Raw genomic sequence first — 138612 nt, 5'->3', positions numbered from 1 at the left:
CTATCTCTTTGTGTACTCCTGGCCAAAAGAAACGTTGCATGATTCTTTCCTTAGTCTTCTCTACCCCCAAGTGGGCCCCTAGCGGGTGTGTGTGTGCTAGGTTGAGTACTGTGGCCCGATAGGGCTGTGGCACGAGGAGCTGTTCATGCACTTCATCATTTTTCTTGACTATCTGATATACTAACCCCCGGTTTACTGCGAAATGGGGGTAAGTAGGGTTTGTCTTATCACCTAACACTACACCTTCTAATACCTGCACATTTCTTAAGGCATTTGCAAGAGTAGGATCTTGTAATTGAGCCGTACCATACTGGCCTGTGAGAGGGGAAGCTCTTGGGTGCCTGGGACGTCTTCTTCACTGGAGAACGGAGCACTTTCCTGGGCTGCGTTCTCTTCTCCCGTATCCGGACCAGTCTCGGTGTCGGTCTGGCCACCTGCCATCCCTATCAGAGCCCGGGGCGGGAGTGAGTAACTCGGAGGATTGCACCGGAGCCTTCCCAGGATGAGTCTTGCCTCTCCGTTTCCGAGGTACTCGGGTTATCCTCTCCTGAGACTCTCTCCAGAGTGGGTAAAAGGCTGGGCAGTCTCGTCCAATTAGGACAGGGACGGGGAGGGAATCAACCACCCCCGCCGTCGTGTGTATGGTTCCCCGTGTGCTGGTCATTGTAAGTTCAGTAATGGGGTATTCTCTGGTGTCCCCATGGACACAGGAAACTGGGAGGACTTTCCCCGGGGTCAGACACGTTGGGCCCACCAAATCCTTACGCACCAGGGTGGCCCGGCTACCCGAATCCAGTAAGGCCTCCACATCATGGTGATTCACAGTTACCGGGCAGGTGGGGGGTCGATCTGGGCCGCCATCTACGACTCCCAAGAGCGAGGCAAAACGGTGTGTGGGTGCTGAGCTGGAGGACTCCGCAGTGGGCATAGGTTCATCGGCTGGTTTCCCACACTGCCAGGAGATATGTCCCATCTCCCCACACCGGTAACACTGTCGAGTTTCCCCCTCCTGGTGTACTCTTCTTGGACCCGCCTGGTTTCTGGCTCCCCCTGGAGCCGGGATAAGTCCTGACGTGGCTGGGTTCGAGACCTTGGGGTCCTTTGGACGGGTTCTTCCCATTTGTGGTGGGGCCGCACTCCTGGGGTCTTTTCGGGAAGCATTCAGCATCTCCGCTGTGGCCTGGTACTTTTCCACAGCTTCCACGGTCAGATCAGCCGTGGTCAAGGCCTGTTGACTGATGAACCGTTTTGCCTCATAAGGCAGGGGCGCGTAGGTAACGATCCACCACAACGGCCTCCACCACCGCCGCTGCTGTATTCCTCTGCGGATCCAGCCATTTCCTTGCGATTCGGACAAGTTCATGCATCTGCGCCCGAGGAGGTTGGTCTGGTTGGAAGGTCCAGCCGTGAAAGCGCTGGGCCATACCAAACTTTGTGAGTCCATATCTGCTGAGGATCTCAGACTTCAGGGCATCATAGTCAGTAACCTGGTCAGGGCCCAGGTCCCGGACAGCATTCAGCGATTCCCCGGTTAGAAAGGGGGCTAACAGACCAACCCACTGTTGCTTGGGCCAGGCTTCCCTAGTGGCCGTGGCCTCAAATGCATGCAGGTATGCCTCAATGTCATCGGTAGCTCCCATCTTAGATATAAAGTCACTTGCCTTTATTGGGCGGGTATTTTGGACAACCCTCTGTCTCTGCAACTGCAATTCCTCTGCCTTCAGAAGGTTGGCTTTCTTTTGCTCCTCCAAGAGAGCCATGTTTGCTTGCATCTGGGCTTGCTGGCCAGCAACAAGGGCTTTCAATATGTCCTCCATTTCAGTCGGGCGGGGAGCCTACGGCCAACTTGGAAAACTGGGTGATCAAACCTTCGGTATCCTCCTCTGACATGCACTATTAACGCTTGAGCGTGCCCGTATTCTCCACCATCTGTGACGTCACGAGAGGCTACACAGCTTTCAGCGGGATTGCTCAAGTAGTGCAAGGAGACAAGGTTCAAACAAAACAAGGATTTTATTATAGGTCTTGGGAAATTAACGAAAATATAACAAAATTCTGTTCTCTTGTGGCTCTTTAAGGGTTAACAGTTCAGGGATGTCTCTTCCACATCCAAAATCATAATTCTCACTCGCTCAGATAACTTTTCCCCAGCCTTACTGTAGTCCACGTTGCAGCTAGTGGCCAACCCAGCAAAAAGTCCTTCCAAATGTCTCTCACGTATTTCCACAGGTGCATATATCCAAAGGTGAGTATTTCCCAAAGGTAAGTATCTCCAAATCCTTATATTCCTCATGGAAGTGGACGTGCAGCACTCTTGTCCTCCAGAGAGCCCAGGTTGGAGACTGTGTCTCTTCACCCCCACACACTCCCTCAGTGTGTCTCTTCCCTTCCCAAACCTTCAGCTCATCAGCTCCTCATTTGTTTCAGCTGCGTGGGAAGATTGGCCATAGAGGGGTGGAGTTCCCGACCATACCAGCAGATGGAGCCATAGCTGTCTGGGTTTGCAGCCACCTCAGGGGGATGTAACGTCCCTCCAGGACACAGCCTCTCGTGACATCACAATATATATATATATATATATATATATATATATATATATATATATATATATATATATCTATCTATCTATCTATCTATCTATCTATCTATCTATCTATCTATCTATCTATCTATCTATCTATCTATCTATCTATCTATCTATCTATCTATCTATCTATCTATCTATCTATCTATTGTAGTATCTAGACAATTTATGACTTTGCTGACGTTTGCAAATGGTGTCTTAGAGGATGTTGACTCAGCTTGAGGAAGCATCTGGAGAGCATTTCTATAGGGGCACCCTAAAACAGAGGAAGTCTGTTATGTGGCGTCCTGGGATTGGTCTGTAGGGGAAAACACCCATATCAGGTTACATAGGATATATATACCTTGGTTGGGACAAAGGACTGGGAGAACAACATATTAAGAGATTGGGCCAGTTGTTCTCCAGATGTCTGCAGAAGTCTGTAAATTGGCGCTTAAATCTTCAATGTAATAAATTATTATAATCGAGGACAGTGTCAGCGGATTCCTTGTCATCACAGCATCTCAGCATCGTTCTCGACACTACATTAATGGCGACGAGGGTGGCCACCCAAGGACGCTACATTAATGGCGACGAGGTATTTGGGCCGTGTTGCGTCTTTTCTCAGCGTTCCATTCATGGGCGCCGAGCTGACTCTCGCTCCAGAGTCCGGCAGATAAGGGTGAGTTTTCTCACCACTTTGGGCACTGGTCAGTTCGTGTGTCCGTGTGTGTGCGTTGAAGGAATGCACCGTTAAGAACTTGCGTGTGCGCTTTGCTGTTATTTGCTGCCGTTCTAAATTTCTACATTTGTTTGCGTTGAAAACAACGCAAACAGGGGGGAGTGTCTATAAGAATTGATAATATTGGACACAGGGATATTTTTGCTTGAATAAAATTAAAAAAGAATAGATGTCAGGCGTGCGGTAGGTGTAATAGTGGAATCAAACGCAGGACTCAGAACGATATTCCCAAAGGCTTGTATATTAGGCCAAACCAAGGCAAATGGAAACTTTGCCCGGAGGCAACAAATACGCACGAAGGCGAAAAGAAACTGCGCACAAACAGGTGCGACAAAATAGTAACTGCGCACAAACAGGTGCGACAAAATAGTAACCACGCACAAACAGGTGCGGAAATACTCCAGAATAATGGAGAGAAGCTCAACCGAGCAAATACACACAACTGACGGAAATCAATTACACACAACACTAGACAAACACAACGAGAAACTTATAGGACACTAATTAAGCCAAAACAGAAACAGGTGTGAAAAAACAAACAGACCAAAGCAAACGAACAAGAAACAAACAGCGGTGGCAGCTAGAATTCCGGAGACGACGAACGCCGAAACCTGCCCGAACAAGGGAGAGAGGCAGCCTCGGCCGAAACCGTGACAGTACCCCCCCTTGATGCGCGGCTCCAGACGTGCGCCGACTCCGCCTCGGGGACGACCAGGAGGACGCGGCGCAGGGCGCGTCGGATGCCCCCGATGGAATTCCGTCAGAGCGACGGGTCCAAAACGTCTCTCTCTCGGCACCCAGCACCGCTCCTCCGGGCCGTACCTCCCACTCCACTAGATACTGAGACCCCCATCCGACGTCTCGAATCCAAGATGGATCTCACGGAGTACGCCGGTGCCCCTCGATGTCCAACGGGGCGGAGGGAGTCTCCAAGATCTCATCTTCTTGGAGTGGGCCCGCTACCACCGGCCTGAGAAGGGACACATGGAACGAGGGGTTAATACACTTATACTCCACAGGTAACATTAACCTATAACATACCTCGTTCAACCTTCTCAGGACTTTAAATGGCCCCTACAAACCGCCGACCCAGTTTCCGACAGGGCAGGCGGAGGGGCAGGTTTCTGGTAGAGAGCCAGACTCGATCACCAGGTGCGTACACCGGTGCCTCACTGCGGTGGAGATCAGCGCTCGCCTTCTGATGTCGGAGGGCCCGCTGCAGGTGGACGTGTGCAGCGTTCCAAGTCTCCTCCGAGCGCCGCGCCCACTCATCCACCGCAGGAGCCTCGATCTGGCTCTGCTGCCAGGGTGCCAGAACCGGCTGGTAACCCAACACACATTGAAATGGAGTTAGGTTAGTGGAGGAATGGCGTAGGGGAATTCTGGGCCATCTCGGCCCAGGGAACGTACCTCTCGACCACTCCTCCGGCCGGTCCCGGCAGTATGTTCTGAGAAACCTACCCACATCCTGGTTTACGCTGTTCCACCTGCCCATTACTCTCCGGGTGGTAACCCGAGGTGAGGCTTACCGAGACCCCCAACCGCTCCATAAACGCTCTCCAGAATCTGGAGGTGAATTGGGGACCCCGATCAGCCACAATGTCCTCGGGTACCCCGTAGTGCCGGAACACATGGGTAAACAGTGCCTCGGCAGTTTGTAGGGCAGTAGGAAGACCCGGCATGGGGAGCAAACGACAGGCCTTAGAGAACCGGTCCACCACGACCAGGATGGTAGTATTCCCTTGGGAGAGGGGAAGGTCTGTTATAAAGTCCACTGAGAGGTGGGACCATGGTCGTTGTGGAACGGGCAGGGGTAGCAACTTACCCCTAGGTAGATGTCTAGGCGCCTTACACTGGGCGCACACCGAGCAGGAGGAAACATAAACCCTCACATCCCTTGCCAACGTGGGCCACCAGTACTTGGCACTAAGACAGTGCACTGTCCGGCCGATACCCGGATGTCCAGAGGAGGGTGACGTGTGAGCCCAATAGATCAATCGATCCCGAACCTCGAGCGGAACGTACTTCCGACCCTCCGGGCACTGTGGTGGACTAGGGTCGGTGCGTAACGCCCGCTCGAGTTCAGAATCGACCTCCCACACTACCGGTGCCACCAGACACGACTCAGGCAGTATGGGAGTGGGCTCCACGGACCTCTCCTCCGTGTCATACCGCCGAGACAGCGCATCTGCCTTGCCATTCTGTGACCCAGGGATGTACGTGATCTTAAAAGTAAACCTGGTCAAGAACATACTCCATCTTGCCTGGCGAGGGTTCAGCCTCCCTCGCCGCCCGGATGTACTCCAGGTTACGGTGGTCCGTCAAAATGAGGAAAGGGTGTTGAGCCCCCTCAAGCCAGTGCCTCCACACCTTTAGAGCCTGTACCACGGCTAACAGCTCCCTGTCCCCTACGTCATAGTTCCGCTCCGCCGGACTGAGCTTCTTGGAATAAAAAGCACAGGGGCGGAGTTTAGGTGGCGCGCCAGACCGTTGTGAAAGCACGGCTCCTAAACCGGCCTCCGACGCGTCCACCTCTACCTGGAACGGCAAAGAGGGATCTGGATGCGCCAGCACCGGGGCAGAGGTAAACAGGTCCTTCAGCCTCCCAAATGCCCTGTCCGCCTCGGCCGACCACTGCAGACGCACCGGACCCCCCTTCAACAGAGACGTGATGGGAGCTGCCACCTGTCCAAAACCCCGGATAAACCTCCTGTAGTAATTTGCAAACCCCAAAAACTGCTGCACCTCCTTCACATTAGTTGGTGTTTGCCAATTGCGCACGGCCGACACCCGGTCTACCTCCATCTTCACCCCTGACGCAGACAACTGATAACCCAAAAAGGAGACCGACTCCTGGAAAAACAGACACTTCTCTGCCTTCGCATACAGGTCGTGCTCCACCAGCCTCCGCAACACTCTTCGCACCAGGGCCACATGCTCGACCCGGGTAGGCGAGTACACGAGAATGTCATCAATGTACACCACCACTCCCTGCCCCTGCATGTCCCTGAAGATCTCATCCACAAAGGATTGGAAAACTGACGGAGCGTTCATCAACCCGTATGGCATGACCAGATACTCGTAATGGCCCGAGGTGGTACTAAAGGCTGTTTTCCATTCGTCACCCTCCCTGATGCGCACCAGTTGTACGCGCTCCTGAGATCTAATTTCGTGAAGAAACGCGCCCCATGCAACGACTCAGTCATGGTCGCAATCAGCGGGAGTGGATAACTATACTTCACCGTAATCTGATTGAGACCACGGTAATCGATGCACGGACGCAAACCACCATCCTTTTTCTTCACGAAAAAGAAACTCGAGGACGCAGGGGAAGTGGAAGGCCGTATGTATCCTTGTCTCAGAGATTCGTCTATGTAAATCTCCATAGCTTTCTTCTCCTCCTGAGACAGAGGATACACATGGCTCCGTGGGAGCGCAGCTCCTGCCTGGAGGTCTATCGCACAATCCCCCTGCCTATGGGGTGGCAACCGCGGCGCCCTCGCCTTACTAAACGCAATAGCCAAATCCCCATATTCAGGTGGAACGGGCAATGCGGGCACCTGGTTTGGACTCTCCACCGAGGTAGCCCCTACGGAAACGCCCAAACATCTACCCCCACACTGAGCAGACCACTCCATCAGAGCCCTCTCCTGCCACGAAATCGCTGGGTTATGGGTACTCAACCAGGGCATGCCCAGCACCACCGGATACGCAGGAGAATCAATCAGGAACAGCTGAATCATCTCCTGATGATCCCCCTGCGCACACATCCTAAGTGGCGCTGTGACCTCCTGATCAAGCCCGTACCCAACGGACGACTATCTAGGGCATGAACTGGGAAAGGAACATCAACAGGAGTAAGGGGAATCCCTAACGCTAAACAAAACTTTCTATCAATAAAATTCCCAGCCGCGCCTGAATCTACCAGCGCCTTATGCTGGGAATGAGGTGCTACCTGTGGAAAACTGACAGGTATACAAAAATGGGCAACAGTGAGCTCTGGGTGAGTGGGGCGCCTACTCACCTGGAGGGAATCCCCAGTGCGGGACCTGTCGTCATCTCCCCTAGGAGGCCATCCCCAGCACCTAGCCGCGGTGTGTCCTCCCGACCACAGTTGGTGCAGTGGATGGACCCCCTAGCCTGCCGACTCCTCCTTTCTCTAGCGCCCAGCGCCCCGAGCTCCATAGGACACGGCTCGGAGGCGCTGGAGGGTGAAATGGACGGACCCTCCGCAGGACGTCCGCGGGTAGCCAGCAGGTGATCCAGCCTGATGGACATGTCGACCAGCTGGTCGAAAGTGAGGCTGGTGTCCCTACAAGCAAGCTCCCGACGGACGTCCTCTCGTAGGCTACATCTGTATAAATCGATGAGGGCCCGATCATTCCACCCCTGCATCTGCCGCTAGAGCACGGAATTCAAGAGCGAATTCCTGGGCACTCCTCCTCCCCTGCCGGAGGAAGACCAGACGCTCCCCGCCGCTTTCCCCCGGGGATGGTCAAACACCGCCCTGAAGCGGCGGGAGAACTCGTCGTATGTAATCGTCGTGGCGTCGATCTTCCTCCACTCCGCGTTGGCCCACTCCAACGCTTTACCGGCCAGGCAGGAGATCAGGCGGACACGCTCTCATGCCCCGAAGGGGCCGGGTGCACGGTGGCCAGGTATAACTCCACCTGGAGTAGAAATCCCTGACACCCAGCCGCGGTCCCGTCGTAGGCCCTCGGGAGAGATAGTCGGACTCCTCGAGGTTCCGGCGCTGGAATGAGCGCTGGCCGATGGTGCTGGCAGGGAGGGGAGGTGGTGGAGGCGTACCCCAGCCTCGGATGGTGGAAATCACCTCCTGCAGGGCGGTCCCCATCTGTTGGATCTGCTCTCGTTGGTCCCGAACCTGGGCCTCCAGTCTCGCCTGAGCTGCTTCGGCTCCTGCTGATTCCATTGAAGGTGTGTAATTCTGTCAGGCGTGCGGTAGGTGTAATAGTGGAATCAAACGCAGGACTCAGAACGATATTCCCAAAGGCTTGTATATTAGGCCAAACCAAGGCAAATGGAAACTTTGCCCGGAGGCAACAAATACGCACGAAGGCGAAAAGAAACTGCGCACAAACAGGTGCGACAAAATAGTAACCGCGCACAAACAGGTGCGACAAAATAGTAACCACGCACAAACAGGTGCGGAAATACTCCAGAATAATGGAGAGAAGCTCAACCGAGCAAATACACACAACTGACGGAAATCAATTACACACAACACTAGACAAACACAACGAGAAACTTATAGGACACTAATTAAGCCAAAACAGAAACAGGTGTGAAAAAACAAACAGACCAAAGCAAACGAACAAGAAACAAACAGCGGTGGCAGCTAGAATTCCGGAGACGACGAACGCCGAAACCTGCCCGAACAAGGGAGAGAGGCAGCCTCGGCCGAAACCGTGACAATAGAAGGAAGGAGAAAGGCCAGGAACTAAGGAAAAATGTATACAAATTAGGACGTCGTTGATCTATGGTAAGCCCTCAAACGAGGCGATCATTAGGATGGGCCGAAAATCCTGAAATCTCACTAGGTTGATTTTAGGTCAGTTCCGGGGACTGGAGTTTGTGGTAGATACATTCGGTTGCAAGTTACCGCTCGACTTATAGTTGATGAGGTATATGTTCGATGTAACCACTCATTTGGATATCTGCAAACTTGAGGTAGCATAAATTTAGGAAGGAATAATGAGAAATAAGGATCGACGGTAACATGCTTTAGAGGTCCGTAGGAACGGATACAAGCCTCTTGAGGAAAAAATTGAGGTCTCTGCAGTGTCTCGACTAGGGCTATGAGAACAGGGGTTTTTGTTTTTGTAAAGAAATATGTAAGTTAAAGTTAAAATCTTATGAGTCTCTATAAAAAGAGAACGTTTAATAACTGTTAGAAGACTAGGAGCCTACAGGGAGGATTTTAAGAGTGTATAGAGATGTTTTGTAATGGATAAGAAAATAACTATAAATCTGCAGATTAGGATAAGTGAAGTTAAGAAACTTCAAAGTAGGATTTGTGTTCTATGTTGTGTGTTGGTTTGTGAGTTCTGTTAAGTGTTACTGTTTGTCTGTGTTGGGGAAATAACGGAGGGACAGCTGGTCTGTCTACTTTCTGTTGTTTAGCTTGGAGAGAGCTGCTTGGGAGCTCTTACTCTGAAATCGCATTGGTGAATGAACTGCGCATGTGTGGGACTTTATGAGTTTAGAGTTACGTAGAGCAAATATGCCACTCCCCTGCCTGCACTGAGCTACTGGGAGACACAGACTCAGAGCTGAAAGAGAAGAAGGGGGAGACTTACACACGAATAAAGTATTCTGTTTGTTAAATCGGCTGTTGCTTAACGATGAAACTATTTGATTGAGATCTATTGAATTGATAAATGAGAGATATGTTGACGGATTAAAAATAAATAAAATAAAATGTTATTGAGCTATTTACAATATTCCTGAGTTAAGCTGTTTGCTTATTTCTTAGCGCGAATGTGAACAGAGGAGTATTGAATGGTTGAAATAACCCAGTGAGTGCATAAAATACTAAATTATTGTCTGTTCCTTTGTTCTTCTGTCATATGAGAGACGATAAGGAGGAGACAGAGAGAGAGAGGAGGTGCTGACGAGTGCATCACGCGACAGGGTGTGCTGCAACGGATCAAGTCAAATCAAGGCTAGTACTGTTCTATTCACAAAACTGACCTTCCATAGAGGATATTTTGTGTGCCTAGCATATTTCATGTTGTGACAACTTGACAAGGACTTGGTAACAGACTGATCAATTGATGTAATTAAAGAATTGCACATTTGAGTTTTTGTGAATGAGTTGGTTTGATTAGAGTTGTGTTGGAAATCCAGCACTGACATTATTCTGTAAAATTAAGGTAATTGGGTGCTTATTAGGCGATTGGTTTGTGGGTGCTGTAGTGTTGCTGGATTAGAGGTCTTTCTTTTTTGGATTGCTCTGAAGTTGACTACTTTCATTTACTTTCCCTGATCGGATGTGGTAAGATTGCCACTAATCAATAATTTGGTAAAATAAAATGAAATAAAAATGAATAAATAAATAAATTGATGAATAAATAAATTGATAATTAATTAATTAATAAATAAAATGGGGGGGGGGGAGAGAAAAAAAGGAAGGGAACCATAAGCTACATAGTCTAAAATAATAAAAAAATTCACAATAAAGGAATATAAAAGAGTTGTTACAATGGGGAAAAAGGACATCAAAACTATGAAAGTAATTACTCCTGTTGATGTAGTAGAAAATAGTAATCCTCTAGTTAATGGTATTGCAAGGTTATCTGGAAAATGGAATAAACGTTGGCCTGACATTGAACAACCATGGCCAGTGGAAGGGACGCTTAACCCAGACGTCATCAACATAATGAAAGTGCTTGAATAATAGAGAGAGGACAAGCAGAAACGACCATAAAGATGAATCCAAACTCCAAAAGTAAGAAGAAAACGAGATGTCTGGAAATTAAGGGTGGAGTGAGGTTCAGGAGGATGGAACTTGAAGATGATGATGATGATGATCAGAGTGATTCAGAAGAGATCATGGGTGGATATGACCCTGTGATCAGAAGGAGGTTGGCCAGAGCGGAAAGAAGGGGTGATGGATGTTTGAAGGAGAAGGATACAAGATATTCGAGTTCTGATGAAAGTAAAGATGAAGACAGCGATAAAGATTTGGAGATTAAAGGTGCTTCATATTCTTGAGGATTTTATCCTACAATGATTAGCACAAAATAAATAGAAAGAGATATAGACCGATGCGTATCATGCCTGGATAAAGCGAATAATTTAGAAGAAGTAAGAGAACTGGAAAAACAACTCAAGAAGCTGAAGATACAGGAGAAAAAACTGCTGAGAAAAGGATCCCAAGAATTGGAGAAGAAGTATACATTGAGGCCAAGGAAAGAGAGCACAAGTAAGAAGATGATGCCAGTGATAATTCGAGGACAGAACCTAGAGTATAAGCCTTTGCAGAATACCGATATGTCAGATATATTTGAGAAGCTGCCTACTCTTCAAGATGGAGCATATCCTTGGATTTCAAAATTGGAAGAAATTACGGTGGGAACACAGTCTGCCATGGGAGATATTAAGAGACTTTTGGCTAATCTCCTTGGGATTCCAGATATAGAAGACATTTTTCAGAGAGCTGGACTTGATAGATATGTGGGGACTGTGGTGAATGACCCTGAATTGTTGGCTGCAAGTAGAAATCGGCTGTGGAGAGCACTGAAAGATACGTTTCCAACAAATGTGCATCCTGACAACATTCTGATTGACCCACTAGGACAACAAGAAAATCCGAGCGCCTATGTGTCAAGAGTTCATCAAGTGTGGAGAAATATTACCGGAAATGATCCAGATGTGAGTCAAATTGAGCAGTCAATTTTGAGAGCTAAACTGCAGATGGGACTGCCCTCACCAGTAAGGAGCAAACTGGCAGATGTGGTTGGACTTGGAAGCATGACAAAAGGTGTCTATACAGATCATATAGCCCATCAAGTGGATCTGTACAGGAAAAAGGAACACAACCAGAAAGAACAGGACCAACTCTCAGAAAACTCAATGAAATACAACTGGTGGAGAATAAGAAGGAGAAGAAACAAGCTTTGGTTATGAAGAATCAGTGTGCACCAAATCAACAATCACTGCCACAGCTTCAACTGGACCAGTTCCAACCGCAATTGTACCAGCCACCAATAGCGGTACCAGTTGTTTCATATCCACAGCCAGTCGCTGGACAGACACAGAATTGGAGAGGAAGAGGACGAGAAGACTTAGGAAGAGGAAGAGGAGGAAGATTTAAGCCATACTTCCAGCAATCTTCAGAAGTGTGTTATGATTGTGGACAGGTTGGTGACTTTGCTGTGAGTGTAATGGGCCAGAAGGAAACACAAGAGGGAATTTCAGAGGAAGATACAGGGGCAAGTCAAGATCATCTGGAGGACAGGTGAACCCTTATAGGGGCCAGGAGGAAGGATTCTAGGGGTGCCCAGAAGATCCGAAAGGGGGGTGTCAGCTGGTAGCATCAGGACCGGAAAAAGATCCAACAATTGAGGTGAAAATAAACAACCGACCATTGGAAGTGATGGTGGATAGCGGAGTTGCTTTTATCTGTGTTCAGCCTGAAGATGTTACACATCTCACTATGTCCAATCAACAAATTAGGACAGGGATTTGAGGGAGTGAAACAGTTGATTCCTCTTATGGAACCAATTGAGCTCTGCTATGAAAATCAGAAAATTATAATACCCATACTGGTATCAGAACATACACCTATTGCATTGTTGGGAAGAGATGCATTGTGTAAGTTGAACTGTAAAATAAAATGTACACCAGACGACTGTCTGGTAGAAGTGCCAAAGGAAAAGGTTTACCAATTGTTGATGATGACAGAGATGGATTCGTCTTTAGTATTCTGGATTGGAAATCTCAGTGAAGATTTTTTGAAGCAGGCTAAGATATGGGAGAAATTCATTGGGGAAAAATATGCCAGATGCGAGGCTTCTGGAATATCCATTTCAACTCAGCTAAAGTATTTCAAGAATGCTGCCCAATCGAATTCAGAGGAACGGTTGAGTAATCAACCAAAGAAAGTTCAACTCAGCTTATGTTGAATAATTTTAGGACCACAAGGAGCAGCTATGAAGATCAACACAGACGATTATCTGGATAAAGAATTGGAGATTTAGAAGAGTGTGCCACATGTGACCTTGTTGGTTTCTGAAGGCTATGAGCAGAAGCAAATAGGAGAAATGAAGACAGAAGCAGAGAAAGCTGTTTTTGTACCGATGAAAGAGAATTTGGGGATTTGGAGGAGTGAAGTTCAGCGATTTCTTAAAAATAATGATTTTGGCTCAAGGACAAGGAGAGTCATAAGCTGTACGGATGACACATGAATCTATTTGCAGTGTGAAGATGGATTAAGACCCTATGAAAGAGGAGATGTTGCAAAAAGTTCAAGAATGTTTGTGGTCTCAAAGTAGTACCGATATTGGACTTGTGAAATCAGCCCAATTGAGGTGAAAGTTGAACTTCGACGAGGAGCCAGACCTCCTTGGAAGAATCAGTATCCATTGAAAGATGAAGCAATCCAAGGGATTGAACCATACATTGAAGGACTTTCGAAAGCAGGTGTTTTAAGGACAAGAAAAAATCCTCAGAGCAACAATCCTTTGTTGTCTTTGGAGAAACCATGAGGGGTTGATAGTAGCGCCTCTAGACCTAATAGGTCTGATGATTCAGGAAGCTATGGGTTAGCTAATGTTGAAAGGGGGGAGGTTAGGAGAAAGATCACAAAGGAGTATGGTTTTTGGGAACCATATTTGCTTGAACAGGTTGACTATGTCATAGGAAGGTGCACAATCTGTCTGAAAAATAATGTTCGCAGGGGTGTGACTGTTATTCTTGGTTACATTCCTACACCAAGAGGTGCATAGGATGTCCAACTAAGCTAAAATATGCTCAATCGTTTGCCAAGTTTTTGTGTAAAGAAGTCATAAGCAGGTGGGGACTTCCCGATCAAATATCCTCAAATTAGTGGGAAAGGAATTTGTGGATAAATCATTGAAATGGTTTTTGAAAAAATAGGAGACAAGTCAGACTAAAACGTTACGAAAACTAGGGTTGAAGTAACTTTAGGACAGTCAGCTCAGCTTCAATGTAAGTGCACGAGAGAGAGAACAGTGATGAAGGGAAATTTAGAGTTCAGTGGGAAGATAGATATGGTAGGAGTTTAGATCTGTTAGGAGCAGTTGCATTGAGAAAGTATGCATTGCTGAATGATAAGAGAAGACTGTAGTCTATGTGTATAATTCCCAGCAGGAGGATCAAGGTGATTATAAACGTATTTTTTATAATCAACAGTTTGAAAGTGAGGGATTAGAGTTGGGACTGAGAGTTAATGTAGTGACACTAGTGGTGATAGATGGAAATATAAGTAAAGAGTTCAAAGCTTTAGGGAAAATAGATGAATCAACAACAATGACATCAACACTTCAGCCTATTACAACAACAGTGAGAAGCAATTCAACTCTTTCAACATTGACAGTTATTAAAGCTATAAATGTATCACATTTGATTACAATGGAGCCAATCGCTCCAATACCAATTTTAGAGGAAAAGACTGTCAGTAGGGTTAGGATGGGTGGTACAGCTCATCTTCCTTGTAGATGTGAGAGAAGGAGTGGGGGTGGTGACATTCCTCCCATGTGGAGAGATGATTATGGAGAAGAAGTGTTGTTATCAGGACCAGAAGTAGAAGCTGTTTCACCTAGTCAAAGGAAGTATATTTTGTACAACGATATGAAGTGGAAGAGGGTTATGAGTGATTGCTCACTTATTTTGCGTAATGTTACATGGGGTTCAATCTTAGAGACGGTGGCTCAACCTCTATCAAGTATGTGTCAATCTTATGCTTTATCATGGCTGTTGTATCAGCAACAATAATTAACAGATATAATAATGTCATTGTAGAAGCATTTGTTTAGGCCTAGGTTTAAGTGTTCTTGGTTAAATGAATTACCCTATGTGAATTTGTTAGATAGGAAGGAAAATCAGTTAACAGCGCTTCATGAAGCATTGGAGGTGAAACCCGTGAGGGCTAAAAGCTGTTTTTGTTAAAATAACACATATGATGGAAAGAGTATGTTTAGGGGAATATCAGATTGTGATGATTATATGATGACTTTGGGTAAGCATGAACATAAGGTTAGTAATGAGAAATATAATGTAACTTTTTATGTTCCAGTTAGTAAGAAGAGCATGACTTTGATGGTGAAAGATCAGCTTTTGCATGGTAATGTGACTATTGGGAATTTTAGAGATATTTAGGGGGTTTGTGGTGAGAGAGCATATATATTCTTACCCTATGGATGGACAGGATGTTGTTATATGTCGACGTTGAAGCTTCCATATGAGGTTTTTACCATTAAAAGAGGGGAAGCATCGGAAACAGATAAATCTGATTCTAGGTTTGGAAATAGGGTGAAAAGAGACATGGTGAAATTTCATAGTCTGGAAGCCTACCATTGGAGGATAAGTCTACGAGAGAAGTGGGGACTTGGACTTTTTCCATGGTATGGTGTAAAATTTTTGGCAGATCACATTGATAATATTACCTATACTTTGCAGGGTTTTGCAAATGAAACGATAAGAGGGTTTAACCTTCTGTCAATACTCAAAGGAGTATTGATGGATAGATATCAATTTTGAATATCCGATCATTTTCCACATGTTTTTACATATTATTGTGATATTTAGTATTTTGTGATGAATCAAAGGGGGGAAATGGAATGTGATTCATTTTATACAGTGGGGGAAAAAAAGTATTTAGTCAGCCACCAATTGTGCAAGTTCTCCCACTTAAAAAGATGAGAGAGGCCTGTAATTTTCATCATAGGTACACGTTAACTATGACAGACAAAATAAGAAAAGAAAATCCAGAAAATCACATTGTAGGATTTTTAATGAATTTATTTGCAAATTATGGTGGAAAATAAGTATTTGGTCAATAACAAAAGTTTCTCAATACTTTGTTCTATACCATTTGTTGGCAATGACACAGGTCAAACTTTTTCTGTAAGTCTTCACAAGGTTTTCACACACTGTTGCTGGTATTTTGGCCCATTCCTCCATGCAGATCTCCTCTAGAGCAGTGATGTTTTGGGGCTGTCGCTGGGCAACACAGACTTTCAACTCCCTCCAAAGATTTTCTATGGGGTTGAGATCTGGAGACTGGCTAGGCCACTCCAGGACCTTGAAATGCTTCTTACGAAGCCTCTCCTTCGTTGCCTGGGCGGTGTGTTTGGGATCATTGTCATGCTGAAAGACCCAGCCACGTTTCATCTTCAATGCCCTTGCTGATGGAAGGAGGTTTCACTCAAAATCTCACGATACATGGCCCCATTCATTCTTTCCTTTACACGGATCAGTCGTCCTGGTCCCTTTGCAGAAAAACAGCCCCAAAGCATGATGTTTCCACCCCCATGCTTCACAGTAGGTATGGTGTTCTTTGGATGCAACTCAGCATTCTTTGTCCTCCAAACACGACGAGTTGAGTTTTTACCAAAAAGTTCTATTTTGGGTTCATCTGACCATATGACATTCTCCCAATCCTCTTCTGGATCATCCAAATGCACTCTAGCAAACTTCAGACGGGCCTGGACATGTACTGGCTTAAGCAGGGGGACACATATGGCACTGCAGGATTTGAGTCCCTGGCGACGTAGTGTGTTACTGATGGTAGGCTTTGTTACTTTGGTCCCAGCTCTCTGCAGGTCATTCACTAGGTCCCCCCGTGTGGTTCTGGGATTTTTGCTCACCGTTCTTGTGATCATTTTGACCCCACGGGGTGAGATCTTGCGTGGAGCCCCAGATCGAGGGAGATTATCAGTGGTCTTGTATTTCTTCCATTTCCTAATAATTGCTCCCACAGTTGATTTCTTCAAACCAAGCTGCTTACCTATTGCAGATTCAGTCTTCCCAGCCTGGTGCAGGTCTACAATTTTGTTTCTGGTGTCCTTTGACAGCTCTTTGGTCTTGGCCATAGTGGAGTTTGGAGTGTGACTGTTTGAGGTTGTGGACAGGTGTCTTTTATACTGATAACAAGTTCAAACAGGTGCCATTAATACAGGTAACGAGTGGAGGACAGAGGAGCCTCTTAAAGAAGAAGTTACAGGTCTGTGAGAGCCAGAAATCTTGCTTGTTTGTAGGTGACCAAATACTTATTTTCCACCATAATTTACAAATAAATTCATTAAAAATCCTACAATGTGATTTTCTGGAGAAAAAAATTCTCAATTTGTCTGTCATAGTTGACGTGTACCTATGATGAAAATTACAGGCCTCTCTCATCTTTTTAAGTGGGAGAACTTGCACAATTGGTGGCTGACTAAATACTTTTTTCCCCCACTGTATATCATTTTTATATTATTGTTGATATTGATGTTTTAATTTGCATGTGTTGTTTTGTAAAAGATACTGTTTGGTCTTTTCTTTTCTTCCAGAAGCATATGGGGGAATGTGTAGAGGGGATTCAAATACTCAAACATGGACAATATGAGGGGACAATATGAATGGACTGGAGGAAGTGGAACAAGGAAGGTGTGGAAATGTTCAGATTCCATCATCGACGTTGCATTAAAAGTCGACACTGCTGAGGAGATTAAGTGTAGTGGACTACATTCCAGTGTCTGCAATGATATATAGACATATTTGCATGTGTAATACATAATTTGTGTCATATTCTTTCTGTATACATTTTTGAAGAATGATCTTTTCTGTAGTTGGGTACATGTGGGGATCTCAGATGTTTTTGTTTATTTCGTGAATGCTTAGGGATATTGGGTCTAGGCAGGGGCAGAGAGAATCCACAGGAGGGTCCAATGGGTCGACTAGCCTGAATGTGGACAAATTTGATTGTATTTTGTTTTCTGAGGCTTTCAGGTGTATTCAATTGTGTCATAGTTTAATTTAAAATGCATTGATAAAGATTTATGAATTGATCTGGAGTACTTAAGTGGTTGCCTGGGGCAGAGGGGCCGTGAGAGAATTTTACTGTCTTGATTGATTGATGGATATTTGGAAAGAAAGCTGCCAGACAGGTTTTTCGCTGTCACACTCCATAAAGATTTGTTCATATTTCATAGAAATGTATTTACACTCCATAGAAAAAGGTGTTTACTCTCCATACATTTTGGTTTATTGCTAAAGTTACTCAATAAGAGAAATTGTTATTTGTTGTAATCCTATTCTTTTTGTTTTTGAGACTTAGTTAGTCTCGAAGGGGGGAAATATGTAGTATCTAGACAATTTATGACTTTGCTGATGTTTGCAAATGGTGTCTTAGAGGATGTTGACTCAGCTTGAGGAAGCATCTGGAGAGCATTTCTATAGGGGCACCCTAAAACAGAGGAAGTCTGTTATGTGGCGTCCTGGGATTGGTCTGTAGGGGAAAAAACCCATATCAGGTTACATAGGATATATATACCTTGGTTGGGACAAAGGACTGGGAGAACAACATATTAAGAGATTGGGCCGGTTGTTCTCCAGATGTCTGCAGAAGTCTGTAAATTGGCGCTGAAATCTTCAATGTAATAAATTATTATAATCGAGGACAGTGTCAGCGGATTCCTTGTCATCACAGCATCTCAGCATCGTTCTCGACACTACACTATCTATCTATAAAGCAGACATTGAATATCCCTTTGAGCATATCGAAGTTATTAATTACACTTTGGATGGTGTATCAATACACCCAGTCACTACAAAGATACATACATGCTTCCTAACTCAGTTGCCGGAGAGGAAGGAAACAGCTCAGGGATTTCAGCATGAGGCCAATGGTGACTTTAAAACAGTTACATAGTTTAATGGCTGTGATAGGAGAAAACTGAGGATGGATCAACAACATTGTAATTACTCCACAATACTAACTTAACTGACAGAGTGAAAAGAAGGAAGCTTGTACAGAATACACATTTTCTAAAATATGCATCCTGTTTGCAATAAGGCACTAAAGTAGAAATGAACTTTATGTCCTTAATACAAAGCTTTATGTTTGGGGGCAAATCCAACACAACTCATCACTCTTCATATTTTAGCAATGATCAACAACCAACTTGACAGAGCTTGAAGTATTAATAAAAGAATGATGTGCAAATATTGTACAATCCAGGTGTGCAAAGCTCTTAGAAAGACACAGCTTACTCAGAAAGACTCAAAGCTGTAATTGCTGCCTGTCACGGTTTCGGCCGAGGCTGCCTCTCTTCCTTGCTCGGGCAGGCTTCGGCGGTCGTCGTCTCCGGAATACTAGCTGCCACCGTTGTATGTTTCTATGTTCGTTTGGTCTTGTCTGGAATTGTACACCTGTTGTCGTTTAGTGTCATTAGTGTCCTATATCGTTTAGTGTCATTTAGTGTCCTATAAGTTCTCGTTGTGTTTGTCAGGTGTTGTGAGTGATTGTTTCCTATGTCGTGTTGGTGCGCTACCCTTTTCGGTGCGCTATTTGTAGCTTTTCTCCTTTGTATTTAGGAGAGGATTTTCGCACATGTTTAGTGCGCCCATTTGTTTACGCCTGTGTGCGCATTTTCTCGCCTCCGGGCTGTTGGATTGTGTTTTTGTGTGTGCTCTACTAAAAGTCTTTGTTGGACTTATCTTCTGCGTCCTGCGCCTGATTCCACACCACACCCACCTACAGCACCTACTGACAGAATCACTCACCATCTGAATGGAATCAGCAGGAGCCGCAGCAGCACAGGAGACGTTGGAGGAGCGGGTTCGGGAGCAGAATGACCAGATCCTGTGGATCGGGACCGCCCTGCAGGATGTGATCAACACGCTCCAACGCTGGGAGACCCGAGGAACACCCCCAACGCCACCGTCCCTACCATCACCATCAGCAAGTCAGCCCATTCCCGCTCCGGAACCCAGAGGAGTTCGACTCTCGCTCCCGAGGGCCTACGATGGGACCGCTGCCGGGTGTCAGGGCTTCCTTCTCCAGGTGGAGCTTTACCTGGCCACCGTGCACCCGGCGCCCTCGGGACACGAGAGCGTGTCCGCCCTTATCTCCTGCCTTTCCGGCAAGGCGTTAGAATGGGCCAACGCCGAGTGGAGGAGGATAGACGCTACCACCATCACTTACGCTGAGTTCTCCCGCCGCTTCAGGGCGGTGTTTGACCATCCACCAGAGGGAAAGCGGCGGGGAGCGTCTGTTCTGCCTCCGGCAGGGGAAGAGGAGTGCCCAGGAGTTCGCGTTGGAATTCCGTACTCTAGCGGCGGATGCAGGGTGGAATGAGCGGGCCCTCATCGATCACTACCGCTGTAGTCTACGTGAGGACGTCCGTCGGGGAGCTGGCCTGTCGGGACACCAGCCTCTCTTTCGACCAGTTAGTCGACATGTCCATCAGGCTGGACACCCTGCTGGCTACCCGCGGACGTCCCGAGGGAGGTCCGTCCATTTCACCCTCCAGCGTCTCCGAGCCGAGCCCCATGGAGCTCGGGGGCGCTGGCGCTAGAGAGAGGAGGGGTCGGAGTACAAGGGGTCCATCTCCTGCACCAACTGTGGTCGGGGAGGACACACCGCGGCTAGGTGCTGGGGATGGCCTCCTAGGGGAGAAGACGACAGGCCCCGCACTGGGGAGTCCTTCCAGGTGAGTAGGCGCCCCACTCACCCAGAGCTCTCTGTTGCGCACTTCTGTATACGTGTGCGTTTTCCACAGGTAGCACCTCATTCCCAGCATAAGGCGCTGGTAGATTCAGGCGCGGCTGGGAATTTTGTTGATAAGACATTTTGTTTAGCCTTAGGGATTCCCCTTCTCCCTGTTGACGTCCCCCTTCCCGTTCATGCCCTAGATAGCCGTCCGTTGGGATCGGGCTTGATCAGGGAGGTCACGGCGCCACTTAGGATGTGTGCGCAGGGGGGTCATCAGGAGATGATCCAGCTATTTCTGATCGACTCGCCTGCGTATCCGGTGGTGCTGGGCATGCCCTGGTTGAGTACCCATAACCCGTCTATTTCGTGGCAGGAGAGGGCTCTGATGGAGTGGTCTGCCCAGTGTGTGGGTCGATGTTTAGGCGTTTCCGTAGGGGCTACCTCGGTGGAGAGTCCAAACCAGGTGCCCGCATTGCACGTCCCCCCTGAGTATGGGGATTTGGCTATTGTGTTCAGTAAGTCGAGGGCGACGCAGTTGCCTCCCCATAGGCAAGGGAGATTGTGCGATAGACCTCCAGGCAGGAGCTGCGCTCCCACGGAGCCATGTGTATCCTCTGTCTCAGGAGGAGAAGAGAGCTATGGAGACTTACATAGACGAATCTCTGAGACAAGGATACATACGGCCCCTCCACTTTCCCCTGCGTCCTCGAGTTTCTTTTTTGTGAAGAAAAAGGATGGTGGGTTACGCCCGTGCATTGATTACCGTGGCCTCAATCAGATCACGGTGAAGTACAGTTATCCACTCCCGCTGATTGCGACCATGACGGAGTCATTGCACGGGGCGCGTTTCTTCACTAAATTAGATCTCAGGAGCGCGTACAACTTGGTGCGCATTAGGGGGCGATGAATGGAAGACAGCCTTTAGTACCACCTCGGGCCATTACGAGTATCTTGTCATGCCATACGGGTTGATGAACGCTCCTTCAGTTTTCCAATCATTCGTGGATGAGATCTTCAGGGACATGCAGGGGCAGGGGGTGGTCGTGTACATAGATGACATTCTCGTGTACTCGTCTACCCGAGTCGAGCATGTGGCACTGGTGCGCCGAGTGTTGCGGAGGCTGTTGGAGCACGACCTGTATGTCAAGGCAGAGAAGTGTCTGTTTTTCCAGGAGTCGGTCTCCTTTTTTGGGTTATCAGTTGTCTGCGTCAGGGGTGAAGATGGAGGTAGACCGGGTGTCAGCCGTGCGTAATTGGCAAACGCCAACCACTGTGAAGGAGGTGCAGCAGTTTTTGGGGTTTGCGAATTACTACCGGAGGTTTATCCGGGGTTTTGGACAGGTGGCAGCTCCCATAACGTCTCTTTTGAAGGGGGGTCCGGTGCGTCTGCAGTGGTCAGCCGAGGCGGACAGGGCGTTTGGGAGGCTGAAGGACCTGTTTACCTCGGCTCCGGTGCTGGCGCATCCGGATCCCTCTTTACCATTTCAGGTAGAGGTGGACGCGTCAGAGGCCGGTATAGGAGCCGTGCTTCAAGCGGTCCGGCACGCCACCTAAACTCCGCCCCTGTGCTTTTTATTCCAAGAAGCTCAGTCCGGCGGAGCGAAATTATGACGTAGGGGACAGGGAGCTGTTAGCCGTGGTACAGGCCCTAAAGGTGTGGAGGCACTGGCTTGAGGGGGCTCAACACCCTTTCCTCATTTTGACGGACCACCGTAACCTGGAGTACATCCGGGCAGCTAGGAGACTAAACCCTCGCCAGGCGCGGTGGAATATGTTTTTGACCCGGTTCATATTTAAGATCACATACATCCCTGGGTCACAGAACGGTAAGGCAGATGCGCTGTCTCGGCGGTATGACACGGAGGAGAGGTCCGTGGAGCCCACTCCCATACTGCCGGAGTCTTGTCTGGTGGCACCGGTAGTGTGGGAGGTCGATGCTGAACTCGAGCGGGCGCTGCGCACCGACCCTAGTCCACCTCAATGCCCGGAGGGTCGGAAGTACGTTCCGCTCGAGGTTCGGGATCGATTGATCTATTGGGCTCACACGTCACCCTCCTCTGGACATCCTGGTATCGGCCGGACAGTGCACTGCCTTAGTGCTAAGTACTGGTGGCCCACGTTGGCGAGGGATGTGAGGGTTTATGTCTCCTCCTGCTCGGTGTGCGCCCAGTGTAAGGCGCCTAGACATCTGCCTAGGGGTAAGTTACTACCCCTGCCCGTTCCACAACGACCATGGTCTCACCTCTCGGTGGATTTCATCACTGACCTTCCTCCCTCACAGGGGAATACTACTATACTGGTCGTTGTGGACCGGTTCTCTAAGGCCTGTCGTTTGCTCCCTATGCCGGGCCTTCCTACCGCCCTACAGACCGCCAAGCGCTATTCACCCATGTTTTCCGGCACTACGGGGTACCCGAGGATATTGTGTCTGATCGAGGTCCCCAATTTACCTCCAGAGTCTGGAGAGCCTTTATGGAGCGGTTGGGGGTCTCGGTGAGCCTCACCTCGGGTTACCATCCGGAGAGTAATGGGCAGGTGGAACGTGTGAACCAGGATGTGGGTAGGTTTCTTAGATCATACTGCCAGGACCGGCCGGAGGAGTGGGCACGGTACGTTCCCTGGGCAGAAATGGCCCAGAATTCCCTACGCCATTCCTCCACTAACCTAACCCCTTTCCAATGTGTGTTAGGTTACCAGCCGGTTCTGGCACCTTGGCAGCAGAGCCAGATCGAGGCTCCTGCGGTGGATGAGTGGGTGCGGCGCTCGGAGGAGACGTGGAACGCTGCACACGTCCACCTGCAGCGGGCCCTCCGTCGTCAAAAGGCGAGCGCCGATCTCCACCGCAGTGAGGGACCGGTGTACGCACCTGGTGATCGAGTCTGGCTCTCTACCAGAAACCTGCCCCTCCGCCTGCCCTGTCGGAAACTGGGTCGGCGGTTTGTGGGGCCATTTAAAGTCCTGAGAAGATTGAACGAGGTGTGTTACAGATTACAACTACCTGTTGAGTATAAAAGTATTAACCCCTTGTTCCATGTGTCTCTTCTCAGGCCGGTGGTAGCTGGCCCACTCCAAGAAAATTAGATCAGGGAGACTCCTCCGCCCCCATTGGACATCGAGGGGGCACCGGCGTACTCCGTGCGGTCCATCTTGGATTCGAGACGTCGGATGGGGGGTCTCCAATATCTGGTGGAGTGGGAGGGGTACGGCCCGGAGGAACGGTGCTGGGTGCCGAGGGGAGACATTTTGGACCCGTCTCTCCTGACGGAATTCCATCGTAGTCACCCGACGCGCCCTGCTCCGCGTCCTCCTGGTCGTCCCCGAGGCCGGAGTCGGCGCACGTCCGAGGCTGCCTCTCTTCCTTGCTCGGGCAGGCTTCGGCGGTCGTCGTCTCCGGAATACTAGCTGCCACCGTTGTATGTTTCTATGTTCGTTTGGTCTTGTCTGGAATTGTACACCTGTTGTCGTTTAGTGTCATTAGTGTCCTATAAGTTCTCGTTGTGTTTGTCAGGTGTTGTGAGTGATTGTTTCCTATGTCGTGTTGGTGCGCTACCCTTTTCGGTGCGCTATTTGTAGCTTGCCTCCTTTGTATTTAGGAGAGGATTTTCGCACATGTTTAGTGCGCCTGTTTGTTTACGCCTGTGTGCGCATTTTCTCGCCTCCGGGCTGTTGGATTGTGTTTTTGTGTGTGCTCTACTAAAAGTCTTTGTTGGACTTATCTTCTGCGTCCTGCGCCTGATTCCACACCACACCCACCTACAGCACCTACTGACACTGCCAAAGGTGATTCTAACACTCAGGAGTGTGAATACTATCTACATTTCATTTTCAATACATTTGCATTAATTTCTAAAAACATGTTTTCACTTTGTCGTTATGAGGTATTGTGTGTAGATGGGTGAGAGAAATCAATTTTGAATTCAGGCTGTAACAACAATGTGCAATAAGTCAAAGGGTATAAATACTTTCTGAATGCACTGTAGCTTAATTACTCGTTGAATTACATGTAGTGGAACTTCTCCTCACTATCAGCATCTTTGTTGCAATTTTACAACCCAATGCAAGCTCCAATAAAATTATATCATATCATGAGAACAGTGTATACACCTGACTTCAGGATGATCATTCAACTTCAGAGAAGACGGGTCTCGTTGTTGGATCTCAGTGTGTGTATGTTTGCATTCTTACTGTCCATGGGAGCGAGGGGCGTCATGCACCCCAAAAATCTGAGGGGACACAAAGTTGGCTGGGGGGGGGGGTGGAAGTTGGAGAATTTTGCATTTTCAAACACCTGAAACAGCTTTTCCCTGCAATCTAGAGCCATAATCATTATGCCTAATTCTATGTAAAAATAATAATATAACATGTTTATTTTTCTGAATATCTAAGCATACCCCTTCTTTGCATCTCTGCTAAAATCTGGGTAAAAGATTGAAAGGAATGTGAGTCTTATTCAGTACATTTAATATCCTATTTACCTATCCTATGAACGAAAGTTTACAACGTAGGTGCACACAGGTCAAGAGAAAGATTTGAGGTGACAGCCAGTGACACATGGACAGACAGTGACACATTCACCACCTTGCACACTCTTGCCTTCATCTAGCTAGGGTGTAATCATTAGGCCAACAGTTGCAAACGAGAGTTAATCAAGGATTATCAAAAGCTGTGCTATAAATTTTCAGTCAACCCAAAGATTCCTAGATGCCCTTCCAGACTCCCTCCACCTACCCAAGGACGTCGGAGTTCAACAATCTGTTAACCACCTAACCGAGGGTCTAAATTTAACCTTGCATAATACCCTAGATGCAGTCGCACCTCTAAAAACAAAATAACATTTGTCACAAGAAATTAGCTCCCTGGTATAAAGAAAATACCCGAGCCCTGAAGCAAGCTTCCAGAAAATTGGAACGGAAATGGCGCTCCACCAAACTGGAAGTCTTCCGACTAGCTTGGAAAGCAATATCAAAGAGCCCTCACTGTTGCTCGATCAGCCTACTTTCCCAGATGTATTATTGACACTGTCAGAAAGCTAACTAAAATGCAGCATTATAAAGCCCTTTTTACATCAGCAGATGTCACAGTAATGTGGAATAATTTGGTCATTGAGCAAGTTGAGGAGACTAAACTGCTTGGAGTAACCCTGGAGTGTAAACTGTCATGATCATTAAGGCCAGATCGTTCTTCAAGATGTTCATAGATGACCAGCAGGGTCAAATAATAATCACAGTGGTTGTAGAGGGTGCAACAGGTCAGCACTTCAGGAGTAAATTTCAGTTGGCTTTTCATAGCCGAGCATTCAGAGGCCGAGACAGCAGGTGCGGTAGAGAGAGAGAGAGAGAGAGAGAGAGAGGAGCGAGCGAGAGCGAGAGAGGGGGTCGAAAACAGCAGGTCCGGGGCAAGGTAGCACGTCTGGTGAACAGGTCAGGGTTCCATAGCTGCAGGCAGAAAAGTTGAAACTGGATCAGCAGCACTACCAGGTGGACTGGGGACAGCCAGGAGTCATCAGGCCAGGTAGTCATGAGGCATGGTCCTAGGGCTCAGGTCCTCAGAGAGAGAGAGAGAATATGATACAAAATGTTGGTTCTAGTCAAGATTCTAGCAGCCGTATTTAGCACTAACTGAAGTTTATTTAATGCTTTATTCAGGTAGCCAGAGAGTAGAGCATTGCAGTAGTCTAATCTAGAAGTGACAAAAGCATTGATTAGCTTTTCTGCATAATTTTTGGATAAACAGTTTCTGATTTTAGCAATGTTACGAAGATGGAAAAAGCTACCCTTGAAATATTCTTGAAATGTTCGTCAAAAGAGGGATCAGGGTCCCGAGCAACGCCAAGGTCCTTCACAATTTTATTTGAGACGACTGTACAACCATCAAGATTAATTGTCAGATCAATCAGCAGATCTCTAGCATCTTTGTTTTGTCCAATTTTTAAGTAAAATGTTTGCCACCATCCACTTCCTTATGTCTGAAACACAGGCTTCCAGGGTAGGCTTTGGGGCTTCACCACGTTTCATCACAATGTACTGCTGTGTGTCATCCGCATAGCAGTAAAAGTTGACATTGTGTTTCCGAATGACATCACCAAGAGGTAGAATACAGTGCATTCGTAAATTATTCAGACCGCTTGACTTTTTCCACATTTGTTACGTTACAGCCTTATTCTAAAATTGATTAAATGAATGTTTTTCCTCATCAATCTACACACAATACCCCATAATGACAAAGCAAAAACTGGTTTTTAGAAATGTTTGCACATTTATGAAACTGAAAAACTGAAATATTACATTTACATAAGTATTCAGACCCTTTACTCAGTACCTTATTGAAGCACCTTTGGCAGCGATTACTGCCTCGAGTCTTCTTGGGTATGACACTACAAGCTTGGCTCACCTGTATTTGGGGAGTTTCTCCCATTCTTCTCTGCAGATCCTCTCAAGCTCTGTCAGGTTGGATGGGGAGCGTCGCTGCATAGCTGGGCCACTCAAGGACATTCAGAGACTTGTCCCGAAGCCATTGCTGCATTGTCTTGGCTGTGAGCTTAGGGTCGTTGTCCTGTTGGAAGGTGAACCTTCGCCCCAGTCTGAGGTCCTGAGCGCTCTGGAGCAGGTTTTCATCAAGGAGCTCTCTGTACTTTGCTCAGTTCATCTTTCCCTCAAACCTGACTAGTCTCCCAGTCGCTGCCACTGAAAAACATCCCCACAGAATGATGCTGCCACCAGCATGCTTCACTGTAGGGATGTTGCAAGGTTTCCTCTAGACATCACACTTGGCTTTATAGTTTCATCAGACCAGAGAATCTTGTTTATCATGGTCTGAGAGTGCTTTAGGTGCCTTTTGGCAAACTCCAAGTGAGCTGTCATGTGCCTTTTACTGAGGAGTGGCTTCCGTCTGGCCACTCTACCATAATGGCCTCATTGATGGATTGCTGCAGAGATGGTTGTCCTTCTGGAAGGTTCTCCCATCTGCACAGAGGAACTCTGCATCTCTGTCAGAGTGACCATTGGGTTCTTGGTCACCTCCCTGACCAAGGCCCTTCTCCCTCGATTTCTCAGTTTGGCCGGGCGGCCAGCTCTAGGAAGAGTCTTGGTGGTTCCAAACTTCTTCCATTTAAGAATGATGGAGGCCACTGTGTTCTTGCGGACCTTTAATGCTGCAGGCATTTTTTGGTCCCCTTCCCCAGATCTGTGCCTCGACACAATCCTGTCTTGGAGCTCTACAGAGAATTCCTTTGACCTTGTTCTTTTGCTCTGACATGCACTGTCAACTGTGGGACCTTTTATAGACAGTTGTGTACCTTTCCAAATCATGTCCAATCAATTTGAATTTACCACATGTGGACACCAATCAAGTTGTAGAAACATCTCAAGGATGATCAATGGAAACAGGATGCACCTGAGCAGAATTTCGAGTCTCATAGCAAAGGGTCTGAATACTTATGTAAATAAGGTATTTCTGTTTTTTACTTTGAATAAATTAGCAAAATTTTCTAAAAACCTGTTTTTGCTTTGTCATTATGCGGTATTGTATGTAGCTTGATGAGGATTTTTATCTATTTAATCCATTTTATAATAAGGCTGTAATGTAACAAAATGTGGAAAAAGGTGAAAACAATAGTGGTCCTAAAACGGAACCTTGAGGAACCCCGAAACGTACAATTGATTTGTCAGAGGACAAACCATCCACAGAGACGAACTGATATCTTTCCGACAGATACGATCTAAACCAGGCAAGAACTTGTCGTATAGACAAATTAGGGTTTCCAATCTGTCCAAAAGAATGTGGTGATCGATGGTGTCGAAGGCAGCACTAAGGTCTAAGACCACGAGAACAGATGCAGAGCTTTGGTCTGACGTCATTAAAAGGTTATTTACCACCTTCATGAGTTCAGCCTCAGTACAATGATGGGGTCTAAAACCAGACTGGAGCATTTCGTATACATTATTTGTCTTCAGGAAGGCAGTGAGTTTCTGCGCAACAGCTTTTCCTAAAAATGTTTAGAGGAATGGGAGATTTGATATAGGCCAATAGTTAAACTTTTCTGGGTCAATGTTTGGCTTTTTATGGAGAGGCTTTATTACTGCCACTTTTAGTGAGTTTGGTACACATCCGGAGGATAGGGAGCTGTTTATTATGTTCAACATAGGAGGGCCAAGCACAGGAAATAGCTCTTTCAGTAGTTTAGTTGGAATGTGGTGTAGTAGGCAGCTGGAAGGTTTAGAGGCCATGACTATTATCGTGAATGTTTCGAGAGATTCAGGATTTAAAAACTTGAGTATCTCCATTGATCTTAGGTCCTGGCAGTTCTGTGCAGATTCAGGACAACTGAGTTTTGGAAATATACGCAGATTCAAAGAGGAGTCCGTAATCTGCTTTCTAATGATCATCATCTTTTCATCAAAGAAATTCATGAATGGTCTGGCCTTAAGAACGATCTGGCCTTAATGATAATGGCAGTTTACAATCCAGGGTTACTCGAAACAGTTTAGTCTCCTTAACTTGCTCAATTACCACATTATTCCACATTACTGTGACATCTGCTGATGTAAAAAGGGCTTTATAAATACACTGCTCAAAAAAATAAAGGGAACACTTAAACAACACAATGTAACTCCAAGTCAATCACACTTCTGTGAAATCAAACTGTCCACTTAGGAAGCAACACTGATTGACAATACATTTCACATGCTGTTGTGCAAATGGAATAGACAACAGGTGGAAATTATAGGCAATTAGCAAGACACCCCCAATAAAGGACTGGTTTTGCAGGTGGTGACCACAGACCACTTCTCGTCCTATGCTTCCTGGCTGATGTTTTGGTCACATTTTGAATGCTGGTGGTGCTTTCACTCTAGTGGTAGCATGAGACGGAGTCTACAACCCACACAAGTGGCTCAGGTAGTGCAGCTCATCCAGGATGGCACATCAATGCGAGCTGTGGCAAGAAGGTTTGCTGTGTCTGTCAGCGTAGTGTCCAGAGCATGGAGGCGCTACCAGGAGACAGGCCAGTACATCAGGAGACGTGGAGGAGGCCGTAGGAGGGCAACAACCCAGCAGCAGGACTGCTACCTCTGCCTTTGTGCAAGGAGGAGCAGGAGGAGCACTGCCAGAGCCCTGCAAAATGACTTCCAGCAGGCCACAAATGTGCATGTGTCTGCTCAAACGGTCAGAAACAGACTCCATGAGGGTGGTATGAGGGCCCGACATCCACAGGTGGGGGTTGTGCTTACAGCCCAACACCGTGCAGGACGTTTGGCATTTGCCAGAGAACACCAAGATTGACAAATTCGCCACTGGCGCCCTGTGCTCTTCACAGATGAAAGCAGGTTCACACTGAGCACGTGACAGACGTGACAGAGTCTGGAGATGCCGTGGAGAACATTCTGCTGCCTGCAACATCCTCCAGCATGACCGGTTTGGTGGTGGGTCAGTCATGGTGTGGGGTGGGATTTCTTTGGGGGGCCGCACAGCCCTCCACGTGCTCGCCAGAGGTAGCCTGACTGCCATTAGGTACCGAGATGAGATCCTCAGACCCCTTGTGAGACCATATGCTGGTGCGGTTGGCCCTGGGTTCCTCCTAATGAAAGACAATGCTAGACCTCATGTGGCTGGAGTGTGTCAGCAGTTCCTGCAAGAGGAAGGCATTGATGCTATGGACCGCCCATTCCCCAGACCTGAATCCAATTGAGCACATCTGGGACATCATGTCTCGCTCCGTCCACCAACGCCACGTTGCACCACAGACTGTTTTTTTTTAGCAGTGTACATTTGATTGATTCTATTGGACTTATTTAGGTATGTTTATCCAGGTTTTGATCCATTTGCTTCTGTTCAAGAAAAGTTTTTCAACATAATAGGTGGAATGAATGCACCCCTGATCACACGCAAACCTTCATATCATAACCGCTACACACAGCCTACATCGTTGTCACCATATTAGCTAAAGTAAAGTCATAGTCAACATAGCTAATAGAACTAACGACTTAGTAAACCCACTACAAATCATGCAGTACAGTCAGTAAACAGTTTAGCAGTTAAACCAGTGGACACCGGTGGCAATACATTAGTAAAACCAAAAGCTTACCTTGACTTCGAAGAGTTCCAGTGTTGGATAGTCATAGCTAGCTAGCTAACATAGCATCCCTCTGTTTGAGCTGGGTTATTAAGTAGGCTAAACTAGCTAGCTGCATTTGCTACTTTGGAAAGTGAAAGTGGAAAGAAAATGATGAAATATAGCTAGCGCTCTCTCTCTCTCTCTTGCTCCTTCATTTTTGAAGAAATTAATTTGTTCAAAACTGTTCAACTATTGTTTTTCTCTCTCTTTGAGTGAACTACTCAACAGATTTTACGTACTGCAGCGCTAGCTGTACATTTTTAGTCATTTAGCAGACGTTCTTATCCAGAGCGACTTACAGTTAGTGAGTGCATACATTTTCATACTGGCCCCCCGTGGGAAACGGACCCACAACCCTGGCGTACCAAGCACCATGCTCTACCAACTGAGCTACACGGGGCCCTATAGCTTTCAGTACTAGATTAATGATCTGATCCTTTGATTGGGTGGACAACATGTCAGTTCATGCTGCAAGAGCTCTGATAGGTTGGAGGATGTCCTCCGGAATTTATTATAATTACTTTGTAAGTCTATGGAAGGGGGTGAGTGGTAGGCCACACAAGCATACAGAAATGGTTTGTCGAGATCGGTATGGAAGAACTTAACTGGCCTGCACAGAGCCCTGACCTTAACCCCATCAAACACCTTTGGGATGAATTGGAACGCTGACTGCGAGCCAGGCCTAATTGCCCAACATCAGTGCCCGACCTCACCAATGCTCTTGTTGCTGAATGTAAGAAAGTCCCTGCAGCAATGTTCCAACATCTAGTGGAATGCCTTCCCAGAAGAGTGGAGGCTGTTATAGCAGCAAAGGGGGGACCAACCCCATATTAATGCCCATGATTTTGGAAGGAGATGTTCGACGACCACGTGTCCACATACTTTTGGTCATGTGGTGTATACACACACACGTGTGTATGTGTGTATATGTTAATATGTTCCTGTTGTGTTCCTTAATCGGTGCTGCAAAACCTATCCATGGTAAGTTTTAAATGACACCAATGCTCACCTGACTACCTTTAATCTTTAGACAAGTCTATGAAAACAAATACTGTTCAGATCCCTTCAAAAGTTTGTGTTGCTGTGAATAACTTTTCTGAGTCAGGCATGATATCACAAAACACTCTAAATTGGGGACTGATATGGTTAGTGTTGACAGTTGGACATGTTTTACCAGATGGCAATGCTTGTGGGGGGGATACTGTACAATATACGTGTCAAAACATAAAATCTGAAATCATACAAGCAAAACAATTTGCAGATGGCATTTGGAAGGAATTAGTGTTTAATTCAAAACCACAGTGGTACAGTATGAGAATCATGAAGAACATAGACATCTTATTTTTTCCCTACTGACTTTGACAAACCTCAAATTGATACAACACTTGTTAAATGAGAACTGGTTTGGCATGTATGTGTTTAAATGTATGCCAGTAAATAGTGTGCTGAAAAATAAGAAAATAAATGTAATGTCTTCTCATTCTTTGAAAAAGCCTTCTAAACCTCTTATATAGCACTACAACAGCTGTCCAAGTCTGATGTGTGAGAAGATGGGAAAATAAGAATGGATGAGACAAACATGGAGAGGCACCGGCGCCGTTTTGGCAACTCCTAATTGGGGCTTTTAAAGGTGTAATGAGATTATATAAACATGTCCGGAAACCAGGATCAGTATCAGGTCTTTATGCTTGTTGTCACATATCGCTGAGTGCTGGAACCTTTGTCCATCTGAAGATCTATAAAGACACAAAACATTTCATTAAACACTTATCCAGGCCTTGTGTTAGGCCTGGAGAAGTGTTATGCCTTGTTGAAAGCCTACAGTATTTTATAACTTACCTAGGCATTTTGGCAATAGAATAAGTTTTCAAATGATGCCCACCTGACCCAGATTGCAATCTATAATGGACCGTTTTTGGATTGCGTAAACAACAGTAATTGTGTAATGGTGAGGATATAGGGCTATGTTCCAAGCTTCAGTTGATCAATGGAAAAGCTAGGAGAGCTAAAATTGAAAGCTCTTTCCTTGAGTCATACGATTTAATTATTGACAAATGCTGTGAAAAGTACAGTAAATGTAAAATGCACATAAAATCTAGTGTAATGTTTGGATTCAGTCGTGTCAGGTGAACTGTTGTCCTCCCCTTTGGTCTGATAATTTTGCCATAATCTCCAAAGTGTTCCCTTTCAATTACTACCATGGTTATGCATATGCTTCTCATATTTATTCTGCTAGAACATTTTCAATTTAGCCCTATCCATATACATTTACATGCATACCCATATCCTGTTATTATTCAAGATCATCAAGTATTCCGTTTTTGAGTTGACGCATATAAACATCACGTCCCGTATAGAATAATCCGGATAAACCCGTATTTTGGTTATGAGAAATCCGTCTAGAATGCCTGGGTTATGCTGATCTTAGATGGGATACTGTGGAATGTAAACATCTTATCCCATTTACTGTTGTTTTTCGCGGTCTGCACAGGCTCAGTTTCGCATAGTATGCTGTCATGGGTGTTGTGTGATGATTTCATCTGCTTTTCTACAGTTAGATACATGCAGCTTCCTCTTGTCATAACTTGTTGCCCTAGAAAACTAAATAAAGATGCCATAAATCGAGTACATGCATCAGTAGCCTACACTAATCTAGTTGACACCGGTAAAGTTATCTATTCCACTTCAGCTTCTCTCACTGAGCAAGGATGTTTAGGGACCGGGAGAAAACACACTAATTCCAAAAAAGTGGAAAGATTGTTGAGAGTGGCCCGCCGGCTCTCTGGAATCAGCAGCTGCATTTAAGAGAGAGGGAGATAGAGAGAGAGATGGAAGAATTATTGTGCTACCCAACGATGTAATCAGGACAATATAATCAGTCAAAGCAATAGGCCTATAGGGTTGGGAAAATGGTCCATGGGATTCTGGGGACAGTGGCAAAGTTGTTAGCAGACTGCTATGGCACACCAGGCCCAACTGCTAACAACATGCTATGACTTACATCACTGATTGAGACACTAATGAAGCTAGAATTTTGCGCAGCACAACTGCCATTCACTGCCTGTACTCTCCTGAAAACGTCTAAAGAAGTGGAAACCATGTGGAAAAGGCATGGATTATAGCACCACTGTCTCTCAGTGTGTTTGTCTCAGTGTGTGTGTGTGTGTGTGTGTGTGTGTGTGTGTGTGTACTCCTCGGGATAAGAGTGCATCTGTCTGCTCCAGGGTGGTAAGTTCCGAATGGTACTGTTTGTTCAGGGGGGCTTGTTCAGGGGTCCAACCAGCTTCTCTGAGAGTTGCCCTGTATCCAGACTTCCAATGCCAAAGGTTTTCCACTTTAATTTTGAGGGTGACTCCAAATCCAGACCTCCATGGGTTGATACATTTGATTTCCATTGATAATTTTTGTGTGATTTTGTTGTCAGCACATTCAACTATGTAAAGAAAAAAGAATTTAATACGATTATTTCATTCATTCAGATCTAGGATGTGTTGTTTAAGTGTTCCCTTTATTTTTTTTAGCAGCGTATATCAGTGGAGGCTCCTCAGAGGAGGAAGGGGAGGACAATCCTCCTCAGTGAATTTCATAAAAAGATTTTTTTTAAAACATTTAAAAACTTATCCAAATAATTGATTAAAACACACTATTTTGCAAAGAAGGTCTACAGTATCCTCAACAGCACTCTGTAGGGTAGCACCATGGTGTAGCCGGAGGACAGCTAGCTTCCGTCCTCCTCTGAGTACATTGACTTCAGTACAAAACCTAGGAGGCTCATGGTTCTCACCCCCTTCCATAGACTTACTGAGTAATTATGACAACTTCCGGAGGACGTCCTCCAACCTATCAGAGCTCTTGCAGCATGAACTGACATGTTGTCCACACAATCAAAGGATCACAGAATTAATCTAGTATTGAAAGCATAAGCTACAGCTACCTAGCACTGCAGTGTATAAAATGTGGTGAGTAGTTGTCTCATAGAGAGAGAAAGAAAATAGTTGAACGGTTTTTAACAAATCAATTTCTTCTTAAATGAAGGAGAAACAAGAGATAAGTAGAGAGAGAGAGAGTATCATTTGTTTTCACTTTCAGTTTCTATACTTAGCTAGCAAATGCAGCTAGCTAGTTTAGCCTACTGAAACACCCTGCTCAAACAGAGGAATGTTATGTTGGCTATGACTATCAATGCTATGTTGGCTATGCCTGTCTGTCTGTCTGTCTGTCTGTCTGTCTGGCTGTCTGGCTGTCGGTCTATCTATCTATCGTTAGTCGATTAGAATATAGACAATCCGCTAACAGCATACAGGTCTCAGGGAAAAAAATCTTATTTTAAAGTATTTTAAATACCTCTCAGAAAAAGCAGCAGAAACAACAGATCACATACTATTTCACTGTCCATTCCATTTAATAGGATTTCATAATAATAAGGATAATACGTTTTCATCAAGTCATAATTAGAGTTGCAAAGGGAGGGTATGATGAACATATCATCTTCAGATTGCAAAGATATACAGTACCAGTCAAAAGTTTGGACAAACCTACTCATTCCAGGGCTTTTCTTAATTTGTACTATTTTCTACATTGTATAATAATAGTGATGACATCAAAACTATGAAATAACACATATGGAATCATGTAGTAACCAAAAAAGTGTTAAACAAATCAAAATATATTTTATATTTGAGATTCTTCAAATAGCCACCCTTTGCCTTGACGACAGCTTTGCACACTCTTGGCATTCTTTGCACACTTGTTTATTTTGTGAGAAGGTAATGTGATGACATTGGCAATAATGACCAATCTATTACATCGGGATTGGTTGTGGTTAGGTAGGTAACGTGTTTGCTGGGCATTTCTCCGATCAAATAGCCTAACCTAAATGGCGCCGATCAAATATAAATTGCGCTGACATCTTCACAAATACCATATCCTAAAAACAGCAAGTCAAAGTAAAATGGAGAATATGGAATTGAGACTACTCACAACTGCTGTCCAGGAGTTTCACCCCATGGGCTAAAATGTCATGATTAGTGGTTTCAAGTTTGTAGGCCTATTGAAGAGCTGATCGTAGCGAAAAAGAAAATACTCATACATTTTCCACTGTGTAAACACATTGATTTTCTTTGCAAAGATTTTCCTATGCACTTGTGATTTGAAACAATCCACAGCAAAAACAACAAAGAAGCTAATGATCCTCTGTGGCTAAGTCAAGCTCTCTGGTAAAGTATTTTGAATGATTTTATTTAGAAAGGAGTAATTATATAATTTTGGCAAAACATACATTTACTTTAGGGGAAGCCAGCATCCGAACCGTGCACTGTGCAACATATGCACTCCCTACTGTAAGTCGCTCTGGATAAGAGCGCCTGCTAAATTACTAAAATGTAAATCTCTTCGCCCTAACAATGCGAGTTGTTGTCCCAAAGGCGGAATTTAGGCGACAAGCTTAGGTCTGCAAATTATTTTCATAGAAATGCATTGGGCTTATTCAGGACAGATTTTCGTGGAGAGTTAGCTCTCTTGCTTCGCCTCTTCCGCTCTGCTGAAACTAGCGAGCGAAACAGCGCCCTTCTGTCTTACTATATGTAGCCCATGTATCTGATGCTGTCTGGATAGAAAAGGTATGACATGCCATACTCTTTTTGTCCAGACAGCATCAGATACATGGTCTACACATACGGAGACAGATGGGCGTTGTTTTGCTCGCTTGGATACTTTACCTGAGATTGATGCGTCTTTCTGTCAGCGTGCATCTCTCAAATAAATTATCAATATTTTATTTGGACGGGGAAGGAGGTATGGTAGGGCGGGCCAGGCCCCCTAGGGCCGCCCATAACGCTGGCCCTGTTTGAAATAATATTTGCCTGTCTATATAGGGTCCCACAGTTGACAGTGCAAGTCAGAGCAGAAACTATACCATGAAGTCCAAGGAAATGTCCATAGATCTCCGAGATAGAATTGTGATGAGGCATATATCTAGGGAAGGGTATAAAACAATTTCTAGAGTGTTGAAAGTCTCCAAGAGCACAGTGGTTTCCATCATTGGGAAATGGAAAATATATGGAACTACCCAGACTCTTCTTAGAGCTGGCCGTCCGACCAAACTGAGCAACCGGGGAAGAAGGACCTTGGTCAGGGAGGTGACCAAGAACCCAATGACCACTCTGACAGAACTACAGAGTTCCTTGGCTGAGATGGGAGAACCTGCCAGAAGGACAACAGTCTCTACAGCCTCACCAATCTGGGCTTTATGTGAGAGTGACCAGACGGAAGCCACTTCTGAGAAAAAGGCAGCACGCCTGGAGTTTGCGAAAAGTCACATGAAAGACTCTGAGAGCATAAGGCAAAATATTATGTGGTCTGCTGAGACACAAATGTAAATATTTGGCCTGAATGCAAAGCACTATGTCTGGAGAAATCCAGGCACAGCTCATCACCTGTCTAACACCATGCCTACCATGATGCATGGTGGTGGCAGCATCATGCTATGGGGATGCTTTTCAGCAGCAGGGAGTGGGAGATTGGTAAGGATAGAGGGAACAATGAATGGAGCCAAATACAGGCAAATCCATGATGCGAACCTGCTTCAGAGTGCGAATGACCTTTGGCACGGATTTACGTTCCAACAGGACAATGACCCCAAGCATACAGCCAAAGCAATGCTTAAATGGCTTCAGAACAAGAATGTGAAAATCATTGAGTGGCCAGGCCAAAGCCCAGACTTGAATCCCATAGAAAATCTGTGGAAAGACTTGAAAATCTGTGGAAAGACTTGAAGCTCATCTGGAAGAAAGGGAGAAAATCCCCAAATCCAGATGAGCAAAGCTGATACAGACATACCCAAGATGACTGACTCAAAGCTATAATCGCTGCCAAAGGTGCTTTCTATACCAAGTTGAGAGTCTCATCTTTCAGATGCAATTGGAACTGAGTTGATAGCCCATTGCGTTCCAAAGTCTTAATAAAAACACAATTACCCACCACAAAGCTAGGTGTCGCTAACAGTGTTCAGCCAATCAGGTGGCCCCTAACAAAGAGAGTCAAGCCCATGTCCGTTTGTACAATGTGCAATGATTGGCTGACATACAGTGAGGAAAAAAAGTATTTGATCCCCTGCTGATTTTGTACGTTTGCCCACTAACAAAGACATGATCAGTCTATCATTTTAATGGTAGGTTTATTTGAACAGTGAGAGACAGAATAACAACAAAAAAGGTCAAAATTTTTATAATTAAATAAGTATTTCACCCCTCTGCAAAACATGACTTAGTACTTGGTGGCAAAACCCTTGTTGGCAATCACAGAGGTCAGACTTTTCTTGTAGTTGGCCACCAGGTTTGCACACATCTCAGGAGGGATTTTGTTCCACTCCTCTTTGCAGAACTTCTCCAAGTCATTAAGGTTTCAAGGCTGACGTTTGGCAACTCGAACCTTCAGCTCCCTCCACAGATTTTCTATGGGATTAAGGTCTGGAGACAGGCTAGGCCACTCCAGGACCTTAATGTGCTTCTTCTTGAGCCACTCCTTTGTTGCCTTGGCCGTGTGTTTTGGGTCATTGTCATGCTGGAATACCCATCCACAACCCATTTTCAATGCCCTGGCTGAGGGAAGGAGGTTCTCACCCAAGATTTGACGGTACATGGCCCCGTCCATCGTCCCTTTGATGCGGTGAAGTTCTCCTGTCCCCTTAGCAGAAAAACACCCCCAAAGCATAATGTTTCCACCTCCTTGTTTGACGGTGGGGATGGTGTTCTTGGGGTCAAAGGCAGCATTCCTCCTCCTCCAAACACGGCGAGTTGAGTTGATGCCAAAGAGTTCGATTTTGGTCTCATCTGACCACAACACTTTCACCCAGTTCTCCTCTGAATCATTCAGATGTTCATTGGCAAACTTCAGACGGCCCTGTATATGTGCTTTCTTGAGAAGGGGGACCTTGCGGGCGCTGCAGGATTTCAGTCCTTCACGGCGTAGTGTGTTACCAATTGTTTTCTTGGTGACTATGGTCCCAGCTGCCTTGATCATTGACAAGATCCTCCCGTGTAGTTCTGGACTGATTCCTCACCGTTCTCATGATCATTGCAACTCCACGAGGTGAGATCTTGCATGGAGCCCCAGGCCGAGGGAGATTGACAGTTATTTTGTGTTTCTTCGATTTGCGAATAATCGCACCAACTGTTGTCACCTTCTCACCAAGCTGCTTGGCGATGGTCTTGTAGCCCATTCCAGCCTTGTGTAGGTCTACAATCTTGTCCCTGACATCCTTGGAGAGCTCTTTGGTCTTGGCCATGGTGGAGAGTTTGGAATCTGATTGATTGATTGCTTCTGTGGACAGGTGTCTTTTATACAGGTAACAAACTGAGATTAGGAGCACTCCCTTTAAGAGTGTGCTCCTAATCTCAGCTCGTTACCTGTATAAAAGACACCTGCGAGCCAGAAATCTTTCTGATTGAGAGGGGTCAAATACTTATTTCCCCCATTAAAATGCAAATCAATTTATATCATTTTTGACATGCGTTTTTCTGGATTTTTTTGTTGTTATTCTGTCTCTTACTGTTCAAATAAACCTACCATTAAAATTATAGACTGATCATTTCTTTGTCAGTGGGCAAAGGTACAAAATCAGCAGGGGATCAAATACTTTTTTTCCCTCACTGTAGTATGCTACTTCCTGGTATAGCACTAGCATGATGGTGGAAAAGACGGTAGGCATATTTTCTCACCTTTAAAGTTGGTAAAGGAGGACGTCTGAATGGAGCATCTTTAATGTACTAGCTCGCTCAAGGGCCGAATGAGTGTGCGAGCTGATGTACATTTGTGCCTCCAGACGATAGTGGATCCGTCAAAAGACGGGTAAATAGCGACCACTAGCGGCTGTCAAGGCTGCCCTTTCCCCTGTCCTGTTTATTGTTTTGTATGTTGTTCTTTTTGAAAGCAATTTTTTTTTATTGTGTGCAACTTTAAGTTAATTTTAGCCTACAGTTCAGGAATATTTTATTTTCCCCTTTAGTTAAAACATTGCCATATTTTATTTCTTTATTTGAGATTTTGCAGGATGAATTCTCTTGAGATGCACCATCTCATTTTCAAGAGTGTCCAAATGAAAAAACTAAATATACAAACAATACTTAGTACCAATAATATAATGGCAACAATTATATTAACAAAGAAATCATAATAATTAATAAGGAAAACTTACATTAACAGCAAAAATATATAGATTTGCCGTGGTAAACGAGGAAATAGGCTACTTCATCTCAATTGTAGGCCTACGGAATGATTGTGAAATATATACTATGGCAATATAGCTAGCCTGCCTTACACATTTTATGAATGGAAAAGTCATGTTAGTGTACTACTATTCATTGTTCATTTCTTTTTTTATGTAATCTATTAATGATTTTACTTCTCTAAATAAAATTGTTGTAGCAGTAGTTTTATTAGCTATATGTCACGGATTCTGCCGAGGCTGCTCCTCCTCCTTGCTCGGGCAGGCTTCGGCGTTCGTCGTCCCCGGAGTACTAGCTACCACCGTTGGATGTTTCGATGTTTGTTTGGTTTGGTCTGTCTGTTGCACCTGTGTCCGTTTGTGTCTAATTATGTGTCCTATAAGTTTTCTGCTTTGTGTATGTGAGTTTGTGTGTTGTTGTCCGCCTGTCCGTTGATGTCAGAGTTTTGTACTCATTTAGTTAGTGTTTTACGCACTGCTTGCGTAATCGCTCGCCTCCAGTGTTTGAGGCCCATTTATTTTTGTATTGTATATTTGACTAGTAAAGTCTGTTTGACTGAGCTTCTGTGTCCTGCGACTGACTCCGACACCGCATCCACATCAGCCCCATTGACACTATATGCCTATTAGTAGTTGTACAAACAACTATATTGAATAATCACCCTTAGACTGCTAAAATAGCAGGGTTAATTTGTTCCAATGATGATACCCAACAGATGGTTAACATATCAATAAAGACTTTGGCAGCAATCGGGACTACAAGTTAAAACTGACATCAACTTTAAGGAGCGGCAATTCGGTTGCAATTGAGATCAGCTGTGGGGGTGCTTTTAGCACGTATTGATGGTTTAATGATAGATTACCTCATGTTAGTACGCATGCCAATGCTGATTGCAATTGACCTCTGAGTTTAAAGAGTCCAGTGTCTGCCTAACCTGCTTTCGCTATTTCACTATAGTTTCAAACAACTCTATGATCAAGCTTTAATCTATAACAGTATATATTTTTTGGAGCAATTATTGGTTTTCAGATCATAAACAAGTTAACTCACTATTTTAAGCTAGAGGGGACTGTTAACAGTGTACTGTAAAATATGCATGCTCCTGACAATTATCCTTTGGGCTAAACAAGCGAATCACCAGTCAACTAACTTCTGCCTTGATGGCCCCTGCTTCATAGCACAAGTCAAAGTATTTATCTGTCTAGGAAATGTCACTGGACCAAAGATGAGCATTTTTAGTGTTTAGTGAGACCCTCAATAGTTTGATAATAAACAAAGAATACACCTGCAAGCAAAGTTGTAATAAAATTACTTTAGTTTATTGCTTTTTTTTACAGACAAATCTATAAAATGGTTTGAGGAAACCATTAGCCATTGTTGATGTATAAGCCTTTGACATGGTAAAACAAAATGGTAAAACTACTGTTTTATATAATTATTGAACACAATAGATAATACATATGTCTATATCTGTAAAATATTCAACTTGCATTGACACACAAATTAAACATCTAAGTTCTACCTTGATAGTTATTGATGTATGTACAGATGTCCTGTCTTTATCCTTTCCTTAAAGGTACATACACTGTCCTCTCTAACACAAACACATACATACAGATGCACCGATGCACACACACACACACACACACACACACACACACACACACACACACACACACACACACACACACACACACACACACACACACACACACACACTATAGTGGAGGCTGCTGGGGGAGAACGTCTCATAACAATGGCCAGAACGGAGCAAATGGAATGGCATCAAACACCTGGAAACCATGTGTTTGATGTATTTGATACCATTCCACTGATTCTGCTCCAGTCATTACCACGAGCCCGTTCTCCCCAATTAAGGTGTCACCAACCTCCTGTGACACACACACACACACAGGCATGCACATACTCAGACAGGCATGCATGCGCAGACACACACACACGCACACATATCTGAACACGTCACTACATTTTTACTCTACATCATCACTTTTGTTCCTAGGAGAGTGAAAATAAAATTGTGAACACAAAACACCTACTAATCAAGATAGCTATCCTTAGATCTACATCAATTTCTACCTTTAAAAATGCATTACAATGCTCCTATGGACCAAGTATAAATACAGTATCATAAGTGAAGATATAGAAACACTAGCTTTTGTTTTTCTTTCTTGCTCGCGTTAAGTGCTCACATTTCTCGAGATGATGACGGAATCATGAGGGTTGCACATAAATTCTACCTTCTAAAAAAAGGAGGCTTATTCAACATTAATACAATGTGTTGAGGTTTACTTTACAGTCATGGAAACGACACACCTACATGCATATACTAGGTTCTAAAGTCTGAAGGAACCATAATAGTGAACACACAGGAGTCCATTCTCAGTAAAAGCTACAAAATCCCTCTCACGCTATGTATCGTCCTCAGTGAAAACAACAAAAAAGTTCCTTGCTTAATCAAGAATCGGTCTGTATGAAAAACAATTGCTATTTTAGAAGAATATGGGGTGGTTGTGCAGTACAGCAGTTGGAATTAGTACTTAAAATGGGAGCATGGGGTTTATTTCAAATGACACCCCATTCACCACATAGTGCACACATTTTGACCAAGTCCAAATATGCACAACATTGCAAATAAAGAGTGTCATTTGAGACACAGATATGGAGGAACGTTCTACAAAAATAATTATGTGTCTAGATTTCCTTGGACTGAGTAGCGCTTCACAAGGGATATAATTGATTTAAGTTTTATTTCCCCTGTGACTTTAATGGTTACACTACACTGGAAGCAGCTGACGTATGCAACCGAACATAATTGTTTTTGGGGGGCAAAAAATCTGTGTTTCAGTTAAATAATTTTATAATAATACATTTTCAATCTAAATCAACATGTATAAACAGGTAGGCCTACTGAGAAAATATGCACAGTAGGACCATTGTATTTATATGACCCCTGTGATTAGTTTCACACTGTTAATGAAATACTTGTGGCCAAATTCTTTATCTAAATTGTAAAATAAATAAATAAATACATTAATATTACATTGCAGAAAAAAACTGTGGTATGCACTGAGTGTACAAAACATTAAGAACACCTGCTCTTTCCATGACATAGAGTGGCCAGGTGAATCCAGGTGAAAGCTATGATCCCTTATTGATGTCACTTGTTAAGTCCACTTCAATCAGTGTAGATGAAGGGGAGGAGACAGGTTAAATAATGATTTTAAAGACTTAAGACAATTGAGACATGGATTGTGTATGTGTGTCATTCAGAGGGTGAATGGACAAGACAAAATATTTAAGTGCCTTTGAACAGGGTATGGTAGAAGGTACCAGGCACACCGGTTTGTGTCAAGAACTGCAACGCTGCTGGGTTTATCACGCTAAACAGTTTCCCGTGTGTATCAAAAATGGTCCACCACCCAAAGGACATCCAGCCAACTTGACATAACTGTGGGAAACATTGATGTCAACATGGTCCGGGGGGGGTTGCAACTCAATATTAGGAAGGTATTCTTAATGTTTTGTACACTCGGTGTACATTACTTGCATGCATTGAACAAATCACAATTATTCACACTGTGCACATATGCGATAGAACTATCACAGTGAAATGCCTGTACCTGCTTTGGACTGACACAAATAGCCTCTCAGCAATATAACATGTTGAATTCTACATTAATTAAGCGGTGGTCTAATTAAATTGGCTGAGTTTATTCAAGTTATTTTACAGTGTGGTAAACAGAAGTGCATTCCTGATTAACACTTTCATATCTCATAGTTTCAATGTAGTCAGCGCAAGGCAAGGTCCAATGTAACAGGGTAAGAATACATGGATTCAAGAGCCCTTTTCATACCCTGTTGAAAAATGTAAATTATCTGACATCTTTTTTTGCTGTAGAGAAGGATTCTAATGTATATTGGGACATGATACTTGGGAAACACCTGAAGGATGGCAGCTTTACTGCAGCAATTCTGTCACTGACATCCCTCTCACTTCTAGAGATGGATTCATCAAACGTGAATATGATACCATTCTGTAAAGGTCTCTCTGACCTCTGCCAATGGTGGAAGCCCTGGTTTTGTTGTCTTTGATAATATTAATAACTACAGTCACACTGCTGGTGGATCAGTAGATTGGTAGGTTATAGGGGAAATCGTATGTGTCTTTAGAAACCACATATCTAAGAGCCATGCTTTGGGCTAAACATACACATGATCTGCACAACATACATCTGTGTACCAACACACAGTCATTTTCCAACCATAGATATTTAAGCTCTATAGTTATATGGCTCTAACACTCGCTATCTCATGTACCCAATAACTCCACACACAACAATTGATGGATCTACTTGATTCAGAAGATTGCAGCTATTTAAACATCAGCCTCATGCAATAACAGTAGGCTCATTAGTGTACTCCCAAGGATTTCATCCATGTCAAACCGTTGATATGGGGATGGAAACAGCTGAACTGCTATTCTGACATAATTTCCATGTCCAATAAATATATATGTCCAAGAAATGTCTTATGTTTTAGGTTTACAGTAGGTTTGTATTGCATATATACCAGAGTTAACACTAAAATCATATTCCACAGTTCCAAATCTCCATATCTTTTCATGTTCTCTGTAGTTAAATGATGACTGAGGCCAAACATATTTAATCAATTACTAGTCTCCTTAGGCAGACAGGTTGCCTCCCACAATGTAAACAATGTTCCAGCTGTTGCCCTAGGTCTGGGATATCTGAGACTAATCAATTACCTATTTTGATCTCAAAATATTAACTTTGGACAATTTACTTTATGCATTAATTTATCCAAATAAAAACAGTTGAGTGAGAATAAAAGCAACAAAACTGTGTGCTAAGTGTCTTGTCCTCCATGACAACTAACCAACTCCTGTCTAAAAGGATACCATATGAAACTACTGTTACAAACACCATGCAAACAGGAATATAAATAAATGTTCAACCATCAACTTTGAAACAAGTCATATCATATTCAAATGTCCAGTTACTGTATATACGATATAGTATTTTTTATTTTACTTCAATACTTATATAGACTGTATAGTTAAATATTTCCAATATTATATTATTTTGATTGTAGGTAGTATTTGTGTGACACGTAATAAGTGTGCTGACTGAGGATAACTATTTACCACTATCTAATAGACAGACCCCAGACTTTATCACCTCTCCCTCAGCTAAGAGCTGTCAACAAAACCGGAGTGTCTTACTGGGATCTATGGGACCAGTTAAAAATAGGTCTGTCCCCTCACTGATTTCAGCATACTTTAAAATCAATTTGGGAAACAACTGAATATTTAATAATATCTCAAATAAACTCCATGAAGGATTCTATATATTTTTATCTGCCCATAGACCTGTATAGTTTTGTGGCATGAATCTAAACTTGATATTGAGCATTAGATGTCAATGTTGGTCCAGTAGGCTACATTTGCTCCAACTAAATAATGCTCAGTGGAGATGTTGGTTGACTAATGTCAGCTATGATTTCTTTAATCTTTTTTCACAAAGAAAACTGCATCATGTCCACATCAATAGTCAGTTAACAACTTCATGAACTATGTGATTTGTTGGAGCAAATTGTAGCTGACTGTTGAACCTCAAAGACAGTGTTGAAAACCACTGACTAGTGTCAAACATCCTTGCCTTGCCACTCAAGTAACTCACACCCTGTATACCCTTCCTACTCCCCAATCTGATATATAGATTTCTTTGCATTTTAGTTTTTGGTTCAATATTTACACATTAATCAGAATAGCAGCTTTTAAAAATGTTAGAACATCTATAATATGTCATAATATGTTAGATAAACAATATGCTTCACAAAATACAGTGCACATCACACACAAAATATCTTGTTTTTACGTAAACTATTCAATAAATTAAATTAATTTTATTTTGAAACAATATCATACAAAACATTATTTTGTTATTTATTTAGATAGAATGTATATTATATATCCTATGTTTCTATCATGTGTTGAACAGTGCCATCCATTGCACAGAAACTAACTGTATGTACATATATCTATATAATATTTGCTTACAAAAATAATTAATATGATTAATGTATTATTCCAGGGTTGATTCTTTAGACATGCCCTTGTAAATATGCAGAAGGTAGGGATTCACAGTCATATTATATTTAGCAAATAAATGGCTGTGCCACATTGAAAATAAATTGTTTCTTTCCATCCTAGTACAAGGTTGTGAAGATTTGCAGTGATGATGGGTTCAAAACTATCCATTCAAAATAGTTGTATTTCACTGCTAATTTTCAGCTAAAGCATAGTTTGTTCATTCACCACACAGTTTTGCCTTTGTACTAAAAAGAGGTTTGTATCAAAAAGGTATTTATTTTCCTATGGCACAATTTGTATATTTGTATTTGGCAAGAATTGTAGAATTCACATTTCTAGACTGGAATTAGTGTAAACCAAATGATGATAAAGAGAAACAGATGTATTTACTAAAATACTAAAATATATCAATGTTCACAAACATTATATATTTCTGAGTGTCTCTATATTAGCAATTTACATTTTCTAATGTAGACTACATTGTAATATATTCAAATTGTTGCCATTTGTTATGACTGTATCAAACACATGGAATTCTGTTTTAGATTATAACACAGTAGTTTCTTGACATCCATATCTACTTTATATCAATATTTCAGGGTTTCTCTTTACAGTTGTATAACTGTATTAACAATAGTTTATGCCACCTAAAAGTCTTGTCAGCACTAGGCCCTGATCAAGAGGAGCATCAGGTACAGCTGGTGCTAATATGCATTAAATGATCGGACAAATCACACTATTTACAGGAATCAACTTGGGGGTCAACACCAACTCCATCAGAATTCAGTCAGTCCGTAAACTGACTGGTATGAAGATGACCTCAACCCTGACAACAGCATCCTGGTAGCAGTTTGCCTGTCTCCTCCACACATGTCACTGTGTGCTGTGCCTATGCATGCAGTTATCCTTCCTTCCTTCCTTCAGATTGATATAGACTGGGCTGCTGCTCAGGAGTCCTCAACTGACCTTGTCCCCAAGGTGACAATCCATTGGAAGACACGTCGATGATGATTGATGAATTCTCGACCCATCCCCTTCCCTCAATGCCTTCAACACATCATATCGTACATTACATAAAAAAACAAATGCACAACAACAAAAAGATAAAAAGATATGTGTATCCTCTAAATAAATTAACAGATTAATAATACAAGTAAAAATAAAATAGACGAGCAATGAAACGATATCCATCCCTCTCTTGCAAGTAACCCACATACCTACAAAAAGAAGAAGAAAAGCAACAATATTGACAGACAGGTCAAGTAAAACACAAGGACTAACAGAACAAAAACGTCTGGTCTACCAAACAGAAATTACGTTTAGTTTGGGGAATAATTTGTCTTTGGGATATGTCCACTCCTCAGTATAAGAAGAAACTCATGTGCCATTTGACATCTAGTGATCTGATAGCCATAGAAGAACCTAAACAGGTTGATGCCACAGCTTTCTAGATGATGAAAGGAGCAGACATAATGCTGGTAGGGGTGACTGATATTCAATTAGAATTTAGCCAGTGCCTTTAGGGGGCTCAAGGGGATGATACTAACTATTTTGTGCAAAGTGAGCTGATATGTTATGAGTGTGTGTGTGTGTGTGAGTGTGTGTGTGTGTGTGTGGAGGGGTGTTGGTGGGATGTGAGGGATGTGACTGGAGTAGAAGTGTAGGGTCAATGGAAGCACGGGCCATAAACCATTAAGATGCTAGGTGAGTGGGTGGTGAGGGGGTGTTGTTTTGATTTGAGGTTGTTTTCTCAGGAATAGATGGTGATGACCTCGCGTCCACCCCCACGTACTAGGAGGACCCGGTTGAGGCCCTCAGTGAGGACCTCCAGGAACTCCATATCTGACAGAGGATTAGAGTAAAGGAATATGTAAGTTTTCACAACTGGCTTTCATAGCCTATTCATGCTAGCTATTTGCTATCCTGTTTAGCCCTTTGGTTTCACTTACATATATGACAGTATAAGCCACATATTGTTATAATATCATATAATATAATATGGTAGGCTATAATATGACACATCATGCCAAAGAAGTGATAGGATACAGTTTTCCTCTCCCATGCGGTTCTTGGGTGGTCCGGGCATGTTCAGCAGAACCAGCTTGGCATCCTTGGACTTCTTCATGATGACCTCGTTGAGCCTCAGAGCTGTGTGCATGCGCCTCACGTTGGACTGGTTCCTGATGGGACAGACAGGAGGTGAGGAAGGAATACAGTACAGGATGGATGTTGTGTCATTACTGCTATTTTTGCATGGAATTTTTTTTAAACATCATGACAATATAATACTTACAGGCTCTCCCACTCCCTGCAGCATGGTAGGAAGAGAAAGACAATGCAGAGATGACTCTTTACAATACTGAAGATACATTGAGAGGTTGTGCTGTGTGGATGACACTAAAAGCCTTTCAAACATTTGGGCCATTACTCCTGAAACTAGCTTTTCAACCGCTGCCACTCCCCGACCGCAACAACCTATAAATACATTCTCCATATCTTCTGTTTACTTTAGAAGTAGCTGAAGTCCACATAAGCCTTTGGACACAATGTGATTGAAAGTGAAAGTGAAAGCAGACTCACGGCTTCATGTTGAAGATGTCTTTGACCCCGCCCTGCTCTGGGTGGGCTGCTGCGGCCTGGTGCTCAGCCTTGTCTGTCCAGGTCATCTGCACCTCCGACCCGGGGGTGGCAACTCCCCCTGCAGGTGTGATGGGGGACGTGGGGCTGGTGGGGGTAGCGTTCTTATTGTGGATCAGCTGCACCTGTTTAGGGCGGGAGACAGCCACAGACTAAGAGAAGGACAACGTGACAGGGTGAAGGAAAGAAAGAGACACCTGTCAGTTGGGGTGACACATCAAAAACACCAGACCACCACTGGGCAGTGAGTTGAAAGCACAATTGGGGCACTTTAGCAAAGCATCTACGTAACATACTGCTCTGTCATATCCCTTCTTTATGCTGCAGAGGAAAAGGTCCCCTTAAAATGCTACACGCCTGAGGACAATGTCAAAGCGAGATAACTGGCATTTTGACAGAGGACAGAGGATTAGGTCATGCAGTAGGCCTAGAGATGAGAAAGGGGATAGAGCGTAGACCAACGGAAAATACAGTGGATGCGAGAGATGGTGAGAAATAAGAAGAAAGTTTAAACAGTAGAATGAAGGACTGATAGAGTAGTCATCTGCAGCTCAGTTGGTAGAGCATGGCGCTTGCAACACCAGGATAGCAGGTTTGATTCCCAGGACGACCCATGCACGCATGACTGTAAGTCGCTTTGGATAAAAGCGTCTGCTAAATGGCATATATTATTAAATTATATTATTATATTACAAGGGGTTATCAGAAAGCAGTGGAGGCTCTCTCAGAGGAGGAAGGGGAGGGCCATCCTCCTCAGTGAAAAACGGTAAAACGTTATATATATATATATATTTTTAGATAAAACTATGCTAAATATATTCACGTCACCAAATAATTGATTAAAACACACTGTTTTGCAATGAAGGTCTACAGTAGCCTCAACAGCACTCTGTAGGGTAGCACCATGGTGTAGCCGGAAGACAGCTAGCTTCCGTCCTCCTCTGGGTACATTGGTTCTCACCCCCTTCCATAGACTTACACAGTAATTATGTCAACTTCCGGGGGATGTCCTCCAACCCATCAGAGCTCTTGCAGCATGATCTGACATGTTGTCCACCCAATCAAAGGATCAGAGAATGAATCTATTACTGAAAGCATAAGCTACAGCTAGCTAGCACTGCAGTGCATAAAATGTGGTGAGTACTTGACTCAAAGAGAGAGAATGACAATAGTTGAACAGTTTTGAACAAATTAATTTATTCCTAAATGAAAGAGATGCAAGAGAGAGAGAGATATATATAGAGAGAAATTTGGTCTTTTTTTTTTTTTCACTTTCAGTTTCACTTACTTAGCTAGCAAATGCAGCTAGCTAGTTTAGCCTACTCAAACACATTTACATTTACATTTTAGTCATTTAGCAGACGCTCTTATCCAGAGCGACTTATAGTTAGTGCATACATTATTTTTTTATACCCCCTGTGGGAAACGAACCCACAACCCTGGCGTTGCAAACGCCATGCTCTACCAACTGAGCTACATCCCTGCCGGCCATTCCCTCCCCTACCCTGGACGACGCTGGGCCAATTGCGCACCGCCCCATGGGTCTCCCGGTCGCGGCCGGCTACGACAGAGCCTGGATTCGAACCAGGATCTCTAGTGGCACAGCTAACAATGCAGTGCCTTAGACCACTGCGCCACTCGGGAGTATGACAAACACCCTGCTCAAAGAGAGGGATGCCAGCTGGCTAGCTGGCTATGACTATCCAACACAACACTGGAACTCTTCCAAGTCAAGGTAAGCTTTTGGTTTTACTAATTTATTGCCACCAGGGCCCACTGGTGTAACTGCAAGACTTCTTACTGACTGTACACTGTAACGTTACTACATGATTGTAGTGGGTTTAGTAATGTGTTAGTTCTATTAGCTATGTTGACTATGATGTTACTTAAGCAAATATGGTGACAACGATCTAGGCTGTGTGTAGCAGTTCTGATATGGTTTGGCTTGTAAAGTTTTTTTTTGCCTGGTCACATACAGCTGATGTGTTGTGCAGTGAAGTCCACAAGCGAAGGGAAAAGGTGAGAGGTGGAAAGTGCATGGATGCGAAAAGGAACACAACATGGCTGCTATGAAAGTGAAACGTGTTTACTCGTGATCAGGGGTGTATTCATTTTGCCGATTCTGTTGATAAACTTTTCTTAAACAGAAGCAACGGAACGAAACAGGGATAAACATACCTGAATTTGTCCAATAGAAACTCTCGTTTGCAACTGTTGGACTAATGATTACACCCTAGATCAGCTAGATGCAGGCATGAGTGTGCAAGGCGGTATTAAATGTATCACTGTCTGTCACCTATAATTTTTCTCTCCACCTGTGTGCACCTACGTTGCAAACTTTAATTCATAGGCTAGGTTGTAGCAACCTCATGATGGGTATAGGGAAAATTTGAGTATCATGTAGTAGCCTAAACCTATCGCTGTTACATTGAACTGGGTGAATGGAATATGAATGATAGTCATCCAATATGCTGCAATAGAAATAAGGCTATGCTCATGGACAAACAATAATTCTTCCCTCAACTTAAACGGCACCGACCGCCACTTTCAAAGAGTTAGGTAAGAGGACACTGCTGTACCTCCTCCTCCGGTTTCTCTTCCACGCTGACTCCAGCCGGCTCCTCACTGCTCTGCTGAGACCGCAGGTTAGACGGGTTCTTACGACGGATAGAACCACGGGATGAATCAGTGATGCTCTGGATCTGTGGTAGTCAAAGCAACAAGGGATTTGCACTTTTAACAGAGAACACGAGTTCAAACATGAGAGTTTGAGTCGAGATATGTAAGTGACTGTTACAACACTTCAGAAAATCACATAAAAGCAATGTGTCAACACTTGAAATATTATAATTTGCTCAACGCAAAGCAGATTTGATGCATATGTTGATAAATCTATAGCATGTGTTTTTAATTAGATTTTAGAAATGCATGACATTATAGAATGAAGACTTCTTTGTGGGAATGTGGGGAAGTTATTGTAAGATCACACAGGTTGTTCTGTAAATCCTCACGCGTTATCTTAGATTCCCTGAGATGTTATTGTTGCTCAGTCTGCTTTCTTGATTAATGAGACAGATCAAACTGGGCAAGTGCAGACACAGAGATTACATTTTCAAAATAGCTCAGTAATTATAATCATTCACCTGCTGCCTTGCCCTGTTGCTGGCATTTCAAATTGAGTGAGTGATGATGGCTGGCTCAATACAAATAACAATTTGTTTGAAGGTAGAGAATAGCAAAACAAACTTCAGGGCATTGTTCAATTCAACCGAAGTGGTAATGGCAGGTGTTAGATAAACTACATAGGAGCTTTCTTTTGGACACTATGGCTTTTTTTGCTGTTCGCTAACAACTACACTGATATTATAAAATCATACTCAATTACCTATGTATGAGTTCTACTGTACATATTACGTGGAATGTGTCAGGGCTTACCTCTCTCTCCATCTCGTTTTTGGTGAGGTGCATCTGTTTGAGGATCTGTGAGCGTTGCTCCATCACTAAAGTCTTCTCATATGTATAGGCTGAGATGTCACTGTCATGCTAAAAAGGGAAATGGGTGTTAAAACATACATCAATGCACAGTATTCGACTGAACTGGTATTGCTCTCACCAATAAATCACCTTATGGAGCATATACAGTGGGGAAAAAAAGTATTTAGTCAGCCACCAATTGTGCAAGTTCTCCCACTTAAAAAGATGAGAGAGGCCTGTCATTTTCATCATAGGTACACGTCAACTATGACAGACAAATTGAAGAAGAAAAATCCAGAAAATCAAATTGTAGGATTTTTAATGAATTTATTTGCAAATTATGGTGGAAAATAAGTATTTGGTCACCTACAAACAAGCAAGATTTCTGGCTCTCACAGACCTGTAACTTCTTCTTTAAGAGGTTTCTCTGTCCTCCACTCGTTACCTGTATTAATGGCACCTGTTTGAACTTGTTATCAGTATAAAAGACACCTGTCCACAACCTCAAACAGTCACACTCCAAACTCCACTATGGCCAAGACCAAAGAGCTGTCAAAGGACACCAGAAACAAAATTGTAGACCTGCACCAGGCTGGGAAGACTGAATCTGCAATAGGTAAGCAGCTTGGTTTGAAGAAATCAACTGTGGGAGCAATTATTAGGAAATGGAAGACATACAAGACCACTTATAATCTCCCTCGATCTGGGGCTCCACGCAAGATCTCACCCCATGGGGTCAAAATGATCACAAGAACGGTGAGCAAAAATCCCAGAACCACACGGGGGGACCTAGTGAATGACCTGCAGAGAGCTGGGACCAAAGTAACAAAGCCTACCATCAGTAACACACTACGCCGCAAGGGACTCAAATCCTGCAGTGCAGACGTGTCCCCCTGCTTAAGCCAGTACATGTCCAGGCCCGTCTGAAGTTTGCTAGAGTGCATTTGGATGATCCAGAAGAGGATTGGGAGAATGTCATATGTCATATGGTCAGATGAAACCAAAATAGAACTTGTCGTGTTTGGAGGACAAAGAATGCTGAGTTGCATCCAAAGAACACCATACCTACTGTGAAGCATGGGGGGTGGAAACATCATGCTTTGGGGCTGTTTTTCTGCAAAGGGACCAGGACGACTGATCCGTGTAAAGGAAAGAATGAATGGGGCCATTTATCATGTGATTTTGAGTGAAAACCTCCTTCCATCAGCAAGGGCATTGAAGATGAAACGTGGCTGGGTCTTTCAGCATGACAATGATCCCAAACACACCGCCCGGGCAACGAAGGAGTGGCTTCGTAAGAAGCATTTCAAGGTCCTGGAATGGCCTAGCCAGTCTCCAGATCTCAACCCCATAGAAAATCTTTGGAGGGAGTTGAAAGTCCGTGTTGCCCAGCGACAGCCCCAAAACATCACTGCTCTAGAGGAGATCTGCATGGAGGAATGGGCCAAAATACCAGCAACAGTGTGTGAAAACCTTGTGAAGACTTACAGAAAACGTTTGACCTGTGTCATTGCCAACAAAGGGTATATAACAAAGTATTGAGAAACTTTTGTTGTTGACCAAATACTTATTTTCCACCATAATTTGCAAATAAATTCATAAAAAATCCTACAATGTGATTTTCTGGATTTTTTCCCCTCATTTTGTCTGTCATAGTTGACGTGTACCTATGATGAAAATTACAGGCCTCTCTCATCTTTTTAAGTGGGAGAACTTGCACAATTGGTGGCTGACTAAATACTTTTTTTCCCCACTGTAATAGTTTTACATTTTTGTCTCTCACCATTTCCACCACCTCGACCTCGGCATCGATACGCAGGTGATACAGGAAGGTGATCAGGTCTTTCTTCATCTGGATGCTGTTGTCGTCCATCTGGGCCACTGTGAAGATGCGCATCTTACACTTCCTCCACACCTGTCAACACAAGGAAGTTCATTGCAATTAAATTACGTTGAACCAACGTGGAACAGACATTGAATTGATATCTGTGCCCAGTGGGATGTGCTGTCTCTCCAAATCCCCAAATGGGATCCAAACAGGGCCGTTGGTTCCCACCTTGTGCTGGCGCAGAAGGAAAGGCAGCAGCATCAGCATGCCTCCATCATGGACGATCCACCACACATCAATGTGGCCTTCAGTGAAGCGCTCCCCGTTGGACGGGTAGGCAGCGATGTTCTTAGGGACCAGCAGGGCCATGCTGGCTGCAGTCGTCTCCCTAACCACCTCTACAAATAGATTGAACAGGAGTTATCATGTAATGATGATAACACACAAACCCATCCAAAGCATACTTAGCCTATGGAAAAACCTCTCCTCTAACCACTTCTTTAACTCACCGATGAAGTTCCTGAAGCGCAGGTTGTCCTCAGCCTGTTTCCAGGTGCGTGGCCAGCTGACCAGCACAGTGTTGTGCTTCAAGCCTCCCAGCCCACCGACCTGGATCAGGTGGGAGGTTCCATCCCTCAGGTTGGAGGAGATCACCACCTGGGAGAAACCCTTCACCTTCTCTGTCTCCATCAGCTTCCTCAGAGACTGGAGCACACAGTGGGAGAGGTGCAGGGGCAGAGACCAGCGTGTTATAAATGATTCATCAATGATTCATCAGTGTGTGTGTGTGTCTGTGTGTGTGTCTAAGACAGTACTGACCTGGTCTGTCTTCTGGGCCTCTGCATGGTTGTTGAGGAATGTGCCCACCACCGAGGTACCCACGATGGTCAGGCCTTTTCCTGCTTTCAGCTGATTGGTCAGGGACAGCAGACGGGGCTGCTCCACATTCTGTTCTGCATCCACACTCACCAGCACCATGATCTGAGGCCTAACCAGCAGCAATATCAACATTCAGTCACAGTCAGACTTACAGAGAAAGTAACTAAAGCTGGAAACCGCCATAAGACATGGCCCGTTGATGTAATGTCTGTTTTTGAACATACTTGAATATGAGTGAGTTACCTACAAACAAATACATTTCCCTTGAGTTCAGTATGATACAGGTGATTAATAAAGCTTGTGCAATAATATAAGTGTATTTTATAGATGTGAGTAGATGGCATTTAGCCTCTGTGAATCACTGACCTCCAGTTCTTGGTGTGAGGCGGTCCCTCCTCCAGCCTCATGAGGGCGAAGCGAGCAGCGCTGAGCGAGATGCCACGTATACCATCTCCCCACTCCTTCTCCGCCCTGTCACACACCACCGAGCAGAGTTAGATTCAATCAACCATTAATGAACTGAAATGTTCACTGATACTTAGTGTGTGGGTTTAATAGCCTGTGAGTGTGAGTTACTAATGAATATAAGAACATCCGAACAGTGTTTAACCATTGTATTTGAAAATCTCCAGTTTTATTTATATTTCATTTAAATGTATTTTTGGATGGCGCATGTGTGAGAATAACAACAGTGCTGGTACATCAATGTAACTCCCTGTTTTTCTCAAAGCAGCCACATTAATGAGTGTCACTAAGTTAATACAACTTGATAACCAGAATCAGGATAAATTGCAAAGAAAACGGAGAAAGACAGCTTTTCTCGCTAGACTCAGGCAAGTCTGTTACGGGTCTTGGCTCTGGGAAAAACCCAATTTGAAGGGATATATTATTTATTAGTTGCAACTTTTCTCTGCTTTGTAGTCCAAGGTTATTCTCCAAGGACTGGAAGCTCACTCACCCAGCGAACTCAATGTATTTGTAGATGCAGGTAGCGATCACCATGGCAACAATGGCGTAGTACCAGGAACAGATGAACATGAGTGACAGACACAAGCTCATGCCCAGGAAGGAGAGAGCCCTGTGGGGCAGAGGGACAGGAAGTCACATCCTCAGTCTGTTGCTTGATGCTGCTAGAGTCACACCACTTACTGATCATAATAATGGCCAGAGATTGGAGACAGGAAATATTGTCTCTCTGTCTGCTGTTGTTGTGGTTTTGCCAATAGAGGATTAATATAGGCTAAGACAGGCTCCAGATCCCCACAGTGTCTCTGGCAGACTAATCAGGTAAATAACAGCTTCCTAACAGAAACCTACCTGGCCTGGCCAGATATCCCGTGCCAGACATAAATGCTATAGTAGACTGTTTCACACCTGAGAATATTAGCACTATTTGGTGATGATCCCATGGCTAAGATCTAGAGCTATGTCTGCTATGTTGAGTTGTTCAACTCACCAGTGGTAGAACTTGAAGCGAGGCCTCCAGTTGGGGGTTCTCAGCAGAGTCTGCAGGGCACAGGCCAGGTTGACAAACATGTAGCACATCAAGAAGAACCTACACAGACAAAAAGAAGAACTCAGTCAGAACAGCTGTACTTGCTACCAAGACATAACCATCTCCATAGTGTGTTTAAGGTGAAGCACAGTTAATATTAGACGTGTGGTTGTCTTACATGGAGAGGATGGGGGCAACAGCGTCCAGAGAAGCGATGATTATGCCAATCTCACAGATACTGGCTGTGAGAAGCAGGGCCCAGGTAGGCTCTCCATTGGCCTTGCCATGCCCAAACACCTACAGACAACACACAACAGTGAGATACAATGAACTATTAACATACACTCACACACACACACACACACACACACACACACACACACACACACACACACCTGCACATACGCTTGAAAGCATGCACGCACACACACACGCACACCTGAACCTAAATCACAGCATATTGTAGTAAAAAGTTGAGTGGACTGTAGGAGTTTCAGCGCCTCTTTTTCTCTCATTCAGGTCACACTGGTCCCTGCTGCAGGGTGATTAATCACTATCTACCCACACGCTGCAGACAGTGGGTTTGGCAGGGGGGGTAAAGACAGCTCCCATCCCAGCAAGTCAACCTGAGCCTGGACTATAGTAGGGCCATGCATAAGTAATCACTGCTAGCTCCTACACACTTGAGAGGTATTTGAATAGAGTGGACCTACATTGCTCTGAACAAACATATAAATTCTCTCTGTGGTATTAAACAGTAGTAGCTGTGGTTCTGGTAATAGTATACAGTATATTTACTATACAGATCATTACCAATGTTGTGTGTGCATGTTCGCTGATTCACCACTCCAAGAAATAGATGTGCTAGTGTGTGTGTGCAAGTGTGTTTTAATTGCCTTGATATGAATGTGTGTGTGTATGTACTCACTTTAAGGAAAGGGATGACGCTATCGCGAGAAATGGCCTGCAGGAGGCGTGGCGCTCCAGTCAAACTCTGAAGCCCCGCCCCACAGGTGGAGAAGAAGGATCCAATCACGATGACCCATGGTGATGGCCAAGCCAACGTACCAATCACAAGGTTACCGTTCACCCCCTCACCAAACCTGAGGTCAGAGTGACAGATTTCTAAGCTGCATTTTTCAATGAATGTTTTTGCTATAACAACTGGCCTCGTCCATTGCATAATAAATTCAGTGTACACAACTGTTTGTTGGATTCTTAGTCTTTTGAAAGTTATTTATTATTCTATGTTTTGTATCTGATTACAAAGACAATTAGTGGGAGTATTGATCTTGTGATGGGCATGACTCACGAGGCAGCGATGCTAGTTACAGTCGCTAGTGAAAGTCTACAGACCCCTTGCACAGTCTTCACATTTTGCTGCCTTAAAATTACATTTAAAAATGGATTAAATTATATATTTTTTCATACCGATCTGTACAACCTACTCCACATTGTCAAAATGAAATAAAAATCAATTTTTGCATAATAATAAAAACATTATGTATTGATTGCGTATGTCTTCATGCCCCAGAGTTAATATGGAGCAAAGCCCAGGTAATAAGTCACCTAACCCTGGGATAGAGTTTTATTTTTCAGCAAGACAATTATACACATTTTAATGCCAAAGTCACACCAGAATGGCTTTCCAAGAGGTGGTGAGGTTTCCTGAATGGTCCAGTCTCAGTCCTCACTTCTACTTGAAAATCAGAGACAAGGTTTGAATATTGCTGTCCATCAATGATTCCCAACCAAATTTACTGAGCTTGAGCAATTTTAACAAAAACAATGGATACATATTGCGCTAAAAGTTGTGCAAAGTTGGTAGAATCTTGTTAAAAATTATTCACATCTGTAATGGCTGCCAAAGCTGCTTCCATCAAGTATTAACTCTAGGGTGTGAAAACATATGCAATCTAGACATTTATTATTGAACAATTATTTCACTTTGAAAATGTGGCGTAGGTTGTGTAGATCTGTAAAACAAATCTAATGTAATCCTTTTTTAGTTTTAATTTAAGGCAGCAAAATGTGAAGACTGCAAGAGGTTGTAGACATTCACTAGGCAGTGGATGTATATAGGAATATTAATGACTCACTTGTCCCTCAGGACCACCCCTTCAATACAGGCCCCAAACAGGACCACGGCAGACATGTCTGAGAGAAGCAGTGAAGGAATACACACGCAGACTGTCTCCCAAACAAAGTTAGCTAAGCATTTACAAAAGCTCAAAGAAACCTAAACCTAAATAAAGGATCAAATGCTTCATATTGTTTATTCAAACATCAAACAAAGTATAGTTAATATTCCAGTGTATTATCGTCAGTAGTCCCTGAGAAAGTCTTATTCTAAAATTGATTAAATTAAAATGTTTCCTCATCAATCTACACACAATACCTCATAATGACAAAGTGGAAACTTGTTTTTAGAAATGTTTGCAAATGTATTACAAATAAAAAACAGAAATTCCTTATTTACATAAGTACTCAGACTCTTTGCTAAGAGACTCGAAGTTGAGCTCAGGTGCATCATGTTTACATTGATCATCCTTTAGATGTTTCTACAACTTGAATGTTGTCCACCTGTGGTAAATTCAATTGATTGGACATGATTTGGAAAGGCACACACCTGTCTATACAAGGTCCCACAGTTGACAGTGTATGTCAGAGCAAAAACCAAGCCATGAGGTCGAAGGAATTGTACGTTGAGACAGGATTGTGTCGAGGCACAGATCTGGGGAAGGGTACCAAAAAATGTCAGCAACATTGAAGGTCACCAAGAACACATTGGCCTCCATCATTCTTAAATGGAATACGTTTGGAACCAGCAAGACTCTTCCTAGAGCTGGCCGCCCAGCCAAACTGAGCAATCGGGGGAGAAGGGCCTTGGTCAGGGAGGTTACCAAGAACGCGATGGTCACTCTGACAGACCTCCAGAGTCCGTCTGTGGAGATAGGAGAATCTTCAAGAAGGACAACCATCTCTGCAGCACTCCACCAATCAGGCCTTTATGGTAGAGTGGCCAGACAGAAGCCACTCCTCAGTAAAAGGCACATGACAGCCCGCTTGGAGTTTGCCAAAAGCCACCTAAAGGACTCTCAGACCATGAGAAACAAGATTCTCTGGTCGGATGAAACCAAGATTGAACTCTTTGGCCTGAATGCCAAGCGTCACATCTGGAGGAAACCTGGCACCATCTCTACGGTGAAGCATGGTGGTGGCAGCATCATGCTGTGGGGATGTTTTTCAGCAGCAGGGACTGGGAGACTAGGCAGGATCAAGGGAAAGACGAACGGAGCAAAGTACAGAGAGATCCTTGATGAAAACCTGCTCCAGAGCGCTCAGGACCTCAGACTAGGGCGAAGATTCACCTTCCAATAGGACAACGACCCTAAGCACACAGCCAAGACAACACAGGAGTGGCTTTTCTGAATGTGCTTGAGTGGCCCAGCCAGAGCCCGGACTTGAACCTGATCTAACATCTCTGGAGAGACCTGAAAATAGCTGTGCAGCGACGAGTCCCATCCAACCTGACAGAGCTTGAGAGGCTCTGCAGAGAAGAATGGAAGAAACTCCCCAAATACAGGTGTGCCAAGCTTGTAGCATCATTCAGAAGCAGGCTAGAGGCTACAATCACTGCCAAAGGTGCTTTAACAAAGTACTGAGTAAAGGGTCTGAATACTTATGTAAATGTATTTTTACGTTTTTTATTTGTAATAAACTTGCAAAATTGTCTAAAAACCTGTTTTTCCTTTGTCATTATGGGGTATTGTGTGTAGATTGATGAGAAAACCCCCAGATTTAATCAATTTTATACTAAGCTTGTAACGTAACAAAATGTGGAAAAAGTCAAGGTGTCTGAATACGTTCCGAATGCACTGTATATACTGTATTATAAACCGGGTGGGTCGAGCCCTGAATCCTGATTGGCTGAAAGCCGTTTCCATCTACCAAACCCCCTGGGGCCTTATTGCTTAAGTAAAGGATACACACTATAGAAGTAGTGGTGATGGCTGCTATGGTGCCTATGGGGATGGACTTCTGGGCATCACGCAGGTCTCCAGAGCGGTTGGAGCCAGCCATGATGCCTGGGAGGCAGAGGAACAGAGATAAACAGGATTAAACAGGACTAATTCCCATCCTTCACACTTGATGTGAAATGGCTTGTCCTCTGTTTCACACATTTTTTATTTTCTTCATTATACTGCTTTAGGAAGCGCTTTCTCGAATTAAGTGGTGCACATTTTCACAAGTGAAAAAGTGGAGGCCCAACAAAAAAACTAACAGCATTTTCGATAAAACACCTTAACAAAACTCATCCTTTACTTGTAGCAACTGTGTTTTTTTTTAAATATCCAGCAAACTGGTGCTGTGTTCAACAAACCATTTTACTTCACCAGGGGCAGCTCTCACAAAACATGAGTACTGATAATACTAATATACTGTATGTCACAGAGCAAATGTTCATATACAATGGGCATTTTATTCAGCCGTTATGCCAGTGGGATGATAGTGGGAATGTGACTCATGTGTTCCCCAGACTTTCTGCTGATGTGGTTTTTGGCAGAAATTCGACTTCCTCTCAATTCGCCCTGTTCAGCTCCTCTAGTGTCATCAGTTGTGGAATGTATTTCTCTCTCTCTCTCTCTCTCTATGCATTTGGGACTGTGGAGAGACTCTCATGGAACTATTTGTCACCATAAAGTGGATATTACAACAGGAATAATGTTTCTCGCTGGTTTGCTTGGGTCTTGTGCCGTTGTGTAAGCAAAGTATTAGTCAAAGCATAGGAGTGGTGCTTTTGATCTGGTATTTCCTTTGAATTCATAAGGTAAGATGTTTACATTTAATTGTAATAACTTAATATAGGTTATTAGATAAATCAGGTCTGTTACTGCTTGGCTGAAACAAAAGCCTGTACCTACACTGTCCTTTTGGGATAAGATTGACCTAGTCCGTCCTCAGTAGTGACCCCTGACCCTTGACCCAGTGACTGACACTTAACCGAGTAGTGACTGACCTGTGACAGAGGGGAAGTAGATCCCCACCAGCAGGGTGAAGAAGCTGGTGATGTCAGCCAGGACGTAACGGTTGGAGTTGGTGATGAGAGCGTCAGGATCCTGCATGGCAGAGATCCCCCGCTTCTCCAAGAAATCTCCCTTCTCCAGGTAGTAACCAAACAGGTTCTCTGTGAGAGAGAAAGAGAGAAGAGAGAGAGAGAGAGAGCGAGAGAGAAAGAGAGTAGAGCGAGAGAGAGAGAGAGAGCGAGAGCGAGAGCGAGAGCGAGATGCACATCATAACAATTACATACCTCTTGTGGAGTACCAATACATCTCTATACTACAAACTACATTAGATTACAATACGTTCTGAATGGGCACCTCTTCTTTATTTTTTATTTTTTAGGGGGTAGATCAGCTTTAATATTGCAGATAGATTGTAACTTCCATCAATGTAATTGTCTGCATCACTTCCAATCCCCCATATGTTTTTTTCCTCGCAAATATATATATGAGAACCTCCTTCCCTCAGCCAGGGCATTGAAAATGGGTCGTGGATGGGTATTCCAGCATGACAATGACCCAAAACACACAGCCAAGGCAACAAAGGAGTGGCTCAAGAAGAAACACATTAAGGTCCTGGAATGGCCTAGCCAGTCTCCAGACCTTAATCCCATAGAAAATCTGTGGAGGGAGCTGAAGGTTCGAGTTGCCAAACGTCAGCCTCGAAACCTTAATGACTTGGAGAAGATCTGCAAAGAGGAGTGGAACAAAATCCCTCCTGAGATGTGTGCAAACCTGGTGGTCAACTTCAAAACGTATGACCTCTGATTGCCAACAAGGGTTTTGCCACCAAGTACTAAGTCATGTTTTGCAGAGGGGTCAAATACTTATTTCCCTCATTAAAATGCAAATCAATTTATAACATTTTCGACATGCGTTTTTCTTGATTTTTTTGTTGTTATTCTGTCTCTCACTGTTCAAATAAACCTACAATTAAAATTATAGACTGATCATGTCTTTGTCAGTGGGCAAACGTACAAAATCAGCAGGGGATCAAATACTTTTTTCCCTCACTGTATAGCTATTTAAAAATATACATCTATTCAAATATCTTACATATCTTAATTTCCATCACTATCAATTAATATGCGTAATAATGTCGGCAGTTAATGCATAGGATTGTTACCTATAACCCGGATTGCCATTGTATTACATTACATTTTTGTCAAGCAATTATTATTTTAGCAAACAATTATTGTGGGTCATCCTATATGTATATCCCTCATCTGCACAAAATTGAAAGCAACCATTTCCTTTCTCACTCACTTAACGCCACACTTTTCCAAACACAAAAACGCACACCACACCTTCCATCACAATACATCCACACATTCCCACATACTGTGCCTTCTATGTCTTCTGGTTGCTATGTTTTTATCTCCACTATGTTGATTGAGTACTTGTGTTCTAATTAGTTGTATTTGAAGATGTATTATTTTGCTTGTTATCTTTTCTTGTAATACCGTCTTATCCCTTTATAAAATACTATAAATATGCTTTATTATTACAAGCCCTACCATGGCTAGTATTGGGTGTTCCATTATTCGACTCCTCTATTAGAACTTTCAGAATAGCCATGGAGTAGTCTTTGTGTCACGGAACATTTAGTTGTCAATATACAGTTTATCGACAACTAGAGCAACACGCTTCCTTTTAATCTATTTTCCTTGAAGATTGGGTACAGAACTTTGCGCCGTTCTGTAATCTCCCTCGGGAACTGATCATTCATGCCTATTTTCGTTCCAGCAAGTCTTTTACCTAGGCTTTTAACCATTACTTTATCCTTAAAGAAAGCAAATTTGGCAACAATTGGACGCTCATATCTCTGTCCTCTTTGTCCAAAACGGTGTACACGTTTGTGTTGGATTTTATCGACAGCCTCGAGTGAGATTTGAAGCGCTGTAAGAATGAAGTCCTTGACAATTTTTTCGGTAACCTCTCCTTCTTTTTCTTGGATACCCATAAGTACTAGATTTTCTCTCATTGATCTAGTTTGTATGTCTAGTAAGGCTTCTCTCAGAAAGTTGGTCTCCTTTTTAAGTTCTTTAACGTCCGTTTCTATCTTAGTGACTGTCCCTTTTAGTTTTTTTGTATCATTCTCCATTATCACAGCTTTTTCGTCACTCATTTCAACACTCGCCTTCAACTCTTTTACATCATTACTGACCAACTCTAGTATGCCCAGTTTGTCATTTATCGACTTCAACAGATTGCTTTCCACACTTACCAGTCCGAGTGGTGAAAAGCATAAATCATCTGTGTCAGTGGAGGAGTCGCATTTTCTCTTGGAGATTGATTCTCCTCGTTTATCTTCCGTCATGTTTGGGTGTTGCTTGTTGTTGTAATATTTGTCAATACATTTCTCTAGCCTTATGATTTGTTTTGTGTTATTATCCAGATTTAATGTTATTACCCGCTAATATTTAGTCTAACTTACTGATATTGAATATAATGTTTTTATCTTGAGGTAATTCGCACCGCTGTGTATTCAATATGCATGGGCACCTCTTACCAGCCAGTATACCACTGCTGACCCCTGGGATGCCCTGGATCTCAGAAACATTGTTGTTGGCAAAGTATTCGTCACAGGTAGCATTGAGGAACTCGGAGTCACAGAAAATCTTCCACAGTTTGGTGGTGACCGTGCCGTTGTCCCGCTCAATGACCTTGGCACAAACGTCAAATCCCTTGGAGATCAGAGTGCGGTTCCCCAGGATACACACGCTGTAGGGGGAGGACAGACATGACATCATCATTAGCTCCTGATTTATTTAGAGGTTGGGGAAAGCATAACAGAAATCAACAGATATATGCAAGGCTCATGGCTTGATTGAGTGAATGAAGTAAACATTAAACAAACAAATCAGAATCCGCTGGTAGCTTTGAGCTTATGGCTAGAGACAAGGTCATCGTGGCTTTGTTGGTTTGGTTTGTAAAGCTCAGAAAGCTTTAAAGCTGGAATCCTTAACTGGTGAAACTCCATTTGGGATATTACAACAACAAAGAAGTTACTGCAAACAACAAACATTCTTTTTTCCCCTCAGACATCATTGCACTAGGACAGCAGAATATGCACTGCAATTTATTTTACCACGCGGCCGAATGCTCCTCTCTACCGTTTTCAGCAACAAAACAAAAATAATAACAAATGCACTGGGGTGAACAGGGTCACTGTTTCCCCTAATGCGGATTCGATTACTGGGGGGGACGGGGGGGACTAGTACTATATACACAGGACTACTATATCTCCAGTTAGGGCTCATATCAAAGTACTCTGTGTGTGTGTCCGTCCATTCAGGCGGCAGCCCTACAGCAGGAGTCGTAGACCACTCAGGGGGCAGAGAAGGAAGTGACCCATATGGTGATCGTCATGGTCATCTCATTTCTGGTATGCTGGATGCCCTATGCCACCGTGGCCTGGTACATCTTTGCCAACCAGGGCACCAACTTCAGCCCTGTCATGATGACCATCCCAGCCTTCTTTGCCAAGAGTGCTGCCCTCTACAACCCAGTCATCTATACTGAGTGTACAAAACATTATGAACCTGCTCTTTCCATGATATAGACTGACCAAGTGAATCCAGGTGAAAGCTATGATCCCTTATTGATGTCACTTGTTAAACCCACTTCAATCAGCGTAGATGATTGGTCTGATGAAACCAAGATTGAACTCTTTGGCCTGAATGCCAAGTGTCACGTCTGGAGGAAATCTGGCACCATCCCTACGGTGAAGCATGGTGGTGGCAGCTTCATGCTGTGGAGATTTTTTTCAGCAGCAGGGACTGGGAGACTAGTCAGGATTGAGGCAAAGATGAACAGAGCAAAGTACAGAGAGATCCTTGATGAAAACCTGCTCCAGAGCGCTCAGGACCTCAGACTGGGGCAAAGGTTCAACATTCCATCAGGACAACGACCTGCCAAGACAACACAGGAGTGGCTTCAGGACAAGTCTCTAAATGTCCTTGAGTGGCCCAGCCAGAGCCCGGACTTGAACCCGATCGAACATCTCTGAAGAGACAGCAACGCTCCCCATCCAACCTGACAGATCTTGAGAGGATCTGCAGAGAAGAATGGGAGAAACTCCCCAAATACAGGTGTGCCAAGCTTGTAGCATCATACCCAAGCAGGCTCGAGGCTGTAATCGCTGCCAAAGGTGCTTCAACAAAGTACTGAGTAAAGGGTCTGAATACTTATGTAAATGTGATATTTCCGTTTTTTTGTAAATATAAATTAGCAACAATTTATAAAAACCTTTTTCTGCTTTGTCATTATTGGGTATTGTGCGTTGATTGATGAGGAAAAAAGCCATTTAATCAATTTTAGAAGAAGGCTGTAACCTAACAAAATGTGAAAAAAGTCAAGGGGCCTGAATACTTTCCGAAGGCGCTGTATGCTCCCAGCAGGCCCAGTTATTCAGGAAAGCTTAACACTCACTCTGCCTCTTCTCCAATCCGAGTGGCTAATCCTCACACACCTAGAACCTAACGCTTCAGTACAGCCTAAATATGTGTAATTTAACTATATATTAAGTCACAATGTTCTAATCTGATTAGGCTACTTCAAATGAGTCCTGTAGGCTACCTGCGCACATTTGTCAAAAATATAATTCCAGCATCCAAACTGTGCACCGGCCACGCCATGGAAAGAGACATCTGCTATAAAACACCAAAAGGTTTAATGACATTCGGAGATTGTCAAGCCAAACCTTCGATACTGGGTACAAGGTAGGGATGGATTCATTTTCTGTTTGTCGATATTAACATAGTCTATTTGATTATGGTGTTGAAAACGCAAACCATGATGTTGAAGCACCTGAAGTTGGAATGAAGCACCCAAAGTTGGGGGGGGGGTCAAGTGAAAATATTTGTAACATTGGGGAGGGGGGTGCATTTTTTTTTATGGCACCTCGAGTTGGACCACCCCTCCACAGTAATTTTCAAACTGTCCCTAACGTGCTGACTACACCGGCCACACGCGCCTATGTTGATTTTGCCATCCATACCAGACGCGGTCATAATACGCAGGTTAAAATATCAAAACCAACTGTGAACCAACTATATTAATTTGGGGGCATGTCAAAACACACATGAAACATTCATTGACATTTTGCTAGCTTGCTATTGCTAGCTAATTTGTCCTGGGAGATGAATGTTGTGTTGTTATTTTACCTGAAATGCATATGGTCTTTTTTTTTTTTTACTGGATCTTTGAAAAATTTGTGTGTTTCTCTACTCCGACTATTAACACTAGAAAAGCTGGGCATCGAGCAACGCGTTCTGAGCCAATGCATTCTAACAGTCTAATAAATACATGTCATATATGCTATTGAAAAAAAAATCATTTGGTTGTGTTTATGAAGGTTAGAATATTAGAATACATTAGAATACGAAACAAATATTTCCTTAGTTTATGTTACTGTAAAAACCACCACAATTCAAGTGTTATACACCATCACAAAGAGATGCATTAGTATTTTGTTAAGGGAAGTGTTTAGAAATATAAAAAAATGAATAAATTGTATTTCAACAGAATATTATAGTTTTATGATGTGGGGCGGCGCACAATTGGCCCAGCGTTGTCCAGGGTAGGGGAGGGAATGGCCGGCAGGGAGGTAGCTCAGTTGGTAGAGCATGGCGTTTGCAATGCCAGGGTTGTGGGTTCGATTCCCACGGGGGGCCAGTATGAAAATAAAAAAGAATAATGTATGCATTAACTGTAAGTCGCTCTGGATAAGAGCGTCTGCTAAATGACGTAAATGTAAATATCAAAACGTCTTACCTGCATGAAGGATGATTTTAAAAAGTTGCTTTTTGGTAAGCTCTGTTCCCTTCTTTATCAATTACCCACGCTGTTCTGCTGTCTCTTCATTCACAAGGCAATTTATAATATTGTCACCCAAGGAGACTATTGTAAATTTGATCTTGCCTTTAGGCTACATCTATTATTATAGGCCTATGTGTTACATTTCTTTTTATATAGTTTAGGTGTAGTTTCGATGGGCCATTGTCAGATGGCAGCCAACTGGTGAAAGCAGGGCAGGGGGAAAAATGACATGTCCTCCTAAATCTGCTTATAACACAAACTGTTTGTGAAATAAAAATTCAAAATACGACAGTGTGTTGAATATACTTATTTAGGAAAAGTCAAGGATGGGGGACATGACTTTGACAATGGCAGAGTAATTAAAACGTTAAATTCATACAACCTCAAAACGATGCTCTCAGCGCTTCTAGTGTTAATCCACAGACAAAAGTTAGTTATCTATGATTAATATCGCTTCATTCATCTTTCAAATACCCACGTGGGGATGTATGCTCCTGAAAACCAATGAGTAGATGGGAGAGGCGGGACTTGCAGTGTGTCAAGCGTCTCAAACAGAACCAAGTTCTATTTTAGCGCCTGGCTCTGCAGACGCGCGCGAGCAGTGTGGATGAAATTATTGAATAACATGTACAAGTCCATTTATTTTGCAACGCTCGCGCACGCAACGTGGCCGGTCAAATAAAATAAAATACAATTGTATTTGTCTCATGCTTCGTAAACAACAGGTGTAGGCTAACAGTGAAATGCTTACTTACGAGCCCTTCCCAACAATACAGAGAGAAACAATATAAATAATAGAGAAATAATAACATGAGGAATAAATACACAATGAGTAACGATGACTTGGCTATATACACGCGCGTACCAGTAAGGAGTCGATGTGCAGGGGTACGAGGTGTTTGAGATTTATATGTACACATAGGTAGGGATAAAGTGACTAGGCAACAGGATAGATAATAAACAGTAGCAGCAGCATATGTGATAAGTTAAAAAAGTTAGTGCAAAAAGGGTCAATGCAGATAGTCTGGGTAGCTATAATTGGTTAACTATTTTCAGTCCTCCTGAGGGGGAAGAGGCGTTGTCGTGTCTTCTTCACGACTGTGTTGGTGTGTTTGGACCATGATAATTCCTTAGTGATGTGGACACTGAGAAACATGAAGATCTCAACATGCTCCACTACAGTCCCGTCGATGTGGATGGGGGGCGTGCTCGGCCCTCCGTTTCCTTTAGTCCACGATCAGCTCCTTTGTCTTGCTGATGTTAATGGTGAGGTTGTTGTCCTGGCGCAACACTGCCAGGTCACTGACCTTCTCCGTATAGGCCGTCTCATCGTCGTAGGTGATCAGCCCAACCACCGTTGTGTCGTCAGCAAACTTAATGATGGTGTTGGAGTCGTGCGCAGCCATGCAGTCGTGAGTGAACAGGGAGTATAGGAGGGGACTACGCACAGACCCCTGAGGGGCTCCCATGTTGAGGGTCATTGGTTTGGGTGTAAGTGAGCAACAGCAGGAACATTTTTAGGAAGCACCAATGTGGATGGGAGAGTAAAAAGTAAAGGACACCAGCATGCAAAGAGAACAAGGCTCAGTCAGGTCAAACTTACGGGAAAACAGGGGGTTCAAAGGCCGTCTTGATGACCCCAGCATAGACAGCCAGGATGGACAGAATGACGCAGGCCAGGAAGACCAGAGCCAGCTTGTTGACATATTTCACCCCCACAAACACCACCGTGGCCATGAAACTGAGCACAATGGTGCCGTATACACGCATGTTGTTCAGCATCGCTGCCTCCATATCAGCCCCCTCCAGACCCTCCATCTTAAAAATGGCTGCCTGGGGGAGGATGTAAATCTGGAGAAGGGAAAGATGGAGGGAGAGAAAGAAAGGGAGGTGGAGGGAAAGGAGAGAGGAAGAGAAGAGAGAGTAAGAATAGGATGGAGGGAGAGAAAGGGTGTGTTAAAAAATGACAGATGGTGGGACGAGGACGGAGGGAGAGTGGGAGCGAGCGACAGAAAAGGATGAGGAGAAAAAAGGAGGGAGGGAGAGGGTGTGGGAAGAGAAATCAGACATTATCTCAAACGTTGGAGAAATCAGATAACTGTAATGAATAATGACAAGGCACTAACAAATGAACAGTTTGCTGTGAGTGTGACAGCTTGCTGGATTAATTAATTATAATTGAGATATTATATCTCTAAGGAAAATTTGCTCAGGAATTGCAAGAATATTTGTCTAAAATGAAAAGATATCAACATAATTGATTGTATTTAATGGGTAATTTTCAGCATAATCATCTATTTCACCACAATCTGAAGAACAAACATCTTCCCTCTGCATTCATCAATGTTGCATGTGGTCTCGCCCCAAAATAAACGCCGGACAAGGCACAGGGGAAACAAAACAGATAGCAAACAAAACAATAAAAGAATAGCAATCATATTTCCTTACCAGCAGAAGTTCGATGGCACCAAGGATGTACATTGCACCTGCAAAAGTAGTCCCCAGATAAAAGCAGATTCCGACAGCTCCGCCAAACTCAGGGCCAAGGGAACGGGAGATCATGTAGTATGAGCCTCCGGCTGAGACACACAAACAACCATTGGCATTCCTCTTTGGTTCTATCTCTGCAACATTGTTTTCAATGCCCCCAGGCCTGCACAAAGGTCTAAAGACTTAGGGCTTCTATATGCAGAAGTAGTAGTCAACAGAAATATAGTGCTGCATAGACATTGCTTAGGCATGTTAGATAAAGCTCGCTCTAAGTCATCAGGAAAAAAGCCCTTCTATACAGTATCATGGCTCTATGAGTTTCCGAGTAGAAATAGAAAGGTTTCTGATGTTTCACACTTTCACACTTCAACACTTTCATACTGTGTAGGGGTGCCAGTGCAGTGTGGTTTTGATTTAACCATGCTAGCATTACCTGTCCTATCACAGACAGAGCAATATCAGACGTGAAAACCTAATTGGTTGGAAAGAACAACAGGATTGCCATGCGGCACCCAGACCTCCCATGCATGCACACACCAAGGTGTGTCTGTGATTCACACTCACCTGGCACCACTCCATTTGTTGCGATGGCACTCATGGAGATAGCTGTCAGCATGGTCTGAGACGAGACAGAGAGGGGAGAAAACACTATTTTAAATGGAGCAGATTTGATCTATTTTAGCCCCCAGCTGCAGAGTGCTGATTTTTAGTTAAACAGTTTAAGGCAAGTCACCACACCTTAATAGGGTAATTATACCCCCTTAATGATATCACAATCAACTTTTACCAGTTGAATGTGGACACAAATATAATACTTTTTTGTATTATAATTTTTCTGAAATATTGTATTAAAATATGAAATTACATCTCATGAAATATGCACTTACAGTATTTGCATAGAACGCAAATAAATGTTTCTGGACACTGGATGAAGTCAGCCTAAATATTTAGGTTTCATTTTGTTAAGACACTCCAGGACTTACACATAGCAGATCATGGATAATAACTTTTCCATCTTTCTATCGTTAAAATACTAAAGAAAGGTACGTAAAATGCATTTTGGGAGCTTTTGTCACACTCGTTGACGGACGGGACAGACCAAGGCGCAGCGTGATATGCATACATGTTTATTATACCGAATAAACACACGACAAAACAATAAACCAACGACATGTGAAGTCCTAAGGTAACACACAACAAACCTTATACGGAACAAGATCCCACAACCCACTAGTGCCAATAGGCTGCCTAAGTATGATCCCCAATCAGAGACAACGAGCGACAGCTGCCTCTGATTGGGAACCACACCGGCCAACATAGAACTACACATCCTAGAAAACCCACATAGAATATGCACAAACAAAGAATACACACACCCTGACTCAACATATAAGAGTCCCCTGAGTCAGGGCGTGACATCTTTTTTCTTAAAGAAAATATCATCCAGAATAAAACTTTAACAGCATACCAACAATTCCCTAAGTGTAAGTCTGGAGAATATGTCTAAGGATAAACAGACAACATTTGGTGAATACAGATGCTTCTGAGGCTGAGAAAAATGAGTTGGCATGTGGGAAGAGGCTGACTTTCGGAAAATGGCAGTTAAGGATAAGTACAATGAATTTAGACTATCAAATGCCAAACACCTATTTAGACCCAATTACCATCTCTCCAAAGTAAGTTACTACATGATGAGTTTGTAACATTCTCTATGAAATGGGCTTTTAAATTATGTGTGATTGAATGAGCTTTGAAGTTATGGATGTATGTCCATTTACAAGTGGTGACAATTCAATACATTTGTATGACGGTAGTATGATACAGTAACAAAAATATACACTTTGATCAACTTTTTGAAATTTTTACGTTTACTTTTTGAAAATACTAATATTAATGGACCAAAATACCTCAAAATCTCAAAATTGTAATTTTAGCCTGTGGTGCCTGACCTTAATAATATATTGTTTGTGACGCTCCATCCTTATGACATACTTCCGTATGAATATGAACTTTGGGAGGATGGTTCCAAACAGTTTCTTAGCTATTTGGCTGATGATCGATCATGACAACATACACAGTGCAACCTTGAACTAAACTGACGCCTCATCAATCTAATCAACATCCTTGTCGAAATAAAATATAGAGATCACAGCAATCAATAGAGTGTCAGTATTTATATCTAAAGTGGGAGCAATCTGCAGGCTTGAGATAAAAGTTTCCCTTAACCACAGATCTAGGATCAGATGACACTACCTCCAAATAACCATACCCATTCGATGGGTGAAAAAATTGCTGACTCTGGATCAGTAGTTAGCGTATACCCAACCTGTGTTGCCTGTTGAGTTTAATCTGCGATTTCAGCTGGGTCCCAAAGCCCCAGAGGAGACAAGAGCATTGGCTAAATAAAGGATTAATAATTAATATGTTTGGGCAGGCTGACCAACCCTCTCCGCTAAAGCTCAGTGATGCAGGTAGGGCATTTCACAAAACCACAAGGCAGAATGACAATGAGGAGAGAGAGAGGGGGAGAGGCAGAAAGAGAGAGATGGCAGGAGAGTGTGTGAGAGAGAGAATGGAGAGAGGAGATAGAATGAAAGGGACAGATAGGGAGAGAGGTGGGGAAAGAATGAGGGAGAATTAAGGCTTGTAAGAATGGAATCGTGAGAAAGAGAATGAGAGGAGGAGAAGGGTGCCTGTGAGAGGGGAAAAGGGACAGTAAACAAAAGAGACAGAAGAGAGAAAGTCGTGGCGTGTCAGGGAGAGGGAGAGAAGGACAGAGACAGTCAGAGTAACAATAAAGAAGGTAGAGCATGAGGGATGGTATTAGAGAGAGGCAATCATTAAGAGAGAGAGAGAGAGAGGTAGTTAGCCAGAGAAAGACAGAGAGCTAGTCATGGGGCGAGAGAGAGAGATGGTTTGATACAGTGCATTCAGAAAGTATTCAAACCCCTTGACTTTTTCCACATTTTGTTACATTACAGCCTTATTCTAAAATCGATTACATGTTTTTTTTCTCTTCTCATCTATCTACATACATTACCTCATAATGACAAAGAAAAAACAGGTTTGTATACATTTTTGCAAATTTATTACAAATAAAAAACGGAAATATTCTCCCATTCTTCTCCCATGATATGTGTAAATTGACGGTGATGTGAACTGATCACCACATACAAAGCATAACAAGACAGGAAATACAAGTGGCAAATCAGTGTTGGGTTGGGAAGCACATCTCTTATAATAGATAGCTCAGGCACTTCTCCCATCCTGCTGTCTTTTCTATCTAACACATCTGATGGATATCCACATGCATTTCCACAAACAGCAGCACAAATAGGAGGCTCTACTATCCCTGGGGTGAGACTGGAACAGAGGTGGTCACCACCTCTATGTATGGCCCCAAGTAGCAGTTCTTTAGAGTCCTGAGCTCAATGCTGAATCAGAGTTGTTGGGGTTTGACGTTGTCTTTGATCAGTCCGGGATGGGCTGTATCCGACTTCAGGATCAGTACTGCTGCTGACATGCTAATCGGCAGTCATTGAGCTGATAGCAGCTTAGAGCGCTAGCTAGTCTTCCTTTGTCACTGGATCAGTGACAGACGGGGGGTAAGGGCGGTCACCTAGTGTTTGGGGATAGGCTCATGGGGGGCGATAGTCCTCATGGCTAGTACTAAGTACTAAGGCTATAGCTTTTAGTCCCTTGGGGCGGCAAACCAGAGTTCATCAAAAGGAACACCATTTGGATTAATGCATTCTAAATGCATTATGGAATTTAAGTTACAGTTCTTCTGGGTTATATAATTATTTTCAGTAGAAGATGATGAAATTACTGTGAACCAGAATCTGATGGAAACTGAAAATATACTTGGGTATACAACACTGTAAAAAAGTACGTTAAGTTAAGGGATGAATAGTAAATGTATTCTGTAAAGATTTTAGGTCTACCTCAGGTCAAAATAGGATTAAACTAGGATTTACTCAACTGGGAGAGCTTTGGGATATCAAACAGAATTCAAATGGAAGTGGCATTGAGTATATCCTTATCAGTGTTGCAAACTAGCCTCTCTTTCTGTTCTGGCTGGCACATTGCCCATACTAACACTGATGGAGAGAGGATAGAGAGAGGGGGGGAGAAGGGAAAGAGAGAGAGACAGAGTGGACCGAAGGGCGAAAGAGAAAAAGAGCTTTCACAGGGGAGAGGGAAACATGGAGGGTGATATAAAGAGAGAGAGAGGATGAGGGGAAGAAAAAAGATGGAGGAGAACAGGAGAGAGCGAATGTGTGAGAAGGATATGGCCCAGAGCTGTGACTCACCGTGGAGCAGCACATGAAGACGATGATGAAGGAGCCAAAGACCCCTCCGATGCCCACCATCCAGGTCATCCGCAGGAACAAGATCACACCAAAAATATTCTGGATGCAGGGCAGGTACACCCCCATCAGAGTGCCCAGCGATGGTGCCTGGAGAACAAACACAACGCAATACTGATTAATACTGTGTGTGTGTGCATGCGAGAGTGCGCACGTGATATGAAAATGTTTAACTGTGGCATGGCAGTACAAACTTTATAGAAGTACAGTAATGTACCCCACACCATTAGTGGAACAAAACAAATTCCTCTAGTGACCGACTCCTGCATCCGAGTTCAGTGGATACAGTACCGATTCATACAGCACTCATCATACAGAAATACAGTACAGACTCATTAGAAACTCAAGAGCCCTCCTCTATCCCATCACAAAAAGACAGTAATCATATGAAGAGAGAATGACAAGCTCTTTGTTCAGTCAAAATGGGGACATCTCCTCCCTCATTAACCTATTTGAATGGCAGCAGAAAGATAACACTTTCTCCTCCTTTTCCTCATTATTTTGAGCTGGCGATAAGTTTGTGGCTTTCCATGATTGAAGGCTTTTTTACTTCTGAGGTATAAAGCTGAAATTCAGGCAGCAGAGATTCCTCTGTGTCTCACTACGTGGAGTTAAAATAATCCAGATGTGTGATATCATAGTTTATCAGTAGACACTTACTTTCACTCATCTATTCACACAGGTGGAGGTGGCGCTAGGATACTGGCTGAGGCTGCCCAAATCCTCTATCTCTGTTAGCCCATTTAGCTAATAACTAGCAGTTGTCCAGTTGCCAGGGAGAAGGACCCTCTCATTAATCTCGCCTGTCTGTATAGTTATGTATGGAGGATAAAATGTAGTTCTCACACTCTACCATTGATTAGACATGGCTTTCAGCTATTGAGTTATATGGGATTGGATCTCACATAGGACTTCACTTAGTCGCCATCTTACAGACCTTGTAACCTTCAAATGATGTGTGCAGCCATCCAGTATAATACCAGTACGGCACATTCCTTAAACATTATGGCAATGCAGGATTCATGATTTCTTTGACTAAATTAATTTACTAAACTACTTTTAAATGCAATTTATTCCAGGATAAGATGTCAGTTTTAATTCCAGAGTCCTAAGAAAGTTTTTGTCATCTCCAACAGTACAGTGAGGAGAAAAAGTATTTGATCCCCTGCTGATTTTGTACGTTTGCCCACTGACAAAGACATGATCAGTCTATCATTTTAATGGTAGGTTTATTTGAACAGTGAGAGACAGAATAACAACAAAAAAATCCAGAAAAACGCATGTCAAAAATGTTATAAATTGATTTGCATTTTAAATGAGGGAAATAAGTATTTGACCCCTCTGCAAAACATGACTTAGTACTTGGTGGCAAAACCCTTGTTGGCAATCACAGAGGTCAGACGTTTCTTGTAGTTGGCCACCAGGTTTGCACACATCTCAGCAGGGATTTTGTCCCACTCCTCTTTGCAGATCTTCTCCAAGTCATTAAGGTTTCGAGGCTGATGTTTGGCAACTCGAACCTTCAGCTCCCTCCACAGATTTTCTATGGGATTAAGGTCTGGAGACTGGCTAGGCCACTCCAGGACCTTAATGTGCTTCTTCTTGAGCCACTCCTTTGTTGCCTTGGCCGTGTGTTTTGGGTCATTGTCATGCTGGAATAACCATCCACGACCCATTTTCAATGCCCTGGCTGAGGGAAGGAGGTTCTCACCCAAGATTTGATGGTACATGGCCCCGTCCATCGTCCCTTTGATGCGGTGAAGTTGTCCTGTCCCCTTAGCAGAAAAACACCCCCAAAGCATAATATTTCCACCTCCATGTTTGACGGTGGGGATGGTGTTCTTGGGGTCATAGGCAGCATTCCTCCTCCTCCAAACATGGCGAGTTGAGTTGATGCCAAAGAGCTACATTTTGGTTCCATCTGACCACAACACTTTCACCCAGTTCTCCTCTGAATCATTCAGATGTTCATTGGCAAACTTCAGATGGGCCTGTATATGTGCTTTCTTGAGCAGGGGGACCTTGCAGGCGCTGCAGGATTTCAGTCCTTCACGGCATGGTGTGTTACCAATTGTTTTCTTGGTGACTATGGTCCCAGCTGCCTTGAGATCATTGACAAGATCCTCCCATGTAGTTCTGGGCTGATTCCTCACCGTTCTCTTGATCATTACAACTCCACGAGGTGAGATCTTGCATGGAGCCCCAGGCCGAGGGAGATTGACAGTTATTTTGTGTTGTCACCTTCTCACCAAGCTGCTTGGCGATGGTCTTGTAGCCCATTCCAGCCTTGTGTAGGTCTACAATCTTGTCCCTGACATCCTTGTAGAGCTCTTTGGTCTTGGCCATGGTGGAGAGTTTGGAATCTGATTGATTGATTGCTTCTGTGGACAGGTGTCTTTTATACAGGTAACAAACTGAGATTAGGAGCACTCCCTTTAAGAGTGTGCTCCTAATCTCAGCTCGTTACCTGTATAAAAGACTCCTGGGAGCCAGACATCTTTCTGATTGAGAGGGGGTCAAATACTTATTTCCCTCATTAAAATGCAAATCAATTTATAACATTTTTGACATGCATTTTTCTGGATTTTTTTGTTGTTATTCAGTCTCTCACTGTTCAAATAAACCTACCATTAAAATTATAGACTGATCATTTCTTTTTCAGTGGGCAAACATACAAAATCAGCAGGGGATCAAATACTTTTTTCCCTCACTGTAACATCAATGACAATGTCTAATAATACAGTACAAGTAGAGGTACAAGCAACCATTTGTCATCTTAGTCCTTGCTTGTCTCCCTGACTCTCCAATTAAGTGTCTAAAGCTCCTCATGGAGGAGATGAGACATAGGAAAGAAAATAAAATCTGTATCTTCCTCAAATACCTCGTACCCCTGCACATTGATATTAATTCCAGTGTATTTTATTCCTCTTTTGTTACTAGTGCATTCGGAAAGTATTCAGACCCCTTGACTTTTTCCACATTTTGTTACGTTACAGCCTTATTCTAAAATTGATTAAGTTGTTTTTTCCCCTCATCAATCTACACACAATGCCCCATAATGACAAAGCAAAAACTGTTTTTCTTTTGTGAAAAAAACTAGCAAACTGAAATATCACATTTACATAAGTATTCAGACCCTTTACTCAGTACTTTGTTGAAGCATCTTTGGCAGTGATTACAGCCTCGAGTCTTCTTGGGTATGATGCTACAAGCTTGGCACACCTGTATTTGGGGAATTCTCCCATTCTTCTCTGCAGATCCTCTCAAGCTCTGTCAGGTTGGATGGGGAGCGTCGCTGAACAGCTATTTTCAGGTCTCTCCAGAGATGATCGATCGGGTTCAAGTCCGGGCTCTGGCTGTGCCACTCAAGAACATTCAGAGACTTGTGCCAAAGCCACTCCTGCGTTGTCTTGGCTGTGTGCTTAGGGTCATTGTCCTGTTGGAAGATTAACCTTCGCCCCAGTCTGAGATCCTGAGCGCTCTGGAGCAGGTTTTCATCAAGGATCTTGCTTCACCGTAGGGATGGTGACTGCTTTTCTCCAGACGTGACTCTTGGCATTCAGGCCAAAGAGTTCAATCTTGGTTTCATCAGACCAGAGAATCTTGTTTCTCATGGTCTGAGAGTCTTTAGGTGCTTTTTGGCAAACTCCAAGCGGGCTGTCATGTGCCTTTTACTGTGGCTTCCGTCTGGCCACCATACCATAAAGGCCTGATTGGTGGAGTGCTGCAGTGATGGTTGTCCTTCTGGAAGGTTCACCCATCTCCACAGAGGAACCATTTAAGAATGATGGAGGCCCCTGTGTTCTTGGGGACCTTCAATGCTGCAGAAATATTTTGGTACCCTTCCCCAGATCTGTGCCTCGACACAATCTTGTCTCGGAGCTCTATGGACAATTCGTTCGACCTCATGGCTTGGTTTTTGCTCTGACATGCACTGTCTAGTGTGGGACTTTATATAGACAGGTGTGAGCCTTTCCAAATCATGTCCAATCAATTGAATTGACCACAGGTGGACTCCAATCAAGTTGTAGAAACATCTCAAGGATGATAAATGGAAACAGGATGCACCTGAGCTCAATTTCTAGTGTCATAGCAAAGGGTCTGAATACTTATGTAAATAAGCTCTTTCTGTTTTTTATTTGTAATAAATTAGCAAAATTTTCTAAAAACCTGTTTTCGCTTCGTTATTATAGAGTGGTGTGTAGATTGATGAGGGGGGATACGTAACAAAATGTGGAAAAAGTCAAGGGTTCTGAATACTTTCCGAACGCACTGTATATATATATATTTTTTTTACTTTGCATCGTTTGTAAGCAAACATTTCACGGTAAAGTCTACACATGTTGTATTTGCTGCATGTGACAAATACAATTGTATTTGATTTGAGGGATGACCTAGTCCTGGGGGTTCTGCCGGGCCACAGGGGAGAGCCAGCGAGAGGTAGCTCACTGCAGGGCCACTGACAGGCTGTCTGGCTTAGGTTTTGCCCTTGGACCGCAGATCCTCCAGGTGATTCAATCACTATAGGGGCTTCGCCACACAATAAGCAATTACTCAGCATTCAGTGACAGGCTCCACGTTGTCTGTCTCTCTCACTGTAGAGAAGTGTTTCTCAATCCTGGTCCTGGGGACCCAAAGGGGTGCACATTTTAGTTTTTTTGCACTAACATACCTGATTCAAATAATTCATCATGAACATGCTGAAGCTGATAATTTGAATCAGGTGTGTTATTGCTAGCGCAAAACAAAAATGTGCACCCCTTTTGGATCCCCATGACCTGGATTGAGAAACACTGTTGTAGAGAACACAACTGAAGTCCACAGTACACAATAACTGTACCTGTTTTACGAAACCTTTAGTGCTGAGCTACAAATGGCCAAATAACTGCACATTTTGATGCGTCCATATTCATTAAATTGTCAAAAGCCTATTATATTTTTTCTTTGAAGAAAACATTGGCCTATCTCTCTGACTGATGCTAAAAACAACACAAACCACCTCTAAATTAACCTGTCAGACCAGTTACCATGCCATGTGATCATTTGCCCCAATTTCACAGAAAGGGAGGAATGTGAGTCAGTTGGTTGAGTAAGGCTCCTCAACTTGTCTAAGATAAAAAAATTAAATAAAAACATTATCCCATCCACTCAGGTTCATACAGTGGGGAAAAAAAGTATTTAGTCAGCCACCAATTGTGCAAGTTCTCCCACTTAAAAAGATGAGAGAGGCCTGTAATTTTCATCATAGGTACACGTCAACTATGACAGACAAAATGAGAAAAATAAATCCAGAAAATCACATTGTAGGATTTTTTATGAATTTCTTTGCAAATTATGGTGGAAAATAAGTATTTGGTCAATAACAAAAGTTTCTCAATACTTTGTTATATACCCTTTGATGGCAATGACACAGGTCAAACGTTTTCTGTAAGTCTTCACAAGGTTTTCACACACTGTTGCTGGTATTTTGGCCCATTCCTCCATGCAGATCTCCTCTAGAGCAGTGATGTTTTGGGGTTGTCGCTGGGCAACACGGACTTTCAACTCCCTCCAAAAATGTTCTATGGGGTTGAGATCTGGAGACTGGCTAGGCCACTCCAGGACCTTGAAATGCTTCTTACGAAGCCTCTCCTTTGTTGCCCGGGCGGTGTGTTTGGGATCATTGTCATGCTGAAAGACCCAGCCACGTTTCATCTTCAATGCCCTTGCTGATGGAAGGAGGTTTTCACTCAAAATCTCACAATACATGGCCCCATTCATTCTTTCCTTTACACGGATCAGTCGTCCTGGTCCCTTTGCAGAAAAACAGCCCCAAAGCATGATGTTTCCACCCCCATGCTTCACAGTAGGTATGGTGTTCTTTGGATGCAACTCAGCATTATTTGTCCTCCAAACACGACAAGTTGAGTTTTTACCAAAAAGTTATATTTTGGTTTCATCTGACCATATGTCATTCTCCCAATCCTCTTCTGGATCATCCAAATGCACTCTAGCAAACTTCAGACGGGCCTGGACATGTACTGGCTTAAGCAGGGGGACACGTCTGGCACTGCAGGATTTGAGTTCCTGGCGGCGTAGTGTGTTACTGATGGTAGGCTTTGTTACTTTGGTCCCAGCTCTCTGCAGGTCATTCACTAGGTCCCCCCGTGTGGTTCTGGGATTTTTGCTCACCGTTCTTGTGATCATTTTGACCCCACGGGGTGAGATCTTGCGTGGAGCCCCAGATCAAGGGAGATTATCAGTGGTCTTGTATGTCTTCCATTTCCTAATAATTGCTCCCACAGTTGATTTCTTCAAACCAAGCTGCTTACCTATTGCAGATTCAGTCTTCCCAGCCTGGTGCAGGTCTACAATTTTGTTTCTGGTGTTTGTTTCTTGTCCATAGTGGAGTTTGGAGTGTGACTGTTTGAGGTTGTGGACAGGTGTCTTTTATACTGATAACAAGTTCAAACAGGTGCCATTAATACAGGTAACGAGTGGAGGACAGAGGAGCCTCTTAAAGAAGAAGTTACAGGTCTGTGAGAGCCAGAAATCTTCATTGTTTGTAGGTGACCAAATACTTATTTTCCACCATAATTTGCAATTAAATTCATAAAAAATCCTACAATGTGATTTTCTGGAAAAAAAATTCTCAATTTGTCTGTCATAGTTGACGTGTACCTATGATGAAAATTACAGGCCTCTCTCATCTTTTTAAGTGGGAGAACTTGCACAATTGGTGGCTGACTAAATACTTTTTTCCCCCACTGTATCTACTAGAATGATCTCATAATACCAGCCTCTTGTGGCCTCTTGGCTGGAAGGAGCTGTCACATTAAGATGTGGAATGGAGGTGAATGATGCAGTAACCTGACTCAGACCAGTGTAACAAGACTATGCTCCACTGCACACATGCTGGATAACAAGCCTAATGTGGCCCTGCTCAGGCCCTGTAAATTACCATTACTTCTGTGTAACGGCAGGGAAGGAAAAGGGCAGCACGCACAGCCATCAATAACGTCCTGTCCAGGCCTAAACATGGCTGACAGCGTCATCAGTAACCCCCCTGTCCGTTCTTAATCAGCTTGGACCTTGCCAGGTGGAGGACGATGGCCTGGAAGGGACATACTCTGCTGACTCAGATCAAGTCAAACTCCAGCTAATGTTTATGTTTAGGACCAGACTTTAGTTTAGATTAGATGAAGTACCTTGACAGCAGGCTTTTTTTTGGATGGAGCCGCCCCCTCCTCGTTTTCGGCCTCCTCGTGCTCTTTGCTGCCCTGAGGCAGGTTGGAGTAGTTGGCCAGACTGCTGAGTATGGATGCCACCATGGGACTGTTGTCCATCTCTTCCTGCAGGACACAGGGACAGGTGGACAGACATCATATCAGCCCTCATTTTACAGCCCCCTAAGCTGGTGTTGACAACTGAGAAACTATTATTAAGCCAGTACTTATTTCAAATATTTCAACCCACCTGGTGCCAGATGGTAAGTAAGTAAGCAAGGCTTTGTATATACTGTAGGTGCTCATTTCAAACCAATAGAGCAAAGTAATTACAGTATTTAATTACAGTGTAATTATAGGTAAGCAAGTTAGGGAGCCCCGTGTTACAGACCTCAAACAGGGCCATGTTCTTGCCATCGTACTGCTGGCTCTTCTCTACGTCGCTGGCACTGCTGCTGTTGATGAAAGGACTGCTCTCCTTGGGGTTCCCCTCACCTGCAACACACAGACAGCACAACAACAGTTAGAAGAGAAATACACATTACACAAAATATCATAATTAAAGGAGAGATATGAATGTTTGCAAAACACAGACATTAATTAGCCATGTACTTTCTCATTTACTTTAAAAATGAGAGACCCAAGTTGTTTGAACAGGAGGAGTGAAATGATTGGATTTCGATGAATATGAATGTGTTGTTTGTAAATAGATGATGTTAGCTTGGAGAAATGATTCATTGTTCAGGATTTAATGACTTTACCACACATGGGGTCGTCGCTAGAGCCAGGAAATGCTCTATTTAGATGGACCTATACAGGCTTTGTGTGGGGAGGATCCGTGCTGGCAATGAGAAATGGTACCAGATATTCCAAATTGTGTGTATTCATTATCTTGGTAAATATGTATCATATCACACAGAGAACGTCATAGAAAGTAAAACAAATCAGTGTGATTTCGATATTAGGAGGTGTTATTTCACTGTAGGAGAATACAGAGGGGCAGTACACAGGCAAGCATGCAGGCAAGCAGGAGCGCTGACGCACGCACACATACACACACACCTTAGACAACACACCCAGCAGAATAGTTAACTGTTATGCAGTGTCCTTTTCTCAACAGGCCTTGCTCTGTACTCATCCTCTGTGGGTCCTACAGTCAGCAACCCCTATCACTTTCTGCCACACAGAGAGGCCCAGTCGTCCAATCAATACTTTTTGGATTGCCTGCCTTGTCCCCCCCTCCAGCCTGGCCAAGCAGTCTGATTGTGTGCCCTACATGGCCCTGTCTGCTGCCTGCCACAGACTCTGTGCGCAGGGCTTATTAATAGTGTGTGTGGAGGGCGGGAGGGAGCGGTGGCTGAGATGGGCACTGGCCGCATCTCTTCCCCGCCGCTCCTCGCCAGTCCCAGAGGAGACCCTTCTCAGACGGCAGGAGAGGAATACTAAAGATCCACTGCAGTGCATTAGCGCCAGGCAGCACAGAACAACCAACCACACCAGCGAACACTAAAACATGCAGCACATCACTGCACAGCAAAACTGAGAGTCTACACACTCTTAGGAAAAAAAGGGTTCCAAAAGGATTCTTCGGCTGTCCCCATAGGAGAACCCTTTTTCGTTCCATGTAGAACTCTTTTGGGTTCCATGTAGAACCCTCTGTCGAAAGGGTTTTACATTGAACCTAAAAGGGTTCTACCTGGGACCAAACTCTTGGAAGGCAATCTCTAGCAAAGCATTTGCAGAACACTATGATCTTGCTTGTTAGAACCCCTATACTATATGGGTCTGGATAGCACCATGCTAGCTATAACATGTTAGCTTAATATGCCATATACAAACCTGACCATCATCCTGATCTCGTTCCTGGCAGGCATGCCTACTGTACTGTAGCCCTCCCTGTATGTAAAATGACATTTACCTTTGGCGGGATGACACAGTATGAGACATGCCCATTAGGGAGCAGATAGAGTGGCTCATATCATTAACAATAGCCAGGCTCTTTTAATCAGCAGGCATGGCCTCGCAATGTGCACAGCAGTTTATTCTGCTTTATACGTTTCTAAGTGCATGTGCTTCAACATACTGAATTAGTCTGTATCTACGTGCTTTATAGAAATGGGTCATGAACTGCATTTCTGTGGCTAGAGGTCTCAAAGCGCTTTTAAGATGTATTTCATCTACGTGCATGCTCTGTTTGGAATTCAAATTGCTACTAAACATATTGTTACTATAGTAATTGATCATACAGTACAATTCTCATAAACTAAATAGACTGTTATCGAGTTGAGAAATCGAGAATGAGAGAGCGTGTTGTAAGGGAGCGTCTGCCTGCCTGTGCCATCTGTGAGTGTGTGTGTTTGTGTGTGTGAGGTGGATTGATTTGACCTCTGTTAGATTTACATACAGCTCTCTTCGTCCTTGACCTGCCCATATTGATTGTGCCAGGGAAGGACGTCCGCACACTTTAGTTGTGAACTGATTCTCCCTCTCAGCTCTCCTGCACCATCTTAACTGCTTTGGTCCCTCATACCTCACTCTCTACCTCCACCAGTTGGAGGGAGATGGGTAGAACATTGAGAGGGACAACGTGAAAATACAGACCTAGGCCTAGATTCAATCAGATCAAGCGTTAACCAGTGATAGCTGAACCCGCATAGCTGGTGTTTTACGTGACGAGCTGTCAAATCAGAGCGGCTGCTCGTGTGGTCATTGTCACGAAGCCACACCCATCCCACTTGCATTAGAAGTACAGAACGAGAAAGTGTAGACTATATAGAAGTAATGGCACTGACATTTAAAATCATTCAACAAAATAATAAGGATTTACATCAGCCTAATGGAGGTATAGATTACAACACACATTCCAGTGTTCCAACTTGTAACAAGGCTGCATGGGATTATTACTTGTGTAACTCGGCGCATCCAATGGCAATGTCCGCAATAGGTATAATGCCAGGAGCCGCTTGCTGATTTGACAGCTCCAACGCAGTTACACCTCCGACATCGGCTAAATAAAAACAATGAAACTGCTATGCAGTTGTCGGTTATCGCGGGTTAAGGCAGAACTAATTGAATCTAGCCGCTAATTTCTGGACATCTGGAGAAGGAGGCCATTTAGTGAGGAGTGGTGGTGGGGTGTGTGTGTGTCAGTGTGGGTGTTTGTGTGACTATGCGCTATATACATTCTCTTTAATTAAGACCACAGTGTGTGCGCTCATGATAAAGGTCCCCTCATGCAGCGTGTCTTCTGAGTCCTTGGCAACACAGAAAATGTTGATTATGCCCCATTAAGGATAAGGCTCCATGGTATTTCGACCACTCTCATTTCCTCTGCCTCTACAGGTCCCTCCCTGAAAAATATAAAAAGTTGATTCAACGTACAATGTAACTCTTTATGACAATACATGACATATATCATAAGGCCTTTCTTTGAGGGCCTAGTTACACCCTAACGCATTGATCTGAAACTCCTGGTTTACAGGCCACGTCAAGCTTGCAAGTCATATTATGCTGGCTTGCAAAGTGATGTGTAATTCCTATTGGAATCCAGCCAGAGTGAGGATATCCAACAACTGGAACTTTTAATCACCTGCAACCTGCATTGAGAGAATGACTGCCAGAGTAGAGAAGATTGATTATTGAGACTACCTAAATCATATAAACTGGAACAGCCATCTCAGTATCGAGTGCAACAATCTAACTTCTAACAGATTGGATTAGTTTACAAAGATTTATGTAATTTATGTTTGTGTAGCCTAAAATTAATCAACCAATCAATGTACTGTAAATGCAAAAACTCAGGTATTGAAACAAACAATTCTGAAAATCAACCTGCATTAAAGCTTGCTGGGAAATATTATACAGTGGCTTGCGAAATTGTTCAACCCCCTTGGCATTTTTCCTATTTTGTTGCCTTAAAACCTGGAATTAAAATGTATTTTTGGGGGGTTTGTATCATTTGATTTACACATCATGCCTACCACTTTGAAGATGCAAAATATTTTTCCTTGTGAAACAAACAAGAAATAAGACAAGAAAAAATTAAACTTGAGCGTGCATAACTATTCACCCCCCAAAGTCAATACTTTGTAGAGCCACCTTTTGCAGCAATTACAGCTGCAAGTCTCTTGGGGTATGTCTCTATAAGCTTGGCACATCTAACCACTGGGATTTTTGCCCATTCTTCAAGGCAAAACTGCTCCAGCTCCTTCAAGTTAGATGGATTCCGCTGGTGTACAGCAATCTTTAAGTCATGCCACAGATTCTCAATTGGATTGAGTTCTGGGCTTTGACTAGGCCATTCCAAGACATTTAATTGTTTCCTCTTAAACCATTCAAGTGTTGCTTTAGCAGTATGCTTAGGGTCATTGTCCTGCTGGAAGGTGAACCTCCGTCCCAGTCTCAAATCTCTGGAAGACTGAAACAGGTTTCCCTCAAGAATTTCCCTGTCTTTAGCGCCATCCATCATTCCTTCAATTCTGACCAGTTTCCCAGTCCCTGCCGATGAAAAACATCCCCACAGCATGATGCTGCCACCACCATGCTTCAGTGTGGGGGATGGTGTTCTCGGGGTGATGAGAGGTGTTGGGTTTGCGCCAGACATAGCGTTTTCCTCAATGGCCAAAAAGCTCAATTATAGTCTTATACAGTGGGGAGAACAAGTATTTGATACACTGCCGATTTTGCAGGTTTTCCTACTTACAAAGCATGTAGAGGTCTGTAATTTTTATCATAGGTACACTTCAACTGTGAGAGACGGAATCTAAAACAAAAACCAAGAAAATTGCATTGTATGATTTTTAAGTAATTAATTTGCATTTAATTGCATGACATAAGTATTTGACACATAAAGAAAAGCAGAACTTAATATTTGGTACAGAAACCTTTGTTTGCAATTACAGAGATCATACGTTTCCTGTAGGTCTTGACCAGGTTTGCACACACTGCAGCAGGGATTTTGGCCCACTCCTCCATACAGACATTATCCAGATCCTTCAGGTTTCGGTGCTGTCGCTGGGCAATACGGACTTTCAGCTCCCTCCAAAGATCTTCTATTGGGGTCAGGTCTGGAGACTGGCTAGGCCACTCCAGGACCTTGAGATGCTTCTTACGGAGCCACTCCTTAGTTACCCTGGCTGTGTGTTTCGGGTCGTTGTCATGCTGGAAGACCCAGCCACGACCCATCTTCAATGCTCTTACTGAGGGAAGGAGGTTGTTGGCCAAGATCTTGCGATACATGGCCCCATCCATCCTCCCTTCAATACGGTGCAGTCGTCCTGTCCCCTTTGCAGAAAAGCATCCCCAAAGAATGATGTTTCCACCTCCATGCTTCACGGTTGGGATGGTGTTCTTGGGGTTGTACTCATCCTTCTTCTTCCTCCAAACACAGCGAGTGGAGTTTAGACCAAAAAGCTCTATTTTTGTCTCATCAGACCACATGACCTTCTCCCATTCCTCCTCTGGATCATCCAGATGGTCATTGGCAAACTTCAGACGGGCCTGGACATGTGCTGGCTTGAGCAGGGGGACCTTGCGTGCGCTGCAGGATTTTAATCCATGACGGCGTAGTGTGTTACTAATGGTTTTCTTTGAGACTGTGGTCCCAGCTCTCTTCAGGTCATTGACCAGGTCCTGCCGTGTAGTTCTGAGCTGATCCCTCACCTTCCTCATGATCATTGATGCCCCACGAGGTGAGATATTGCATGGAGCCCCAGACCGAGGGTGATTGACCGTCATCTTGAACTTCTTCCATTTTCTAATAATTGCGCCAACAGTTGTTGCCTTCTCACCAAGCTGCTTGCCTATTGTCCTGTAGCCCATCCCAGCCTTGTGCAGGTCTACAATTTTATCCCTGATGTCCTTACACAGCTCTCTGGTCTTGGCCATTGTGGAGAGGTTGGAGTCTGTTTGATTGAGTGTGTGTCAGGTGTCTTTTATACAGGTAACGAGTTCAAACAGGTGCAGTTAATACAGGTAATGAGTGGAGAACAGGAGGGCTTCTTAAAAAAAAAATAACAGGTCTGTGAGAGCCGGAATTCTTACTGGTTGGTAGGTGATCAAATACTTATGTCATGCAATAAAATGCAAATTAATTATTTAAAAATCATACAATGTGATTTTCTGGATTTTTGTTTTAGATTCCGTCTCTCACAGTTGAAATGTACCTATGATAAAAATTACAGACCTCTACATGCTTTGTAAGTAGGAAAACCTGCAAAATCGGCAGTGTATCAAATACTTGTTCTCCCCACTATATATGTTTGGGGAGCCTTCCAAATGCCTTTTGGCGAACACCAAGCGTGTTTTCTTATTTTTTTCTTTAAGCAATGACTTTTTTCTGGCCACTCTTCCATAAAGCCCAGCTCTGTGGAGTGTACGGCTTAAAGTGGTCCTATGGACAGATACTCTAATCTCCGATGTGGAGCTTTGCAGCTCCTTCTGGGTTATCTTTGGTCTCTTTGTTGCCTCTCTGATTAATGCCCTCCTTGCCTGGTCCGTGTGTTTTGGTGGGCGGCCCTCTCTTGGCAGGTTTGTTGTTGTGCCATATTCTTTCCCTTTTTTAATAATGGATTTAATGGTGCTCCGCGGGATATTCAAAGTTTCTGATATTTTTTATAACCCAACCCTGATCTGTACTTCTCCACAACTTTGTCCCTGACCTGTTTGGAGAGCTCCTTGGTCTTCATGGTGCCGCTTGCTTGGTGGTGCCCCTTGCTTAGTGGTGTTGCAGACCCTTGCTTAGTGGTGTTTCAGAACAGGTATATATATATACTGAGATCATGTGACAGATTATGTGACACTTAGATTGCACACAGGTGGACTTTATTTAACTAATTATGTGACTTCTGAAGGTAATTGGTTGCACCAGATCTTATTTAGGGGCTTCACTGCAAAGGGGGTGAATACATATGCACGCACCACTTTTCCGTTATTTATATTTTTGAATTGTTTGAAACAAGTTTTTTTTTTTCATTTCACTTCGCCAATTTGGACTATTTTGTGTATGTCCATTACATGAAATCCAAATAAAAATCAATTTAAATTACAGGTTGTAATGCAATAAAATAGGAAAAACGCCATGGCACTGTATTGATGGGCATGGTTTTGAGTTGTTTTGAGCAAACATACGTTTGTATTTTTACTCAAGAAGCTTGTTCAAATTCAGCTCACTGCGAGCAGAGTTGGTTGATTCAACATACAATTGTAAGGCTTTGTAACAAGCTGCAAATAGCTAAACCAGCATACAGCCTTCCAAAGGCAAACATGTAATTTGTAATTCGACTCAACAAGTTTTTATACATTCAGCTCAGTGTGAGCAAAGTTTGTTTAGCTCAATTTGTTGTCCTTCTGAAGTCCACCCAACTCACAAAATTACGCTGATTAAGCAATTGGTTAAGTTGGCGTTTTTACAGTGCTGCGATGTATGTGTGGCTGTGGGTCCTCAACTAGCTTGCTGACACTATATAAATCCTCTCTCCCACGCAGATTAATGACGTTCAAAGCATTAACTATGCATACACAAACTGACTGAAATAACATAAACATGACTTTCATCGTCAGCTTGAGCCACACACTACCGGTCAAAAGTTTTAGAACACCTACTCATTCAAGGGTTTTTCTTTAGTTTTACTATTTTCTACATTATAGAATAATAGTGAAGACATCAAAACTATGAAATAACACATATGGAATCATGTATTAACCCAAAAAATTGTTAAACATTCAAATAGCCACCCTTTGCCTTGATGCCAGCTTTGCACACTCTTGGCATTCTCTCAACCAGCTTCATGAGGTAGTCACCTGGAATGCATTTTAATTAACAGGTGTGCCTTCTTAAAAGTTAATGTGTGGAATTTCTTTCATTTTTAATGCGTTTGAGCCCATCAGTTGTGTTGTGACAAGGTAGGGGGGGTATACAGAAGATAGCCCTATTTGGTAAAAAAACAAGTCCATATTTGATATAATGAGGATATGGGGCCATTTCATATGAGTGTGTAACTAGTTTAAAGTTAGTAGAGAGAAGTGGTTCTGGGTGACTCTAAGTCTGGGGTAGTAAATTCCAATCTGACCAAGGAAGATAGTGGGGTTTATATTAGAATGAGGTACAGAGGGAACGTCCTGCTTGGGGGTAAGAGGTCATGACATAGAAGGGGTAGTGGTAGTGCTCGTTGACGATGGCCAGATGTGGTTGAAGGAATGTTAACCAAGAGTATAAAATATGTGAGATTTGTGTACGTGGGCAGTTCAACTGACAAGGGGACAAGGCTATGTGTCACGCCCTGACATTGAGATCTCTAGTTGGGTTGGTCAGGGTGTGAAATCTAATTTATATATTTCTATGTTGGCCGGGTGTGGTTCCCAATCAGAGGCAGCTGTCGGTCGTTGTCTCTGATTGGGGATCATACTTAGGCAGCCATGTTGCCTACCTTAGTTGTGGGATCTTGTTTCTGTTTGGCTTGTTTGATGTTTAGCCTCTTGAACTTCACGTTCTGTTGGATTGTGTTATTTTGTCGGTGTTTATTAAAATAAACGACTATGTACGCATACCACGCTGCACCTTGGTCCGATCCTTTATACAACGGACATGACACTATGTCCGTTTGTTAGATGAACCCACGGGCTCATGATCAAATAAATACTTCTCCAAATAAAACATCTCCACAGAATGTCTAAGTGAATTCTTGCCTCTTGAACTTCTCAATACCAGAAACTCATCATAACAATATTATGGCAAGAACAGCTCAAATAAGCAAAGAGAAACAACTGTCCATCGTTACTTTAAGACATGAAGGTCAGTCAATCCGGACAATTTCAAGAACTTTGAAAGTTTCTTCAAGTGCAGTCGCAAAAACCATCAAGCGCTATGATGAAACTGGCTCTCATGAGGACCGCCACAGGAATGGAATACCCAGAGTTACCTCTGCTGCAGAGGATAAATTCATTAGAGTTACCAGCCTCAGAAATTGCAGCCCAAATAAATGCTTCACAGAGTTCAAGTAACAGACACATCTCAACATCAACTGTTCAGAGGAGACTGTGTGAATCAGGCCTTCATGGTTGAATTGCTGCAAGGAAACCACTACTAAAGAACACCAATAAGAAGAAGAGACTTGCTTGTGCCGAAACACGAGCAATGGACATTAGACCGGTGGAAATGTGTCCTTTGGTGAAGGAAAAGCAGCCAACAAGTGCTCGGCATATGTGGGAACTCCTTCAAGACTGTTGGAAAAACATTCCAGGTGAAGCTGGTTGAGAGAATGCCAAGAGTGTGCAAAGCTGTCATCAAGGCAAAGGGTGGCTATTTGAAGAATCTAAAACAGATTTTGATTTGTTTAATACTTTTTTGGTTACTACATAATTCCATGTGTGTTATTTCATAGTTTTGATGTCTTCACTATTATTCTACAATGTAGAAAACAGTAAAACTAAAGAAAAACCCTTGAATGAGTAGGTGTTCTAGTGTAGTAGTGTAGATCTGACACGAATATAGTGCAAAACATCAACACTGATTGTGACACCGCATCATGGCAATTGTCCTTTTGTTGTAATCTGTGTAATGTCTCCGGTGCAGATAATCAAACCAGTATATAGACAAGCAGAAAACCACACAAACACAAGACCTTAATCCCTGTGGCGTTTTAAAACACTGATACACTACATTACCTGAGTGGATGAGCCAACACACTTGGGGAGAGTCCCAGTCGATGGAAGAGACAAAGCCCTTTAATTGATTGGATGGGAAGAGAAGAGAGGAGGCTGGGGTATAGGGCTGCGATAGGGCTGTGAAAACTGCTGTAAATCATCTGTCTCTCTCATAAAGAGATACGTTAACTCCTCCGCTAACTAAAAGACCAGCCATTCACATTACAACACTATTAGTTCAATTAGCTACAGAATGAATTTACTTGAACTGTATAGCTAGAATGGGGGCATCACAAATCCTGCTCAGTATCAGTCGGCTTCCTTCTTTCTTTACATGCAAAGCCTGCCTCACTGTTTAACAGTCAAACCTGTGCACAACACTGACGTGATCAGGCAGTTGCAAAATCACTATTCGTGTGCATCAGAAGAGGAGCATCTTTTCTTCAGCTTTTTCTCAGATATTATGAGGTGCTGAATGAATGACCCATAGAGGTTAAGTGTTTCTCATCCATATTCATGAGCTACAGTTGGGCTGGGGTAAGGCAGGGTGCTGCATGCATTCTAAAACAGCTTTGACTGAGAGACAGTACAATTTTAAAAGCTTTATTCTAACAGTAACATGCTGTCCCCTTTCCCTCCACATGTCTGGCAGTGGATTATCTATTCAGGAAATACACTAAATAAATAAGTATCCTGTGAGCCAAGTCAGCGCCCTCAGCAGGGACATTCAAAGACAACGTGCACTTCCTCTTCAGAGTCTGACACTTCCTCTAACTTCCTCATAATATGAGCCGAGACAAACATTTCTGATGATGAACATGTAGCATTAGCGACAGGCTGGTCATAATAGCTCATACAGTCAGTCAGTTGTGTTTTTTGTATCGGGGGCTCCAACCGTATTATATTCTGATCTTAAAAGCAAGGAAAAAAGATAAACAGCAGGAAAATTGCTCTCACACAGTACAGTAATCCTTTGAAACTTGGAACGTTACCCTAAAGACGCATTATCTGTCAAATTTGATTGGCAAACATTTAATGTAATGTAGTTGAGGTTGCACAGAGGATTACAGCATGTAGCTGCATTGTTGAGCATATCCTGAACTCAATGCTCCCTCATCTCAGTGCCACACCTGAATGTAAAGCAGTGCTCTCTTTCACATCGATTTAATGAGATCAAAAACATGTCCCAAAATCACTGCCTTTATGCAGATGTCAATATTCGAATGAACATATCACTTTACATGATTTAAGTGTATTCTGAGCTTTCTATTCCCTCCGTAAAATAACACCAATGGCCAAGCACCTGAATATACAGTAATCCACAGCAGTTTTCAAATCTGCACATAAATCTTTTTTTTTTTTTGCATTTGGCTTAGAATGTAATCTGCTTAAAAAAAAATTGTGCTTTTTCCAGGTTTTCTAAAACGTGATTATTTGTGTGTGTGTGTGTACGTGAGTGCATGCATGTACGCATGTGTGTGCATGTATGTGTATGTGTGTGTATATTTCTCATCTTCTCTGGTGCATTACTTTCCCTCTACACCTTGAGCAGTGCACTTTGAGTCCCAGTCATGCAACATCAGAGCCATGTATCTGAAATGTCTAATCTTTGATAGGATGACAGAGGCATGAGGATTAGCCAACACTGAGGTCAAGCAGGCAAACATCCCACTGCCTGGCTGCTGATTTAACCTCCGCCGATACTCTTTTCAAACACTGGACACACAGTTCAAAACTGCTCTCTCTCTCTCTCTCTCTCTCTCTCTCTCTCTCTCTCTCTCTCTCTCTCTCTCTCTCTCTCTCTCTCTCTCTCTCTCTCTCTCTCTCTCTCTCTCTCTCTCTCTCTCTCTCTCTCTCTCTCTCTCTCTCTCTCTCTCTCTCTCTCCAGCCTAAGTCATCTCAGGCCTCCAAACCATGTCGACACTCTTGCTTCTCACGTTATGGCGTGGCCTGTCAACGTCTATAAATGAACAGTGATGTATCCTCGCTGTGGCCCTGAGATACTGTATTACCCTGGGACCGCTGTAAATATCTTCCATTACAGAACATCAAGTTAACACAGCAAAAATAGGCCATAATTCCTGGGCAGGGATGTCTGGAGGCCAGATTTGCTATATGTCTGCATCAGTGCAAAGTTTGCACCTGTTATTTCTCTAACAATTGAGGTAATGTTGAAGAAGACTGCCTAGCAACAGCATTGGTTTCATGCATAGTATGACATCAGAAAATCATCAATACCCCACTGGCAGATGGGTCCATCCATAGCCTCTTCTCCTTCATATAGATGAAAAGAGCCTAAGAAATCATGAATCATAACCAATTATGAAGTATTTCCTGACCATAATCCACAGCGTTTTAGCTGCATGTACATCCCTCCATACTGTACCTCTCAATCAGAAGCTTTACCAATGAACCCTAACCTTTGACCTTGTTCTGACATCACTCTGACTTCCTCCCTCACTACTTTCTATTGAACTCTGAACTTTTACAATATGTCAAATGTTTTCAACACCTATCATGGATTCTGAAGTGGGCAGCTTAAACTAGTGTAAAATCCCACCATAGTCGTCAAAGCTTGTTGTTAAAGCACAAGGCATCTAAACTATTTCCCTTGCTCCATTCCCAAGTTGCTATAATAGGCCCAGTCCCTTCTATACCTACAGTATATGGGTTATTGCTATTGGGGCCATTACCTCTTGCATTCCCTTCCTTCCCCACAACCTTTAAATCAAACAGCTACATTATAGCCTCACATTTAGACTGCCCTGGCCATGACGTGAAAGACTGCAATTGCAACAATAAAGGAACAAAGAGAGAACATGCAATGTAACAGTCTGCTCAGTGCCACAAGGTCAGCTTCAGAGTCCGCTCCAATCAAACTTGTCTGTCTCCCAGAGAATCCCACCCAATTAGACTTGCTCTGTGTTTTTTCTCTCAGTGGACTTAGCTGCCCAGAGGGCAGAGGGTAAGCCTGCCTGCTGCTCTACTGCTCGTTTGAGAAGGGGATCAGATGTAAGAAGCTTTGGGGATGCACTCCCCTCTCCAGTCCCTCACCTGCAACTGACATCTCTAAATTTACCCTTCTTCTTCTTCTTCTTCTTCTTTTTTTGTACTGTCTGTCTAACAGCTGCCCTAACTCTGCCATACTCACTCTCTCTCCCTACCCTGTGACACTTGTTGAATTCCTTTCCTCCCTTAGGGCCAAATTATGGTCTGTTCAAACAGACCCTGTATAGATCTCACCATTGACATGCTGTGTAAATCAGAAGCATCTGAAATTCCCGTGTTAACCTGGTGGCATTAGTTATAGAGACAACAATACTAATACAAATGGTGACTGATTGATTGCTTTGGCTGGGTGGCTAATGGGAAGGGGGGTTGTTCTGAATGAATGGGCCAGTTTTCACATAGGCATATGTCAAGCAATGGCTGGATGAGCAGACTCACTGGGCACTAGCCCTGTCACTGGTTGAGGAAAAAATTATGAGAGGAGTTGTCAGATAACCACTGACAATGGACTTTGTTACATCAGTGTAAAAAACGATGCTTGGGCTGTTACATTCACAGAAAGAGGATCTTAATTGGTGTGGTGCCAAAGCTCTTGTCAAACACCATTTTTTAAGTTTCAGTGTATGCTCTCTAGCACTCGCTGCTAGTCAAAATATGTATATCTGGGTAAGAGTTACATATAATTAAGTTACAAACAAACTGCCAATCATAAAAAGTAATGAGACAAATAAGCATGACAGAGGAAAATATTTCAGCTTTAATCATCAAGGATTTGGAAAATACCCAAATATTTCCTTCTCTAGAATTGAACATAATCACTAGATTATGTAATCATACAATCTAATACATAATAACATAGCACTAAACCAACAGAATATATTCACTAATGGTCCTCATCCAAGGTGGAGGTCTACAGTGCAGAGCCAATGCAGTAGGACCAGTCTCACCTGGAGATTAGCTTGCATAGCTGACTGAGCCTGCCATGTTTGTGGGGGTAATATGGACATGTGTAGGAGCACAGAGCTACCGTAATCCCTGCTATCCCCGCTATCCCTCATTTTGTAGGTCAGACATCACGTGGAGGAAGAGGAGCCTCATCTGACCCATTTTGGCCTGCCCATGGTGAAACGCTGCTCAAAGATGGGTATAGTACACACACATACACACACTATTGCTTACAGACTTAAGTGAAGAAACACACAAGTTAGTGCACAAAGACATACATGCACGCACTTGCACGCATGCACAGAGCGCCAAACACTGAGAGACTCCACACACCTCTGTCCGCACTAGCATATCACCCACAGTCAAAGAGTGGGGGAATAAAAACCACACTCCAGTGGCTCAGTGACTCGGCTTATGAATTTCCATATGCAGGGCTGGAGGTTAAGGGCTTAAAAATGCCGACAAAGGGTGTTAAACTCGGAATCTAAAATTGGACATGGCCTGTCAGAGCACACTGTTAACCCCCAGGAGTGGAGTGTGCGCACGGCTCTCAGAGTTCATTAGCTGTCGTGATAAATCCCTGTGCCGCTGTGGCCCAGTCCAGCCTTGACATTTAGGAGAGAGGGGTGCTGCATAGTAGATAAGCTGCCATTCTCTACCCTGCCTAATTGCCACAGCAGCCCTATTTGCAAATGTAAAAAATCTAGTTGTCATGCTGGTGGCACATTTGGAGGCAACAGCATTATCATGTCTCAGTGACGCTGCCATGTCAAGATAATGATCAGTCCAAAAATTTTAATTTGCAAAATTACAGTTTTTCTCGATTGCTAAGACACATTTATTGAAACCTTCACCCATTTTCTCAAAACTTTAAACACAAAACCAAATCTTCAAACTACTTTCACAAAACCCCTGACTCTTCTGGCAAAATCAAACAATCGCCTCAAAACCATTTAATCTGTGCTCAAAATCAAACAATGCTTTCAGATCATACAAACAGCCAGTCAATATATAAACACTACGGAGCGTTCATTAGACACTACATCAAAAAATGGAGAACACAGCGTCCAGGGCATGTAGTTACAAATTTATTTTAAAATGGTATATAGTAAACGCATTTTGCAATTAAAACAAAAAGTATAGTAATCACAACTTAGTACAGTAAATATTGTATACTGTAAGTACTGCAAGTAATACAGTATTGAATGTCTATATTCAGCACTTGCATAAAAATACAGTAGTCCAACTGCAAAAGCCCAAAGCCCAAAGAACAAAGAAAACTCTAAATGAAAAGCACATTACAGTACACTCAAAAATGTTGGGCAACTGCGAAATCAAAGTCAATGAGAGATTCATTCTGCCTCAGCATCATGTCTTTGTGCTGGTTCCGGCCAGAGGACTTTGTCCACATCACAGGCAACATTGTCCCTTGCCAGGCAACGGGGGGAAAACCCTCTGGTGTGCCGGATCCAGCCTTGACAACACTCCACACCTATGTCACCACAGGCCAATTCCATTGCCTGTAAGAGATTTTCCCTGGTATATGGGTTTCGGTCATAGACCGCCGCCACGTGGAAAACTAGAGAAAAACTATTCTATTGGGTTGAGGAAAGGGCTGTATGGTGGAAGGCAAACATTTATGAATCGCTGGTTGATGTTAAACCACTCGCGTATCCGGACACCACAGTGAAAGCTGACATTGTCCCAAACCACGACATAGACAAGATGCACTGCCTGCTGATGATCCTGCTGCTCACGCTCAAACAAAACATCCCGAAGACCACCCAAAAATGTAAGAAGATGTTCAGTGTTCTATGTCCCCAGGGTTGCATGACGGTGGAGAACCCCACGATTACTTATGGCTGCACAAAGAGTGACATTGCCACCACGCTGGCCAGGGACTTCCACAATGGCACGTTGGCCAATTATGTTCCTGCCTCTCCTTCTCCTCTTTGCCAGATTGAACCCTGCTTCATCTACAAAAATGTATTCATGGGGCCTTTCCATGGAATCCAATTCAAACACTCTCTATATATAAAAATAGATAAATAAGTAGTTTAGTAAGTGATACAGAAAGACAGACTTCTGCAATAGTGCATTTGTATGCACTCTTGATTTACATACACTACAATATAGTGCAGTTTACAGTAACAGTAGGCTAGTAGCATAGCATTGTACTGTAAGCATCAGCGCTGAAAGTGTCTGAGTGTACACTTACTTGCACATACTGAAATCATAGATCTTTGACCCTTTCTGAGTTGCGCTCAAAGGGTACTCTGTACACTTGCTTCATGCGTACCCTGTTGCGCTGGAGGACACGGTCAATGGTAGAATGGCTGACACTGTTGATTCCTTCAAAGTTGACATTGTGTTCAACAACTTTGCTGTATTTCATGCAGTCGGATGGCATTGTTTTGAAGGACCATATCAACAATGAGAGCCTCTTGCTGTTGGGAGAACATAGTAGGCCTTCCACCCTCATGTGGTAGTCTTGCAATTCTACAAAAAGGGAAAATGCACTTACAAAAGTGTACATACAGTAAAAATAGTAATGGACATTACTTCTATACGTAAAATATTGTATGGTAAGAAAAGTATTCTTTTTTTCCCAAGTCCCCTTTCTATTGACAAAGTGATGTACTGAATCAAATGTATACAGTAAACTTTCAATGACCAAAATAAAAAGAAACAATTACCTGTTCTCTTTTCTGAATGTCCTGATTATGGTGGCCACAGAGAATCTGCTCAAATTGGGTTGTACTCTTTGTCCTGCTTCCCTCCTTGTCATTCCATGAACAACAACATGGTCTATCACAGTTGCTTGAATTTCTTCTGAAATTACTGTTCTTGGTCTTGCTCTTCCTCGTACTCTTCCTCCTCGTCCACCACCTCTTACACGTACTCTTCCTCCTCTGCCTCTCAGATTGTTTCCATCCATTGTTGGTATCAACATTCAACGCACCTGTGCCACCTGTGCACTCTGAACTGGCTTATATTCTGTACAATTGGTTTGATCACATCATTAGAAACAAGTGTGAACAATTTGGAGTCGTTGTGTGTAAACGATGACAACTGTGTTGAAGTTGTGTTTAACTTTTGCCACCTGTGTTTACCATTTTGTAACACAAGTGCATCACAGTGCGAAATGTGATTTAGTGAGTGAGAATGTGTTTAGAGTTTTGCAAAAAGAGTGATTGATTCGACAAATGGGTTTAGGCCACTGAGCATTTGGTTCAGAGAATGGGGTTTAGTGTTTTAGCAATTCCGAAAAACTGTAATCGTGCCACTTTTTTTGTAGAGACCAAACTCCCCCCCCTCTCTCTCTCTCTCTCGCTCTCTCTCGCTCTCTCTCTCACACGTGCTCTTTTGAACAGCTTAGATATGGGTTAACAGTGACGTACAGTAAAGACGATAGTTCATCAGAATGATGGGATTCGTGTTCCATGCTGTTTAGTACATCTCCTGATGACCCTGTGCATTTCCTAACCATTCAGCGACAACACAACAGATAATAGTGGTCAGCCAAGCAGCAAAGACGACATCATCCCCATAGAATTATGAGAATTAAAAAGGTCTGATATAGTGATGATTTTGTCACCATCAGACATAAAAATAAACACTCATAAAGAGTAAGAGCTGGCTGTAAACTGATGTCATAAAATTCTGCCGCAGCAACAGCAGGAGCCTCTGGCTGGCTGCGTCCAAGGTAGCCGCTGCTGCAGCGGAGTTGAAAAGCTGCGGGTGGTGCATATTGTATCCTTGATGTGACATGGTTATTACAAAATGGACAGTTTATACCGGCTTTTAAAAGCTTAATAGAAGGCTGGCTCAAGGGGATTATCCAACAGCTGCTGGAGGCCACAGTGGAAGGGAGAAATTAACCTCTGCATGTGAGAGAGAGATCCCTCTCTGTCACTCTCTGTCCTTCTGATACATGCACACATACACACACATCACACACACACGCACGCACACACGCACACACCCACGCACGCACATACGCACACAAGAACATACACACACATCTATCTGAGAAGGTAAAGGTCATTGCTATAGGTCTGCTGCTTTTAAGACACATATCTCTGTTTTGTTCTAGGATAGTGTTTTGTCTCTGAGTGACATCATTGTCTGCTTGGTTGCCTACCTGTCTGTCCATCTGCAGTGCTGCTCACATCCCCAACGCCAGCCATCAGAGATGACTCTGAAATGTTGCTGTCTCCAACAATGCATCCACTTTAAATGTCAAATGTGCATTTCATTGCCACTTGTCATCAAAACAGATTCATTGCTGTGTAAAAAGTAACTACCGCTGGCGGCAGTGTGGAGGGAATACCAAATGGAGGAATGACGCTGCATTTTCTGTGATGGGGGAACTCAATGTCACACAGTAGAGATTTGCCCTTAGCAGGCAGGGTAAACATGCAGTGAATTACAGTATGATCAAGTTGAATTAACTGAACAGGGTACCATATTGCTTACTTGCTTATGGCAGGCAGCCCAATATGCTGAATGATGGCATGCCATAGCTCTGTGTCCTTCATAGACGCTGGGGCACCTGGCACTCTGTAACAGTGATGCTTAACTTTTGCATACTCCGGAATACTCTGTTGCATAATCCTGACACCCTTTATTAAGTTAACTCTCTATATCGTTCATGTAACAAGGGAGACAGGTGAATATTGCAAACTATCAGTCAATTAAAATAGCATGCATCATTGGGTTTCCAATAAAAGCTTCCCCATGCAGTGTTATTCTTATAAAATGCAGTGCATCGTTGCTTTTCATCTGTCTCCCGACAGGTATAGTGACTAGTAAACCTGTCAGTCGAAACTGCCAACTGAGCTGCTCTACGTTGTGGATAATAGCATTAAACACACTCCTCCTTCCACATAAACAGCCAGCATGAGATTGTTAAGGGAGATTGTAGAGTGAGATTGTTGAGTGAGATTATTAAACTGTGTCCACACCGCCATTTAACTGCACTGAAGACACATAGGCAAGTCAGATCCTCAGTAATCCCCACTTTTCTCTCCTCCCCTCCCTCCCCTCCCTCCCCGCCGTCCTCCTCCGTCGCCCTGCGGCCCCTGCTGTGGGCTAGAGATAAGATAGCGTGGGGATGATAAGAGAAGAGAGAGAGGGTTACGGAGCGGTGAGTTGGCCTGATCTGTCCCAAATGAAATTACGTCCCTGTTGCCGTCTGAGTTACAGCTATTGACAGGGTTGCAGGTATTAATGAAATAGAAGGCTGTTTGGTATGCTGGCTGGCTGCGGCTGACGGGGCTGAGATGGGTGCTGCGAGGGGTCACGCATTGTCCAGGTCCTGCTTTTAATTTAGAGTAATGCTCTGCCTGGCACGGGATCTCTCTCTCTCTCTCTCTCTTTCTCTCTCTCTCTCTCTCTCTCTCTCTCTCTCTCTCTCTCTCTCTCTCTCTCTCTCTCTCTCTCACACTCTCTCTGTCATTCTCTCTCTCCCTCCCCCCTCTCTCTCCCTTTCTCTCTATTTCTTTCTCTCTCTCCATCTCTCTCTCTCTCTCTCTCGCTATCACTCTCTCTGTCATTCTCTCTCTCTGCACCTTGGCCAATGGGTACATATCAGTGCCATCATGCAGAGGCTTCAGAGGTGCCTGACTGTAGGAGATGATGTTATGGACTGGATGTATAGAGAGAGAGAGAGAGAGGAAGACTTAGAGAGAGAGAGAGAGAGAGAGAGAGAGAGAGAGAGAGAGAGAGAGAGAGAGAGAGAGAGAGAGAGAGAGAGAGAGAGGAAGACTTAGAGAGAGAGAGAGAGAGAGAGAGAGAGAGAGAGAGAGAGAGAGAGAGAGAGAGAGAGAGAGAGAGAGAGAGAGAGAGAGAGAGAGAGAGAGAGAGAGACAGAGAGACAGAGAGAGAGAGAGAGAGAGAGAGAGAGAGAGAGAGAGAGAGAGAGAGAGAGAGAGAGAGAGAGGGAGAGAGAGAGAGGGAGAGAGAGAGAGAGAGAGAGAGAGAGAGAGAGAGAGAGAGAGAGAGAGAGAGAGAGAGAGAGAGAGAGACAGAGAGACAGAGAGAGAGAGAGAGAGAGCAGTGATTCCTGTGGTTGCTGGCTGTATAACTGTGACTTTCTCTGTATTCTCACTCCGCCCAGGTATTTGCCTGTGGATGGGGTTATAAATAAATCTGCAGAGTGTCTTCAAAACGAGCCTGGGAGAAGAGAACATAGAGCACAGAGATGGATCCTCGGTAGCAGCTGCCATGTTTGTGTGTGCGGACGGGGACGCGACGTGACCTAGATAGAGACTGTTCAAAATCACTGCAGGTAAATCCACATCACCAGCATGTCAATGATCACACCTAGGGCATAGCTACCAGTCAGATATTCTCATCAACCAGCTCATCACCTAACTGAGCTTGTGACGGTAAAGAAAACTGAGATCTCAGAAGCACATATAATAATGTATATAAGAGCACAGTACACAGTATCTGTAGTAACAGTACAAAGTATCTGTAGGAACAGTACAAAGTATCTGTCCATAGCTGTATAGTACAAGAAAACCAACTATTAAGGAATACAAATCCCAGCTTTTCGCACTTCTAAAACACTGTTCTCACCGCCGAGGCATCCTGTCAGCATGATCTCTTACATCCATGAAATCATCTTACAAAAAAAGCTCAACACCTCCATAAGCTTCTGGTGCTGCAGCTTGCAAACATGACTGTCCCCTGAGGGTAGCAGTGAGCCGCTGAGCTCCTGGTGACAATACTCTGGGGAGATGTCTTTTCTGTGGAGCACAGGCGATAAAGAGCGCACTCTGTTCCGCTGTTTGTTGGTGCATTAGCAGCCGATGGAGAGGGTAAGGGTCTGTCATGGACCTGTGGAGGCAGTCCCTCTCTCTCTCTCTCTCTGCCTCTCATTGTCACCATCACTCGCTCTCTGTCTCTCTCTGTCTGTCTCTCTCTGTCTCTCTTGTTCTTTCTCTCTCTTCATCTCTCTCCCTCTGCCTGTCTGCAGTTTGACCTATATAGTTGAGTGGAGACAGAGACAGAGAGAGTCCGATGGTTCAGGCAGCTGCACAGGCAGCCCTGCTACAGATCATGTCTCTGTGCAACAGAATGAGCTCACACTGCAGAGGAAGGAAGCACACCAGAATGTTTGAATTCCTTTAGAAGGCATTGTCGCAATAGAGAGGAGACTGATATGCCTAACTAATGTGTAGGTGCTTTGGAAATACAGTGTACAAATACAGGTCAATACATTTGACAGTTGTACACATACACCTACAAACACACGCATGCACACACACACACACACACACCCCGAGTTGGGGAGTAAAGTAGTGCCCGGGGCTGAGGCTAAGAGGAGTCCTCTAGATACTTGGCTTATAGTGTGCTTCAGACCGTGACACACGCCATCCACAGCTGTGCGAGACAGAAAGGCCTGATCTGAGGCTGGCATATGTCTGAGACTGCTGTCCAGTTCTTCTCCTATTGCTCAGTCAACCGCAACGCAGCCACATGGGCCTGCTCTTTACACAGGCGGCCATGCAACAGTGATGTCATTCAGAACCCTCCTGCCATTCCGGAACTCACTCTATGGGACGTGTTCATGGCAGCCAAATTACACAGAGCTCCTCCACTCCCTGCTAGGACAATTGGCCCTGTGACTGAGGGTGGAGATGTTCAAAATAACATAATTTTGTTGTGCTACAAAATGTCCAGGGCCTATTCTCCTGTGCTGAGAGTAATCCTCTGTTTGTAAATCCTAATCATGGCTCTCTAGTCCCCAGAGCACTATGTTAAAAAAGATTAGTGTCCTTCCTGTTTGGGCTTAGTCAGGCCTAACAACAAGAGGACAACAGGACAGGAGGACAGCAGGACAGCAGGACGGCGGGACAGCAGGACAGTGGTTCAGAGCCATGTTACTGGGCAGATGGCAGGTACTGCTCACACTGGAGACAAGGGGGACCATTCTGACCGTGTAAAAATGCAGAGATGTTGACAAAATGTACTATCATTTCAAGTACTCGGCATGGCATGGCCCTTTGCTTTATAGTATTGTGTAACATCTCTGCATCCCAGCTTCATTTCCATAAACAGGGTATGGGGTCAATTTCATTTCAGGATATTAATGTCCACCTGTTTTCCTGGAAATGTAATTCAATTGACTGAGCTTAGGAGTTGAAATAGAACAGAAATGGAATCTCAGCTCTATGTCATGAAACAGGGATGAGAATTGTGTCTGTGAATGGACAAAAACACTTTGGAGGCAGCCTGTTTATTCTGTAAAACAAGACTGTTCTGCAGAGAGAGGCAGTTTGGATTTTCCACTACGCAGGAATGAGACAGAACCACTAGGGGGAATTGGCCACCAACAGGCCTTAAATGACTGATTGGATCCCATGAGGGTCTAAGGCCAGTTCCTGCCTGCATAAGAGAGATGGTCGTTAGTAGAGGGAAAGTAGAGGAGGAGGGGAGATAATGCTTTGGCTTCTAAACAAGGTAAAGCTAAAGATAACTGAGACTGATTTTCATCCATGCAACCATTCGCCAAACCACACCTCCTAAAAAGCCCAGTTTACTCTAATAATGGATTCAAAATATGCCGGTTCTTGCTTCCAGCTTACAATAAAGACAGTTTTGTAACACTTTCAAGTGGTTTTTCCAAACAAATAACTGGAAGCCCAGCCTAGCGCTAAAGACTTCTCAATCTTGCCTGTTTGCAAGCAGAGGCAGCGTTCAGCACAAACCAAATGTACAATATGGTTTACCCCTAATTGAGGGCAATAGCGTATTTATTTATACTTTTTTTGCTGAAGCTCAAGAAAAACGTGGTTACTCAGTATTTTTAAAAAACATTTTATTTTATTTTTTTTGGGTAGATCTGCTTTAATAACAAATAACATTATATTGGTAGCAAGAATTTTATATAATAATTTAAATTGAAAAATTCTACGTTTTGAATCCGGCGTCGTTTTGCGTATCAGTTCATAAACACTATGTTACTCAGTATTTGTTTACAGGCCTGAGGGCTGCTTCCAAATTTGGATGCCAGTATACACCTTCAAAATTGAATCTCATCACCGTTCTCAAACCATTTGTTGACTGTTCCAGAGTCTTCCAGAGCAGTACACTCTTAGAAAAAAAAGTGCCATCTAGAACCTAAAAGGGTTGTTCGGCTGTCCCCATAGGAGAACCCTTTGAAGTACCCTTTTGGTTCCAGGTTCCACAGAGGGTTCTACGTGGAACCCAAAAGGGTTCTACCTGGAACCAAAAAGGGTTATCCTATGGGGACAGCCGAAGAACCCTTTTGGAACCCTTTTTTCTAAGAGTGTACAGTATCCGAGAGTAGGGGGAGAGGAGCTAGCTAGCGAGACACTGAGAGTAAATATAAATAAATAAATAATTGGTCATTTAGCAGACGCTCTTATCCAGAGCGACTTACAGGAGCAATTAGGGTTAAGTGCCTTGCTCAAGGGCACATCAACAGATTTTTCACCTAGTCGGCTCGGGGATTAGAACCAGCGACCTTTCGGTTACTGGTACAACGCTCTTAACCACTAAGCTACCTGCCACCCTGCCACTGAGAGGAGACATGTCTACAATACCAAGCAGACCTCAGATATGCTTAATCCTACCTGCTGACAATAACTGTGCCTTTATTTGTTTTGCACAAATAGTGAAAAAGCTACCTCTATCCAGCACCAGCTGAGGCTGTGGGTTAATATGAGTCAGATGGGCTTTTTGGAAGAAAACAAGTTGCACCCCAAGGCCAGACGCGCCATCAAGCATTATGCAAAGAGCCCCTCTACACCCCAACCCCCTCCAATGCCCGTCAACCTCTTCTCAGGTGCATCCATTGCTTGAGGTCTTCAAAGGTGTGTGACATGGCCTCTAACGTGTGTATTAGGCTGCAGGTAGCCTAGCAGTTACAGTTTTTTCCAACTGCTCACACACAAAATCTTTTCATGTCACACGATTTTTGAAACCTCTCACTCAAAGTCCAAAACTACACACCAAATCTCCAAAACCATAAGCTATTTCTCAGCCTTTGACTCAGTTGTCAATTGCATAAAACACTTTTTTCAAAGGACTACACTCAATTCTCTACCTAAAACACAAAAATCTAACAGGAAGTGACTTGCTTTCCTTTTACAAACACAACCAATCAAAATGCAACATTTATTCACCAGGTCACACACACACTCCTCACATGTGCAAACACTAATTGCTTAACTGATCACTAACCAATCACTGCTTTACTGTAGTATAGGCCTATAAATAGGTCAAAGGTCAGATTACCTGTTTTGAACAATGGATGCCAACAATGGACAGAGAGCAAGAGGAGTAGGAGGGAGAGGCAGGGGACAACAACAAGGACAAATTCAAAGACGAAGAGGAGGAAGAAGAGGACGAGGGCAAAGAAGAGAAGGAAGGAGAGCCATCTCTGATGAGATTAGGGCAACACTTGTTGATCATGTGATCAACCACGGTTTGACCATGAGAGAGGCTGGACTGAGAGTCCAGTCCAACTTCAGTCGATTTACAGTGGCTTCTATAATTCGAACCTTCAGAAATGAGAACAGGTATGCAACTATCTAATGGCTATTTTAGCATTACAGTAATGTACTGTAAAATACGTATGACAGCATAGTATTGCATAAACATTTGTAACTCTAAGCCATCCATTTACTGCACTGCATTGAATGAATGAGGTTGGTTATCATGCTGTACTACATTTTTTTGTACATTGTTTACAGTTCCTATGCTGAACACATACTGTGTTTTGAATTCTGTACAGAGTGGAAAGGCAAAGACATCATGGAGGACGAGGACGCTTGTTTACAGATGTACAAGAGACTGCAATTATAAATATGGTTTTGGCCAACATTGCAATTAGGATTCGAGAGATAAGAGAGCATTTCTTGAATAATGACACCATATTTAACAACATCAATGCTGTAAGCCTGTCGACCATACAACGCATCCTCCAACGGCACCAAGTGACGATGAAACAACTTTACAAGGTGCCATTTGAGAGAAACTCTGACAGAGTCAAGAATCTGCGACATTACTTTGTAGAGGTATGTATGCAACACTACTTCCAGTACTTCAGACATACCATGTGTACTCATCTGTATATCCTTTTGTCTGTTACAGAGAGTATTGGAGATGGATGCCCATGTAATTCGCCATGAATTTATTTATGTGGATGAAGTTGGCTTCAACCTCACCAAAACCAGGCGCTGCGGAATAAATGTAATAGGACAGAGGGCAATTACCAATGTCCCTGGACAGCGTGGGGGTAATATAACTATGTGTGCTGCCATCACTCAAAACGGGGTCCTCCATCACAATGCCACACTGGGTCCGTACAACACCGGCCATATGCTCACTTTTCTGGATGCAATTTACACAATGCTTGTCCATTATCCAGATCAGGAGCCTGCTAGATTTGTGGTTATATGGGACAATGTTAGTTTTCACCAGGCTGTTCTGGTCCAAAACTGGTTTGCCACCCATCCACAACTTGTAGTTTTGTACCTACCCCCATATTCACCTTTTTTAAATCTCATAGAGAAATTCTTCTCAGCCTGGCGCTGGAAAGTGTATGATCGCCAACCCTATGCCCGCATGCCGCTTCTCCAGGCAATGGAGGACGCATGTGGGGACATAGAGGTTGCCTCTGTCCAAGGTTGGATACGCCATGCTAGGAGATACTTCCCTCGATGTTTGGCAAGAGAAAACGTATCTTGTGATGTGGACGAAGTATTGTGGCCAGACCCAGCCCGGAGAAGAGATGAAGCGTAGCTTAGCACTGGTGACTGCCCCCCCACCAATTCCTGGACTGCCCCCCCGGGACCCCACACACACAATTGTGTTCTTTACTGTATTCTGAAGAATATACTTTTGGTTTACATATGTTTATGGTTTTGTTGTATGCTACTGTATACAACAGTAATGTTTGGCCTAATAAATATTTTCTGTTTCTACATTGCATTGGTGTTTACAGTGTACTTGTTACCCCTCTCAGCAGATTACTTTCACTGTAGAACATTGTATTGAAATGTAGATATAAGCCTATGAAAGACCAAAGAGCTTTAGATTTGAACAACAGTGTTTACATGGTATATCCAAAAATTTACTATTATGAAAGAAGTGTTTGCCATTTGATGCAAATGCTTCATTCTGACATGTTTATGGCATTTTGAATGCAGTGTTATATTTTGAAGGAGATGTGAGGCATTTTGCATTTTGTGTGTGTAGTTTTGGGAATTGAGTGTAGAGTTTTGAAAAAAGGAGACCTAGTTTTGAAAACGTGTGTAAGCAGTTGGAAAAAACTGTAACAGCATTGGGCCAGTAACTGAAAGATCGTTGGTTCAAATCCCCAAACCGGCAGTTGGTTCGAATCCCCAAACCGGCAAGGTGGAAAAATCCCCAACAACTGCTCCCTTGGCGCCGATTATGTCGATTAAGGCAGCCCCCCCGCACCTCTCTGATTCAGAATGGTTGTGTCAAAACCATTTTGGGGTTGAATGCATTCAGTTGTGCAACTGACTAGGTATCCCCTTTCCCTTAAGAGAACATTGGCTTCTACTGAACACTTCTGAGCTATTTACCTCTGATGTGTGCTTCAATGCTCTGGTGGAGAATAGTGAGTGTGAGAGATGCAGAGAGAGAGGGAGAACGAGCGCGAAAGAAACCAACAGACAGAGATACAGCAAGTGAGATGAGAATGAGTAGGCCTCTAGTCTCAATCAGCACCACAGCCTGATGCAGTGATGTAATAACTCAACCCGGGTTGGCCCTGACTGACCCCCCCAGGGAAGAACACTCACATCCATCCAATTAAGGACAACATCCACTACTATTTTCATTACGGAAAAAGATTATTGTCTTCTATTAGCTGTTTTGAAATGGATCTGATTTTTAAGCACCACCCCTTCGCACATTTGTGTTGCTTAAGTAGAGGATTTATCCTACTAGGAATCATGATGTTATTGTATGTATGGAGGAGACAGATGCCCTGCTGTGTATACAGGCCTGAGGGCTGCTTCCAAATTTGGATGCCAGTATACGCCTTCAAAATTGAATCTCAACACCAAACCTCAAACCATTTATCGACTGTTACAGAGTCTTACAGAGCAGTACACTCTCAGAAAAAAAGGTGCCATCTAGAACCTAAAAGGGTCCTTCAGCTGTCCCCATAGGAGAACCCTTTGAAGTACCCTTTTGGTTCCAGGTAAAATCCTTTTGGGTTCCATTTAGAACCTTTTCCATAGAGGGTTCTACCTGGAACCAAAATGGGTTCTCTTATGGGGACAGCCAAATAAACATTTTGGAACCCTTTTTTCTAAGAGTGTACAGTATCCAAGAGTAGGGGGAGAGGAGCTAGCTAGCGAGACACTGAGAGGAGACATGTCTACAATACCAAGCAGACCTCAGTTATGCTTAATCCAACCTGCTGACAATAACTGTGCCTTTATTTGTTTTGCACAAATAGTGAAAAAGCTACCTCTATCCAGCACCAGCTGAGGCTGTGGGTTAATATGAATCAGATGGGCTTTTTGGAAGAAAACAAGTTGAACCCCAAGGCCAGACGTGCCATCATGCATTATGCAAAGATCCCCTCTTCACCCCAACTCCCTCCAAAGCCTGTCAACCTCTTCTCAGGTGCATCCATTGCTTGAGGTCTTCAAAGGTGTGTGACATGGCCTCAAAGGTGTGTATTAGGCTGCAGGTAGCCTAGCGGTTAAGAGCGTCGGGCCAGTAACTGAAAGGTCATTGGTTTGAATCACTGAGCCGGCAAGGCTACACCCCAGCCTGATGCAGTGACATAATAACTCAACCTGGGTTGGCCCTGATCAACCCCCCTGGGAAAAACACTCACATCCATCCAATTAAGGACAACATCCACTACTATTTTCATTACTCAAAAAGACTTTTGTCATCTAATCTTCTATTAGCTGTTTTGAAAGGGATCTGATTTCTAAGCACCACCCCTTCGCACATTTGTGTTGCTTAAGTAGAGGATTTATCCTACTAGGAATCCTAATGTTATTGTATGTATGGAGGAGACAGATGCCCTGCTGTGTATGCTCCCAGTAATGGGCTGCTACACATGGGCCCAATGTCTCCCCTGGACACAGCTGCCTGGTGTCACCCTCCCTCTCCCTCCATGTTGATGATCAAACCTCAGCCAGCTTTTGAACTTCATTACCCACTGGAAACATTTACCCAGCCGCTTTGATCACACCTTGCTGGCGCATCATCAACGCACGCTGCTGACAGGCACAGCTAATCAGCGAGGAGGCTCCGGTACGGTACGGTAGTAGGACTGTAGCATTGTTACACTTATTTGATGTTCCATTTCTCACCGGGAACCCTTCAAGGGCTAACTGTGAGACTGACACGTTTACTCACAGATAGACACATGCCAATAGTAACAGCTATCAGGTAAATATTTAGCCAGCTACCTTAAGTATGGTCTATTCAGACTGATCTACACTGGTGTGTTTAGCCTGGTACCAGATCTCTATTTACTTTAGCCAACTACCCAATCAATGGCATGACAACGATAGTCAAAGTTACAATTTATTCTGATTGTATACAACAGTATGGTAGGCTATGGGGAGGGCTGCCTGCCAATGAACATGAAATAGGTAATAATGTTCAGATAATTATTCTGTATTCTATGGAGCCTGATTCTTCCTCTCTCTCTCTCCTTCTCCCTAGTTACTGTGCACGCCTAAAGAATTTCATCTCAGTACCCTCTTTCCCATCGCAAGGATCTAGAAATGCTAAGAAATACTGAATATGCTGAATAACTACAACTAGATAAACGGTGCAGCTAATTCCTGTGGAGAGAGCGCATTGTCAATAAGCAGATGAACATTTGCGTGATGGAGTTGGTAAGAAGACGAAGAGGAGGAGAAGGGGATTAGATGAGAACTAGATTTCATCATCTTCAATCTAAGAAGACAGAGTGGGAGAGAAAGATTCAGATATATTAGCTTAGCTCGAGGATTAGTGTTGTGTGTGGGTCTCTCTCTCTCCCTCTCTATCTCCCCAACCCGCTCTCGTCCTCTCCCTCCTTTGTCTCTTTCTCTGCACTGTGCAAAGTGCTGTCAACACAAAATAAAAACAGAGGACTAAGGGGTCAAACTCTCAAACCTTTGGTCGTCCTCAGCATCGTGGCTAATTGTGCCAGGTTGGCCTCTGAGAAAAGCTAGCAGCTAGCCATTTTAGACCACAGGTATAAACCTTGGTTCTAAGCAAAAGTTTGTGAGTATGGCCCCCATAGGTATTTCTACCCGAGACAAGTGGCAGAGCTTTTCTACCCATTATTTAGGCAGGCAGGCCCTAGTTGTGAAAGATATGTTAGATCCCTGCGATCAAAGTTAAAGAACAGGAACTTAATACAGCTCCAATCAGCAGCAGGAGAGTCAACAAGCCTCCTGATTACATCAACAGATAAGTGTGATTTTTCTAATTTGACTTCAGATTCTAACATTTATCTGCGTTTCTCCAAATGTCCAATTTCTAAATGTTTTTAAGTTAAGGGTTAAGGTTTGGGATAGGGTTGAACCCAAAAATAAAAAACAAGTGTCTACCACTGGGATTGAATGTGTGACCTTCCAATCCGGAGTCATGGGATTAAGCATATCCGAGAGCCCCGTCCACAATGCCCTAGCAAAACCCAAGCCTACTTCATGGTAATAGGGCTCACTGTTGCCCCTAGTGGTCGGTTTTGAAGGCATTTCCCGACGTACTCAGGACATAGACAGACATCCAATTTCGAAGTCAATCAAGAAATATATCCCTGGATTTTTCTATCAATACAGTGCACAACATTAAGGCCTGCAATTTGTTTTGATGTTCAGCGGTTTATGCTCAGCGAATGTGATCGTTTGAAATACTGGTGCTATTTGATGATAATCATGTGTAATACAATGCTGCAATTCACTAATCAATAATACTAAATGCAGTATAACACTAGAAATAGAGAAAATGGCAATGCCATGTTGGTTTTGGAGTGGATTTACATCAATCACAATTTTTTATCTGATCACTGCATCTACATTAATGCGTTTTTTTATCTGAACGAGACATTATGACCTTTTCACTCGCTATAGATTAATGACAGCTTCTGACACCCAAGTATGAGAATGGGCATAGGCACTGCTAAACTAAGCAAGAATAGCACATGATTATAGACAACCCTCAGCCTCTGTCATGCCCTGACCTGGAGAGGCTGTTATTCTCTAGGTAGTTTGGTCAGGGTGTGAAACTCTATGTTAGAATTTCTATGTTTAGGATCTCGAATTGTATTTCTAGGTTTGGCCAGGTGTGATTCCCAATCAGAGGCAGTTGACGCTCGTTGTCTCTGATTGGGGATCATACTTAAGTAGCCTGTTTGCCTACCTTAGTTGTGGGATCTTGTTTTGTGTTCTGTGTAGGCGTGTATGTGTATAGCCGGAGGACTTCACGTTACGTTGTTTGTTGTTTTGTTGTATGTTTATTGAGTAGATAAACATGTACGCTTTTCACGCTGCACCTTGGTCTGACCCGTCTATCAACGATCGTGACAGAAGATCCCACCAAAAACGGACCAAGCAGCGTGCCCAGGAGCAGCAGACACCCTGGACACAGGTGGGGAAGTCATTTTGGACTTGGGAGGAGATATTGACAGGTAAAGGACCCTGGGCGAAGGAGGAAGCCCAGGCAGGAGAGGATCAACGGCGACATCAACGGTGCCGGCCGAAGAGGAAGCCCGAGAAGCAGCCCCAATAAAAAAAATTGGGGGGGCTCACAGGGTGGACGACGAGGCAGCAGGAGGCCGGGAAAGGGCTGACTAGAGAGGAGGAGGCCGCTATTCTAGAGGTCCTCCAAGACCTGCGGATCGAGAGTCTGAGAGAGGAGGTCACCACGTTACGGGGGCTGTTAGATCAGAGGGAGCAGGAGGTATCCGTTCAGAGGGAGGCGCTACAGGAGGCTTAAAGGGAGAAGGAAGTAGTGGAGGCAAGGAGAGAGGAGCTGTTCAGGCAACAGAAGGAACGTGTGTTCATAGAGGAACCTAAGTATGCAGAGATACGCACTGTGTTGCCAGTGCGCATGCACAGCCCAGTGCGTCCTGTGCCAGCGTCCCGCACGTGTCGTGCGAGAGTGGGCATCCAGCCAGGACGGGTTGGGCCAGCTGTACACTCCAGACCTCCAGTACGCCTCCACGGTCCAGTATATCCTGCTCCGGTTCTACGCACTGAGTCACCAGTGTGCCTCACCAGCCCGGTAAGCCCTGTACCTGCTCCCCGCACCTAACCAGTGGTGCGTGTATCCAGTCCGGTACGGCCCGTGCCAGCTCCTCGCACCAAACCAGTGGTGCCTGTCGCCAGCCCGGTAAGCCCTGTACCTGCTCCCCGCACCAAACCAGTGGTGCGTGTATCCAGTCCAGTACGGCCCGTACCTGCTCCCCGCACCAAGCCAGTGGTGCGTGTATCCAGTCCGGTACGGCCCGTGCCAGCTCCTCGCACCAAACCAGTGGTGCCTGTCGCCAGCCCGGTACGCCCCGTACCTGCTCCCCGCACCAAACTAGTGGTGCGCGTATCCAGTCCGGTACGGCCCGTGCCAGCTCCTCGCACCAAACCAGTGGTGCCTGTCGCCAGCCTGGTACGCCCCGTACCTGCTCCCTGCACCAAACCAGTGGTGCGCGTATCCAGTCCGGTACGGCCCGTGCCTGCTCCTCGCACCAGACCAGTGGTGCATGTTGCCAGTCCGGCCCGGCCCGTTCCTGCTCCTCGCACCAGACCAGTGGTGCGTGTCCCCAGTCCGGCCCAGCCTGTTCCACCGGAGCCTGGTCCAGCAACGGTCAGCTGCTCCACTCCGGAGCCAGATGAGTCCGCCCCAGCGGTGCCCAGTCCAGCTCCGGTCAGAGGATCCACTCCGGAGCCAGAGCAGTCTGCTCCACCGGTGCCTAGTCCAGCTCCGGTCAGCACTGTCACGCCCTGACCTGGAGAGGCTGTTATTCTCTAGGTAGGTCAGGGTGTGAAACTCTATGTTAGAATTTCTATGTTTAGGATCTAGAATTGTATTTCTAGGTTTGGCCGTGTGTGATTCCCAATCAGAGGCAGCTGTCGCTCGTTGTCTCTGATTGGGGATCATACTTAAGTAGCCTTTTTGCCTACCTTAGTTGTGGGATCTTGTTTTGTGTTCCGTGTAGGCTTGTATGTGTATAGCCGGAGGACTTTACGTTACGTTGTTTAGTTGTATGTTTATTGAGTAAATAAACATGTACACTTTTCACGCTGCACCTTGGTCTGACCCGTCTCTCAACGATCGTGACAGCCTCCCTATTGATATTCCAGTTCTTCCAAGATCAGATCAGTTGGCCCTCCTTCACCCGCTGGGATGTAGGAGCAGGTCTGAGATATTTAACCTGCAACACAACATCAACCCCCACCACCACCACCACCATCATGATGACACAGAGAATTGGCCAGTATCCTATCATCCAAACCAGCCAGAAACAGCTGGCAATCGCAATTTCGAAAAGCCGTAAATCAACTGAGACACCAGTGGAATTACCAGGAAGCAGCAGCGGTATTAAAACCCTGTATATGGTATTAAGAGGAGGAATGCCTTACATAATGCATCGCTCTTCTGCAATGACATAATACCCAACACACTCCACAATTATATAATGACTGCTCAGCTCTCTCACTACAACCTGCTGATAAATACACAAATGAGTGACTGAATGAACACACTATTGAATAGATAGTTAAATAAATAGACACTGGAAAGAAGGAAGACAGGACATTCACAAACATTACTGCACTGGTCCCATTTCTGCTTCTTTGCTGCAATTTTGGTCCACCAAATAAAAATGTGTTTCTCCCATATCGACTGTGAACCTGTTATTGCAAGCAAACCACATCACATCACACCACACCACTCTTCATGACTTGTTTTCCAACACAATATTTGCGTATGTCACCTTGGAAACAATAGGCAAGGAACAGACTGTGAGAACCTGAAGCATCTGATGGAGGGTAATGGAACCCACTGTACATTATGATGTCGGTTGAAGCTGCATCATGAAGCACAGACCTGAAATATGTTTTATTTCTGCCTCCCTGCTGGTTGAGGTGAGGATTGGGATGGGTAAGCTGACCGTAGACAGTGGGAGAGCACCTGACCACAGTTGACCTCTGTCAGGTTGGCCAATGAGATGGTACAATAGACAATGGAATGCTGCCTGCATTGCAGTAGAATGACAGAGTGTGCTGCACTATTGCTACTTCCCAAAGACCAGACAAACAGGTCTCAAGACAGAAAAGACTGACAGCAAAGACATCAGGACCAGATGAGGCTGAAGACAACCGCTGCTCTGGCCATCTCTCTCTCTCTCTCTCTCTCTCTTAGTACAATTACAGTGGGGTCATTCTGCATTAGTGTATGGGCAATCACGCAAATTGATTTAGATCCAAAACACTGGTGTGATGGGCTGGTGACATCTGGCAAGCAGATTAGGCCAATTCAGAGAGAGAGAGACGGGGGAAAGAGGGAGAGAGAGAGAACGAGAACGAGAGCGGGAGAGAGACAAAGACAAAGAAAAAGAAAAAGACAAAGACAGACAGAATGACAGGGACAGAGGTAAAGAGTCAGGGACAGAGTCTAAGAGACAGAGAAGGACAATATGGCGACTGGAGTATGGGCAAGTGGGTATGTCGAAAGGAGTGGGTGTATGGAAAGTGAATCAGCTAATTGGGCAGATTTGTTGCCACTCAAGACCGTTTTGCATGGATGATTGGTTTATTTTATTTTATTTATTTCACCTTTATTTAACCAGTTGAGAACAAGTTCTCATTTACAACTGCGACCTGGCCAAGATAAAGCAAAGCAGTGCGATAAAAACAACAACACAGAGTTACATTTGGAATAAACAAAACGTACAGTCAATAACACAATAGAAAATCTATATACAGTGTGTGCAAATGTAGGAAGTTATGGAGGTAAGGCAATAAATAGGCCATAGTGCAAAACAATTACAATTTAGTATTAACACTGGAGTGATAGATGTGCAGATGATGATGTGCAAATAGAGATACTGGGGTGCAAATGAGCAAAATAAATAACAATATGGGGATGAGGTAGTTGGGTGGGCTAATTACAGATGGGCTGTGTACAGGTGCAGTGATCGGTAAGCTGCTCTGACAACTGATGCTTAAAGTTAGTGAGGGAAATAAGTGTCTCCAGCTTCAGAGATTTTTGCAGTTCGTTCCAGTCATTTGCAGCAGAGAACTGGAAGGAATGGCGGCCAAAGGAGGTGTTGGCTTTGGGGATGACCAGTGAGATATACCTGCTGGAACGCATACTACGGGTGGGTGTTGCTATGGTGACCAATGAGCTAAGATAAGGCGGGGATTTGCCTAGAAGAGATTTATAGATGACCTGGAGACATTGGGTTTGGCGACGAATATGTAGTGAGGGCCAGCCAACGAGAGCGTACAGGTCACAATGGTGGGTAGTATATGGGGTTTGGTGACAAAACGGATGGCACTGTGATAGACTACATCCAATTTGCTGATTAGAGTGTTAGAAGCTATTTTGTAAATTACATCGCCAAAGTCAAGGATCGGTAGGATAGTCAGTTTTACGAGGGCATGTTTAGCAGCATGAGTGAAGGAGGCTTTGTTGCGAAATATGAAGCCGATTCTAGATTTAACTTTGGATTGGAGATGCTTAATGTGAGTCTGGAAGGAGAGTTTACGGTCTAACCAGACACCTAGGTATTTGTAGTTGTCCACATATTCTAAGTCAGACCCGCCGAGAGTAGTGATTCTAGTCGGGCGGGCGGGTGCAAGCAGCGTTTGATTGAAGCATGCATTTGGTTTTACCAGCGTTTAAGAGCAGTTGGAGGCCACGGAAGGAGTGTTGTATGGCATTGAAGCTCATTTGGGGGTTTGTTAACACAGTGTCCAATGAAGGGCCAGATGTATACAAAATGGTGTCGTCTGCGTAGAGGTGGATCTGAGAGTCACCAGCAGCAAGAGCGACATCATTGATATACACAGAGAATAGAGTCGGCTCGAGAATTGAACCCTGTGGCACCCCCATAGAGACTGCCAGAGGTCCAGACAACAGGCCCTCAAATTTGACACATTGAACTCTATCTGAGAAGTAGTTGGTGAACCAGGCGAGGCAGTCATTTGAGAAACAAAGGCTATTTAGTCTGCCAATAAGAATGCGGTGATTAACAGAGTCAAAAGCCTTGGCCAGGTCGATGAAGACGGCTGCACAGTACTGTCTTTTATCGATTGTGGTTATTATATCGTTTAGGACCTCGAGCGTGGCTGAGGTGCACCCATGACCAGCTCGGAAACCAGATTGCATAGTGGAGAAGGTACGGTGGGATTCGAAATGGTCGGTGATCTGTTTGTTAATTTGGCTTTCAAATACTTTCGAAAGGCAGGGCAGGATGGATATAGGACTGTAACAGTTTGGATCTAGAGTGTCACCCCTTTTTAAGAGGGGGATGATCGCGGCAGCTTTCCAATCTCTGGGGATCTCAGACGATACGAAAGAGAGGTTGAACAGGCTAGTTATAGGGGTTGCGACAATTTCGGCGGCTAATTTTAGAAAGAAAGGGTCCAGATTGTCTAGCCCAGCTGATTTGTAGGGGTCCAGATTTTGCAGCTCTTTCAGGACATCAGCTATCTGAATTTGGGTGAAGGAGAAGCGGGGGGGGCATGGGCAAGTTGCAGCGGAGGGTGCAGAGCTGGTGGCCGGGGTAGGGGTAGCCAGGTGGAAAGCATGGCCAGCCGTAGCAAAATGCTTATTGAAATTCTCGATTATCGTAGATTTATCGGTGGTTTCCTAGCCTCAGTGCAGTGGGTAGCTGGGAGGAGGTGCTCTTATTCACCATGGACTTTACAGTGTCCCAAAACTTTTTGGAGTTAGTGCTACAGGATGCAAATTTCTGTTTGAAAAAGCTAGCCTTTGCTTTCCTAACTGATTGTGTATATTGGTTCCTGACTTCCCTGAAAAGTTGCATATCGCGGGGGCTGTTCGATGGTAATGCAGTACGCCACCGGATGTTTTTGTGCTGGTCAAGGGCAGTCAAGTCTGGGGTGAACTAGGGGCTATATCTGTTCTTAGTTCTGAATTTTTTGAATGGGGCATGCTTATTTAAGATGGAGAGGAAAGCACTTTTGAAGAACATCCAGGCATCCTCTACTGACGGAATAAGGTCAATATCCATCCAGGATACCCGGGCCAGGTCAATTAGAAAGGCCTGCTCGCTGATGTGTTTTAGGGAGCGTTTGACAGTGATGAGGGGTGGTCGTTTGACCGTGGACCCATTACAGACGCAGGCAAAGAGGCAGTGATCGCTGAGATCCTGGTTGAAGACAGCGGAGGTGTATTTAGAGGGTAAATTAGTCAGGATGATATCTATGAGGGTGCCCATGTTTACGGATTTAGGGTTGTACCTGGTAGGTTTCTTGATCATTTTTGTGAGATTGAAGGCATCTAATTTAGATTGTAGGACGGCCGGGGTGTTAAGCATATCCCAGTTTAGGTCACCAAGCAGTATGAACTCTGAGGATAGATGGGGGGCAAGCAATTCACATATGGTGTCCAGGGCACAACTGGGGGCTGAGGGGGTTCTGTAGCAAGCGGCAACAGTGAGAGACTTATTTCTGGAAAGGTGGATTTTTAGAAGTAGAAGCTCAAACTGTTTGGGCACAGACCTGGATAGTATGATAGAGCTCTGCAGGCTATCTCTACAGTAGATTCCAACTCCGCCCCCTTTGGCAGTTCTAGCTAGACGGAAAATGTTGTAGTTCAGGATGGACATTTCAGAATTTTTGGTGGCCTTCCTAAGCCAAGATTCAGACACTGCTAGAACATCAGGGTTGGCAGAGTGTGCTAACTTAGTGAATAACTAAAACTTGGGGAGGAGGCTTCTGATGTTAACATGCAAGAAACCAAGGCTTTTACGGTTACAGAAGTCAACAAATGATAGCGCCTGGGGGGTAGGAGTGATACTGGGGGCTACAGGGCCTGGGTTAACCTCTACATCACCAGAGGAACAGAGGAGGAATAGAATAAGGATACGGCTAAAGGCTTTAAGAACTGGTCTTCTAGTGCGTTGGGTACAGAGAATAAAAGGGGCAGATTTCCGGGCGTTGTAGAATAGATTCAGAGCATTATTAACAGATAAGGATATGGAAGGATATGAGTAGAGTGGAGGTACACCTAAGCATTGGGTAACTATGAAAGAGATAGTATCACTGGAGGTACCGATTGAGCCGGTCTCCGTGTGTATTGGAGGTAGGACAAAGGAGCTCTCTGAGGCTGGTTGAGCGGAACTTGGGGCTCTACAGTGAAATTTTAAAATAAGAACTAACCCAAACAGCAATAGGCTAGGCATATTGACATGGGAGAGAGGCATAACGCAATCACATGTGTTATTCGAGAGGGCTAAGACAACAACTGGTAATGGCGACGAAAGTTTGGGCTGAGGTTAAACAGATAAACAGGATGGGGTACCGTGTAAAGGAACAGTCCAGCAGGCAATAGCTGTGTAGTTGAGTGATCATAAAGTCCAGTGAACAGCACTAAGTAAGTCCGGGAGCAGTTCTTAGGCTGCTAAAGCACAGGCGAGCAGGAGGCACGGCTGTTGATTGCGCATGCTAGAGGGCCAGGGCTAGCAGATGGATCTTCGTGGTCGTCGCAACGGGAAGCCTGTTGAAACCACATCAGACGATTACGTCGGCAGACCAGTCGTGATGGATCGGCGGGGCTCCGTGTCGACACTAGGAGGTCCTGTCCGGTTGACAGAGAGGTAGATAGCCGGGAGATGGGCCTGGCTCGAGGCTAGCTCAAGGCTAACTGGTACGTCGGGACAGTGGTGATTAGCCAACAGCAGCCATTCGGTTGCAGCTAGCTTGTTGCGATCGTCCGGTGTTAAGGTCCAGTGATTCAGTGATTCCAGCAGAAAATCCGATATGCTCTGGGTCGATAGCACGCTGTGCAGACTGGCCGATAATTGTCCAGGCTAGAGCTGGCTGGTAGGTAGTGCAGGCCACGGACAGTGGTGAAGATCGCTAACGGTGGCTAATAGCAAGTAGCTAGTTAGCTGGCTAGCTGGCTAGTTTCAGCCGTAGGTTCTTGATAAAAATAAATAAATTATAGAATCTGTTCCACATTGGGTGAGGCGGGTTGCAGGAAAGTATGTTTAGTTAAAGCTGCTGACTTGAAGTGCTTCCTACTTGGTGTCACAGTCGTGTCACCGGCAGTGGCGCGAATGTGGAGAATTATTTTTAAATCTCACATAATTCTATTTCAAGTATGATAGCAGCCTACACAAGAAATTACTAATATTGATAACCATCTAGATGTCACGTTGATACATACACTACATGACCAAAAGTATGTGTACTCCTGCTCGTCATTCCAAAATCATGGGCATTCATATGGAGGTGGTCCTCCATTTGCTGCTATAACAGCCTCCACTCTTCTGGGAAGGCTTTCCACTAGATGTTGGAACATTGCTGCGGAGACTTCCTTCCACTCAGCCACAAGAGCATTAATGAGGTCAGGCACTGATGTTGGGTGATTAGGCCTGGCTTGCAGTCGGCTTTTCAATTAATCCCAAAGCTGTTCGATGGGGTTGTCAGGTCTCTGTGCAGGCCAGTCAAGTTCTTCCACACCGATCTCGACAAAGCATTTCTGTATGGACCTCGCTTTGTGCACGGGGGCATTGTCATGCTGAAACAGGAAAGGGCCTTCCCCAAACTGTTGCCACAAAGTTGGAAGCACAGAATCGTCTAGAATGTCATTGTAAGCTGTAGCATTTCCCTTCACTGGAACTAAGGGGCCTAGCCCGAATCAGGAAAAACAGCCCCAGACCATTATTCCTCCTCCATCAAACTTTACAGTTGGCACTATGCATTGGGGCAGGTAGCGTTGGCCTGGCATCCACCAAACCCAGATTCGTCAGTTGGACTGCCAGATGGTGAAGCGTGATTCATCACTCCAGAGAATGCTTCAGAGTCCAATGGCGGCAAGCTTTACACCACTCCAGCTGACACTTGGCATTGCGCATGGGGATCTTAGGCTTGTGTGCAGCTGCACGGCCATGGAAACCCATTTCATGAAGTTCCCGACGAACAGTTATTGTGCTGATGAAAGGCAAGAACACTGGGACATAGTACCCTTCGCTCCCGCTTGACAAGCACTACTGTCTGGCAACGCCGTGGGAAGTAGCTACCTACGTAGCCAATATCAGGCTGACAGTCACAGTACAACGCATGAAGCAACAGTACACAAACAATAATCAGTTTAATAATATAAAATTATTTGTGTAAAACTAACATTTTCACATTTTTAGTCATTTAGCAGACGCTCTTATCCAGAGCGACTTACAGTTAGTGAGTGCATACATTATTTTTTGTATTTCTTTCATACTGGCCCCCCGTGGGAATCGAACCCACAACCCTGGCGTTGCAAACGCCATGCTCTACCAACTGAGCTACATCCCTGCCGGCCATTCCCTCCCCTACCCTGGGCCAATTGTGCGCCGCCCCATGGGTCTCCCGGTCATGGCCGGCTACGACAGAGCCTGGATACAAACCAGGATCTCTAGTGGCACAGCTAGCACTGCGATGCAGTGAAATAAAACTCAGACTCATTCTCTGGCTTAAAAACAGAAGTCTAAACTCTCGCATTACGGTAGCTCAATGTACGGTAGTTGCCTGGTAAGAAACGGAAGAACAAATACACTGCTCAATCAAAACTGTCTAACCTATAGCAGAGCACTTGACACCCACTCTTTTCCACACGCCCACTACTTTCCTCTCGACACACCCACTCCTTTCCACACACCCACAACTTTCCTTTTGACACACCCACTCACCCATACTCCGGTCGCCATATTGGGATGCAGCTACCCCCTTCTCAGCAATTTCATTAAAGCAATCCTCTTGAACATCCTGGCCCCAGAGCCATACAAAATATACTTCGCGTATTTCTGAGCACCTCCAAGACGAATGATACCTACTAATGGTCTACTTACTTCAGACAGAAGCGAAAGTAGTGAGGTTGTTCGGGGAGGATGGGTGGGCGTAATCCGCGACAGTCCAGCAATCCAAAGGTTGCATGTTCAAGTCGCGTCGGGGACAACTGTAGCGTTTTAGCTAACCCTTCCCTTACCCTTATTCTAAACTTAACCCAATTCACCTAACCTGCTATGTAAATTCACCCAACCTTTGTCGTTTTAGTTCTCCTAACCATCAACATAAATTCTCCTTTGTTGTTATGGCAAATCAAGCAACTTGGTCTCAGATAATGACGTACAATACTATCCCACTGGGCACACCACATCATTTCAACGTGGATAATTGGGTAATTTTGGTTGAGACGTTGATCAATGAGATTAAAATGTATGTGGACCACTCAAAAAGACAGCCAAAAGTTAGTTCAATTCCAATGTGTTATCACTATGATTTCAACCATCTAAAAGCAAAATAGATGGAGAAAACAAAATCCAACATTTAACCATTTAAAAGCACAGCAAAGTTCAAATGTCAGATATTTTGTTTATTTATACAACAGATTCATGTGTTATCGCTGTGCTTCATCTAATAGCAGAACCAAATTATCTAGATTGCAGTTGAGATTACCTTCAAAGTAAATGGTGAAAGTGATCAATGCCGTTCGAGATTCTGCACAGATTCAATTGTGAAGATCTCCACAGACCTGTGACAACCTGTGCATGCTATCGTGAACATGCATGCTTTATACAGTATGATTACATAATAAGAAATGTATAGTTACAGTAACCTCAAAATGTGGCCAAGGATGTGTTATTCATTTTAAGGTTGAATGTTTCCTGCATTCCCCATTTTAAATAAAGTTTGATTTGATTTAGTCCTATTCTTTAAATTTGATTTTTGGTTGAGATGGAGACGTGAATCCAACATATCAATTACTAATTTGTAGAAAAACTGGAATTAAAGCCAGACTAAGTCAGTGGCACATATGGAACTATCCAAGCAGAAGATACATCTCCTTCAAATGTTGATATTTGGTTGCGTTGACAACCAAACACAATACAATATCACTAAATATCATTACATTTGAAATCAACCAGAGCTTGAAACCCTAGGCCTATTGTCTATTTTTTGTTGAACTCTGGGTTGAATTGAAACAATGGCTGTTTATGACTTTGCAAATGTTATATAGGCCTAAATAGCATAACTGATTAAAGATGAATGATAAAGTATGGTTATATTTCATTTACTCTGTTAAACCTACCGTTTGGAATGGCTTTGAGAGCAACAGTGAATCTATTTAGTTTTTACGTGTGGTTCTCTCAACAATCATTCTCATGATAGCGCAGTGACAAATATCATAGCTAAGCAGGGCTTGGTTCAACCCTGGATGGTAGACCAAATGGATAGCTGTAGATAGATCCAATAGGAGGTGCTGCCCAGCCTATTGTAATTTCTTTCTGATAGTGGATTTAACGTTGAAGATCTGACGTTGTTTTAAATTCAACATATTTTATACAAGGTTTGTCTATGTTGAAATTTGGTTACCATGGTGACATAATCCTGTGGTTGAAATTTCACCCTCAAAACAACAGTTGATTCCACGTCACAATACGTTGACAAATTACATTGAAACAACGTTGATTCAACCAGTTTGTTCCAAGTAGGATATGTCCACCAAAATGTACTCTAAATTGGGCAATCCAATACGACCGGGTAAGACGTATGATACTATACTCTAATTCGCATTATATTGTATGACCGCTACTCCATTCATAATCTAACCTAACGTAACGTAACATATCATACTAAATGGAGTGTCACAGATTTTCAACACTGATGCCATGGCCACACTGCCACATTGCTTATGAGGGAGACTCAGCATTAGGGGGGTGAATGAATGCTAGCTCATAGCGTGTTCTTATCTACACTCCATGTGACATGGTTCCATGGTTCCAGCCCCTGTTTAATCTGTCAATTCCAACAGACCCAACAACAGGTGTGTACCATCTGCCTGGTGCTCATTCTGACCCACTCCACTTAGACAAGGACAGGCAGACAGGCGACTAGCAACACCTGCAACACAACTGTGATACCCTCTGTCTGTCACCAGCTCCCTAAATGCACTTTTGAGGGTATCCATAACCGCAAATGTATGAACGTTTGGAATTTAAAATAAGTATAAACATGTAGGCCTACAAATACATGTTGTAAAGACAATATGTACACCAAAAGGCATGATGTCATCTATTATACATGTTTAAAAACTTAGATGAACTTCCCAGTGGATGTTCTGTAACTACTTACTGTTTCTGCAGATAAGAATGATGCAGCCTTGAACTCAGAACTTGAACATCTACATTTCCAAGACAACTTGTCTTTCATGTGTAATCTTCTTTGGATAATAATATTCCATCAATATCAACAAAAAAATTCATTGCACAGCGTTTGAAGTAATATAGTATTCTGCATGCTTAAAGCAATTTAAGGGCATATTTGGTTGATTTGGCAGTGCTGTGCTTGGGTTTTGGTTTTAGCAGGCTTCTGTCTCTCCATCATAATATCCTAACCTCTGACCTATGTCGTGCTCAGACATGCCAACATGCTGTTGTTACGTAAGCATTGCCCAAATGTTTCTGTGCCATGCCATGTGACCCAGCTTTCAAACGTAAAGCCTTTTAGATGTTCTTCAGGATTGATTAGATCAGGGATGGGTAACTTTGATGGGGGTGGGGGCCACAAAAAATCTGAAGTCATCATGAGGGGCCGCAGTTGCTCGCAAATCTGCGTACCAACATCAGTGTTTATCCCTTACATATCAGATATAGGTATTGGCCCAGTGCATCCCTAACTAACTAAAACCAGCAGTAGGTTCGGCAGTAACTAGAAGGCCAGCGACGCCGAACGCCTGAGCTGGACAGGAGGGGGAGCCAAAGTGAAGGCTGGTGTGATAATTAGCATCAGCCGGCTGGTGTGCGACTACGGCAAAGTTGGTTTGACTTTGGTTATCTCTGGGGATAGTTAGGGACCGTCAATAAATTACACTATGTAAATGGGACAATATTTTCATGCATTTTCATTAAATGCTTTCAATATTTGTATATGGATTTCTACAATTTATGGTTGGTTTGAGGTTTTTAAGTCATTGACATTTGGAGCTATCGACCTTTTAAAATATTGTCCCATGTACATTGTATAATTTACTGATGGTCTCCATGTAGCCCCTTAGGGATATCGAATGTCAAACTAAATTGACCATGGGCATTACGATTGCGTCACACGCAGCTGAGCTCCGATATTAATGATTACCTGGGTTCTGCCAGCTGTAGACATGTGGGTAGGATTAAAATAAACCCAACCCACTGAAAAATGTTACGGTACCCTTCATTCCGTGACATACCATTTTTTCCTATCATCTCGCAAATCTCAGTTTTGGACGAGACTGACTTTATGGCCAAATGATCCTATTTACACGTTGAAGTCAATTTTGACACTAGAATAGATGTCTCTGACTCATATCGACGCCACATAGGCCATTTTAGAAATGAGAAGTTGCTTTTTAGATAGTCACTCTTTAAATAGACATGGGGAGCCTCAGACTGGGCTCTGCCTAGGGCCTCCAAGTCACGTCCAAGTCTGCCTGTGTGTGTGTGTGTGTGTGTGTGTGTGTGTGTGTGTGTGTGTGTGTGTGTGTGTGTGTACGTGTGTGTGTGTGTTTGGGGGTGGGGTTAACAAGGTAGAAGACAGTGTCCTGGGGCATATGCAGTGGTGTGTAATATTTAGATCACTTCAGACAGAAATGTGATGTATACTGTGAAGAACATATAGGTCACATTCCGTATCCTGAATGAGAGTAAAAGGAGAAAAATAGTTCAAAAGAGGGAGAGAGAGAGTAAGCCATTAGAGAGGAGAATAAACTTTCCATCTTACTGTAATTGGTGAAAATCAATGTGTATCAAGACCGATAGATGTTTAAGGGAATTAAATCTCAGAGGTTACGAGAAGTGAGATAAAAAAACAAGAAAACACTTGGCTTTCAGATGGACGCACATAGCCTGGATTTATCAGTTTACATAATTTATTCTGTAGAGACAGGAAATATGGTCCTTAAAAACATGATTGGATGTTTTGCTATGTGGTTCACTGCGCCAATATAAAATAATCTATTGAGTTCATTGGTAATGCATGCTCTCCTAAATTCAAAGCTGCAAACATGTAACACAATGCTGTTTAATTAGCCAATGACGAGTGTTGCTGCAGTATGCACGTAGCAGATAGCTTGGGGGATTAGGTACATCAGAACTCCATTGCGTGGGATGGGAGAGGGAAGATAATTTACGAGAGCAGTCGATACAGAAATGGAGTGAATTAAAGTGTTTCTGATGTGCAAGCCCATTCCAGAAGAGAGCCTCCCGTCTTCTCTCCTCACCTTAGTGCCAGTCCCATTGATAGACTATTGATTAGCCCCCAATGCGTATATTTGTATTGCTGCTTGGCAGGCAGTGGGCTGGGGCTCTGGGGACTCCGCAGCCTCAGTTTCCCTTGGAATGGGTCGTTTTTCACATTCCAACTTTTGTTTTATGTAGTTTGTCTTTGAAGGCTATCAGAGTAATTGAGAGGGTAGAAGGAGGGATCTTTTAGTTTTTATGGGGGATGGGGTTGTTTGCTCCAAGGCCTGTTTCATTAGTATGTTCCCGTTGTCTGCCTCTATGGGGCCGATGATTACTCACCTATGTGTGTGTGTGTGTGCGTGTGCGTGTCTGCGTGTGTGTTTTATATGTTAAGACCGCAGACTGCCTCATTATCCCACTGTTTGGCATAATGATGTATCTCAAATGTTGGATTGAAAACAAAAGGTCACTCTCCACCTGTGAGCCGTGTCTGATACCCAAACAATTAGAATTTGGTGCATTTCCCAGTCTCGTATCTACACAGGAAACAATGGACAATTCTGATGTGGAGCCATATTGGGTGGGCAGTGAAAATCATGTGGATTCAAGGACTATGTCCTGTACTGACTGTTTCACTGTATATTGTGGGTGCATTATGTGATGCACACATTTCTTCTGCACTGTACGTTCAAATGGGGGGATTGGGGTTAGGGGGGGTGGGGGTGGGGACCTTTGAGGGGTATTTCAACTTTCAATTTCACAGTTGCTCTTTTAGATTGTGTATCAGCCAGCTAACTGTGTCCTTCCCAGGCATGTGTGTGCTGATGTCTGGCTCGATGTACAGAATAATAATAGAGAAGTCATTATCTGGGATCACACGCAGGGGACAAATGGAGCCGCATGCAGTCAGACTGTGACTTAACCAAAGTATAGATCAGAGTACAGGAGGAGGAGGTAGGCGAAGAAAGGAGTGACTCAGGTTACTCTCTTTCCCTCCCTCCCTCCCTCCCTCCCTCCCTCCCTCCCTCCCTCCCTCCCTCCCTCCAAACCACCTACTCACCCACCCTCCCTCCCACCCTCCCACCCTCCCTCCCTCGAACCCTCCCTCCATCCCACCCTCCCTCCCTCCCACAGGACCCCCAGAGATAACAATCCGTCTGTTGGTCTGACAGCAGGCCAAGGCTTATTTATCAAGCGTATCAATTTCCATTTGTCTTGCCATTACACTCCTCTGTGGCTGTCCACTTACTCCCTAGCAATTTTCACAAATGTGTAAAATTAAACCTGTCATCAGATTTTGCCTGTCTCGCTCTGAAACATACAGTATTTCAGAGCTGATTGGGAGAGATAAAACTCAGAGACAAGGATCAGGGCCTCTCTGGTCACAGTCCCTCACCTTCCATTAGCATTAAGCTCAGCGCTACAAAAACAGTTTTAATCACTGCCAAAAAAACTAACCAAAAACATTTCACTCTCTCACCAGGGAGGGACTTGCATCAGCCGTTTCCATCAAATAGAATAAGTACAGGTTGGAACCGAAGTAATGACTAGTTATATATTTAAACAGTCACCAAGCAATTACAATTAAGTAGATGGCAGAGCCTGCTGCATAATTACGTTTTTTCTATATATTTTTTTCCCCTCCATATTCAGCCTTTATTGGCAATATACTACGGAGCAGATTTAATTAACCATTTGCGTCAGTGCAAAGTTTGCACCTGCTCTTTTCACATTGGTTATTACTGTGATACCTGTTATTGCTCCCTTCTGAAAATAGCAGGTGCCAACGTTTAATTGTGAATAAACCTTTCCAACAACATTGCATGAAAACAGGTGATAATATTGCACGATATCTATGGCAGTAAAGTTATGGGCAAAATGTACCATGAAGCTCTATTTGAAGTTTAAATGTTTGAATGAAATTTGCTCTCCTGAGGTGGGTGTTTAGTATGCATGTTGGCTAATAACAGTTTGATTTGTCGTCCTGTCCTTGTGTCACAGCGCTGCAAATTAGCACCTTCTCTTGGAACATTAATATTTTGCTGTGTCAGTCCAATAACTCAGACTATTAACCATAACCTCTTAACTCATCAGAGGGACCAGTGTGTGCGTGAGTGTGTTCGTGCATGTGTGTGTGAATGTGTCAGTGTTCTCAGCAACTCCAGCAGACAGCAGCAGGGTCAATGCTCACTGAGTTTCAAGTCAATAAACATACAGCACATCTTCCCTGTTAATCCAATTTCAATCTTAGGGCTCCATTCTATCCGTATCGCGGAAGTTCAGCGTTACAGCCAGTGGCGGCTCCTCAGAGGAGGAACGGGAGGACCATTCTACTCAGTGAATTTCATAAAAAATTTAAAATAATAAACATTAAAAAGGTTATCCTTTTTAGATAAAACTATACTAAATATATTCACATCACTAAATACCTGATTAAAACAAACTGTTATGCAATAAAGGTCTACAGTAGCCTCAGCATCACCATCTAGGGTAACACCATGGTGTAGCTGGAGGACAGCTATTTTCCGTCCTCCTCTGGCTACATTGAATTCAACACAAAACCTAAGAGGTTCGTGCTCCTCACCACTTTCCATAGACCTACTGTACATGGTAATTATGATGACTTCCGGAGGAAGTCCTCCTACCAATCAAAGATTTTGCAGTATGAACTAACACGTTGTCCATCCGATCAAAGGATCAGCAAATGAACCTAGTCCTACACATTTCTGATTTAGAAGCTTGGTGAGTTGGTGACATTGTTGGATAGATAAAGATTATGAATAGTGACAGTTGAGCATTCTTAGGATATTATTGAATTCAAATTAGTTTCTTCAATCTACAGGAGATGGATTATATATTGCTTGCTTGTTTTTAGAACTACATTGTTTTGTGTCGAGTTAGTGTAATTTCATTCAATTCGCTTTGCTAACTTCAGTAGCAAGTAGATAGATAGCTACCAGAGTTATATTTTGAATGCTTAGCAGGACAGGAAAATAGTCAAATTCACGCACTTATCAACAGAACATCCCTGGTCATCCCTACTGCCTCTGATCTGGCGGACTCACTAAACACGCATGCTTTGTTTGTAAATTATGTCTGAATGTTGGAGTGTGCCCCTGGCCTTCCATAAATAAAAGAAACAAGAAAATGGTGCCGTCTGGTTTGCTTAATATAAGGAACGTAGCGGGTGATTTGGACGGAGTCAGGCGCAGGAGGGTAAATCACATAATTAATGGTTTATTCGACAGATACAGCGGTACGCAGCATTGTGTAAAACACTACAGTGCGGTATAACGGCGCACTGGAGAAAACAACACACACGGGTGAAAATCCCGGCAATACAATACAATAAATCTCCACTGAGCTATCGTCACCTCTACATGAAAACAATCACACACAAAGACATGGGGGGCAGAAGGAATACTTATACAGGTACTGATGAGGGGATATGAACCAGGTGTGAGCAAAAACAAGACAAAACAAATGGAATGATGAGATGAGGAGCGGCAGTGGCTAGAAGGCCGGTGACAACGAGCGCCGAAGCCTGCCCGAACAAGGAGAGGAGGCAGCTTCGGAGGAAGTCGTGACAGTAACCCCCACTTGACGCGCAGCTCCGGCAGCGCGCCGACACCGGCCTCGGGGACGGCCAGGAGGACGCGGAGCAGGGCGAGCCGGATGGCGACGGTGGAAATCCTGCAACAGGGAGGGATCGAGGACATCCCTCACCGGGACCCAGCACCGCTCCTCCGGACCGTACCCCTCCCACACCACTAGGTACTGAAGGCCCCCCACCCGACGCCTTGAATCCAGGATGGAACGGACGGAGTATGCCGGGGCCCCCTCGATGTCCAGAGGGGGTGGAGGAACCTCCCGCACCTCAGACTCCTGGAGCGGACCAGCCACCACCGGCCTGAGGAGAGACACGTGAAATGAGGGGTTAATACAGTAATCAGGAGGGAGTAGTAACCTATAGGTATCCTCGTTTACTCTCCTCAGGACTTTGAACAGCCCCACAAACCGCGGGCTCAGCTTCCGGTAGGCGGAGGGGCAGGCGGAGGGTCGAGAGCCAGACCCGATCACCCGATACAAAGACCGGGGCCTCACTGCGGTGACAAACAGCGTTGGCCTTCTGGAGACGCACGGCGCGCTGGAGGTGGACGTGGGAAACATTCCACGTCTCCTCCGCGCACCAAAACCAGTCATCCACCGCAGGAGCTTCGGTCTGGCTCTGATGCCACGGTGCCAGGACCGGCTGATAACCTAAAACACATTGAAATAAGATAGGTTAGTGGAGGAGTGGCAGAGAGAGTTCTGGGAATATTCGGCCCATGGCAAGAAACCGACCACTCCCCCGGCCGGTCCTGGGAGTAGGACCGTAGGAACCTACCCACATCCTGATTCACCCGTTCCACCTGCTTATTAGATTCGGGATGAAACACAGATGTCAGGCTGACCGAGAACCCCAGACGTTCCTTGAACACCTTCCAGACCCTGGACGTAAACTGGGGACCCAGGTCAGACACTATGTCCTCTGGCACCCCGTAGTGCCAGAAGACGTGAGTAAACAGGGCTTCCGCAGTTTGCAGGGCCGTGGGGAGACCGGGCAGAGGAAGGAGGCGGCAGGCTTTAGAAAAGCGGTCCACAACGACCAGGATGGTGGTGTTACCTGAGAGTTGGGAAGATCGGTTAGGAAGTCAATTGATGAGTGGGACCATGGCCATTGTGGAACTGGTAAGGGATGTAACTTACCCGCTGGAAGGTGCCTAGGTGCCTTACTCTGGGTGCACACCGAGCAGGAGGAGACATACACCCTCACGTCCTTAGCCAAGGTAGGCCACCAGTACTTCCCGGTCAGGCAGCGCACTGTACGGCCGATGCCTGGGTGACCAGAGGAGGGGGTTGTGTGTGCCCAATAGATCAGATGGTCACGGACAAGAGCAGGCACGTACAGCAGCCCAGCTAAGCACTGAGATGGAGATGGCTCTGTGCGTAACGCCCACTCTATGTCCGCGTCCACCGCCCACACTACCGGCGCCACCATGCAGGAGGCCGGGATTATGGGGGCGTTGTCTATAGGCCTCTCCTCTGTGTCGTACAGCCGTGACAGTACGTCTGCCTTCACGTTCTTTGTGCCTGGGATGTAGGACAGCGTGAAATCAAACCGGGTGAAGAACAAGGCCCACCTGGCCTGGCGAGGGTTCAGCTTCCTCGCTGCCTGGATGTACTCCAGGTTACGGTGGTCAGTCCAGAAGAGGAAGGGTGTTTCGCCCCCTCGAGCAAGTGCCTCCACATGGTCAGGGCTCTGACAACAGCCAACAGCTCCCGACCACCAACGTCGTAGTTCTGCTTCGCCGAGCTGAGCTTCTTAGAGAAGAAGGCACAGGGGCGGAGCTTGGGTGGCGTGCCTACCCCTAACTCGGACACGTCCACCTCCACTACGAACAGCAATGATGGATCGGAATGGGCCAGTACCAGGGCTGAGGTGAACAGAGCCCTCAGGTTACTGAAAGCCCTGTCAGCCTTAGCAGACCAGCGGAGCCAGGACGGCCTACCCTTCAACAGAGAGGTGATGGGAGTTGTGACCTTTCCAAAGCCCTGGATAAACCTCTGATTGTAATTGGCAAAACCAATGAAGCGCTGCACCTCCTTTACCGTGGTTGGAGTCGGCCAATTATGCACGGCTGAAATGCGGTCTCCCTCTATCTCCACACCTGAGGTGGTGATGTGGTATCCGAGGAAGGAGACGGACTGTTGGAAGAACACATACTCGGCGACCCGTAGTGGAATATACAAGAATGTCATCGATGTAGACCACCACACCACGACCAAGCATGTTCGAAGCACCTCGTTCACAAAGGACTGGAAAACTGATGGAGCATTCATCAACCCGTACGGCATCACCAGGTATTCATAATGCCTGTGGTTGTGCTAAAGGTTGTCTTCCACTCGTCCCCTTCCCGGACACGCACCAGGTTGTACGCATTCCTGAGATCTAATTTCGTGAAGAAGCGCGCCCCATGCATTGATTTGATAACAGAGGAGATGAGGGGTAGAGGGTAACTATAGCGAATGATAGTTTGATTAAGTGCCCGGTAATCAATGCAAGGGCGCAGACATCCGTCTTTCTTCTTCACGAAAAATAAATTTGAGGAGGCAGGCGAAGTGGAGGGATGTATGAACCCCTGTCGCAGGGACTCGGAGACGTATCTCTCCATAGCCTCCGTTTCAGCCTGCAACAGGGGATATACATGACTCCTGGGAAGCACAGCGTCTAACCTGAGGTTTATCGCGCAATCCCCTGCCCGATGGGGTGGTACTTTGGTCGCCTGCGTTTTGGAAAACGCGTGCGCCAAATCGAGGTATTCGGGGGGAATGCACACGGTGGAGGTAGTGTCTGGACTTTCCACCGTGGTTGCACCAACGGAAACAGCTAGACACCTGCCCTAACACTCTCACGACCACCCCTTGAAAAACCTCTGCGGCCATGACAAGGTGGGATCGTGTAGTGCAAGCCAGGGAAGGCCCAACACAACAGGGAAATCAGGGGACTCAATAATATAAAAGGTGATTTGCTCCCTACGTGTCTCCTGCATAATCATCGTGACTGGTGCTGTAACCTCCATAACAAAACCTGATCCTAATGGTCGACTGTCAAGTGCTTGATGGGCAATGGAATGGGTATGGAAACCAAAGTAATACCTAGACTATTAGGGTCAGGTTCATAAAGTTCCCAGCTTCGCCTGTATCAACCAGCTCCTTACACTGGGGAGCTACCGTGTGATCAGGGAAGTGGACGTGGATGGTGAGGTGTGCAGCAGAGGGCTCTGAACAAGAGTAGTTTTGCGCTACTTGGGGTGACGCGAGAGTGCCCTGCCTGCCGCCTCCAGACCCAGAAGAACGCTGACGACAGCGTGCAGCAGAATGTCCTCTCTTGCCACAAGAGTGACATTGGATCTGTCGTCCTCCGTTCTCCCGGATTGCTGCACCACCCAACTCCATCGGAACGTGATCTGAGTTGAAGGGGGGGTGAAATGGGCAGGCCACTACCAGGATGTCCTCTCGAAGCCAGCAGGTTGTCCAACCGGATGGCCATGTCCACAAGTTGGGTGAAGGTCAACGTGGCATCCCGGCAGGCTAGCTCCCTTCGGACGTCCTCACGCAGGCTGCATCGGAAGTGGTCGACGAGGGCCCGCTCGTTCCATCCGGACCCTGCCGCTAGAGTTCTAAACTCCAGGGCAAAGTCTTGCGCCGTCCTCGTCCCTGTCTCAGATTGACCAGACGGCCCGGAAGAGGCGAGCGAACTCCCCGTAGTTGTCCAAAGCGTCTCCTCCTTCACTCCAGACCGCATTGGCCAACTCCAGGGCTTTCCCCGAGAGGCAGGAGACGAGGGCGGACACCTTCTCCCGATCCAATGGAGCCGGGCTGATCATGGAAAAATAGAGATCCAGCTGCAAGAGGCAACCCTGGCAGTGGGCCGCTGTCCCGTCATATTCCCTCGGTCGAGACAGGTGAATACCTCTGGGCGCTGGGGTGTGGGTGGCTGGATCCGGTCACTCAGCTGGTTCCGCTTCGCCCAAGCTGGCTAATATGTTGGCATGCTCCCGGACCCGCTCAACAACTCCAGGCATATAGTCCCTTCCTGCTGACTCCATGCTGTTGGGTGTGTGATTCTGTAGCAGGTGATTTGGACGGAGTCAGGCGCAGGAGGGTAAATCACAGAATAAATGGTTTATTCGGCAGATACAGCGGTACGCAGCCTTGCGTAAAACAACACACACGGGTGAAAATCACGGCGATACAATACAATAAATCTCCACCGAGCTATCGTCATGAAAACAATCACACACAAAGACATGGGGGGCAGAAGGAATACTTATACAGGTACTGATGAGGGGATATGAACCAGGTGTGTGTAAAAACAAGACAAAACAAATGTAATGTTGAGATGAGGAGCGGCAGTGGCTAGAAGGCCAGTGACGACGAGTGCCGAAGCCTGCCCGAACAAGGAGAGGAGGCAGCTTCAGAGGAATACTATACTTTTACTTTTACTTTTGATACTTAAGTATATTTTAGCAATTACATTTACATTTGTATATTTTAAACCAAATACTTTTAGACTTTTACTCAAGTAGTATTTTACTGGGTGACTTTTTCTTGAGTCATTTTCTATTAAGGTATCTTTACTTTTACTCAAGTATGACAGTTGGGCACGTTTTCCACCACTGTACACAAACACAAACACAATCACATTATTACATGTCAATGATTTTACTCCTTGCTGGGACTAACTCATTCTTAGCTCTATTGTCTAACTGTGTAGTGTATTGTGTTATTGTTTTTTGTAACCTGATTTAAATCCTGTCCTGCCCTCAGTGGAAGAGGTGAGCTCTTCTCCAACACCATCCATCCATGTTGAGCCTGTCCTGCACTTAAGCCTCTGAACACCTCAAACCCTGTCCTGCACTTAAGTCAAGCCTCTGAACACCTCAACTTATGCCTCATACCCTCATTCAATCACTGCTGTGTAAGTCTTTGACGATTTTTGAAAATGCTTTTTAATCTCTGTGCGGTCCGCACCTATACTGTGGGTCTCCCTCCCTCCTCAATTTTTCAAGTCACCAGCCTCCACTGGTTACAGTGTGATTGAGATGTAAAGGCAATGTTCCCACGTTAGTGGAGACTGCATTCACGGTAAACACTGCATTAGTCGGCTCAATGAGAAATTACCATTACATTTCTATCGTGCAATCTGTAACGCTTCAGCAATACAGATTGAATATAGCCCTTAATCCTGTACAACTGCAGGCCTTGTGACAAATGCCAAGTCAGGCAGTCAATCCAAAATATTACAGACCAGATCAACCCCTCATTGACAAAGACATGAGTTGGACAGGGATTACGGTAACACTTTTTATAAACCACCCGTATAATGCAATATGAATTAATTTATAGTTCCCTCTAGCATTATGCATTATAAAACATGCTCTAAAACATATATAATTGCTCATGGTTCCTTATAAGATCCTTTAGAAATGCATCAACTTTTATAATGCATTTATAATGAAGAAGGCTCATATGCTGATTGATGAACAGATATCTTTCTCATGCATGTTGCTGCAGCAGTTTTAATTGCCTAATGTTTTATTCCCTGGGCAGCACACATTCGGGCTCTCTGCCCATTCTATGCAGTACCGGGTCATAATTTAAGTCCAGACAATGACCAATGACAAGCCAAAAACCAGCCAGGACCACTGCACCACAAGGGTCCAATGAGAAACCCAGGAGAATTCAGAATGAGTTTAAAATGTGCACACGCTCCTACACACACAAAAAAACACATGGACGCACAAATGTGCACACACATGCACACACTCTAGGAAAGATAGCTTAACAGGAATTGCACTATTCCTTGGTGATGTGAGATCCTAAAATCCCACACAGCTGGGGATGGAACAAGAAGCAGAGTGTGAGCATTTGCAGCAGACTGGGGGCAGTAGTAGTAGAGAGAGAGAGAGAGAGAGAGAGAGAGAGAGAGAGAGAGAGAGAGAGAGAGAGAGAGAGAGAGAGAGAGAGAGAGAGAGAGAGAGAGAGAGAGAGAGAGAGAGAGAGAGAGAGAGAGAGAGAGAGAGAGAGAGAGAGAGAGAGAGAGAGAGAGAGAGAGAGAGAGAGAGAGAGAGAGAGAGAGAGAGAGAGAGAGAGAGAGAGAGAGAGAGAGAGAGAGAGAGAGAGAGAGAGAGAGAGAGAGAGAGAGAGAGAGAGAGAGAGAGAGAGAGAGAGAGAAGCGAGAGAGAGAGAGAGAGAGAGAGAGAGAGAGAGAGAGAGAGAGAGAGAGAGAGAGAGAGAGAGAGAGAGCTTTCCGCACAGCCTAGTTTCAGCACCATGGACAGAGACTAATCCCAGCAATGTGTGCAGTCCACTATATTAACAAATGCAGTAGACTGGAACAGCATTGCATACTTCCAGAGAACAACAGTACCTTAACAGTCCAATTTCAGAACCACGGACAGCGACTGTGTGAATTCCAAGATTAATGCTTGCACCATGGAGTTAAGACTGCAGTGGCTTTGAAAGCGTTGCTTCACATTTATAAATGTAAGTAGTTCAAAAGCATAATTGAAGTATTCAGAAATAACATCAGCTTAATACATTTTGGGAAATCCCTGTGATTCATAATTAATTTGTCTTATCAGCACATAATTAATCCTGCCTTACAGCAGTGGTGAGCTGTAGAGCACACACAAATGTGCATGCATGCACATGCATACACAGATGGAGCACTCACAAGCCTGTCATGGAAAGTCCGTTTTTGCACACATATGCATACTGTCAACCCCCATCAAAAGGCTTTTCAATATGATCCAAAATGAATGAAGCGTGAGCTCAATGTGAATGCACACACACACACACACACACACACACACACACACACACACACACACACTAACAGGGGCTATCAGGCTATCGTAATTCACACCATTGTGAATGGCTCATCATGCCCCCTTGGGACAATATCCTTGATGGGGTGAGCCATCAGCATGAATGAGTTCTGTAGATCCCTGGAGTTTAATCTAAGCAGCTAAAGACAGGATTCCCCAGACCCTCTGCAGGGGCTGCACTCTGCTCTGTTCACTCTAAGCCTTATCATAGAGCAGAGAAAATGACAATGACATGAATACAAGAATCTACAAGCAGAGGCTGAAACCACTGCAAGCCACATCTGAAGGAAATAAGTATTTTTGGGGGGTATTTTATTAGGATGCCCATTAGCTGTTGCAAAAGCAGCAGCTATTCTACCTGGGGTCCACACAAAACATGAAAACAGTGTCTCTGCAGATACACAGAAACGTTACTGCACTGCTCTGCCGCAAAGACGCAGGGGTCCAGGGACATCCGTCCTGCCACTGTATTTACTAAACTTCAGAAAAAGCAGAGGGATTATAGTCAAGAAAAAAAGGAAATGGTCTGAACGCTTGGCAAACAGACGGGGGTTGACATATGCATCCCCAGGCGGTCCTTTTATCCAAACATGACTCTGCCTGGGAGCCAAGTGACAGTGCCATGAAGCAGACTGGTCCTCTGGCTGTCACACTACAGGACTACAGTAGATCTGCTGCTTCTCTCCTCTTCTTCCCACCATTATTATTCCTGTCACAGCATCACAGCAGCCTTGCAGTACCAGCTACAGCTGAACACTGTAAATGCCAGTGGATGAAAGGGAGTGCAGAGATTCAGATACTTTCCTCTGTCCATCCCTTTCTCTCTCTCTCTCTCTCTCTCTCTCTCTCTCTCTCTCTCTCTCTCTCTCTCTCTCTCTCTCTCTCTCTCTCTCTCTCTCTCAGTCATAGAGTGACATACACATGAGTGTTTGCACACCCCCGCATATTCCTGAAAACTGAAACACACTATCTCCCACATACTGTATACTGTAACTTGCAAAGACACACACTGTACTCACATGCACACATGCATGAGCAAATGCACACACATACACTCCCCCAAATTACTGTTGCTGTAAACACCTTATACTCCCCCTCACAAACACACTTATTAACCTCCCTCCCCTTCCACCTCCCAACACAAACACAGTCACCCCCGCACACCCCCTCACATCTCCGTGATAGATTTCATCACTCACCCTGGCTGTTGGGTCCCCCCTCTCCCTCCTCGGTGTCTGTCAAGTTGTTTAGCATCCTCTCTTCCTCAGGCTGCTGTCTGTGGAGAGAGAGAGACACTGCTACTGTTCTAGCACTCCGCTCCTCGCTGGCTGACAACCAGAGCTCTGTGGGTTGGAGCCACGGCAGGGAAAGCAGCACGAATGACAAGAAGCACTTTTTTTATTTCTGCGGCTCACTGCCGTCCAGTCTCTCCCTCTTCTCTATCTTCTCACGCTCAGAAAAAGAGCAGTGCAGAGAGGAGAGAGTCTTTGCCTCTGCAGATTTTTTTCTCTCCTACACTCCTTGTCGTCTTCTCCCTGGCGTGTTGCGTGATTCTATCTCTCTCTTTTCAGGAGGAGGATAAGGAGAGTGAGAGAGGCTGCAGGGTATAGCTGATGATGGAGTGCCTGTGAGCACGGTCTCTCACTCACATGCACGATCTGTGCGCTGCACAGCTACAATCGGTACCCAGTCAGCCTAAGCTGTTGACTAAATTCCTCAGGCGTTCAGAAAAAAAGTATCTCTCTCTCTTTCTCTCACTCTCTCGCACACACACTCATCACCATCCACCATCTCATCATGAGAGAGCAAGGGAGGGATAGGGGGAGAGAGAGAGGGAGAGAGAGAGAGAGAGCGAGAGAGAGAGAGGATGTACATCAAATGGAGTGCTGCCTTCTGAGATGAAGCATCTCTTTTGATGTCCATTTCATTATTGATTATTTATCCCTTTTAATATATTTTTCTACTTCTCCCTTTAATATTTATCCTGTATGGTTACTGCCAGTTATCTGCAGTAGGGCTGCAGGGCATGTATAGCATTCTCTGAACCTAATCATTTGAAACTGATGCTTTCACCGTCACCAAGCTGTGGATACACTGGTCTTACTGTTAATAGCCTGACAAGGTCAAGCTGAAAGACTACATTGGTTCACCAACAGCTTCAGTCAAAGGTTCATGACTTTTCCTTTAATACAGAACAAATCATTACTTATATGAATAAGGGGCAAAGAACCACTCACAGCATATTTATTTTGTATCTGTTCACAATGAGACATTTACAGTTGAGATTCTAAATTACCTATGGTGGGAAACTCAATGGGAAGAACAGGGTGTTCTGAATAGACATAGCCCTAACAGAAAAACCACATGATTTCACATGAGGAAAATCACATGATGAAAACATATGGCTTTCACATGTGAAATGTCACATGTGAAGTGTTCCAAAACCATATGTTTTCATCACGTGATTTTCCTCATTGTGAACAGATACAAAATAAATATGCTGTGAAAATCATGAAATCATGTGGTGTTTCCGTAAGGGTAGCATACAGGACACAGAGGGGTAGGTGGGCTGGGGAGCTCCTGATTACAGGACCTTCTACATATTTTATCACACACAGTTTCTGGGGTTTATGTTTGGAAAAAGAAGTACAGCAGCGGGTTCTACATTAAGAAGTCATGTCAATGGTCTCTCACTGAAGCTTTTACTGGAACACCATGTCAACTCCAGTGGTAACTTTTAAACTTTAATGCTTTAAACATGACAGAGCACACATGAGAGAGAGAGAGGGGGCACCTTCTAAAAATAAACGACAGAGATGGGTTGAATGTGAAAACGGTGCTCCTGAAAGAGCTGAAAAGGGACTTGGAAAAGTGCCTGAGATCCAGTGGAAATGTAACCGACCGGGAGGGTAAAGCCACTCAACACAGAGGGGAAGAGAA

General features: G+C 44.2%; 1 protein-coding gene across 2 annotated transcripts; it reads right to left on the bottom strand.

Annotated features, from left to right (window-relative positions):
• Positions 1-43306: 43306 nt before the first annotated feature.
• LOC121538594 (solute carrier family 12 member 5) lies at positions 43307-137446 on the bottom strand. 2 transcript variants are annotated; one of them, XM_041846748.2, is made up of 26 exons: positions 136872-137446; positions 81614-81717; positions 81205-81348; positions 73961-74107; positions 70212-70266; positions 69606-69736; positions 68761-69008; positions 63847-64058; positions 61292-61459; positions 60261-60359; positions 58371-58428; positions 57200-57374; positions 56450-56568; positions 56233-56331; positions 55735-55854; positions 55143-55247; positions 54717-54885; positions 54407-54602; positions 54126-54295; positions 53853-53984; positions 52031-52138; positions 51175-51297; positions 48539-48747; positions 48252-48266; positions 48005-48138; positions 43307-47800 (listed from the first exon to the last, which is right to left on the bottom strand). In XM_041846748.2, the coding sequence occupies exons 1-26, from the start codon at positions 136924-136926 to the stop codon at positions 47709-47711; spliced, it is 3387 nt and encodes a 1128-aa protein (XP_041702682.1). In that variant the 5' UTR covers positions 136927-137446; the 3' UTR covers positions 43307-47708. The 2 variants fall into 2 exon arrangements, with proteins under 2 accessions (XP_041702682.1, XP_041702683.1); XM_041846749.2 differs by having other exon boundaries at positions 48539-48720.
• Positions 137447-138612: the final 1166 nt, after the last annotated feature.

This window comes from Coregonus clupeaformis, chromosome 24 (assembly GCF_020615455.1).
Source record: "Coregonus clupeaformis isolate EN_2021a chromosome 24, ASM2061545v1, whole genome shotgun sequence".
In the NCBI taxonomy this organism is placed as follows: domain Eukaryota; kingdom Metazoa; phylum Chordata; class Actinopteri; order Salmoniformes; family Salmonidae; genus Coregonus; species Coregonus clupeaformis.
Note: the sequence above shows the minus strand (reverse complement) of the source record. Positions and strands in the feature narration are given on the sequence as shown.

Coding starts and splice junctions, on each gene's coding strand:
- LOC121538594 (XM_041846748.2), bottom strand. CDS start 136,926: ATGCTAAACAACTTGACAGACACCGAGGAGGGAGAGGGGGGACCCAAC. Junction 57,375..58,370: donor GGGGTGGTCCTGAGGGACAA/GTGAGTCATTAA, acceptor CTCTGACCTCAG/GTTTGGTGAGGGGGTGAACG. Junction 51,298..52,030: donor AAAACGAGATGGAGAGAGAG/GTAAGCCCTGAC, acceptor TGACTACCACAG/ATCCAGAGCATCACTGATTC.